This window comes from Solea solea, chromosome 19, assembly GCF_958295425.1.
Source record: "Solea solea chromosome 19, fSolSol10.1, whole genome shotgun sequence".
In the NCBI taxonomy this organism is placed as follows: Eukaryota; Metazoa; Chordata; class Actinopteri; order Pleuronectiformes; family Soleidae; genus Solea; species Solea solea.
The window spans coordinates 22,886,715-23,030,893 of NC_081152.1; the positions used below are offsets into that span (position 1 = coordinate 22,886,715).

General features: G+C 41.0%; 2 protein-coding genes and 1 long non-coding RNA gene across 3 annotated transcripts; 1 reads left to right on the forward strand and 2 right to left on the reverse strand.

Annotated features, from left to right (window-relative positions):
• Positions 1-4,408: 4,408 nt before the first annotated feature.
• Positions 4,409-73,713, forward strand: LOC131446186 (leucine-rich repeat transmembrane neuronal protein 4-like). Its single transcript, XM_058617275.1, has 3 exons — positions 4,409-4,567; positions 8,350-9,911; positions 68,783-73,713. Exons 1-3 carry the CDS (start codon positions 4,564-4,566, stop codon positions 69,092-69,094), a joined length of 1,878 nt encoding a protein of 625 aa, XP_058473258.1. The 5' UTR covers positions 4,409-4,563; the 3' UTR covers positions 69,095-73,713.
• On the reverse strand, positions 13,512-19,124 carry LOC131446187 (uncharacterized). The gene is made up of 3 exons (XR_009233900.1): positions 17,764-19,124; positions 16,992-17,060; positions 13,512-15,344 (listed from the first exon to the last, which is right to left on the reverse strand). It is a non-coding gene; the product is annotated as an uncharacterized LOC131446187 (long non-coding RNA).
• A 53,075-nt stretch (positions 73,714-126,788) lies between the features above and the next one.
• On the reverse strand, positions 126,789-127,897 carry LOC131446489 (phospholipase A2, minor isoenzyme-like). Its single transcript, XM_058617739.1, has 4 exons — positions 127,806-127,897; positions 127,560-127,707; positions 127,352-127,485; positions 126,789-127,129 (listed from the first exon to the last, which is right to left on the reverse strand). The coding sequence occupies exons 1-4, from the start codon at positions 127,852-127,854 to the stop codon at positions 126,978-126,980; spliced, it is 483 nt and encodes a 160-aa protein (XP_058473722.1). The 5' UTR covers positions 127,855-127,897; the 3' UTR covers positions 126,789-126,977.
• Between the last annotated feature and the right edge of the window lie 16,282 nt (positions 127,898-144,179).

Sequence of the window (144,179 nt, forward strand, 5' to 3'; positions counted from 1 at the left end):
TGGACACTGCCCCACTGAGAACCTGTGCCCAACACAAGAAGCACTTCCTTCAGCCCATTCTCCAACATCAGTGTCGTGATATGTGAGGGAAATGTGTTTTTACCTGAAGCAAAACATCTCAAACTCCCTCATTATACTGAGGCTCACACCACACTGTGAAGTTCTACTGGAAGGTTTCTGTTTTCTTCACAGACAAAAGCACTGGAAATGAACGGTGCTTTAGTATCTGAGCTACTAAATGCTACAGTTTAATATCTAAAAATTGTCTGCAGCTGACATCACTCTTACACTCTTGTTATCTTACAGTACAAGATAGACAGAAAGAAAGAGAACCTGCTGTTACACGCACACGTCCTCATTTCAGTACAACAAATAGAAGTTTAAAACCAGTCTCTCTGCCTGCGACAAGTCATGAAACCTTAAATTTGTGTGTGTTTGAAAATGATTCTGTGCACTGGTGTTTAACCACCGTCACCCGTATGAAGTAGCCTGAGACCAGCTGCGATTTATGATTCGCTCGCAGCCTCTGGAAAGCTCGGCTGAATAATTTACATTGTGCTGAGGCCGACGTGCCCAGAATTTCTGATGCCAAAAATAGAGGAACGAGGAGAGCCAGTGTGACGACGAGACCGAGTCCACGACGAGTGCTGGAATGTGGCACAGGGTGGGCGTGTGGAGGGGAGGCGAGCGGGTGGGCAGCATCCTGAGTAATGGGCCCAACATGCTGTGTCACATGGAAGTGCTGCCTTGCTAATCTCTGAGCCTTCAGTGTTTCACCACAGCAGAATAAACACAGTGCAGAAATCACATTTCCCATCTTCATCAGCACTGGAAGGAGTGAAAATCCTTATGTCTCCGCAGCTGTCGAATAATATGCACTCTTCTGAGAGTTGTGCAAATGTTGTGCATACGCTTTAGAAAAATAAATACAGATGAGAGTGTGTCAGTGTCTTTAGAGAGAATGTGTATGTGCAGGTTTATTTCTCCTGCTGTGACTCCTGGTTTTCACAGGTGAATGATCTTTAACCAACACTAACACACACCTCACTGCTGTTCCCAAAGGCTCTGAAAACAGTGTGACCCCATTTTGTTTTTCCATTTATATATATACATGTGTTCCTGTAGCAAACTTCAAAAATAAGAGATTTATTTACAATATAATGAGCTAAAATATGGTCATGGAGAACAGAAAGACAGGACATGTCCTTGAGAAGGATTTCCTTCTGTCTTTGAACACAAAAGCAGACAAACAGTGATGGGGTTCTGTGATAATCTTCCTGTGTCAATCACTTGGTCTAATCACGTTGCAGATTTAGTCAAAGTGTAGGACCATAGGCTGCACAGAGTTAAAGTGAGGCAGATAAGAAACTCCAGTGGCCTGTAATTGGACCTCATTGATCTGCTGGCTTTATAGATCCCTATCATCTCACATTATGCAAATTCTTCCATCTCCCAAGAGCATTAGCTCAACTTTGCTTGTGACTTTAATTTGGAACCATATGCTGGCAAAAGGATTCATGTGTTCACCACATAAATACAACACGCTGTATTTGCCTTCACGATAACCATCTATAAGAGAACACAGCTAGTTTTCTTAATTTCTGCTTTAATAACACGATGAACCTCTCTGTGTTTGACTCGTGTGAGCTCAAATCTACCGTGACCTCATGGGCAGCTGACAGATGGCAGGACAGGACCACAGACAGATGCCAACCTCTTATCTCGCTCACATCTTTGCCAAGACAAAACACATGAAGCAGGCACGCGCACACACTGTCATATCAACAAATATGTTATAAGAATATGCCATCCTTTTACTTTACTATTAAAGAAATATACCACATAAATCTTTACTGATACCCACATGAGAATAAGAGAGCTATAATCACGACAAAGTTTAATTATTGGGAAGGAAATACATTTTTACAGATAGATAAATGATGAATAAATGTCTGTGATATTGACAATGTATAAAGCACAGAATATAAATGATCATTAATGTTTAACATGTACCTCCACGTCCAAACACCTCAGCTCAACCAGAGCTGCAGTGTGAGCAACACAGTCATCCAGATTGAAACCCAGCTTGGGGTAAAGGTTAATGGAAGCAACTGCAAAACAGACATTTACGACAACCACATCTACTGCTGTGCCAACCTTGAAGTTCTAACAAAAACAAACAAAGTTACAAATGTGTAACATGAAGAGACGGAAGCTCCTCCCAGTGCATATTATTTTGACTTCATAGAGTATGTATTTATTCTAGAAGCTTTCCCGAGATATCTGCCTGATGATCACATTCAAAGGTGAAATAGAGAAACTCGGTGTCAGGTTGAAAATTGCCTTGAGGCAGGTTAAGATTATTCTGCCAGGTTTAAGATCACAGGAAATGGAAAAAGAAAAGAGGTGTCGAGAGAACAAGTCCCAGTGTGATGTGAACATGCGGAGGACAGAAGAGAACAGAACAATGTGTCACTTTGGAGATAACCTGAAAATATCTGCTGTTGTCACACTAGTGAGTGTGAAGAAGAACATGGAGTCCAAACCATCACTCGTACTGTTGGGTCATGGAACTATATACTATATATATATACATATATGTATATATATATACATATATACATATATATATATATATATACAGTATACAGTATATGTACAGTATATATATATATATATATATATATATATATATACTGTATATATGTGTGTTTGTGTGTGTGTATTTAGGATACATTTAAACTGAAGCAGCAGGGAACACAACAAGTTAGATTTTCAGAAACATACCAGAACAAAATCAGGGAAAATTCCCAGTTCCCATAATGACTTCTGGGGTTTTGGGGGCGGAGCTTCATTCCCACTGTCACAGACCACAGCTCTAAATGTTTATGACAATCTTTAAAAAAAACAAAAATATATAATATAAGTACATACACAATACACACTTAAATGTCTGTATAGTTTAATACTGAATCAACTGTGGGAGAGCTAATGCTAACACTAATGCTAGTGCTATGGCAAAGCTACTGAAATGTTTGGTGGTCATTTTGAGTGTGTGAATGTTTTCCTGTCAAAGACATTTGACCTTAAATCTGCAGTTTAATATCAAACGTGTTTCCTGTTGTTTTTTTTTTATCTTGTAAATGATGATGAAAAATGAACATGAATCTGTGGCTTCTGGACTTTCACTGTCGGTTTTTCCATGACTTCCCAGTGGCTTCTTTGTTTCAGCACCGTCAGCAGAACAGCCTCTGCTTATTGAACAGCATTCAGAAGAAAAGTCATCAGCCAGATTGAATGGGAGCAGATACTGAGGCCGAGCTACAGTGGAAGACGCTGCAGTTTAAACTCAGGCTCCATTTTGAAAAGGTGAATGTGTGGAAGAGGAAATACGAAAAAAATCGAAACAGAAGAGGATTTCTGTAATTAAACAGTGCATTTATGAAATACTTACCTATTCAATGTGAATGTGAAATTTACTCATTTTCATTTGAATAGTCCAACAAAACAACGACAGTGTGAGGCAACATCAGCTGCTGATTTATTTGACCATTTCTTCACTGACAGATTGAACTATTGACAACCAGTGCATGTGTATGAGCTTCATCTACAATATTAATAATGATGATGTTAATGTTTTTAGTTTCTTTTAGTTTATAAAGGACAGGAAGTGAACACAACAGATTTTCAGTCACTGACTAAACAGAAACATTTCAGCACCAAGGACAGCTCCACATATGTGACCAAAGCAGAAGTAGATTTAATTAAAACACAGTTTTACACAGAGGTGTTCTCGCTCTCACACACACACACACACACGCATAGATACTGTGATACATTGGTGAAGTCATAAATGTTAGTGAATATTCTTTTGTTCAAACCGAATAATAAACCTCATAAACAAATAATTCGTTTCACTGTAACAGTGAAGTCACAATGCTCTCGTGGGTCTCCGTCTCACCAGAAGAGGGCATTGAGATGGTGGTTCCAAAGTTGCTTTGACATACAGCGTGTTTTATTTCACAGAGACATACAGATGGAAACGTGAAGATGTGACTTGTGGATCTGCGTGTGCGCCACGCGTGGATCACACTGAGCATCTGCGGGTTGAGCTGTGGAGAGGAATGTGAACGCTGCTGCGCTCCTTCACACTCTCTCTGCATATATGACATGAATCGCTGTTTTACTGCAGTATTTTCTCTGGCTGGAACTTGAAAGACGTCGACGTGGGACGTGGACATGGAGAGGGAGTAAAGAAACCGGATTGTCCTCCTTATTCTGGAATTGGACGTAAATGACATTCGCTCCGGTTCAGTCGCACGGTTACGGATGCAGAACTAAATCGGATCGCGCATTCAGGTCCGGGGGAGTAACGGGCAGGTGCGCTTTGGTGTCGACGGCTGCGCGGAGAGACCGGGCTGCTGGATCAGGACCAAGATAAGGACTAGGATCAGGACGAGGATCGAGACGGTACGGTGTGTGGACAGTGCGTCATGCGGACTCGGATGTCGCGCAGCAAAAGTCATTAAAAACCTGAAGGCTGGATCTGGCAGAACCGCGGTCATGGGTAAGTTCCGTTCATGTTAAATGTTTTTGTGATCGCGTGGGTTGTTATGAAATATTCTCATCACACCCACACACGCTTCACTCACAAATAAAGGTCTTTACAGAGACACTGTTGCTACACGTCATCGGGGTTTTAGTGTCTTTGCTGAAGTGGAATTCGCTGCTTTAGTCGCAGAGCTGCAACACAGTGTTCGCTCCATTTCATCTCCTGGAGGTTTGGATCGTTAGACTCTCGAGATCGTTTGCGCTTAAACATTTGAACAGAAAGACTGAGAAGAAGAAAAAAGGCTGTTTGTGTAAATGAGGACAGTGATGGTGGAAGAACCTGAACCTGAATGCTGGACGCCAGTCAACTTTAATAAGCGCGGTCCTGCATAATCATTGACTGTCCCTATTCTGTACGCACGAGGCCCATTGTCAGTCCAGCAAACCCCCCCCCCCCCCCACACACACACACACACACACACACACACTTCAATCTCTCACTGTGGGCTGAAGGAGTTTCTCATCAGACTGATTCTCATTCAAAGACCGTCGCGTTTTTTTGCAGCTGCCAACAGGAGGGACTCCCGAAAATCCCAGAGAAAACTGTGCATCCATGTGTCACCACGCACTCTCCCCCCCCCCCCCCCTCCCCCTCTGTGTGTGTGTGTGTGTCTTCAGTATTTCTTAAGCACATCCCCACCCTGCCCAATTTAAATTTCCACTATTTTTCTCTCTTTTTTTAAATGATTTTTTCCTTATTAACACGTTGTTTTCTCAGACTTGTTTTTAATATCCTCCGTGGGATAGTGTTGTCTGCAGTTGTCTAATCTCTTGAACCATTCTTAACACTTACACAGACGGCCAAGTTCACTGGTGGTGCTGTGCCATTAATTGTAAGGCCACATGATTTATCGACCCTCATTGAGTTACTGCACCACATCAGCACACAGCGCAACAGTACAGTGTGTAGGACATATATGGATCATCAGAGACCTCTGTCTCCTGATCAGATATCAGGACATTTTAGGATAACACACACACACACGCATTTTTCTGCACATATATTAAAAAAAAACTGGCTAAAAATCACACCTCTGTGCTGCTGTCCACAATTATTTAGCGATTACATGGCGCTGTAATCTCAGTTATCCACTGGTGCAGCTGACGGCGATGCTTTTCATTAACAGCATGCACTTATGTTTCATGGGCCATATCATTAGAGATCTGCTTTTCAGAAATAGAGAAACAGTATGATGAGAAAACATAAGATTTGACATATGCCACTACTTTAAAAACACATGTACGCTGTGTACCTGAGTCACACTGGCTCATCTGAACATACTGTTGGCCTCGAAGCATCACATGCTGATGTCAGGCAAAGCAGGTGAAGAGATTAGTGAACCCTTTGAGGATGATATCAGGAAATCCTCCACTTACTTATTTGTAACAAATGGCTTGTGAAACACTTGGGATTCAGTATCAGTCATTCTCAGATTCCTATTCTCCCCATGATCACTGGGCCTGCATGAGTTCAGCTACGGGCTGAATCCACAGTGGAATGGATCAACGTTCAGTGTGTTTGTGTGTGTGTGTGGACTTCAGTCTTTTAGAATTTGATACAGAAAGATATATTTGAGTTGTTGCTGTTGTTCACTGAGGAACATAATGATTCTATTGCCTATTATAGGATCACTTTGTATTATTTACTTTTTCAACAGCAGAACTTGTTACTTATATAATGTAGTGTTAGGTTATTTTATATGATTATATGATTTGATTTGAAACAAATGACACAAACATAGCACATGTGTTGTTCTCATGGTAACAACAATGAAAAGCAAGTGTTGAGATAAAAAAACAGAGATTATATTGGTCACAGAGTCATTCCCCTGTAGTATAGTGTGTGTGTGTGTGTGTGTGTGTGTGTGTGTGTTGGCAGCCGTGCTGTCGCCTCACAGATAATGGCAGACTAATAGGACGGCCTCTGCTGCCTCTGCTGCTGATGCTGGATTGGGTCGGTCCTTTCTGTGTGTTCGGCTGCCGTCCAGCTTCGATGTGAAGTCAAGGCTGAGGCCAGTCGCACTTTTGTCAATGACAGGTAACAGATAGCAATGAGCCACTTGTGTGCTCTCAAAGTGCACCAGTTAGTGAGTCCATTTGCCAAGTTATTAAACCACATTTGGTTTTATTTTAGGTCAGCAGTAAAGTGCACTTAGTCCCTGTATGTGTTAGGGTTGAAAGGCTGGTGCTGGGGACAGCAGCACAGCCTGCATCACATACATGCCTTCAGATGAAGATCATGAGAAATGAAGCACGGTCCTTGATATCATGCAGGCAACATAGCAACATCTGCATGACATAATAGAATATAATAGAATAAATAGAATCCACATTTCAGTAACATCACAACAGCTGCAGGATTCAAGGACATGCAAACCTCCAACATTTCAATAGGATTGGTATGAAGTTGTTCATCTATGTATATACAGCAGAAGAACAGTAATTGTGCATAGTACACCAGTAAGAGGTTGCATGAGTGACACGTCACTGTGTTCCTCCACAAGTGTAGGTGCAGTAGTTTCACTTGTATTAATGCACAGATCGCTCATTAAAACATATACAGAGTCAGGAATGGGAGAGTGTGACAGTGATGCTAGGGTCACTTCTAATAAAGCAAGCATATTCTGCACATGGGAAATGAAAGCAGCACAGGATTGTCACCCCCTTCTCCTGGGATACAAGGCATATACATCTTTTTGTTTTTTTACAAAACCTGCATTAATGTCAAACATTCCACATTCTCTTCCCCAGTCAAAATTCCATTACATGCATATGGAATATTACACATGGGAATAGTTATAAATCAGTATTATTTTCCTTTTTTTTCTAAGCCTTAGAATCACAGACTTGTTGGTAAATTAATTTAGTACAGAGGAGAGGAGGAGAAGAAATCAGCATCATGTGATCTCCATGTTACTATGTTGTGCACAGCAACATTTACATTAAAGCAACAAACATGATCAGCACAAACACATGTCTCCCCACATGTGAAAGGAATAATGAAGAAAAACAGGTATACTCTCTCTCTCTCTCTCTCACACACACACACACGGAAACACATATACAGTATATACCCGCATGGGAACAGCAGATGCTTGGCAATGAGTGAATTGCCAATGTTGGCTAGCATGTATCGTTTGTTGCCTCTCATTAAAACTATTATATCCAGTCATTTGTGTCAATTTTGCCAGAAAAAATATGGAAAACATTATGAATTTAGCTCATTTATGATATACCATATCCTCTTATACTGTAACATAATACATTTGTTGACCATGACACCTGCCAAGCTTATCAAGTAAGGACCACTTCTACACTGACATGGAAATATGATCTCATTTTTATAATAACTGTAATAAATTACAATGTTGAGGATGTTTTACATTGTGGATCCCTTCACTCCACCTCCTCAAGGGGAAATCAATGTATCTAAATGACACATCATTAGTGGCTGTGTAAGAGGGAACGACTTTAATGGAATCAACTCAGTCCCACCTCAGAACAAGGAGTGATATAAGGAAGCCACTGACCATTTTATTTCACCTTTAAAACCTCATTTGTAACAGAGAATTAGGAAATGATATTCTCCACAGATAACCTTGTTTTCTGTTACTAACATGTGTTGTGTTATTTGTTTCACGGTCTCGTACATGTGGAAAGCAGAGGAGTGTTTGAACATTGTCTTCTCTTGAACAATAATTTAGGATTTATTTAACACCTGATTTCCCCCTCTCGCAGGATCTGCTCTGCGGCATCGCTGGGTGGTGGTCCAACTCCTGATGCAGGTGTGGCTGGCAGCAAATCCATCTCTGAGTGAGCGCCCGTGCCCCAAAAGCTGTCGCTGTGATGGAAAAATTGTTTACTGTGAGTCAAGCGCATTTCGTGATGTTCCCAAGAACCTCTCTGGAGGCTGTGAAGGTCTGTCTCTACGATACAACAGCCTGGCCATTCTTCGTTCTGGACAGTTTGTAGGACTCAACCACCTCATATGGCTCTACTTGGACCACAATTACATTGCCACCGTGGATGGAATGGCTTTCCAAGGAGTCCGGAGGCTTAAAGAGCTGATCCTGAGCTCTAACAAGATCACATCACTTCACAACACCACATTCCACCCAGTCCCTAATTTGCGTAATCTTGACCTGTCGTACAACAAGCTGCAAGCTTTGCAGCCTGGGCAGTTTCAGGGCTTACGGAAGCTTCTCAGCCTCCACATACGTTCAAACTCTCTAAAAGTCATCCCAATGCGTCTATTCCAAGATTGCAGAAATCTTGAGTTCCTGGATTTGGGTTACAATCGGCTGCGCAGTATCACTCGGAATGCATTCTCAGGCCTGGTTAAGCTCACTGAGTTGCATCTGGAGCATAACCAGTTCTCAAAAATCAATTTCTCTCATTTTCCTCGGCTTTACAATCTGCGGGCACTTTATCTGCAGTGGAACCGCATTCGCTCACTGAACCAGGGCTTGACTTGGACCTGGGCCTCAATCCAAAAACTGGATCTTTCTGGGAATGATCTGACAGAGGCAGATGCTGTAGTTTACCAATGCTTACCCAACCTGCAGACACTTAACCTGGACTCCAATAAGCTGACAAATATTTCCCAAGAGGTGGTTGATGCTTGGATCTCTTTGACGACCATCAGTTTAGCTGGAAACGTATGGGACTGTGGCACTTCCATCTGTCCTCTGGTTACCTGGCTGAAAAACTTCAGAGGCGCAAAGGAGACCACTATGATCTGTGCCTCCCCCAAGAAAGCCCAGGGGGAGAAAGTGATGGATGCTGTTGAAGCTTTTGATGTTTGTCACTCAAGCCCACTGACAACACTCACTGTGAGTCCTGCTCCAGCCCCATCTAATCTCCCTGTACAGACAGACTTTCACCCAGCCATTCCTGCATCACCTACTGTTTCTGGAAAGAGAAGAGAGGGAACCATTGGAGCCCCCACATCATCAGTAGTTACCCCACCTGTGGCACTTCCACCAGAGCAGGACTTGGAGCCTGTGTCCTTCCATAAGATTGTTGCTGGAAGTGTTGCTCTTTTTCTATCTGTTGCAATGATCCTGTTGGTGATCTACGTGTCTTGGAAGCGCTATCCTAGCAGTGTCAAGCAGCTGCAGGAGCATTCAGCGGCCGCTCGCAAGCACCGCAAGAAAGTCAGAGAGACCGAGCGCACGCTGAGCTCTCCGCTGCAGGAGTACTATGTGGACTACAAGCCCACCAACTCTGAGGCCATGGACGTGCTTGTGAACGGGACAGGACCCTGCACCTACACTATCTCAGGCTCCCGAGAATGCGAGGTATGACTCACACCATCACCAGAAAAGCTCTGTCCACTGCTTTGTTAGTCAGCCACTGTTGTCATTTCCCTTACGCAGTAGGTTGGTAAATAAAGTGAATGTTGGGACCATCGATTATTATTAAACAAAGCAGATTGTTGCACAAACACTTCCTGAATAACGAGCTATGACCTGTTTGCAGAGTTCTGATGCAAGTGCTGCAGAGTTCTGCACAAACACAGACATGAGGCTGATTACATTGACCTGCGTCATCTGAAGCAGTTCTCTTTGTAAGAGAGACATTTGTACATCAGTATGTACAGATTGTATCATTGAAATGCTATGCATGTGTGTGTGTGTGTGTGTGTGTGTGTTACCAGCCTTCTCACACAGACTTGTTTCTAGACCTGGCGTTTCCTTGGCATGTATGTCTGGTGAGTTAACTCTGATAGGGTGACTACAGAGGCAGCAGTGAGGAGGAGGAGGAGGAGGAGGAGGGATCCTTCCTCCACATGCCTTTTAATTTCTGTTAGTGATTGTCTGACCTGCTGACTGCAGTGTTGTGAATGTTTAATTGTGATGAAGGGGAATGTAAATAAAAGATGCTGCTGTAACTCATTTCAGTGATTCCCTGGAATGATGTGGTTGTCACATGACCTGTTTATGACACATAACAACACAATGTTCACAGTAACATGTTATCACATGTTTGATTAAATGAAAATATGAGCCGCTGCTCTCAGTGCGACTCAAGGGTCATCTTTAGCAGAAGGTCAGTGGTTTGATCCTCCGTTCGTCCTGTCCTCATGCTGAGGCGTTACTCCTGGCATCTGTGCTGACTGCATGTGTAGGATGAGCTGGATGAATGTGTGTGTGGCAGAATTATAACGTGTAACGAGCTTTATCTGGTCATCAACACTGGACACTGAACATTTACAAACCACGTGTGTCAGTGGCAAGATGACAGTCACTGAATGCAAGTTATGATGCATACTTTCAAAATATTAAATCATGCACATTGTATATCTGATGTAACTAAATTGATTACTAAATGGAGTCAAGTGGAATTTGTGGCTGTGTGTAGGACGACTGTCACTCTAGGTGATGAGAATAAAAAGAAAAGAAAAACATTGGATTTCACAGCATAAAAGGACTGGCTGTCTCTCTGAATGCTGAGTCCTGTAGCCTCATGCCACCGTGCTTGGAATATTATCAGAATCACTGTGAATGGTCCGGACACTTCCTGTAGATGTCATCAATGAAAGGTCCACCTTCTGTGAAAGGGAACACAGTGTCTCTTTAAGTAATTGTAACCTTTCTGTCTGTCTTGACTAAAGTTGGCAATTTAGCTGATTCTTTTCTACTGCGAGCCAAATACAGCAGGACTTAACCCAGACTAAGAAGAGCAAAGGCTGGATCAACATTAGAGAGACAGCACACTGTGAAAACTCCCATAGATTGGAACTGTGGGCACAGACTGAAGAAATAAAAGAGTATCTGTTATTCTACATTTATATTAAACAGACAAAAAGCAATAAAAGGTAACCAAACAATTACATTAAGAACACTGAAACATGCCGATATTTCAATATTTTATCAGTTGGTCGTACATACACTTTCTTTCTCTTCTCTGTCCTAAAACACCATCGTCTATTTTTAAAACATTACAGGGAATGAGACAGGACCTATCACTCAACAGTGCAAAGTCCTGAGTTCATCTGAGAATGTGTTGCTTGTTTGTGCATTTGGTTGCTGTTGCAGGAACATCAGTCACTCAGCAGTTAGAGAATCACCAGCTCTCTGAGCCTCGTCATCTCTCCTCAAACATGAAGCCATAGCAACACAGATGAGTTCATCTCTCCTCTGTCCTCTGTCACTCTCACCATGTCTTTCATTAAGATTCTCTGCCATCACAATAACTCAGCATCTGCCCCTCCCCTTCTCTCTACTTCATATGACGGTGAAACCCCTTCAATCAATTTCCTGGAAGTGGACAAATCTTTATTTTCCTGTGTCACTTTCCCATAAAACCTCATGCAGGTCCTGGACTATAGCTGTGAACCTCATGCAGGTCCTGGACTATAGCTGTGAACCTCATGCAGGTCCTGGACTATAGCTGTGAACCTCATGCAGGTCCTGGACTATAGCTGTGAACCTCATGCAGGTCCTGGACTTTAGCTGTGAACCTCATGCAGGTCCTGGACTATAGTTGTGAACCTCATGCAGGTCCTGGACTATAGAGGTGAACCTCATGCAGGTCCTGGACTATAGCTGTGAACCTCATGCAGGTCCTGGACTATAGCTGTGAACCTCATGCAGGTCCTGGACTATAGCTGTGAACCTCATGCAGGTCCTGGACTATAGCTGTGAACCTCATGCAGGTCCTGGACTATAGCTGTGAACCTCATGCAGGTCCTGGACTATAGCTATGAACCTCATGCAGGTCCTGGACTATAGCTGTAAACTTCATGCAGGTCCTGGACTATAGCTGTAAACTTCATGCAGGTCCTGGACTAGAGCTGTGAACCTTGTACTTGACTTGGTCTTGAGACTGAGGCCCTTGTCCATGATCATGTTTTGACCTCAGGAGAAAGACAATGAAAGAGGTTGAGATCTCATCTTCTCATCTTCTACATGTCTGTTTGATGCTTCATCATTTCGACTGATATTTTATATCATTTATAAAATATGGAGTGGCTCAGTGGTTAAGACTGGTACCCTGTGTGCGAAAGACATCATGGTCGCAAGTTCAACTCCACCCCTGGCTGATTGTACTAAATTCCATTGTAAGTTGCTTTGGATAAAAGCGTCTGCTAAATGACATGTAATGTAATTTACAATGTCACAGTGCACATGGCTGCCTTTGAATTCATCATGTTCTCATTTCTAGAATTATTACTCATCTGGTCCGAAAAAACAAAACTAAATGAAAAAGAAAATCACACCAAATTCTTTTAAACTCGTCTTAGAACTACATAACATCGTCGTCTGGTTGTTTTTCACTGCACATACATTATAATCTTTATGATATATATATATTATATATCTAAATCTAAATCTTATACTTTATTAATCCCCTTAGGGAAATTACTTCTCTGCATTTGACCCATCCTAGAATTAGGAGCAGTGGGCTGCCACACTGAGTAGTGCCCTGGGTACCTTGCTCAGGGGTACCCCAGCCCTTTTGACCTGGTGGGGACTTGAACCGGCGATATATATCACTATAATATATATATAATATAATATTATCTGTGATAATACAATACTAAACAAATAATAATTGATATATGCATTAAAAATTAAGCCATTTGAACAAAGTGATGATTCACTTGCTTATTAAATGATCATGTTCAGCTCTTCACTCAAATACTAATGTAGATTTAAAATGAGCTTCAATCTGGTACAAACATTTGACACTGATTTGCATTTATTTCTCTATAATTTGACAAATATAGACAATGGTTATCAACAATGATCATACAATAAACAAAACATGCTAAATATATCATCTTCTGCACTTGATACTTGAACTTATTGTTAAATTAGAATAATAAATATTTGATTTTCTATTCTTGCATTCTTAATTTTAATTTAAGCATTAAAAAGAGAGCATTTATTATAACTGACAAACAAACACGTTTATTTCCACATGACTTTACATTGAAATGTATTGTTATTAAAATGCCCTGCACTACACTTCCACTCCCTGTTTTTCATCTCTTTCCTCTGCAGTCCGAGGTCATGGTGTCACATTGTTAATTGCTCAGAGAAAATCAACACAAATACTGGGAAACAAGCCAAGGGCAGGTGAGCTTTCTGTAATTGTGTCGGGAGAATGAACTTCTCAATGCTACAATTCAGTCTCTGCAGCAGACTCCAAACTTGGACGATGTTTGACAGAAAAGTCCTGTCAGACATTATATGAGACATTAGGATTACCCTAACCCTAACACTATTACCCTAGCCCTAACCCTTACCTGAAAGAACAACCAAGAGTTCTTGTTTTGTTCTGTGATACTCATTTTAAAAAAACATTTATAATTTGCATCTGATATAACTGCTTTGTACATACTTTCATTCATCTTAATTTTCATTGATGATTGATGTGTTTACTTTAAGGCATTTTTAATAATCCATTCATCTGTCGATTATTTTCTCGATGAATCGTTTGGTCCATAAAAAATATCAGAAAACCTTAAAAAATGTTGATCAGTGTTTGTCAAACCTGGAAATTACGATGTTCTCAATCGCTTGTTTTGTCCACAAATCAAAAGGATTCACTGTTAATGATTTCTTTGTGATCAAGAGCAAAGAAATGAAGATAATACTCACATTTAAGAAGCTGAAACAATCAGAAATCTTGTTTTAATCATGAAAAAAGCTTCAAACCGATTATCGTTTATCAAAATAGTTGTCGATTAATAATCGATGAATCAGTTAATGGTTTCATCTCTAATATTTTGACTACCTCTTATTTGCCTCACTACCTACTGATACAAATGCTGTTACTTCACCAAACCGATGGAAAAAGCTCACTTACATATTTTGACATATTATATTATTATTTGACTGGAGAAATGTACAAACAAAACAAATTGTGACAATGAAAAAGTTCCGATTATGCTGGAACTTGGTGGAACATTAATATCACACTAGAGAACTTACAGTACAGTATATGGGTTTCTCTAACAGGCTCATACACTGGAAACAAGGCCAGAGCAAATGTCTACACCAGCGAGTTAACATTTCTAAAAGCCAAGTAGACTTCATGACTGCAAGAGAACCAGCAACAACAAACCTTCACTGCGGCTCTGTGACAATGAGTCATGAAACACAAACTCTATCTGTCATGTATCATCAGATGCTGCTTCTTGACACGTGTTGTCATAAGTGCACTAGCTTAGCATAGCTACTCCAACATGTCAAATGTCATGTTTGCATGCTTAAAATGGAAGTTCTTGCCATTTGTCAACCCATGGACAAATGGAAGGGGATTGGGTTTGTAACCAAAGGGTCACCAGTTCAGACCCTGGGATGGGTAAAGAGCTGGGGTGCCCCTGAGCAAGGCGTGGAATCACCATTGCCCACTGTTCAGGTCAAAGTTAGTGAAGTGTGTGAAAATAAAATTAATTTCATAGACAAAAGTTCCCACTTTTGCCTTTGCTGTGTGAATTGTGTATTTTATGTCAAATATTTGGTGATTCAGTGGAGTGTGAAAGATTAAAGGACCTCTATGATAATCCTCAGATTTACCATCACCTTTGCTCATTAGTCTCACAATTCAAATACTTGCAAATCAGACATGAAGGAAGCTGAAGTTGAGTCATCATGAAGGTGCATCTGTGTATCTGTAGTTGATCATCAGACTTAAAGTGATATTTCTTTTCTCTTCTTTAATTAGGAACATGTACTGTTGAAGGAATCACCTTTGCTGAAGTTGAAGACTGTTTCATCCTAAAAAGAGAATGATGTATGAGTTTAAAATGAGTATAATGACTATAACTATAATGAGCCTGTCATTGATGTTCAACACTGCTGGTAAAAAAGTGACCACACACGGCTTGTTTAAAAGGAAAATCCTCAGTTTATTCAGGGTGTGAGGGTCCAGTTATGTGCGTCCCTGCCCTGTCCCTGCCCTGTCCCCGCTGCCCTGTCCCTGCCCTGTCCCCGCTGCCCTGTCCCCGCTGCCCTGTCTCTGCCCCTGTCCTCTCTCTGGACCCAACCTACTGCAAGAGACCAGAACCAGGTTACAGACGTGCTTATATAGCTGTACCTGATGCTCCTCCAGCAGCCACCACCCTAACCACACCCCCCTGCCACAATGACTTTAAAATGAAAGTCATTTAGGGTGATTTCTTTGATGATTTAATTTCTCTTCTGTAATGAGGGATAATACACTACAAAAAAGAGGTGAATTTATATATGAATATATGTATATATATATATATATATATATATATATATATATCAAATAAATAATATGATATGTATATATGTTTATATATAAATATACAGTATATATCTATATGTATATATGTTTATATACTGTATATACAAACATATATATACATATATGTATGTATATATATATATTCATATATCAGATAAATAATATGCTACGTATATATATGTTTATATATACATATACAGTATATATGTATATATAAACATATATAAACATATATGTTTATATATAAATATATATATTCATATATCAGATAAATAATATGCTTTAAAATGACATTTTGTAGTGTTATACAAAATAAGGTGTTAGCACATTCACTGCATCTGTGTTTTTATTCTATTCTATTGAAGATGTTAAAAAAATGAAGGATCAACACTTTCTTAGTTAACCATAAAACAAAAAATGCATTGAATTGCATACATTTACAAACCATCATGTTTTAGTTTGAGGTCAGAGCTGAGAACCAGTGATCGTGTTGGTACTGACAGCATTTAAGTCACTGTGCTCAGTGGATTTAACTCAAACAGAGTGAGACAGGTGAGCAGGTGAAACTGACAGAGAAGCATGTCCAGCAGGAGACATCAGGCACTCATCCAGACTCCACAGCCATAACACAGCTGTCTGTCCTCACAACAGTAATGGCTTTAAGATAATGAGTGTGACAGAGGTCCATGGTCCTCAGTGTTCACATTGTGTTTGTCCTCAGAGTTAAATAGGAATAATGAAAGATGAAAAGAAAAGATATGTGTACGTGTTCTTTATTATGATATTCACAGATGTGATGTAGTCAGAGGTTTGTTTCTTTGGCTACAGAGATTCAAGAGATTTGCACTTCTTTTGAACACTTTGTGATGATATTTAAATCTATGCTGCGTGAATGTGCCGTTTGTATCGTGAACATCTCTCTAATGCTACAGGTCCCAACAGGGCATGGAGAATCAAACACACCCCCAGTGCTGCTGTGATCTATTCTGTATATATAAAGAACCCACATGAAGGGATGTGTGTGAGTTGAAAATCTAATGAACTGCACCGTGCTGTAGGTGTGAAAGCTGCATGTGCTGCATCACCCAGGCTTTTCTCACAGGTTTCTTTTTGTCTGCTGTGTCATGCACATGTTATTTTTAGTTCATTACCTGACAATCTCCAGCGTCCCACTCTGTGGTGTGACTGCGTCGGCCTGATGTAACCATGATTGATGCTTTCTGAAAAACAGTACCATCCTGTTTGTGTTTGTTGTTTTCGTGAAAGCTTTCTAACCACACACACACTTCGCTGGAAAAAAGAATCTGCACCACACTCCATGTAACACAGATATACATGCAGTGTGTTATTTAAGCCAAGGAATATAATGTATACATTTACTGGGAGGTTATCTTTCACAATAAAATAGAAATGTCCCTGTAATGGATTAGATGAGCATGTTAATACAAACTAATAAAGGATACAATGATTGTGTCAGGAAGCTAGTGAGGCTACTTTAATAATAGTATAATAATAGTAATATCACAATAAATTATGCTCATCATGAAGTGATAATATGAGACACAAAACCCACCAGGTTTCATTGTTGTTTCTCCAAACTGGTGTTTGTTACATAAAAACCTAAACCTTTGTCAATTATTATGTTATATTATATACAGTTTATTCTGGTTAAATGTTTTAGTCATCGTCATGGTAGCTGTCCTCTGGCTCCTTCAGTGACATCATATAATCTTGATCTGTCAGCGTGTATACATGTATGCTAACCCTTTAGCCCTCAACAATAACTGTCATAGATGTTTTTCTTATTTTATTTATGTCCTGTTCTTGTTCATCCATTCATTTCACCTGGTCTGTGAGAACTGTTTTAACTCTGATTATAACTATTAACAGGCAGAGTGTGTGTGAATGGATGAGGTCACTCACCTCAGCATTCACACATTCATCAGGGAAATGATTTAGTGGCATTAACATTTTAATCATCCCAGCTCTTCTCAAATGTTCGATTCTCTCCTGTGACAAAACCAAACGTTTCATTATTTAACTCAAAGCACAGAACTGATATAAAGTCATTGTGTACTTGACCCATGGTTAATGGAATTCTGTTACAAATGTATTAACTGTCCTCACCTTAAACAGTTAAGCAGATTTGTTTCCCTTTTTAATCAAAGGCAGTGATGACATTGTCCTCATAATACAGTGAATACAGGGCACTCATCAACGATGGGCTATCCAAAGTCAAGCTAACAACCTATGACCTCCAGAGTTAATGAAGTTAGAATAATCTGCACAGATTGAAGTGGTGGGTCTTAATCTGGTTAACCATTCAACCATGAGTGAAATCATCAAGTAAAATACAGAATACTACAGACCCAGCTCCACATGTCACACAGCAGTAAAGGAAGGTGGGATGTGGACATGCTAAAATGATGCAAAATCACAAGTTGAGCCAAAGGAGAGAGTGAAAAACGAGAGGATAGATGAGAGGCTGGAATTGGTGGGAGGAGCTGCAGTGATGCAGGATTTTAGGACAGAGAGAAATTGATAGTTGGAAGAGAAAAGCATCTCCAGTCACTGTGTGACCCGAGAGGCTCAGCCTGTTTGATTTAGTGCCAATCACAGTTTTTAATGTCTGTGCAGCACATCATCATTTATGAGGATTATCATAAACCTGCGTCTCCTCTCAGTCAGACCACAAACGGTGAAACCAGCTTTTCCATCTTTGTTTCTTTCACCAGTCCTTTCGATGTGGACCACAATAACTATGAGACTGCAAGGAAACGTACACATAGCATCTACATTTTCAAAACCAGCGCCCATGGTGGTTGTATACATGACAACAACCTGGTATTACCTTGGAAGTGTTGTCTAGTAGCTTGAGTGTTTGACTCCCTATATCAACTTTTTAATTCTCAGTAACACATGTGCATATTTGAGCTGAAAAATATGTTTTCAAAACCAGCGCCCCAAAACGACCCGTAGTTATGTTTCAGTTGGAGGACAGGTTGATAAATATCTATCCCATAATTTCCAACAAGACAGACACAGGAATATTAGATGAAGGAGAAGTAACCAACTGTAACTCAGGCACTCTTCTCTATGTGCGTGTGTGTGTGTGTGTGTTAGCATTCTCAACACCCCTGAAAATAACAACCCCGACCCGTCTCGTCGACACGTCTCTGAATACGTTTTCCCTTTGATCGAAGCGTGGTGTTTTCTTTGCAGCGGAAGTGGCTGCTGCTGCTGCTGTTAGTGCTGCTGCTGTTACTGCTGCTGCTGCTGTTACTGCTGCAGCTGTTACTGCTGCTGCTGTTACTGCTGCTGCTGTTACTGCTGCTGCTGCTGCTGCTGCTGCCGCTGTTACTGCTGCAGCTGTTACTGCTGCTGTTACTGCTGTTACTGCTGCTTATGTTACTGCTGCTGCTGCTGCTGCTGCCGCTGCTGCTGCCGCTGTTACTGCTGCAGCTGTTACTGCTGCTGTTACTGCTGTTACTGCTGCTGCTGCTGCTGTTACTGCTGCTGCTGCTGCTGCTGTTACTGCTGCTTGGCATTTTGCTGGCAGTGATGTCTGAGTCATTCTGAGTGGGATATTTGTCTCCCTCCAGTTCACGCTGAGCACATGCTCAAAGTGTCGGGGGTTATTGTTTCGATTCTCTCAGTCTCTCTGCGCGCTTCCAGCTCCTCCTCCAGCTCCTCCTCCAGCTCCTCCTCCAGCTCCTCCTCCAGCTCTGCATAAATGTCCTTAATGGATTTCAGGGTATCAGGATATTTTCCATTTCTCTGATTTCCCCACTCATCGAAAAGCAAGAGTGTATTCACCTGCAGCAAGTTTACTTTTAGCCAACTCCATCTTCTCCAGCCAGGCTATCGTCAGGCCGGCCCCTCTCCACATTTACTCTTCACCACACAGACAACATATCATTTACAACCTGCAAGAAATGTGTTTGATGAGTGGAAAAAAGGACAACTCTAGTGTGTGTGTGTGTGTGTGTGTGTGTGTGTGTGAAACTTGCCTGTCTAGTTGTTTTTGTAGCGCTGCAGTTTTAAAAAGAAGAGTCACCAAACAGATCGTAAATGAGTGAAAACCTTCATCATTTACCTTTGTCTTCATTTACTCAGAGGACATTGAGCCTCTAACCTTGATGAGAAAATGTCAAATTAGCACCCAATATGAATAAATTAATACAACCCTATGAATAGTTTGTAAAATCCAATTCAATTCAATTCAATTTTATTTGTATAGCGCCAAATCATAACATACATTATCTCAAGGCACTGTACATGGACAACATCAAGGAGAGCAGAGAACCCCAACAGTTCACACAATGAGCAAACACTAGGCATCAGTGGAGAGAAAAAACTACTTCTTAACAGAAGAAGAAATCTCTGACAGAACCAGACTCAGAGATGTGCAGTCATCTGCCTCGACCAGTTGGGGTGAAAGGAAAATGGGGGACAGCGGAGAGATGGGGGACAGAAAGGGGGGAGAGAAAGGACAAGAGGGAGATGAGGTAGAGACAGAAGAGAGAGAGAGAGACCAGGAGCAGATACACAACAACTGTATCAAGTTACAAGTTTATACAGTCAATGATATCGACTTTTAATTATAGCACAATAATAATGGTGATGATATGTATGATATGGAAAGCCTCGAAAACTGGATCTGGATCCTGCAACCTGCAAGATGAGGATACAGAGAGAGAGAGAGAAGGAAGGAAAGACACAAACTAGGGAGAGAAAGAGACAAGGTTTATGACATATAAAAAGTCATATTCATACCCTGAGTGTGAGAGAGTGAATGTGCATGCACCACAGGAAAATCCCCCAGCAGTCTAGGTCTATAGCAGCATAACTAAGAGATGGTCCAGGTTTCCCTGAACCAGCTCTAACTATAAGCTTTATCAAAAAGGAAAGTTTTAGGTCTAACTTTAAACACAGAGAGAGGCTCCGCCTCCCGAACTGTCATTGGAAGCTGGTTCCACAGGAAAGGAGGAGCCTGGTAACTGAAGGCTCTGCCTCCCATTCTGCTCTTACAGACTCTGGGAACCACAAGTAAACCTGTATTTTGTGACCTAAGTGGTCTGTTAGGGTGATAAGGTAAGACTAGGTCTTTCAGGTATGAAGGGGCCTGACCATTAAGTGCTTTGTACGTGAGGAGGAGGATTTTAAATTGAATTCTAAACTGTACAGGGAGCCAGTGTAGAGAAGCTAACACTGGAGTTATATGGTCTCTCTTTCTAGTTCCTGTCAGAACTTGTGCTGCAGCATTTTGAATGAACTGAAGGGTTCTAACAGACTTGTTGGAACATCCTGATAATAAGGAGTTACAGTAATCTAATCTAGATGTAACAAAAGCATGAACTAGTTTTTCAGCATCCTGTAAAGACAGAATGATTCTAATTTCCATAATGTTCCGCAGGTGGAAGAAGGCTGTTCTGGAAATTAGTTTTATGTGTGAATCAAATGACCTTTCCTGGTCAAAAGTAACTCCAATGTTCCTCACAGTGGAACTGGAAGCCATGGTGATGTCATCTAAAGTGACAATATGATCAGAAAGTTTTTCTCTGAGGTGTTTAGGGCCGAGTATAAAAGTTTAAAAGTAGAAAGTTACAGGTCATCCAGGACTTAATGTCTCTGAGACATTCCTGGAGTGAACAACCTGATTTATTTCATCCGGCCTCATTGATAAATATAGCTGTGTGTCATCTGCATAACAATGAAAGTGTATGTTGTGTTTCCTAATAATGTTCCCTAGAGGAAGCATATATAAGGTCAAAAGTATAGGTCCAAGCACTGAGCCTTGTGGAACCCCACAATTAACTTTTGTTTGTAGTGAGGCTTTATCATTAACATGAACAAACTGGATTCTATCAGATAAGTATGATTTAAACCAGCAGAGGGCAGCACCTGTGATACCAAGAGTCTGCTCCAATCTCTGCAGTAGAATATTGTCATCAATGGTGTCAAATGCAGCACTAAGATCTAACAGGACAAGTAAAGAAACTAGACCATTATCTGAAGCCAAGAGAAGATCATTACTAACTTTAACTAGTGCTGTTTCTGTGAATGATTAGATATCACTGTTGATTCTGACACATCACAGACACACAGACCACGTTTCATTAACCACACATGTCTGACACACAGCTTCAGAGGTGTGACACCATGTCTGTCTTTCTCAGGTGTTTGCTGTCATTTACTGAATAGTGGCTTTAATCCCCACTGTGGCACACACTGATTGTGTGAAAACACACATTCCAATGAATGAATGGAAAATCTGTGGAACAGTTCATGGGCCTTTGGGAGTTGGTCTGCCATAAAGCAGAGGCAGACCGGAAGTCTAATGAATCCTGCATTCGTTCATGAGTCTATCTTCCAGATTTACTCATGAGCTCTTTCCTTTTACTTATATTTCTGTCATTCCTCTGCTGCTGCGTCTGTGTTTCCAGGATTCACTGAACGGTAACAATATGTTCTGAGGTGATAAACAAGCACATGCTTTCTGCACTGAGCTGAGCTGAGCTGATGCTGTGCTTGTAACCAGAGGACCAAACAAAGGCCCAGCTACAGGAGCGTCTGCACCACATTATCTGAGATATGTGTGTGTGTGTCTCACAGTGCAGGTGGTCAATGATGGTACGATCTGCAGACAAACACACACCAGGGTGAAGAGAAAACAGACTGTGACAGTGACTGTAACCACAGCCAAGCCTGTTCTGCTTTAATGATGCTGACTTTAATGACACAATATGACCCAGAGGCTCCGCCCACTCTCAGTCTGTGCTCACAGTAATGAGGCAGTTATTTCACCAGTGACCATGACGACTCTAAATGACTGTGGACACTGATCAAGTCCAACTGTTGACTTTCTTATGCATCCCACGAATGAGCTGCATGATTAATTCAGTAAGAGAAGTAAGTAAGAGTAAGTCTCCAGGAAATGAATGTAAGTCAATGCAATGTCCCCTCGTCATGAATGTCCAACTGTGTGTGCGTGTGCGTGTGTGTGTGTGTGTGTGTGTATGTGCGTGAGTGACAATTTATTCCCAGTGGAAAAAACATTGAGGTTGTCTTTTACACTCGTGTGTGGCACTGCAGCTTTTCTCAGCTCTTACTGTATTTATTGGGTTCTAGGTGGAAACTTTAAAGTTTACGATAGAGATGAGAAAACTCCCACTCACTGTCACACACTCTGTGGAAGCTCGAGCACATCATCCCTTCAGCCGTGGATAGATTGTTACCTCGAGGAAATTACAAAGCCAAAACACAATGGAGTGTTGTTCAGTTAGTGTGTAACATCTTTCTGAGTGTGTCTCACTTCTTATCCTCCACTGCTGTAGAACTCCCATCAGGGAGCTTTCAAAGTTTGAACTCACCACTACATTACAGTTTCTGTGAGGACAGAAATCTATTTAGCGCCACTCTACTCTTTCTTTCTTTCTTTCTTTCTTTCTTTCTTTCTTTCTTTCTTTCTTTCTATGTGATTCATTGGCTTTGAATCTTTTTGAAAACATCTTTTTTGGTGCAGGTCTTTTTTATCTGCTCTCTTTTCATTATGACCCATTTCTTCTGCAGTTTCTTGTGGGATGTTCAGTTCTATAGCTCCATCGTTCGCTCAGTCCCTCTCTAGCATCATGGCCTACTTTCTCTATGAGCAGATACAGTAAACACTTCCCTTGTCATGATCCTGGATGATCTGAACCTCTTTATGCTTCTAACATTCTCCTTCAGTATCATGACCAAACAATCACAGCTCTTTATGGTTATAAAATAAATGTCTTATCACAGTGTGATCATTATATTAACTCCACTCTTGTATAGAAATCCTGCTGTTAGGAACAGGGTTAAGTGTTTTAAGTGTAAATGTTCGTTGACTGACAGCAAATACTTAAAAATAAAGAAAATACCCCCAATGCATCTGCTGCTAATCAAAGTTATTGATCCAATTTTTAATTTCACAACGATAAAGTGTGCTGCAGTTGTTTCCACCTTGAACAGCATGTGCATCTGTGTCTCAGCGCACAGTTCCACACATTTGTTTTAGGGTCAAATTTCCTCAATAACAATAATATCCTTTAATAAATCTGGGTGTGTGACAAGTTGCCACTGAATATTATATTGCATAGTATTTTTTTAATAACAATAAAAACATGCCTGTGATAGTCTTCACCTGTCAACCTGAGATATTTTCTCCATCTATAATTGAGGCATTCCAGTGTTTCCTCTCACAGTTTTCTCTGCAGAGATTAAGAAAAAAACATTTACATGATCAGTCTTCCTCTTTCTACAGAACAGAACTTTCTTTGTTTGTTTGTTTTAAAGGAGTCAGATGTGGAGGTTTCTCTTCTCAGGATGAAAGCAGCAAATAAAGGGAAATAAATGAGAGATGGACCAACATGGTTGATATATAATCAATGACTAATGAAGAATAACATGTCAGACAATGTCTCCATAACAACTGGGACTTTTCCCTTGTCTGTTTGATTTGTGTCACAGAACAAGAATGAGATGAATTCTCTTCATTGTCTCTCCAGTTCTGTTGTTTCTTAATTCCTTTAGATCATCAAACAGTTTCACAGAGAGTCAATGTATAGTCTGTTGTGCTCTTGTGAGACTAATGTCTAACATTTGTGTTTATCATTACCACGTTATCGGACAATCAGAGTTTTGCTAAACGTGTTACAACAGGAGGCAGAAAAGAGCCGGAGCTTTCACCCCGTCCTTCAGCAGTGCTCACATCCTAAAGCTACGATGCTAATAACATCCTAAATCTCTGTTCCTAGGTATCGCTAAATCACACATATCACAAGAAACAATAATGAATACATGCTCAGTAGTTAACATATATATGTTGGCCATTTTTCTTTATCTTTCATTTGTTGTATTTTTCTACCGCTACTTTTAATACTGAGTTTTATTGTCACACAGTTGGAAAATGTCCCATGCAGAGAGAGAGAGAGAGAGAGTGAGAGAGTTACCTGTAGGTTTTATATTATTACATTTATGTTACGTTCTATGGCTCACACAGATATTTGAATCACTCTCTCATGTGCTGTTTTTAAGATACATTCATGTTGGGCATTAGTTATAATAAGGAATATTAATGATTACAACCGAACCCTAACCCTAACCCTTTCCTCAGGTAAGTCACTTCATGTGTGTCATCACAGGGAGTTTGTCTGCATTTTAACTAAACACCAGCAGCTTTTTCAAAACTTTTTTCCAGTTGTTTGAAATCAAGGCATTAACACACTGGTTTATGAAAACATGCTGCAAACAAAGAGAAGCTGTCATTTCACTGAAAGGCAGAAATCTCTCATAATATTTGCAGAGAAACTTTAAAGCGTTGCATTTTCTGACGGAAATCAAGTCCAGACTGAAAATCGGTCAAAACACATCTGTCTGTCTCTGTCTCATTTCTGAAACCCTGTTTTCTTTTCTATTAAAATATGTACACATGTATGTATGTACACATGTATGTTTACATGTATGTACACATGTATGTATGTACACATGTATGTATGTACACATGTATGCATGCATGTGTACATACATACATGTGTACATACATGTATGTATACATGTATGTATGTACACATGTATGCATACATGTGTACATACATACATGTGTACATACATGTGTGTACACATGTATGTATACATGTATGTTCACATGTATGTATGCATACATGTATTTACACATGTATGCATACATGTATTTACACATGTATGTATACATGCATGTACACATGTATGTATACATGCATGTACACATGTATGTACACATGTATGTACGCATGTATGTATGTACACATGTATGTACGCATGTATGTATACATGTATGTACACATGTATGTATGCATACATGTATTTACACATGTATGTACACATGTATGTATACATGCATGTACACATGTATGTATACATGCATGTACACATGTATGTACACATGTATGTACGCATGTATGTATGTACAGATGTATGTACAGATGTATATATGTACACACGTATGTATGTATACATGTGTGCAGAGCCGGATTAAATAAATGGACTATACTAGCCCCCCTCCATTGATGTTATTTATGAATTGAAATCTGAAATTTACCAAAGTTACTAATAAAAGTTAATTCACATTTTACATAGCGTAGTCTTTGGTTACGAGTTGGTTCTTTGTATGCCAAAATAAGTCATGTGTCGTATATTAAACAGTCTATCAGACTATTTTTTGATTTTTATTAACGTATTTATACGTTACAAGGCTATATTAAATTATCCTTATCTTATCCATTGCAGTGTCATTGTTAAGGCAGTAGTACCAGTAAATCACCAATAGGTGTCAGCATTGCTATGTAAACAGAGCAAATAAGATAAATGTTGTAAGCTATTGCATTTTGCAGAAAAACTGATTAAATTGAATAGTTTAATAAGTATAGTCAAATATACAAAGACCAATAAAGTTTGAAGTAAGAGAAACTGTGCTGTCGTGGTAAAGAGGTTTATTTTCATGGACAAGCATATTCAACACTCAGCAGCTCAGCTCCTGGTCTGGATGTTTCTCTGGATGGTGTACTGTGCAGTGTTGTTTTTGGAAGCCATTCTAGATTTAGTCTAAGTTTTAGTCTTTGGACTAAAACGCTTATTAGTTTTAGTCACGTTTCAGTCATTTCTATATGTGACAGTTTTAGTCCAATTTTAGTCGATGAAAACTCAAAAAAGTTTTAGTCAGTCAAAGAAAAGAAAAAAAAGTATAGTCTTTTAACACATCCATTTAGGTCAATAAGTATTGGAGATTACTGTTGGGCAGAAACCTTTAATCTCCATATTTCAACTTTTCAACAGTTTTTTCCATGAATTGATGCCGACTTCATCATACAACAGTGTCACACATAAGTGTGACATGAAATTTCCTCCGCCAGTGGTGCGCCGCGACCGACTCTAGATCGGCTTGGAAGGGCTCCGGACGAAGGTGGTTTACAGCAAACCCTGCCCGGACCTCGCCGGGCGGGTTTGCCTTTGCGTTAATCCAGCTCTGCACATGTATGTACACATGTATGTATGTACACATGTATGTACACATTTACACACATCAGGAGAAATACACACATCCGGTCATGTGTGAGGTCACTGGTCAGAGTTAAAACAAATCTCTTAATGACTCCCAGCAGAGACAACATTAAGCTGCAGTCCTGCAGTTCAACATGATGCAAATACACTGGAAGTAAGCATTGATTTTCCCGTCATGTAAGGACCATTCAGCAGCACCAAATCCTTTTCCAGTCTTTTCCAATTAGCTTTCGTCCTGGGGAACACTGTCAATCCCCATCTGCTCATCTGCCTGTCAGTGGCTTCATTCCACTGGAGAGAGAGACAGAGAGAGACAGAGAGAGAGAGAGAGAGAGGAGAAAAGAGAAGGAAATAAGGGAGAGAGCAAGCAAGTGATGGATAATTCTGTGTTTGGCAGCTATGGGCAAGAAGGCTTGGCAGATCTGTTCATAGTCAAAGCCAGAGGGAAGCGGAAGGACTCCCTGAGAGAGATACTGTTGTTTGGATGATAGAGTACGGCACGATGCCCACTCATTCTCCCCACTGCCATTTATCACTGATAAAACAGGACTTTCTCTCCTCAATGCCTTTTGCCAAGGAAGTATGCAGATTTCTCATTTATTTGTATATGTTATCTTTGTTTTTATTTGGGTTAGACTAACTGTAAGGGTCAGGGACTCAGCTGCAGATCCAGACTTGTCTAAAAGGATGTTCCGCTGAGTCTTTCACTCCAGAAGACATTAGATCTTGAAGTTGGCAGAGCCAGGTGGACATTGTGTACATTTGCGGTCTCATCATTCTCTTATAACGTCTGACACACTTTAAAGCTCATCTATGGACACAACAGTCACAGTCACACAACAACTGCCCACATGCCACAGTAAACCACATTGTTACAAACATATACAGTAAACTAAGTCCAGCTTTCTTGTCCTCTCTCTCTTTGCTCATTGATGTTCCTCTTCATGCTGTATTTTAGAAGTTGTAGGACACCTGCTGTGAAGTGTGAGGAGGAAAATAAAAAAAACATACATTGTTATTGTATTGAGACAACTGAACACTATCATTCATACACATAGTCACACACAGATCAGTCATGCACACAAGTCACCATTGGCCAGTGAATGTGCCTCTGCATCTCTTTATGAGTGGTACTTTTTCTTTTGCTGCTGGTTTTTATCTGACAGCAGCAGTCGCTGAATCCACTTGTCCTGAGTCCGGCACAGTTGGGACTTTGCCTCCAGTGCATCGGCTCTCACATGAGGAATGAGTTTTTGATGAAATGGCTCACCATCTCAGGCCTGATGGAACAAAACTATGGGTTTACCCACTGTGATCTAATCCACAGCTGGGCCCAGACAGCGGCTGATGCAGTGGAGAGAGACAGAGACTGAAGGAACTGAGTAGAAATGATGTGGGAAAAAAAACAGGGAATTGAAGCAGAATGAAAAGGATGTAATCTGGAAGGAGAAACAGCATGAGAGGATCGTCTATTACAGAGGTCATATTTTACATATGTGTGTGTGTATGTGTATCTCAACCACCTTCAGCACACACATGAACAATGCCTTGCAGGCACAGTGGTGGGTCAGTCTGGTGAGTTTGAGGGCAAAAGAGAATAAACATCAGTATAATAGCAGCGTCACATATGTGAAGAGCACAGTCTGCGATGACTCACTGGTGAGCTATAATGACCACAGATCACCATTAGTGAGGTGTGAGGTGAGCAGCATTGGCCCCGGGCCCCCACTTCCACAGAGGAGGTCCTTGCTCTCAGATCTGATGTGCATCTTCTCTGGGCTCCTACATGAAGATTGTATCATCAATTACAATAAATACAATGGAAGCACAAACAACTCTATTTTTATCACCCTTCTTCATATCAAATGATCTTCTTTATATCATGAGCAGTGTAAGGAGAGGCTCGTTGAGTTGTGGCCTCAGATGTACTCTGAAGGGTGGGAGGGGCTTAGCCTCTCATGAGACAAGTAGGTGCTCAGATGCATCGAGGAGTTTGTGTTGACTTTGCCTCTTCCTCTGTTCTCACCACCTTATCTTTCTTTGTTCCTCTAACACTTAAAGCTGAGCTAATCTGCATATTTTCCCCAAATTTCCTCACAGACAAAGTGGGAATGTCTGCTCATTCTGTCTTTAAGAAATGAGTTTGAGTTTCTTTACATCGTTCATTCCTGAGCAAGAAACACACTGAAGAGCTTTGCTGCTTATTATAGTCAGCAGAGGAACACTGATTTCATTCATTTTCATAATGTTTTCTTATATTTTTATTATTTAAAGTTAAAAGAAAGAAAAATAACTTTCAGAACTTAAATTATATGAATGTTAGCGATGTTAGCGAGCGAGCTAACTTTGGGACTTTCTGCTCAAAGTTCTTCAAACTGAAGCATCTCAAAACCAGACCGCTATGAACCTCAAAACCTGTCTAATCTTAGAGAGAGAGAGTTTTAGTCCTCTATGGTCTTCTGTTGTCCTCTGTGGTCCTCTGTGGTCCTCTATGGTCTTCTGTTGTCCTCTGTGGTCCTCTATGGTCTTCTGTTGTGCTCTATGGTCCTCTGTGGTCCTCTATGATGCATCAGGGTGGTGATTGAGCAGGATCAGAAAAAACACAGTCTGACTGTAAATGTTTATGTGAGCAGAGTGAGTGTGTGTGTGTGTGTGTGTGTGCGTGTGTGATGCAACAAGCCTCAGACCAGATGAGCTGATTTAAGATCCCAGTGGGATCATTATGGGATGGTGTGATGTGTTTTCTTCATTGACTCTGTGTGACTGACACTGGTTTTCTTCATTGACTCTGTGTGACTGACACTGGTTAACCGGTTAACTGGTTAATTGGTTAACTGGTTAGCTGGATTCAGAATAAACATGTTACACGTTTACCAGAGATGCCTGTTGTTTTTTATCTGCTTGATTCTTATTTAGTCTTTTAAACATGTGAATGTGGTTGAGATGAGTCAGTGTACTTGCTTACCTGTGTGATGGGAGTTCTCTGTGCTGTTAATAGTACCGTTTCCATGCTCCAAAGGCAGTAGTTAGAATTACATGGAGTCGAGGGGCTCTACTAAATAAAGCATTTCACTGGCTGAATTATTGAACAAACAGAGATGTATACCTGCAGCAAAACAGCAGGAACTGATGCTCTATTTTTCAACAAGGGTGCAGAATCAGTCATGTATTAAATGATCTGTTCAAGCATAGAATACTGGACTATAAGTGTACATATACATATGTGGTGTAGAGTAAAATGACAGTCATGTACAGTAAACATGAGATATTAAGAGATGACGGATTACTGTCCAATACTATACATACCTGTTCTCCCTACCAAATGTTTGAATGATTGAATTCACAGTGGTTCTTCCAACATTTGGTTGCACCCTCCAAGCAGCCTCAGCCATTGTGAGGCCGTGATTGACAACATGGTCCACAACTGTAGCCCTAATTTCATTAGGACTCTGCATATGAATGATGCTGACCTTCCATTTCTGTGTCATAGAATTGTAGAAATGGTACACACTATGTTCTGCTTGGTTCATACATGGGTGCCAAGTGAGGGTTGAAGGGATTCATCCCTGAGTGACTGTGAACAAGTGGCTTGTCATTGGTTACAACTCCTCGTGAGTGAAAGCTGAATTTGATAACTAGTTCAACAATTCTGTATGTAATGACTCAAGCAATGAAATAAAGACTATTAGTTTTATTGGGAACGACTATTCAGCATCCATAAGTATAGTTCATTTTGACTGACATGACATAAGCAAATGATAATGTTATAAACAGCAGATAATTGTATGAAAGCAGCTGATACATGAGGAAGGAGAAACTGCTACTAAGTTGCTCATTTAATAAAAGGTAAAAAAAGGTTTGCAAAAACAGAAAAATACATTCTTTATGATTCTTTACTTAAGTTTAGTAGAAAGTAGAACCTTTGTCACATAGTCTTAATCTTCCAGCACCAACTAATGTCAAATAATGACCAACTCATGAACTTGTGAATTAATTATTTGATCAAGTCTCAACAATAAAACTGTGTTTCCTCTTCAAAGGCAACAGTTTTTTTCATATGCACTGTAGTACTTCATCATTTGATAAAACACCACTTTTGTGAAGATGACTTGCCCTGCAGATATTATAGTGACTAAGTTACAACTACTCAACCGTAACCACTAAGACTTAGTCCTTGATCAGGTTTCCTGGTTAGGGGTTTGTTTATATACACAACTGACAACTGGACGCTCAAAAGCTCAAAAGGCTCAAACTAAACTTTAAATTTCTACCTTTAAATCAAAATGTAGATTCCTGTGATCAGCCTGAGAATTCAAACAAAGCTATACTATTCAAAGAAAGGTATGAAGTCAGGTGCCAGATCTTTACTGCTGACATTTCCATCTAACTGTGAGAAACACTGGCCACTGTAGATGCTAATTTAATGGTTTAGCACATAATTTGCCTTTCCAGTAAAACTTGACCGCTGCTATGAAGCCGTCGCGCTGCTTCACAGGTGCAGAGGAACAAAAGTTCTTTTGAATCACGTCATATACGCTTCAATAAAGAAGAAAATAAATAAATGCATGAACAGTTGGAGTCGTTCTGTAATAGCTCAGAGTTCTTGATGAGCTGCTTTTTCCTCAGCAGAAAATCCGCACTTCACATTTAAGTGAGAAGAGCATGCTGACAGGACGGGGATTTAATCTGCATATGACAATTTCAGACCTGTCTTCAAATGTTGTTTATTTCAACAGAAATGTAAAAGTAATGTTGTCATAATTACCATGAAACTGTGAATGATGGTTATTACAATCACATAGAAGCATTAAAGTGGACATATTATACCCTATTTCCCCCATTACATTACATGTCATTTAGCAGACGCTTTTATCCAAAGCGACTTACAATGGAATCAAGTACAATTTAGCCAGGGGTGGAATCGAACTTGCGACCATGATGTCTTAGGTACACAAGGTAGGGTCTTAACCACTGAGCCACTCCACCCCCATTAAAATAGTTCCCTGGTGTCCTAATGAACATGTCAGTGACATGCCTTGGTCAAAATACCATAAGGATGAAGCATCATAGCAGTTCAATAACCCTGCTAAACCCGCCCCTTTCAGAACGCTCGGTTTTCGTGCATGGTCCTTTTATATGCAAATGAGACACAGGCAAACACACACCCACTTCTTCCAGGGGGTTTCTGATTTGTCCTCGTTACAGCGCTTTACAGCTCTATTCGTCTCCCCCTTCCTCAACTAGTTCACTGACAATATCAACATGGCAGCGTGCGCAGAAAACAGCGAGAGTGCCGTCACAGGAAGAGACGTCCTACATAAGGATCGAGCCGAACACTGACGAACTGTAAATCAGTTAAAAACACATAGGAACAGCACCGCTGATCGCCACCGCTGATCGCCAGCGGCGCGCGGCGAGCTGAATAAACTGCCGCTGTATGTGTCTGTATCAGACTCCTCGCCACCGCTGATCGCCACATACAGCGGCAGTTTAGGCAGATCGCCGCTCGCCGCTGGCGATCAGCGGTGGCGAGGTCTCCGGAGCACAGTCAGTGCTGTCCCTAAGTCTTTTTAACGGATTTTCACAGAGAGTGCAGCACCGACGAACAGAGAGTGCAGCACCGCTGATCGCCAGCTGCTGTATGTGACTGTGCTCCGGTCATGGAGGACGTACTGAACAAATATCTTTAATTAGGACGTGTCAGAATGGTCAGTTATGACCTCTCTTTGACCTTTTGTTAACAATGTGTGTGTTTGTACGTTGGTGAAATACGGTCGCTGACTAAATACAGCGACCGCTGGCCGCAGTCTGATGTGAAGTGGTGCGAACACACGAACACACGTTTGCTGACTTTATCCGGCACATTAGCTTCATATATAAAATCCTCTGAGGCTGGAAGTTTGTGTAAAACACTGTGCTCCACTGTGCAGCCACCAACAGCACACTTGTCCCTCCGCGTTGACATAATACCGCTCTTCCTCCCTCGCCTGCACTCTCGCAGGGACAAGGTGGAGCTAAGGTGGAGCTCTCGAAGTAAACTTACTGGTGGGCGGTAACATTCGCGGTGAAATGCGCATGCTGCCGTCATAAGCGCAGGGAATTCAACATCGAGTGTTTTATCGCCTGTACTTACACTAAGTGTAGAACTTTCTAGCAGGCAAAGCTATTTGTCTTTCATTCTATTTATCTGTTCATTGTTGTAACTGGTATCAAAGCACCGTTGCCTTTAAAGTGCCTTTAAGGTGCATCGTCAAAGCCATGTTTTGTTATGTATTGCTTTCGTATGTGCCTTTGTAAATCCATCTATCATCAGAACCTGTACGACTTGTCGGTTTTATAACCTGACTGACTCTCTAACTGACTGTGGTTAGTAGCTAACAAACTGTCTAACTGCTAACTGACTGCTGCTTAACCGTGTATGTGGAATAAACCTTCAGAAAGACAGTCGAGTTGTGCCCGCCGTACTTGTTCTGGTTACCCTTTCCAGAGGGGAGTATTGAGCTGGAAAGACCAACCAGCAGAAATCTGGACAGTTATAAAACCGTTGTTGGCAACGTATCAGTGCAGTACGGACAGCCGAGCGGAGGACGACAATCGTGGAGCACCAGGACGCTGGTGAAGCGAATCAGTCGTGAATTACTAAAGAGCTGGAACAGAAGAGCCAACGCAGCCGTGAATAAGGTTGTGCACTTGGAATCCAGAGCTCTTCTGGGCGAAGAGCCTCACAGAGGAGAAGCTGGAACAGAAGAGCCAACGCAGCCGTGAATAAGGTTGCGCACTTGGAATTCAGAGCTCTTCTGGGCGAAGAGCCTCACGGAGGAGAAGCTGGAACAGAAGAGCCAACGCAGCCGTGAATAAGGTTGTGCACTTGGAATTCAGAGCTCTTCTGGGCGAAGAGCCTCACAGACTGTGACATTGAGACGTCGACAGTTGGGGGCGTTGACATTCGTGTGTCAAAAAGACGTGTCGTTTGCAAAGAACTGAATCCTTTGAACAAGTCACTGGCAACGAACCAGAGAGTCAAATCATTTGAACAATTCCAATTCCGGAGTTCAAAGAACAAAAATGGCAGACAACAAGCCAGACCTGGAAGACCTAAAACGGAAGCGATCAAATGCACAGCGGAGCCTAACGACGCGTATAAACTGCCTTAATTTCAGAGCTGGTCGTCTAGGCACAGGAAAATTGTCGCAAGAGTTGGAAGGGTTGAAAAACGACTATGATACTTTCGTCTGCGCCTGCAGTGAATATATCGAAGAACTGGAACAGATAGACTCAACGGACGACAACTGTGAGTTAAGAGACACTCTGACAAAGAGGGACGCCATTGGGCAAAGGTACCATGAGACAATGGAAATGTTGTGGTTTAAGGATGCTGAGCCAGAAATAAGCACCCTTGTGGCACGGTTCAATTTAGCTTTCGACCAGGCCGAGGTACTCGGCAGGAAAAGCGCACTACAGCGGTGTCAGCAAGAGGCCAGAAGGAAGGGACTGGATCAGGAACTCCACGAACTCAGAGACACTGTGCATGTTTGGAGAGACTATCAGCCATATGGGAAAGAAAAGTGGAGACTCCTTTTAACATTGGAAATTAAAAAGGAGGAACTGATGGATGAGTGGTCATGCTGCCGGGATAACAAACGGGGAGATGGGCATACCCGACCAGTAGCTCGTGCTAGTACCACCCCACCTGTTCGCACCCACTCGGCTATTAGGCAGGGCACCGTAGCTGGCACCAGTCCCCCTCATCAACCTCCTCAACAGCCTCAACAACCTACCAATGGACCCACTGTCAGCTTTACTCAGCCTCCAACCCTCACCAGTACACCACCGAGGTTTCACACTGCTCCCACCAACACCAGCATGGGACAAAGGGGAACTGTGCCCACCAGCAACTTTGGTACAGTCACAGGGGGAGAAGACAGCTCTCAGTGGGCCCGACCCAAAGCAAAGATCACTCCGATTAGCTTGCCTAAGATTTCTGGGAGCAGGACGGCTGACTGGGAGAGTATCCAGGCGCAAGCGGGTCCCACAGAGTCCTTTGAAGAAGAGCAGAAGAGACTGAAGGGTCAAGTGACAGAGTTACAGAAAGTAACGGAAGTCAATGTCAAGAAGGTAGAGGAGCAGAGTAAACTGAGGGCCGAGATGCCTGAGCTGCTGAGCTCTGAAAGGACCCAAACTGCAGAGCTGCAGGGGACCTTGGTGCAAAGTCAGGAGAATCTCACTGAGCTTCAGTCTGACTTCTACCAGAAAGAGTCAGAAGAAGAAGAGTCTACCCTGCATCAAGACCTCAAGGCACCAGAAGAGACCAGAACTGCAGAGCTGCAGGAGACCTTGGTGCAAAATCAGGAGAATCTCACTGAGCTTCAGTCTGACTTCTACCAGAAAGAGTCAGAAGAGTCTACTCTGCATCAAGACCTCAAGGCACCAGAAGAAAGACTGAGCTTAGCACAGGAGGACTTGGCTACCAACACCAGCCAACTCCTGCTAACCACACCACTGCTAACTCCAAACCAGACAGGTTTGGAGGCTCAGACAAAGGAACTGAAGAGAAGCCACAGCTCATTGGAGCCAGAGCTCACTGAACAAGAGCAGAAGCACCTGGTGATACTGCCTTTAGAGAGCAGACTTTCTGAGAAAATGCTAACACAGTGGCTTGCGCATGGGAGCAGCCCCAAGAACTATGCCTTCCAGGGAAACCATTTCGAGAAGCTCTTATTGTTCCTGGCGCCTTTCCTGAAAGGCCAAAAGTCATTACCCACAAGAGTAGAGCTTTTGAAGTTCAGTGAGCCAATCCCCATTTACATTTCTGAGAGACCCAGCTACCATGAGAAGCCGGTCGACTGGAGGAGGATCCTAGAGGGAGTGGAGAAGATCCTGAAAGCAAGGGGCTTCTACCTCAAGCCCTGGGTCCGGTCTGGTCAAAGTGGGAGGAAGGACGAGGCAAAGCCTGACCAAATGACTCTACTTACTGAAGGAGAAGTGGATGTAAAAGCACCAAACCCATTAACTCGTCGCGTCCTACTGAGCCAGATCACTGGATTGTACGACCCAAACGATCTAACAACACCTGTGGAGCAAAAAGGTGTGATTCCAGTGAGGAAGGCCTCCCAGGAGGCTGGCAAGTTCACTAAGGACACTTGGGATGAGTCCCTCTCTGACGAACTCCGAGGGAAACCGATCGAGCTGTTCAAGGAGTACACTCGCTTGGGGAGCATCAAGTTCCACAGAAACCTCACACCCTCCAGCTGGAGGGGCAAGCCCTGGGGAATCACATTCTCTGACGGAAGCTGTGAATCTTACGGCGCCATACTGTACCTGCGATGGGAAACGTCAGATGGTGTAGTTACCCGGTTGGTGGACTCAAAGGCCAAGTTAACCCCCTTAAACCAAAAAGGCGATGCAGTCGAAGTCAAAATCTGTGGGGCTGTCTTCGCCGCACGCCTGAAGGAATACATGCTGAAGCATGGGAGATTGACTGTGGGAAAGTGGTATCACTTCATAGACATTCAGACAGTGCTGGGAGCCATCCAGCGAGACAGTTACAGATTTCAAACATTCTTTGCAGATAGAGTCGGAGAGATCCAGAAGGCTGGGCCCGTAACTGATTGGTGGTGGATCCCAGGTGAAGTCAACGTCGCTGATCTTATCACGAGAGGGTGTTCACCCGAGCGACTAGACGAAAACTCCGCGTGGCAGAAGGGTCCCGAGTTCCTGTCTAGTCCAGTTGAAGATTGGCCTATGAAATCTGCCACAAAAGTGGCAGCTGATGCTACAGAGACAGTGAGTAAACTCCAGAAGAAAGACTTTGCAGCAGCCCTCACCAGAACCCAAGCGCAGAAGTTGTTAAATTCCGGTGGTGAAGGCCGGAATTTCACAGATGGAGTTAGCAAGTCTCTAGCAGGGCTCCAGTCGGAGCCAAAATCGATCCCTGTTGAGACCAAGAAAGATGAGACACTGTGGGGAGCCGCACTCATGGGTCTGAAAAGGTACAACCCTCTAGCTAAGCTCTGTGGAGGGGTCAGTTATGCCCAAAAGGCTGTAAAGAAGTGGGTTGCTCGTATAGGGAGAGCCCCTATTCCAGCAAAGTGGGAGGTAGTACTGACAGTGACCGAACTTGAAACTGCATTCCAAGATCCCCCTACGTCATCCCGCTACGTCATCAGAGACACTGTGAGGCGGGGAATAAAGATGAAAGTCCGGGGTGTGGTACTCAGGTGCATGGCTTCGAGAGCAAAGCATGCTGACATTGTGGAAGATCTGTCGACGGATGGATTCCTAAAGGCGTACCAGCACTTCACGGCTCTCAGGGGCCACCCAAGAAAACTTTGGTCGGATCAAGGGACCAACTTCGTGGGCGCCAAGCCAGTTTTAAAGGAACTCTACGAATTCCTTAGCAACATCGACAGGGATCAAGTCCAGGAGAAAGCAACCGCCACTTGGACCGACTGGTCATGGGTGTTTCACCCAGCAGTCCATACACTCAGGAGAGCGTCGAGCAACATCGGGGTGGAAAGTCACCTGACAGCACTGCAGTTCCAGACTCTCCCCTACCTGGCAGCTAATCTGTCAAACGAAAGACCAATTGGCGCAAGAATCCAGGTACAAGACGAGACTGTAGGAGTCATCACTCCCAACTCACTTCTGCTTGGCCGTGCTGGGCCTAGCGGGGACTCTCGAAGGTTTGAATACCTGACTTACCCCGTTGTGCGCCTGAGAGCGGTCCAGATCGAGGTTGACAAGTTCTGGAAGCGGTGGAGCCAGCTGGCGGGCCCGGGCCTCTTCGTTCGACAGAAGTGGCACGCACCCGCAAGGAACGTCACGGTGGGAGACTTAGTGTGGTTGGCTGACCAGAATGCACTGAGAGGCCAGTTTAGGCTCGGTCGAGTTGTGGAGGCCCATCCTGATGTGAAAGGCGTAGTACGAGATGTGAAAGTGAGGACGTGCCAAAGTTGTCCGGTTTCCAGTGGACAAAGTGGGAAAGGCAAAGAAAAGGAGAACTGTCCCTCCACCATCCTTCACAGAGATGTCAGAAGGCTGGTGGTTCTGTTGCCAGTGGAGGAACAGAAATAGATTCCCCACCACATGATGGTGTGTTTCGGAAAAAGGGATCAAGACCCCCCCTCCACCATCCTCCACGAGAGGTGGTGGTGTGTTTCGGAAAGAAAAAGGATCAAGACCCCCCCTCCACCATCCTCCACGAGAGGTGGTGGTGTGTTTCGGTAAAGGGCGTCACTGCGTCATCAAGGACAATGTGAAACCTTTATTTGTCATTCACATCGTGTGTAATACGTTCGTACCCAGCGATGTAGCTTTATGTACCCATTTGAAAGTTAAAAAATTGTGTGTGTAATACGTTCATACCCCGCGATGTAGCTTTATGTACCCATTTGAAAGGTAAAATTGTGTGTAACGCGTTCGTACCCAGCAATGTAGCCATTTCGAAAGGCAAAATTTGTGGTTGTTGTGGCCTACTTGGATTTAGGAATCAGTAGGCCAAGTGGGAGGTGTAGAACTTTCTAGCAGGCAAAGCTATTTGTCTTTCATTCTATTTATCTGTTCATTGTTGTAACTGGTATCAAAGCACCGTTGCCTTTAAAGTGCCTTTAAGGTGCATCGTCAAAGCCATGTTTTGTTATGTATTGCTTTCGTATGTGCCTTTGTAAATCCATCTATCATCAGAACCTGTACGACTTGTCGGTTTTATAACCTGACTGACTCTCTAACTGACTGTGGTTAGTAGCTAACAAACTGTCTAACTGCTAACTGACTGCTGCTTAACCGTGTATGTGGAATAAACCTTCAGAAAGACAGTCGAGTTGTGCCCGCCGTACTTGTTCTGGTTACCCTTTCCAGAGGGGAGTATTGAGCTGGAAAGACCAACCAGCAGAAATCTGGACACTAAGGGTGACCACGAAAACATGACTGAGTATTCTTTTTCCACACTTTGGCGACTGGTAGGGCCTCCAGAGTCCCAAATATAAGTATTGAAATTATTAAAAAGTTGATTTTGCATAAAATGTCCCCTTTAAACTGTTATTTCTTTAAAAAAGACTGTTTTTCAAACCATATTTAAAAGTAAAACTTAAATTAAATTAAATACCAGCAGTAAGTTGTATTTAAAACTAAAACTTAAATTAAATACCAGCAGTAAGTTGTATTTAAAACTAAAACTTAAATGATTTACCAGGAGTAAGTTGTATTTAAAACTAAAACTAAAACTTAAATGAATTACCAGCAGTAAGTTGAAATGGTCCACCCATTTCTCAGTATCTAGGCAACAAGAACAGCACATTACATCTCCCCTCCTCTCTTTCCTTCTCCTGTCTCTGACTCCTTCACTCCAGGGAAAATCTCATCTTACTCCTAAAATTAAAGGCTTGCATGGACTATATTTGTGCTCAGAGTTGCACTCATCCATTTGCTTTAAGTGTGTGTGAATGTGCTGAGCTGTGACTGTGTTTTATGGCTCTCCTTGATAAGTGATGAAATGTTTACCACTGTGATGAGGAGCAAACGGGCGAGAGGGAAACGGTGGGTGTTGGTGTTTGGGGGCAGGGGGTTATGTGTGCAAGTGATTGGTTAGTTCTGCTGCAGAAGGAAAGAGGAAGAGGAGGAGGAGGAGGATGGATATAGGTGTAGTTTGACGTCACACTCTATTCTTAGTAATAGATTTATTTTCTTATGTAACTTTCATTAATCAGAAATATTACATATTCATCACCATTTTTTTAATTCAAGTCTGAGAAACAATGCAAGATTTTAAAATATGATCAAATCCAATCATGTGATGTATTATCATGTGTATGATTATCTAAATAATCAGTGATGAGAAAAGACATTCCTCTTTCTTTATTTTTCCTCCCCCAATATTAAAATGATCATGATTTCTGATCCAACATTGTGTTGTTTTCCGTCTGTCTTGGATTTTAAAATATACAGTATTTAACATATTTTTACACGTCACGGTCAAACACAGGTTTTACTGCCACAAAACCAGTCTATGGGTGAACTATGGACAAGAAGCTTATTATGACCTACATATATGTAATTGTTGAGAGAATGTGAGCTGTATTGATGATGTGGTGGAATCAAATGTGTATGCATCTACATCTTATCTGCTGAAGTTTTTCCTCTGATGTACAATCACAACTGTAGTAAAATAATAATCATTCAAATGTATTTGTTTTTAACACTATGGTCAGAAAAACTTCATCACCATATCCATTCATGGTCAAACAGATGCATATTCACATGTCCACCTACATGAGTGTTGTATGTAGTTTATTTCATTGTTTGTCAATTTGGTGAAGACACGTCTCATAGTTCCAGCATTTTCTCTGACATTGTACATCATGACTTTTTTATGAGGGATTCTTTACCTTCAGAAAATGAAAGGAAGTTGACGACTGAGGGAGATTAGACAGTGGCTGTTTTTTCAATATGCATACTACACTGTACTCGTGTACTACACTGTACTTGTGTACTACTCTGTACTTGTGAAACATCCTCAGCCTCAGTCCAAATACTGTTCCAGTTTGTGTACAGTCTGTGAGCAGTGTCCTGGCTCCAAGTACATCCTTGCATACTTGGGTATTTATAAACGGCCAGTGACTCCAACTGATCATTCCACATCATGGATGTGAGTGACAGGTCATGTGACTCAGAATCCACAGATGATGCTTGATCGGCTCTGCAGTGTAAAGGTCATATGTGTCACATGATCACACTCTTCACCGTCACAGTACCTGAAGAGTGTGTCTGAGTGAGTCAGGAATGAATTATAACTTGTTCTGGTACATGAAGACACTTGTGTTTGTGTATTTGTGCAAAAACAGCAGCAGTGGTGTGTGTTTTTCATTTGGGCAAATATTACAAATGACTTTTTAGGTTTTCCACATGTATGAAAATGTCTATTTTAGATTCCTTATATTGACTTATTTTTTCTACTGGAAACATTCTTTTAAGAAGAGAAAGCTCTTTGATTTGCATGTATCGTTTTCTCTGGGATTTATTAGATGCTATGAAGAAACGTCAGTTAGGGAGATAAAACTAACTGAAGTACAATTGTACGTGTTAAGATGAAGGAGAAGTCACTTTGCCTTCACCTGCTTTTATCCCTTGTTCTAATATAACAACAAATTAAAATCTAATGAATTTCAGAAGATCTAGTCTCTCCGTGTTTAAGTGAATGACTAACAGAGATAAAGAGACAGAAGTGTGAAAGGGTTGGTGGACTTCACATTCATCTTTATTTATTTATTTAACATAGATTTATTTCTATGGGGACTATTGTAGCACTTAACAGTCATTTATTTTATCATTTCATTGCATGATAAATAACGATCACTTAGTTATTTACGATACACCACTTGCATTGACAGTGTGGAGATGTACTCATTTATGCTGACAAAGAATTGAGCTTCATCGGTCGATGATTAAAATTGCAGCTGCTGATGAGGAAAGATAAGACACAGAAGACACAAGGAAGTTGTTTCATAAAGACATTCAAATGGTCAATGTCAGACTATTTACAGCTTCCTTTACAAAAGTACAACAGCTTAATAATAAATGCTGTTTCCATGACTAAGGAACATAACATTTCAAGATTATCATTTGTATTCAGGGCAGTCCATTGTCCAGTGAGAAGAGGGTTTGAATCCCAGTAGGTCAAGGGCTGGAAAACCTCTGAAACGTTAAATCTTTGTTATTGTAGTATATTGATTAACACAGCCTTTTGATAGAACAGTGAAAAACTGTAACAACAACCTATTTATATACAGTATCATGTCAATGATTGTGTTGTGTGTGTGTGTGTGTGTGTGTGTGACAGCTGCCTGTGTCTCTCCTATCTCTGTCAGGACAGACTGGCATTCTAATAAGGTTTGGTGAATACCACTGCTTCATCTCTCTGGGGGAACCTGAACACACACACACACACAGTATATATATGTATGTATATACATATATATATATATATATATATATATATACATATATATATTGTTATATCTGTTATATATATATATATCTGTTCTCCATGTTCCTTACATGATCAGCGAGAGAGAAGGGGGGGGGGGGGGAGAGAGAGAGAGAGACTTTTAACAATTAATGTTGTTTCAACTGAAATACTATGTCTGACTCCCCGTACTATGATGTCAAACTCATGCTTTTTTGAGCTTAATCACAACCAGAAATCCTTAATCTTGATCTAGTGTGTGGACTGTGCTGTAAGAACGTTAGTGTGATTATGCATGAGACATTTAGAATGCCAAGTGTATCACTTAAATCACTGCTATTGTTCACCTATAAGACAGAAGGCAATGCCAGTCAATTTCCCGTCGATGTCTTCATTTATTCAATGTCACTTTACCACCAAGAACCATGGAGGGCAACTGTGTCTATAACTGTTTTTCCTCTGTCTCATACATGCAATTAGGCCCTTATACCTACACCTATGCATAAGTGTGACATGTATAGGCTCTGACTTGTCCCTTTACATTATTGGAATTACCCAGTGGGCATTGCCAGTAGGGGCTTAATGAATTAAAGGCTACATAGCTGACTCAGTTCAATCGATAACTGTTCCCGAGTGAAAGCCTCAGCTCTGTGCACCAGGAGCAGGAGAGAAGGGAGATGAGAAGACAAAAGGAATGAGACAGAAAAATGAAAGTGAGAGCATAAAAGAGGAAAGAGAGAGAGAGAGAGATGTGAAGGGAGAGAGGCAGGGATGGAGCTGAATATAAAAACGATGAATGAGGCCCGGCTGATAAAAGGGTTAAGTGTTTTGCAGTTCCTCACCCTAATGGCTCCTGGGGCTTCTCCTCATGACGGCTAGTTTCCCCACAAGATCCTAAGAGAAACCACTTGATTTCTAACAACAGCTTGTTTGTTCTTTACAGCTCAAACAAACTAAGTTTTCAGTATGTGGCCTCATTCAGTCCACAGCATGTGCAAACTACATTTGTCTTCCTCATCTTCTTGCTGGGGAAATCAGAATTATGGCTTTTGGAGCAACAAACATTGTGCTTTGTTGTTTTTGTATGCAACTAGGCAGTAAGAAAAGAAACCGTTTTTTTGATTTTTGCTTTGCATGAGAAAGAGATTTAAGAAAAGCACCAGCGTTAAAAAGAAGGCTCATGTTAACTATCATATCATATTGATATTAAATATTTGTTGTTTAGAAACAGTAATTTAGGTCATCGTTCATCAGATTTTTTTTCGCTCTGCTTGAGCATCCACCACATCCTTCATGTGCTACATGCTAACTCTTCCTTTCCTACATGCTAACTCTTCATTTGCTACATGCTAACTCTTAATTTGCTACATGCTAACTCTTCATTTGCTACATACTAACTCTTCATTTGCTACATGCTAACTCTTCAATCCCTAAATGCTAACTCTAGCATCTGCTACATGATAACTCTTATTTGCTATATACTAACTCCTGATTTGCTACATACTAACTCTTCATTTGCTACATGCTAACTCTTCATTTGCTACATACTAACTCTTCATTTGCTACATACTGACTCTTCATTTGTTTCATACTGACTCTTCATTTGCTACATGCTAACTCTTCATTTGCTACATACTAACTCTTCATTTGCTACATACTGACTCTTCATTTGCTTACATGCTAACTCCTCATTTGCTACATACTGACTCTTCATTTGCTACATGCTAACTCTTCATTTGCTACATACTGACTCTTCATTCTACATACTGACTCTTCATTTGCTACATACTAACTCTTCATTTGCTACATGCTAACTTTTCATTTGCTACATACTAACTCTTCATTTGCTACATACTGACTCTTCATTTGCTACATACTGACTCTTCATTTGCTACATACTAACTCTTCATTTGCTACATACTGACTCTTCATTTGCTACATACTAACTCTTCATTTGCTACATACTGACCCTTCATTTGCTACATACTAACTCTTCATTTGCTCTATCATTAACTTGATACAATTGTTATATATCTGCTCCCGGTTTCTCTCTTCTGTCTCTACCTCACATCCCTCTTTCTCTTTCACTTTCTTTCCCTCATTTCACCACAACCGGTCGAGGCAGATGCTGCACATCTATGAGTCTGGTTCTGTCTGAGATTTCTTCTTCTGTTAAAGGGGACTTTTTTTCTCCTCTTTACTGACCCCTAGTATTTGCTCATTGTGTTAACTATTGTTGTTTCTCTTCACTCTATAATGTTTTAAAGATTTCTGTGTTACTATGTACAGAGACTTGCAGTAATGTACGTTGTGATTTAGAGCTATACAAATAAATTGAGTAATATTGAGTTTGAAATATAAAGTGAATGAAACACAGAACTGAATATGGATACAAAGTTTAGAAGCAAGCTGTTGATAATCATTTGAGGGGACATTTGAATGATGAATGAAAAAATACTGATTTGTGGCCCTTTTTTTCTTTCTTTCAAATGCAGTTCCAAAAATGACCTTACAATATGAGGACTTTGATGTTATGCTTCTAAGTTCAAAGACTGGATGACATTTATGGCCAGTGAACTTGTCAAGTCATGTTTCACACTAAGACTTTTTCCAACTATTTGTATTTATACAAGCATAAACCATCATGTCTTAAATGACAACTGTTTTTTCTCCTTCAGTCTTTTCAATCACATGTTCTCTTGTCTCACGTCCTATTATCTTTGTTCACATTTCCCACAGCTCTTTCTTCATGCTTTTCTACCTTGACAGGGAAAGCCTTTTCTGTCATGTCACACTTGTGACTGACTGGCTGATGGATAGTGTTGTGGTTAGAGCTCTGCTCTGCTGAAGACACAGTGGGACAGAGTGGGACCTGCCACACTCCACACTCTGCTTGTGTCAAACTGTATTACCAAGATTTTCTCCTTTTTTAGAGTATCTCGTTCTGCTCTTCATCCAGCCGTTGGCTTCTCACTCTCCCCTGACACTATTGATCTCTCCTTTGTTTATCTGTGTGTTGCAGACGCTCCATCATTGCCTCATACTCTCATATTTTGCATTGAGATTCTTACCACATTAGTAACATTTATGCATAAAGTAATATCCTGTAATGACACTGCTGTCTTCAGTACGTCTGTTAGCTGTCTGCTGTTTAGTCACCAGACTAAAACTTCTGACTACTTCCTCACGATTTACCCTCAACAAAAATAACTCAATCTAATGGTTCCAGTTTTACAGATTTTTCTCCATTAGAATTTTTGTTCTGTCATCTTTTGCTCCCAATTATTTGCTCACAGTAGCTTATCCCACTAATCATATAAATTCACAGATGGACAAATGTTGTGATGGTAACAAGCAGCAGGGCATGTGCAGCCTTTCCAGGCTTCGCTCCATTAATGGCTCCTTGATTGATTGACAGGCTGATTCTTTGCTCCTCCTGAGTGACAAGTCTGCAGTCGCCGTCTCCATGTAGGAAATGAGAGTGGAATTACAATAGCAACCATGTCACCTCCTCAGGGGATGAAAGAAAAGAAAATACAATCAGAGCCCTCATCACACACACACACCCACACACACATGCACACACACACACACACGCGCACACACACACACACCTACACACACGCACGCACACACACACACACACACGCACACACACACACACATACATAATAGTTCATGCAATGTTTTGCGAGCTTGAACTTGAAGTTAAAATGACATCAGGAGTTTTTATTCATAATTAATTCAAGGTAAATATTAAATATCTTTATGTGTGTATGTATATATATATATATATGTGTGTGTATATATATATATATATATATATATATATATATATATATATATATATATATATATGGTCTGTAATTTTATAGCTCTGTCTGTTCTAGTCTTGATGACACTCAAAGATGCTTTAGCACACTTTCATACAGAGCATATATGTGTTGTGTTGTGTCTTATGTCATGCTGTGAAATATAAGTATTATTGTATGTTTATATTATATCATCCTAAGTGGTGGATCTTTTGTCTTTTTTAAATCAGGAGTGAACAGAGCATAGGACATGAAGCTCTGCCACCTTAGTCTCCTTCATGCTGTCATTACAAAATGAAACATTAGCAGGTCAGGTTAAATGAATGCTTTCAGATTAAAGTCTTAGTGTTGAATTACATTTCTATCTTCTTTTAAGCTGAAACAGCCTCCACTCTCTTTGTGATGCTTTGTTTTCTGACCATGCTGTTTATGGGTTTTTAAAGGGTCATGATGCATCATTATGCTTTTCTAAATTCAGACCCACACTACTTTCTCTTTCACTCCCCTCTTTCAAACCCCTCCCCTTTTTTCCTAACCATCCCAGCTCACTCATTTAACCTTGTTAAACTCACAAAACCAAGCCACTCAAGGGCCATTACATGCCACAGTAATCTGTAACAGGGGATTCATTTCTGTCAGTGTTAAAAGGGAAAAACAGTTCACATCAGCTGTGTAACGTTTATACAGAAGCTCCACATCTTTAGAGGAGGACATATGGCCATTTCAGTGATGTGGCCTCCAGGGCAGAGACAGAGACAAGAGGAAGAAGGTTAGTGCAGGAAAACAGCACCAAGGTCTCTTGTGGAGTGACAGGCCGATACAAGGTGGAGGGTTTAAACATGTGAGAGCAGAGAAAACACACGCACACACACACACACACACACACACACAACTCCTACAGTGTGTGTGTGTGTGTGTGCGTGCGTGTGCTGCACATGTTCCTGTAAAAGTGAGATGACGATCAGTCAGAGAATACTGAGAATTGCTTCCAGTGGAGCTGGAGTGTAGATGGAGTCGTATTATAGGCTCAGCAGACGTCTATTGGAAAATCCCCTCAGAATTCATTGTGGTTAGAATAAAGTCTCTGTGTCAAGTATGAGGCAGTTCAATAATTCTCCACTGTAAATTGATAGTTTTGATGGTATTGCTCCTCATGGTGTCATGGGCCTCTGGAATTGTTTTTTTTTGTTGAACAATAGGTTCAAATCCTGCAGTTGAAGATATTTGTGTTTTATTCTTTCTAAGTGCAAATATCTCTACTCTCAAGTTTCAAAGCTGGCTCATGAGGACACCTGTTTGAATGAATAATGGGATGGGATATCCTGCAGTTCAGGTGTGTCCTGTGGGGAAAGAAATGGTGATTGTTTCCTTCTTAAAATGTTCTCCACGTCCAGATCATCAATAAACTGCCAGATGTTGTGAATGATTTTCACTGCAGCTCAGCGTCTGAAGGACAGAACACATTTATGATGAAATCATCATTCTTTTCTCTCATGGAACTCAATTTTATTTTAAACTGCACTATTTTCTGTTGCAAATGAATTTAGTGTCAATGTCTAATTAAAAGTGCAAGCTCACTTTGGTGAAACATCTGTTCCACTCTTAAAGCCATGTTGTCTTGAAGCGATTGTGTTTAGTGCCATTAAGTGCCTCGTCTGTGGTGGTGAGCTGTGCATGCCTTGAATTAAAATACTCTTCTTACCAACAATCAGTTATTTTTTGTAGTTTCTTTAAATGATCAACATCAAGTTTACCAATTCATTATTCTTATTTATTTTGTTGTATACATTCAACAATTCAACTCTGACATTTTGGCATCAAACATGGTTCTATACATGTTTTCCAAAATAAATCTTAAAATATGAAGTATGTGCTAACTTGAGCTATATCAGTAAATGGGGCACGAATGTTTCTATATCTGGGTCATCCATTTACATCGAGACAGAAATGAGATAGAGAGACAGAGGCTGAAATGTTTCATTTGAAGTCTGACAGCAGGAAGAATAGAACTCGGAAGGAAAGTGAATTTTAAGTTTGGTGCAGGATTCAGCGAGATTGATAATGTGCAATGTGTTTCTCATTCACACCAAGACTGAAACATTAACTTAACGTTGAATAAAGTGACATGATTCACATGAGTGAATTTCATTTTAATCTCAGATCCCAATTTCATAATTAACATGAGCAAATTTAGCCATGCTAATAAAATGTTCAGGCCAATATTTCACAGAGGGGACATTTATGCTATGGTCGCTCCACTCCAAATAACTATAGTCTCTCCTGTGCATCACTCTGTACTCTGTCATTTGTCCCCACATAGTGTAAAAGGCAGCAGTCTAAGTGCTATTGTGTACAGCATTGATGTGCTTTGCTGAACAAATGGCCTTTAAGATGTCAAAAGGTGAATGTGCCACACAGAAACAGAAAATGTGTTTTCAGCTAAACTTGGTTCCTTGGCACTCAGACAACTGCATGTGTGATGCTGTGATTGTGTGAGGAGTAGAGTGTTTGCCATGACAGCAGGATGAAACCTGTTCAGCCTGCTCATAAGGTGAGCAGATCCACTGAACCTCCAACGTTCCTTTGCTCAATGAGTTTTATCAGATCAGTGATTCTCTCTCCGAAGGCTTCCTCTCAGGAAATGGAGGAGGAAGTGAGGAGCTGTGTATTGTCAGATATCAGATTTACAGTAGTTGTGGTGGGATATTACTCACTGATAGATTGTAAATAACACTTTTTTACATAGGTGCTTCAGATTAGAGCAGATTCCAAGCTTGGAAATGCTAGAGGTTGCAATTATTCTGCTTATCAATCCTACGGTAAAATTGCTCACAGCTGCACTCATCCCCCCAATTTACCAAACCATATGGGTTAAGAGGATGTGAAACCAACAGAAGGGGACAAGACTCACAGGGCAAGTCTCACTGACGAGTGCTAAAATGAGACATACAGACCTGGAGAAGGACAGACGTGGAGAGTTCAGGAGCTAAGAAGCTGCAGATTCTTAGACAAAAGACACAATCTGCAGCTGAGGCCACAGCAGCATCACTATGTTCATTTGTCTTCATGGATGTGACAGTCCTTAGTTATTTCCAGGGGAGGCAAAATGATTTGTATTCCAGTCAATTAGCTTTTTATTTTTTTTCACATAGAGCTAGCAATTTAATTATCTGTGTATTTTGTGTAATTATCATTATCATAAGCTTATACAGTCATTGCATTTCTACAAATGATATTGCCATAGGTTGTTTCATTAAGTTGGACAATTTAGGGTGACCAGGAGCGGATATATCACAGTTGACTGAATCAGTTTTGACATGTCTATAAAACTACAATTTCATTTATACACACAACAGCAGAGATTGTTGAGAAAAAACTATGCTGATATCAACTTTGATTATAGCATAATATTAATGACAACACTACTACTGCTAATAACAATAATAACAGCCTCAAAACTGCATCTGGATCCTGCAGCCTGCCATATGAGGACACAGAGAGAGAGAGAGAGAGAGAGAGAGAGAGAGAGAGGGAGGAATGAAAGACAACGGCTCTGAAAGTGTTTTGCATCTCGTGCATCTGCAATATCATAGCGCATGATTTCCGAAAATATACTATATACTATACTATACTACGTTGATATCAGCATGATATCAACTGTTGAGGAATATTTAGATGATTTGTCTCCGTGCATGTCCTCGCACAGAGACACTGAACATAGGAGCTCAGCTTCGCGGCTCAGACACAAACAGGCTGCTGCCGTTGTTGCGTGTGAGTGCGTCTGCAGTTATAAAACGAATCAATGATTATTAGAATAAAACATGAAATATGCTAATTCTGATATGATCATGTACTCAAAACAGATGGAGCAACGTAACAAAGACAAGTTAGTTTTTATATGATATGTTTTAGGGCTGGGCGATATCTCGATATTTTAATATATATCAATATATTTCTAAACGAGATATAACACCGGACAATATCGCTTGTATCGACATAATTAAGTTTGCATTAGCACTTGGTACATTCCTCCAGATGAAATCAAATTAACCATGGACTGTATGAAATGAACAAGGCAACAAGTCAACTTATCAGAATTTGAGTTGACTCATAAATGGACCAGTCGACCAAGACGCTACAGCCCGAATGAGGACTTTAAATTGTTCTTGTCAGAACTTGTGCTGCAGCATTTTGAATTAACCGGAAGGTTTTGATATCCTGATAGTAACAAGTTGAAGTAACAAGTTCACCTTCTTTGTTTTCTGTGTATATTTTCTTCTTCCACCGGTTGCTGTAAACAGAATTGTCCTTTCTTCACTTGAGACCAAACAGCTCTCAATGTCACCATTATGCAATGACGCTTGCTGTATTGTTTTATCTGTTTCTGGTAAATCATGTTTCTCTTCTATCTCCTAATAAAGCAACAGAACAAACAACACGCTATATGTTCAGATACAAAACTCTGGTATGCAAGGAACTAATGTTTAATATTTAATCACAAAGCTGACGGTGTCAACTTTCTATTCATAATCTATTCTAATCTTTCTACCAATTCACAGCAAACAATGTGGCATCAAAAATCCCCAGTAATCCATTTTCTAAGTAATTACCACAAGAACCAGCTGTTAACTGCTCCTGACAGCCAACATGACACACAAAGACAGATGTCATAAGTTATTGTCTTGGCAGACAAGAGGCTCTATACAACTTTAATGACGACTTACACCAGCTTCAGTGACTCCAAAAGAGGATTGTGAGTCCCTCCTGGTGAAGTCTCTTCAGCGCAAATACAAAATCCAGATCTGTTGAGCTGCAACTGGAAGAGCTACGTTTAGTGGAGCATGGTGAATACAACTTAAGTTAAATCACTGAAATAACTGAGATTAAGTGAGTGTAAAAACAGTAGATCAATGAGGCCCAAGTGTTTTTCATTCATGCACAACATGCTGTTGCTCCATCACTCGCTCTCTCCTTGGTTTTGCTCTTAAAGAACACTTTTCAGTGATGACGTGGTGGCAGATGTGTGTCCCTGTCACCCACCAACACCCCCTGAATTCTGCCGAATGCTATTGTTTCAAACAGCTGATTTCTTTTCAGCAGCACATGTCAGTCATGAACTCATTTACAGCTGTCTCGTGTTGATCGTCTGGTTACTGGTCTTATCTGTATCAGGCTGTTTGAAAACCCCCAAAGAAATGTGGGAGGAAAAAATGGCCATTGACAGGGTTGGATCTGGAAATGAGGAAAAAATATGATCCATATATGATTCTCTTTGAGAGTTATCTGTGAGGAAAACCACCAATGTGTAATATGCAGCTCTAATGAATGGGAATAACAAATGGAGGAAGTGGCATATACAAACACAGGCTGTCTGAATAATTCCATTAGAAAACAGTCAATGTTCATTTGGCCCATAATTAGACTCTCTCTCTCAGAGACATGCTGACCTGATTGATAGTTAAATTGCAGAGGATTTTGTTTACTTTCTCATGCCTTCTATTTAGGGATGTCTGATGTCTTGTGTTCTCGCTTTCATCCCTCCTCCCTCCCCCTGATCATCTTATGAATAAACCAACACCATAGCCGTAGGTTGATTCTTGGAAACTGGAAACAGTGTCGTTGTAAACTCCAGGTGCAGAGGGAGGTAAAGGTTGCAGGAAATAACACAAGCATTCCATCCCACGCAGAAATGCCATGTCTGTCATTGCTTATATAACTGTCTTACTTTAGGTGTGACTCTTTTAAAAATGTTTGCTTTTTCGAGGCATGATATGAAGAGGTGTTATAAACCTATGTGTTTTTGGAGCGGAGAATACACTTTCCTTTTTTTGAATTAAGGTAAATATGCATGTCATAATATGACATGCATATTTACCATAGCAGGTTTAACCAATAGTGATTATCCTTCCTAACCCTAAAATCATATTAGATCCTGCTTTGTATCTCAATGTAATGATGAAATCAAATGATTGTCATAAGCTGCTGCCTTTAAAATGTTGTTTAAGAGCATTTTTGAACATCCATTCATTTTATGTTATAATGGTTTAACAATGTTCACCTGTGTCCCTACATATGACCCATAAGCCCAAAGACTACACTTCTGTTTTCTTGACTGTTCACTCATGAGCAGCAGCGTCTTTGCATTAAGGTCCGTGCCCCACCAGAGGGCGCTGCTGTGCAGGGGAGGATTATAAGTATTCATGTGTTCCTGTGTCAAAAATGTCGTGGAGCACAAGTTAATAATAAATTCAACGTCGTCCCCAATGAAACGTCCTCAGTTTTCATTTGATGAATGCAGTTTCCACTGTAGACACATGGTGTAGTTGCATGTGAATAGTTGGTTGTGCCAGATGCTGCGTCCTCTGTTTCTGGTCGGTGTGGCCTGGCCGACATGTCATCCCGGCGCCTGCAGTGTTGTGTATCGCTGAACTGCTGCGCGTGCATGTGCGTGTACAGCGCACGCTTCAGTTTCAGCAGTAGGGTCAGAAGTTCAGGGACCCAGAGCACTTCTCATTGATTTGAAGCAAGGGCTGCACAGGTTAGTGCACATGAAGGACCGCAGAGCGTCATTCCTCTTCAAGAAGTGAGCGGTCAGTCTAATTTATCTTTATTCTAAGTTGTAATTGATAATGTAGTTTACATGTTGTTTGAATTATAGTGGAATTTCTGTAATGCGTAACTGGCGATATGTATGTGTGTGTGTGTGTGTGGTGACTTTGTATACAGGGTGTGCGCTGTTCATGCCATGAGTCGTGCATTGTTGTTATTGTTGTCACGCAGTTGTTTCGATCTTGAGTATTTGATATTGTGAGATTAATATCTGCCATTTGGTGGTGCTATTGATATGATAATATATGTCATTGTTTGTGTGATGGATTATTCAGCTGCAATGTTGTGTCACAGGTGCTGTGGTCCCCTCTCATACTGGCTACTGTGTGTTTGTTGTGAGGGTATGAGTGTAACATGTGCTATTTAAATGAATTTAATTACATTTAATATCTTTTCAGTTGGGTGAAGTGTTCTGAAACCAAATATTAACAAAATTAAACTTTAATTGTTAGTCATGACTTAAATGGTGCTGATTTCGTTGGCATCGATTTGGAAAGTTGATTGTCAGTTTCACTGACCAGTTTTGATAATTACACTCTAATATCTGTGTATTTGTTTCAAGTGTAAAACATTATTTGATGTTATATTATCTTAAAATTTGCACAGTGGTCTTCACGAGGAAATTATACAATAATCTTAACAGCACATTGGAGGACCTCTGTGTAGAATTAGAAATAAATAGTGATAGTGAGCACGAGCTGTTCATTGTCAGAACCTTCACAAATGCATGATTTGTAGCTTTCATAGTAGAGCGAGAAGAGAACTGTGTGTGTAGAATTAGAGATATAGATTTATGGAATCCAGAGTTTGCTATTCCTTATATGTGTAAAAGTGCAAAGTGAGACTGAAGTGAAGGCTTCAATGGAATGCATTCGCCTTCGCACAGGGAGATTAATACATACATACAACGCAGTTGTACAGCTTTAATCTGATCTGTATATATACACACAATATATACAGTTTAACCTTTCCTACAGATGAGGGGGGGTGGGGTGTGACAAAGAGTGAGAGAAAATCTTTAAATCTAACGTAGTGTCATACTTGCAATCTGTCATAATTTACATTTTTACCACTATGATTTGGATGGGCTGTCTCTTGGGATTGTGAATGTGATAAAGTGAAAAGATACTGAAATGGATAAGGTGAAATAGGGGGATGTGAGCCTTGGCCTTTGCCTTTTAAGTGGCTGTCATCACTTTCTGACAGGCTTCATAAGGAGAAAGAAAGAGTGAGAAAAAGACGACTGCTTCCCCTAACAATAGTCCTGTCATCTCCCTCCCTAGAGCAGATGCCCAGGCTCCCAGTGGCATCTCCAGAGAGAATGCCAGGGGAGAAATTAATCTCTCAGCCAATTTATGTAAGGAAGGTGAACTCTTTACTCATCCTCGATGGTAAAAGCAAGACGGGAAAATCACTGACAGCTCCGAGTGAACAATTTCTTTCATCTCACTGAGTTGACGTGCCATTTTTACTCATCGGACCCCCACAATTCATACGTGTGCAACAATGGGGGTGAAACAGAGTCAGAAACATGGGGATGTCTGATGGAGATCTTGCTCTATATGAGGCGAAATCCTATGCTGTAAACACTTAAGCATGTGGCAAAGAGAACAAATGTATGGTGAACAAAATAGATAAAAAGTATTTTTATGTATTGACTGATTTCCCTTTACACATCTGTGCAGTACATGTAACATTTTCCTCAAAGCAAAACACTGGTTGTAATATTAGCTGTATTTTTGTATGTAGTGGCCTCATCAACTCTGTGTGATACTGAAAAACAACAGTATCTGGACAGACTCTGTGTGATCAGCACTTTCCATCACTGGGTTAGGATTAGGGTGGTTGAGGTGTGTTTGTGTGCGTGTGTGTGCGTGTGTGTGCGGGTATTACTAATGTTGTTTATACAGTAACATTATGGGGACTTGTCTTCCTTGTGGGGACAAAAATCAAGTCCCCACAATGTAAATGACTACATTTTAAGGTGAAGATATGTTTTAAGGTTAGGTTGAGGTTAGGGTAAGGGTTAGGCCAGTAGTAATTGTGGTTAAGGTTAGAGTAAGTATCCAGGTGTGTATGCTTGTGTGTCTCATGTGTATCCAGGTGTGTATGCTTGTGTGTCTCATGTGTATCCAGGTGTGTATGCTTGAGTGTCTCATGTGTATCCAGGTGTGTATGCTTGTGTGTCTCATGTGTATCCAGGTGTGTATGCTTGAGTGTCTCATGTGTATCCAGGTGTGTATGCTTGTGTGTCTCATGTGTATCCAGGTGTGTATGCTTGTGTGTCTCATGTGTATCCAGGTGTGTATGCTCGTGTGTCTCATGTGGATCCAGGTGTGTATGCTCGTGTGTCTCATGTGTATCCAGGTGTGTATGCTTGTGTGTCTCATGTGGATCCAGGTGTGTATGCTTGTGTGTCTCATGTGGATCCAGGTGTGTATGCTTGTGTGTCTCATGTGTATCCAGGTGTGTATGCTTGTGTGTCTCATGTGGATCCAGGTGTGTATGCTTGTGTGTCTCATGTGGATCCAGGTGTGTATGCTTGTGTGTCTCATGTGTATCCAGGTGTGTATGCTTGTGTGTCTCATGTGTATCTAGTGGTGTATGCTTGTGTGTCTCATGTGTATCCAGGTGTGTATGCTTGTGTGTCTCATGTGTATCCAGGTGTGTATGCTCGTGTGTCTCATGTGTATCCAGGTGTGAATGCTTGTGTGTCTCATGTGTATCCAGGTGTGTATGCTCGTGTGTCTCATGTGTATCTAGTGGTGTATGCTTGTGTGTCTCATGTGTATCCAGGTGTGTATGCTTGTGTGTCTCATGTGTATCTAGTGGTATATGCTTGTGTGTCTCATGTGTATCCAGGTGTGTATGCTTGTGTGTCTCATGTGTATCCAGGTGTGTATGCTTGTGTGTCTCATGTGTATCCAGGTGTGTATGCTTGTGTGTCTCATGTGTATCCAGGTGTGTATGCTTGTGTGTCTCATGTGTATCTAGTGGTGTATGCTTGTGTGTCTCATGTGTATCCAGGTGTGTATGCTTGTGTGTCTCATGTGTATCTAGTGGTGTATGCTTGTGTGTCTCATGTGTATCCAGGTGTGTATGCTTGTGTGTCTCATGTGTATCCAGGTGTGTATGCTTGTGTGTCTCATGTGTATCCAGGTGTGTATGCTTGAGTGTCTCATGTGTATCCAGGTGTGTATGCTTGTGTGTCTCATGTGTATCCAGGTGTGTATGCTTGTGTGTCTCATGTGTATCCAGGTGTGTATGCTCGTGTGTCTCATGTGGATCCAGGTGTGTATGCTCGTGTGTCTCATGTGTATCCAGGTGTGTATGCTTGTGTGTCTCATGTGGATCCAGGTGTGTATGCTTGTGTGTCTCATGTGGATCCAGGTGTGTATGCTTGTGTGTCTCATGTGTATCCAGGTGTGTATGCTTGTGTGTCTCATGTGGATCCAGGTGTGTATGCTTGTGTGTCTCATGTGGATCCAGGTGTGTATGCTTGTGTGTCTCATGTGTATCCAGGTGTGTATGCTTGTGTGTCTCATGTGTATCTAGTGGTGTATGCTTGTGTGTCTCATGTGTATCCAGGTGTGTATGCTTGTGTGTCTCATGTGTATCCAGGTGTGTATGCTCGTGTGTCTCATGTGTATCCAGGTGTGAATGCTTGTGTGTCTCATGTGTATCCAGGTGTGTATGCTCGTGTGTCTCATGTGTATCTAGTGGTGTATGCTTGTGTGTCTCATGTGTATCCAGGTGTGTATGCTTGTGTGTCTCATGTGTATCTAGTGGTATATGCTTGTGTGTCTCATGTGTATCCAGGTGTGTATGCTTGTGTGTCTCATGTGTATCCAGGTGTGTATGCTTGTGTGTCTCATGTGTATCCAGGTGTGTATGCTTGTGTGTCTCATGTGTATCCAGGTGTGTATGCTTGTGTGTCTCATGTGTATCTAGTGGTGTATGCTTGTGTGTCTCATGTGTATCCAGGTGTGTATGCTTGTGTGTCTCATGTGTATCTAGTGGTGTATGCTTGTGTGTCTCATGTGTATCCAGGTGTGTATGCTTGTGTGTCTCATGTGTATCCAGGTGTGTATGCTCGTGTGTCTCATGTGTATCTAGGTGTGTATGCTTGTGTGTCTCATGTGTATCCAGGTGTGTATGCTTGTGTGTCTCATGTGTATCCAGGTGTGTATGCTTGTGTGTCTCATGTGTATCTAGTGGTGTATGCTTGTGTGTCTCATGTGTATCCAGGTGTGTATGCTTGTGTGTCTCATGTGGATCCAGGTGTGTATGCTTGTGTGTCTCATGTGTATCTAGTGGTATATGCTTGTGTGTCTCATGTGTATCCAGGTGTGTACGCTTGTGTGTCTCATGTGTATCTAGTGGTGTATGCTTGTGTGTCTCATGTGTATCCAGTGGTACAAACACACTGGACCGCCATCAGTCTTAAAATTATAGACATCAGCAGGTGCATCCTATTTGGTGATAAGTCATCATCGAAGCTATACATCAAAGGACTGGAGAGTGCCCTTTGTTTCTTCTTTTTGGTCCTAATTGAGGTTTAACTAGAACAGTGAACCTTCTCAACCTCTAGAGACAGATAAGAATTGTGCAGGTAAATGATGGGTCTTGATGCCACATGTAGAGTTGAAGTTGAGAGCTGGTGTGGAGCAGGATTTGCCCTGAGAGTGGAATCTGCTGCAACCTGTCCTCCAACTGAAACGTACATATAGGTCGTTTTCTGAAAACGTGACTGTGGGTCGTTTTTTTCAAACCCCTGAAAAGGTAAAGGTAGTATTTTCCAACTCGAATATGCACAGATGTTACTGAGGGTAGGGTTAGGGCAAAAAGACAGGGTTAGGTAGTAAAAAAAAAAAAAATATTAAGAAGGTGGTATAGTTAGGGACCGAACCATTGTCGACCGTGTTCCGGCGCAGCGCTCTCGCTACTGAGCCGACTGCCGGTGCAGACATCGGCGAAGCCACTAGATACGGCGTCTAAGGCGGAAGTGGTTGCTGTTATGTATACAACCGCTAGGGGCGCATGTTTTGAAAAAGTAAACATAGGTCGTAATTCCTGCATACGACCTATATGCACGTTTTATTGGAGGACAGTCTCCTCTGCTGCCACACACTCCATGAAGGATTTGTCGTGCTGATTGGTTCACACGCAGAGTTCCAATTGATTTGTGTTTGTGTTGATTTGTTTTATTGCAGAGCGGAGTGGGGAGGTTCCTTATCAGCAGGGTGTTGGCTAAACCAATACAGTAACAAACGCTGTCATGGTGCTACCAAACAAAAGTTTCATGAGCCGATAAACAGTAACGTCACCTGCAGTTTCAGAGGAAGCTCATCAGTGTGTAGCAGTGAGATGTACCAATGCTGTCGTTATCATGGTAGATTATTCAAATCTGTGCAACCATTTTTTCGGGTGATCAATCACTTGTCAACATTGTTACCATCTGCTTATTATATTCATCTCATTTATTGATTGTACTTTTTTGCATTGTCTGTTGGTATGTTAGGGTAAGAGTTATATCATCAAATGATCAACCAAGAACTTTACACAGATTATGTGGATGATGCCATTGCATGGTAGAATTTTTAATAATGGGATGTGACTGGTGTTTGGTGACAGGACCAAACACAGAAGAAATCATTCTTGCATTCTGTTCCATTCATTCTAACTGTAGCAGCAACCTAATGCTGTATCAGTGGTATTTATTTGTCACATACTACTTCATGTATTGTATTGCAGTGTAGTAGCAGTGTATTTTGAAACACTGTGGGATTTCCCAGTGCTTTTTATTGTAGTGTCAGCGTCGGTCTACACAGTTTCAGTTCATCGTTGTACATTCAGTCATGAGCTTAAAGGCGACATAGACCGGAAGCTCCAATTAACGCTGCATTTGTGTTTGTATCTGCGTCATTACCTCGTTTATGAAACCCTAGTTTCAGAACAAACAGTTCAGCCACTGCTGAGAAAATAGGGTTTTATTGTTTTCCTGGGCTCTGCAAAGTGGATCGGCACTTCCGTATGTTGATGTTGTCATCAGTAAACCTCACCACTCCTCTCACCACCTTTAAAAAACAGCAAAACTTACCTCTTTGTGTGTGTGTACAACAGCAGTGCTGTAACAAAACAAAATATACACACACACAGCACATGCCGCTACATGCTGTGTGTGTATTCAAAACTCATAAACCTTAATATCTTCTGCATCATTTTCTGCATTCCCTCTGTATTCCACGTCTTTCCATTTTAAAACATATATTATTATGATTACCGTTTGTCTTGCTTAGTCTGTTTATTACGACCATGTTGTTGTAATCTCTGCAATAGTGAATGAAATACTGCAGTGCAAAAAGCAATGGTTGTGGCTCTACAGTAAATACAGTAAAGATAATAGTTTGATGCAGTTTTTCATCTTTGTTTTTATTGTCTTGTTAGCTGAGCTGTTAGGATGCAAAACCTGCTGGAACCAATGATATAACTATTTATAATAAGGCAACTGCTGCCAAAATATGTGATATGTGAAAAATGAAACATGTGCAAGCCTTGTTATGAACAGTCATAAACAGAGTAATAAGGACAATGATTTCAGCCCGTAAGATGACATCTGAGGTCATATTTCTAAGAAAGTTCATATTCAGCATCACTGCCAAAACACTCTGGGCAGGAATCAAAAATACAGTGAATGAATAAGTGAGTTGACTAAAAAAAGCCTTTACTGTGTTTCTGGAGGAATTACCATGGAAACAGTGATTTGAATGCCCAGGACTTGACCACACAATCAGACCACTTAGCATCAGTAGAGGATGGTAATTCTTGGCACCTTCTCCTCTCGCTAATTCAGTTATAGACTCTCTGTCTCAGACTGACAGGACTTTAAATGTAAGGAAGGAGCTACAATGACCCCACGAGGAGCGCAGTAAAAATGAGTGAGGCGTCAGGTTGCTTTCACATCTACACTCACACACACGTGAAGGAGCAGCTCTTTAAACATCGCTGAGGCCTCACTCTTCTCTTTTCTGTTGTGTGTGTGTCTGTCTGTATTTTGATGTTGCATTTTAGGCTTTTACATGTGATGACTTCATGTGATGTGAGGAGTATTCAATGTGACTTACCCTAACACTTGACCCTGGGTTACAAAAGCAATTATCTAGTCACGTGAGGAAATACAGTATTTATCAAGGATTTGGGCATCTTTCATTTCTATTTTGCTTGTCTCTGATTACAGCAGGACATACAACAATATACTATAAGAGAGGCAGTGTAGTGGCCTTTTGTTGTCACTGGTGAAAATACTCTGAATATTGGGACGTATATGCTCAAGAAAATGCACGTCTTCCTGACATAATAGTCCAGTTAGATCATGCTGGAGGACACAGAGTGAGACACCAGTAATCAGCAGTACAAAAGAAAACTAACAAGAGCGATTGGTATTCACCTGAACATGAGTGGAAAGGAAAGGCACAACCTTAGAACATCAACCATAAATAAACAATGTACGTATTGTATGGTTTGTAGGTTCACTGGTATCTGGTCATCACAGGCAACCACACTGCAAGTGAACAATGACTGAAACTACCACCAACTAAACACCACAGAATCAACTTTATTGGCCAAGATGTGCACACAAACAAGCACTTTTGTCTCTAATACAACAAACAGTAAATATATAAACAGAAGACGCTTAGTGAGGTAGAAACTTGGCTCCGCACCATAGAAGCTAAATCAGTTAGCCAGTCCCCTGTAGTCTGTGCGGACCACATAGCATTAGCATTAGCTCCCTCAGCAGCTCCCGTGCAGCCAGGAGACAAACAGGTCAGCTGGGTGACTGTAGTGTTAAGCCGAAGAGTCCTGTCCACCACCAACCTGTTCACACCTTAAACAAGTTTTCCCCTCTCAGCACCACACAGACTGAGAAACCAACTCTGGTGATTGGTGACTGCATCCTGAGGAATGTGAAAATAGCGACGGTTATAAACTTGGTTACATGAAGAAGATGAAGTTAGTCTAAATGAGTCAACTCCACCCACTCATGGTAATACCCATATTTCTAGAAGCTCAGGCCGAGGAGGAGGTGTAGCAGCCATTTTTAATACTAGATTATTAATCAATCCCAAGCCCAAACCAGGATATTCATCGTTTGAAAGCCTTATTCTTAATCTAGCTCATCCTAGTTGAAAATCAGAAACCAATTATGATAGTCACAGTTTATCGTCCACCTGCACCTTATTCAGAGTTCCTATCAGAGTTCTTTGAGTTCTTATCTGAGTTTGTGCTTAAGACAGATCAAATCATAATTGTAGGGGATTTCAACATCCATGTAGATGTTGACCGTGATCGTTTTAGCTGCGCATTTAACTCGCTGTTGGAATCAATTGGTTTTATTCAACACGTTAATAAACCAACTCATTGCCTTAGTCACACCCTCAATCTTGTTTTAACTTATGATAACGTACTACATTAGATTGCGTTGCCCCTCTGAAAAAGAAAGTGGTGAATCAGATGAGATGAGCACCATGGTTTAACTCCAATACTCGTGCTCTTGAACAGACGTTACGTAGATTAGAAAGAAAATGGCGTTCCAATAACCTAGAGGAATTTTATATAGCCTGGAAAGATGGTTTTGTAGCTTACAAAAAATCCCTACACAAAGCTAGAGTTGCCTATACACATAAAACTAATTTACAGAACAGCCTTCTTCCACCTGCGGAACATTATGAAAATTAGAAACATTCTGTCTTTACAGGACGCTGAAAAACTAGTTCATGCTTTTGTTACATCTAGATTAGATTACTGTAACTCCTTATTATCAGGATGTTCCAACAAGTCTGTTAGAACCCTTCAGTTAATTCAAAATGCTGCAGCATGAGTTCTGACAGGAACTAGAAAGAGAGACCATATAACTCCAGGGTTAGCTTCTCTACACTGGCTCCACCCACAGTTTAGAATTCAATTTAAAATCCTCCTCCTCACGTACAAAGCACTTAATGGTCAGGCCCCTTCATACCTGAAAGACCTAGTCTTACCTTATCACCCTAACAGACCATTTAGGTCACAAAATACAGGTTTACTTGTGGTTCCCAGAGTCTGTAAGAGCAGAATGGGAGGCAGAGCCTTCAGTTACCAGGCTCCTCCTCTCCTGTGGAACCAGCTTCCAATCACAGTTTGGGAATGCGGAGCCTCTCTCTGTATTTAAAGTTAGACTTAAAACTTTCCATTTTGATAAAGCTTATAGTTAGAGCTGGTTCAGGGAAACCTGGACCATCTCTTAGTTATGCTGCTATAGACCTAGACTGCTGGGGGATTTTCCTGTGGTGCACGCACATTCACTCTCTCACACTCAGGGTATGAATATGACTTTCTATATGTCATTAACCTTGTCTCTTTCTCTCCCTAGTTTGTGTCTTTCCTTCCTTCCCTCTCTCTCTCTCTCTCTGTATTCTCATCTTGCAGGTTGCAGGATCCAGATCCAGTTTTCGAGGCTATCCATATCATACATATCATCACCATTATTATTGTGCTATAATTAAAAGTCGATATCATAAACTGTATGAACTTGTAACTTGATACAGTTGTTGTGTATCTGCTCCTGGTCTCTCTATCTCTCTTCTGTCTCTACCTCATCTCCCTCTTGTCCTTTCTCTCCCCCCTTTCTGTCCCCCACCTCTCCTGTGTCCCCCATTTTCCTTTGACTCCAACTGGTCGAGGCAGATGACTGCACACCTCTGAGCCTGGTTCTGTCAGAGATTTCTTCTTCTGTTAAGAGGGAGTTTTTTCTCTCCACTGATGCCTAGTGTTTGCTCATTGTGTGAACTGTTGGGGTTCTCTGCTCTCCTTGATGTTGTCTATGTACAGTGCCTTGAGATCATGTATGTTATGATTTGGCGCTATACAAATAAAATTGAATTGAATTGAAATATCAGTAGCACACATACACTGTTGTTGTGATCATGTGATCTACATGCATCCAACACGCAGAGCCCACATGATCACAACAGGCGCTGCTGGATAGAAGTGCTGGAGCGGAATGGACTGTTGTGTCGGAGATTTCAGAGGCAGTCCGATATAATCCGATACTCGTTTTTTGGCTGATATTGGACCAATATTAATATCAGATCGGGACATCCCTAACAATTTGTGACAGATACAAATATTAATAAATCATACGTGGTTATCTTTATCAAATCAAAGTGAGGGCTAAAGACACCAGCTTCTTCTCATTGAGGACTGAAGACATGAAGAGAATTTGAAAAAAAAAAAAGGATTTCTTCAGTAGCTTCACATGTAGCAGCAGTATGGTAGAGAATCATTTAACAGTAACATGCAACAACTTCAGATGATTCTGTTCCAACCCTATTTTAGTGGCTGTGCAATGCAGGAGATTAAATGAACAGCATAGTGTTGACAAGAAATGACGTCTTCTTTTCTTCCTTCTTCGTCTTCTGCTGAAGCAGATGAACGAGTGAAAACAGGCACAATTTCTGCACTTCTTGTCAAATAAAGGCAAGGTGATCATTAAGGTTATTTCTTGTCTCTGTTCCATTTGCGCTACTTCTTATTGAAATTCAGACTGGAGACATTCTCGCCTCGCAGGTACAGTCAGGTCAGGGTTTATCGGTGAAAACATTCTCACTTGAGGGATTTGTTCTGCTGCAAGGTTTTGACAAAACTGCCCCCAGGGACTTTCTGAAATGACCTGCTTTTTCCTACAATTACTTAAGCCCAGCGGCTAATTACCTTTTCAAATGAAAACATACGCCTCCTTATTAATTCTGCACGCTACAATCCATCATAATTACTGGCAAATAAGACGTTGTTATTGCTTTCATTCAAATTGTATGTGATGCTGCCTCAAATGATTGTCTATGCATGTGTTTGCACCTAAACGAAAACACTCGCAGTGCATAAAAAATAACAATTATTTTTTGTAATTTTTGATCAGATATAAAATATTAGATAATTGTGATACAGTTCAACAAAAAACTATCACGGTTCCATGTTCCTCCGTATTCAAATTCTACATCTAACCTTCAGTTGAAATGTCACATCACTGGTTCAATCAACAAGTTTCATCTACCTCTGGGTTTGATGGTATGATCGGAAGCACATCAGTCATCTTCGTTAAAAGTGTTATTGACTAAAATCAAGGGTATAACATGTGAAGGAAGCCAAAAGATAAGAGACAATGACTAACCACGGAGGGCAGATGTGGTTTGACATGTAATGTGTGGTTTGTTCAGTGAATTTCCAGCTCTGTAAAAAAGCATGTTGAGGTAATGCATGACAAAGGAGATCAGGAGGTCTGCACATGAGTTCTGGCTTCTGTCCAGCTCCGGTCTTAAGAAGCCTCAACCTGCTTTCCCAAGCTCACTCCTCCCAATATCCTGATTAAAGTGCGACTGACGCTATCAGTGAAGAGCCAAGTTGGCTACACAGCATTTATGTTAGGTCGTGCTCATTACTTAGACACACTACTCGTGCTGTTACAATGGGACGGAGAACAGAAGCACCTGGAGAAGCTTCCTGTGAGGACATGTCTCTGTGTTTATCTTCACATGTGTTCGCTGCTCTCCTGAAAACATCATGTTTGTGCTGACTGTGACATTTATTACTAAACAATTCCAACAGCATAGACACTGTAGCTTAACATCACATATGCACCACTGTCTCCTTTAACTATGCATGCACTAAAATACATTATGGGATAAATATCTTTAGACAAAGACATGCATAATTCATGAATTGTTCTTGGTAACCTGTGCTTTGTTATTTAATACCAGAATATTCAAACACATGTATGCTAAAGAATACAAAAACAATTACACATGGGAATAGTTGGTGATGTCCAGATGAAGAGACAATCTTTCCAACAATAATCCATGGTTTTACAGTCAAAAAGAGCCTAAATAACATCTTAGAAGGAGTCCACTGCACCTTTTCTTTATGTTGTTATTCTTCTGTTTGTTACAATCCAGTGACTTGAAGTGTTTAACTGGAAAACAACAGACATTTGAACTGAAGTGGTTTTAGGATTGTGTTTTGTCTCATAAAAGCATGAATGTAAAAGGAAACACAAACTGTAACATAAAAAGTCAAAGTATTGGTTATTTAAAATAATTTCTCTGAACTTGAGAGTTGTTTGTGTTTGTTCACTCTACAGAGATGAAGTCTTTAGATACAGGAGGCACATGCTGATCCTCAAACTGCAGCATAAGGAGCTGGGACTGCTTTATTTTGTTCTTAATGCAGTTTTGAGAGTCACTTTGTTGCCTTTTGCTGCACATTCTGAAAGTTATTGCTCAGTGTTAACTTTAAACTTGTAATTAATGTGGAGATGTGAATGTTTGAGGTGATGGAGCTTGTACCTGTGTTTTCTAAGATCTGCTATCTTAAACTGAAATGCATCATTCAGAACTGTTGTTACCTGGCACATGAAGACACAACATGAACCAGTATTACATTGAGCCTCTTTGCTGTTTCCTGTGCTCCACCTTGCGGTTGGTGCAACTTATATCACTGATGAAATGTAAATAAGGCACAACCTGTACCAGCACCAGCTCTGTCTCAGCAATGTGACAAATGTCATGATAAAGACAATACATCATGAGTGGTCATTCTGAAATACTACTAATAGTTACATTTACTCTTTTTGCCTCATAAAGTTAGTGTGGATATGTAAATGATGTGTACAGTTCTCATGAAGAACGGAAAGCTACAGTGAGACAGCCTGTACCTTTGTATCCTTCTATCTGACAAGAGGCAGCGCCTCTGGACTGAAGCCTGCCGGGAGGTTCCTGCTGCAGAATCTCTGCTTGTACTTAGTTTATCAGTACAAAAATATGCATTTTGTAAAAATGCTGGAAAGGTAGCTTTTCTATTTCTGTTTGTATGTCCAGATGTTATCTATTTACATATTTGGCTGACTTCACAGTCAACTGACTATTCAGTGTGCATTTATAACATCGTGATGCTGAGAAACATGCTGCACCTTTCAACTTGATGAATTATCAGAAAATATACGTTTTGTTTTGGTGGCATTTGGGCTTTATGACTTTATTACAGGAGTATACAAAAGTGCAATTCCAAGTAAAAGCAGACCAATAACCTGCATTGTATCGATCATGTTCATGAATGCATGAGGAGAGCGTCTGCATCTGCTCTGCTGAACGTTGTCTAGTTTTACCATGAGCAAAAATCCCAACACGTCGTGTTCTTTGTTCAAAGTAAAAGCCTGCTGTCATCGTACTGTGACCTACAGATGTGCAGCTTCACACTGAGGAGTTCTGCCATTAAGTACACATCAGTATTTAAAGACATATTAAAACACTCACATGGTGACTTGGGTTCACTCTAACTTACAAGTTATAACTTACACAGTTTCAACCAAAACAAGAATACCTTTTCATTTATTCCTTTAAATTATTTTAGATGTGTATTTGCTTTTGAATTCAGTGTTAAAATGGACAGAACATAAATAATAAAGGATTATAGGATAATAATAATAATAATATATAATAATATACATATATACATATGTATATATGTATATATATATATATATTCATATATATATATATATATATATATATATATACATACATATATATGTATATATATATAAAATATAATAAAAAGGAAAGCAATTTGCTCTGTCTATATATGTATCCCTATGTCCTAATATATTCATGGGCAGACATAAACAAGAAAGGTGTGTGTGAGTGTGTGTGTGTGTGTGTGTATGCGTGTGCGTATGAACACAATGTGCACATGGCCAGATTTATGAAATGGTCAAGAGTTAATGTGGTAAATGAAACTGTTTGATGTGGACAGGAAGCAGCGGTGGAGGTCTGTGACGGTGATGGTCAGAGTGCAGCGGCAGGACCAGTGAAGGGTTTAGTATCTAAATGACAGGAGTAATCCTCTGAGTGCCAGTAATGTAATGAGCCAGTCGCACTTAATGGAGTTTTGTTTTTTTGGAGACAGAAGGAAGCCAGTGCTTCTGAAAATGCACGGGTGTACGTCAGACACCAAGAGTTTGGAGCTTTTTTAAATGTCCTGTCACAGTGTCATAGGTTGAGTAAGGGCCTTTCCCTTATGAAAACTTCTGGTTTTCAGGTAATCTTGTAGAATTCTGTGGTCGGGGAAGTTAATGAATATATTGCTCATTGCCTTCTTTGGCAAATACACAGTTTGGAGAGTGCAGCAAAGTGTGACTTTATTCAGAGTTTCCACTGTACACTCCTTTATTTTTCATTTATTTATTTATTTAGGGTACCTTTATTTTGTTATATGAAATTCTGAAAGCCCCTAACTTCAGTTTTACTGATATGGTTTTTTTGGGTAAGAGTTAGGGTGGAGCGTATATGAGTTTGCTCAAAAGCTCTCTGTAAGTATTTACATTGGGTTACTTCATTCAGAGAGCTTTTTGTCTCATTGTATTTATACAATAAATCATCTTTACGTAGCAAATTCACCTCTCCATTCCATTATGATCTGTTGCTCCTTTGTATGTTGTTCATATATTTATTTTCCATTTCTGTTTTAGTAAACCTGTGACTTCAAAAAGCTGTAAACGTGCACGTCAAGTTACACCTGGCCTGACACCCTGGACAGTTCACCAGTCCATCACAGGGCCACACACATAGAGACAAACAACCATTCACTCGCACAGTCAATTTAGAGTGTCCAATTTACCTAATCCCCATATTGCATGTTTTTGGACTGTGGGAGGAAGCCGAAGAACCCGGAGAAAACCTACACACACACAGGGAGAACATGCTAACTTCATGCAGAGAGGCCCTTGTTCCAACCGGGGATCGAACCCGGGTCTTCTTGCTTCAAAGGCAAGAGAGCTAACCACTGCACCAACCGTGTGGCCCTGTCCAACCAAGTCATGCCTTCTTATCCTGGTTTATCGTTAGGATGAACTCAGTAACACTTTCTCAGATATACTTGATTTCTGGACCTTGTTTTCCCTCGTAGAGTCAGTATGTTCATGTTTGAGGTGTGGAACCCTGCAGCAGTTTTGAGTTTTCTTCACAAATAAACAGTGTCTTAAAGATTGAATATCTCAAAATCTGAACATTGCAATATGTTTACATATATGTGTGTGTGTGTTGTGTATGGTCCTCTCTTTAAAGTAACAGTTTCTGTAAAACCTGGAAACAGTTGAACATCATATGTTGACAGTGGACTTGAACGACAGCTGTGACACTTGCTCTCTTTCAGATTCAGGTGTTTGTATTATTCATATCTTCATGCTGTAGCTCCTGCTGTTTGTTGTGTGTGTGAACAGATCAGATGAGCTGTCACACGGTTTAATCCAGGTCAGCTCCCATCTCCCTCTGCTGTTTCCATGGCCTATTTTTCAGAGTTGAAAAGAGATGTTTTCAGTTTGGTAAGATTAGATGGAGTCTCATCTGTTTGGCCTTGTGTTAAGGTTTGTGGGCGAAAGGTCAAACACATGGCCAGATGTGACACAAGTAACATACTGAGCTACACAGAGCAACTATTGTATGATAAGATGAATACATTTGGTTTTGTGTCATTGAAATCCTCTTCATTTATTCCACAGTCACAGTAAACATTACAGCACGACTCCTGGGTAGGAAGAGGACTTTTACTTTGAAATGCTTCTCACATGCATTTGTCACATTTGTTTGGTGGCACATGTTTGGTTTCGGTGCAGCTGGAGGCTCAGGTGGTCACCATGTGATGAGCTGTGGAGTCACAGGCACAATTAAACATGTGACAAATAAAGTGCACTGTAAAAAGGTGTATAATATGTATTTGAAAGGAAAAATATGGTGGCACTTGATGTGGCTAATATTCTTATAATCCTGTATGTGTTCATTTGAGGTGAAACACAATTAAAAAGCCAGACCTACACTCACACCACACAGCTGTGTTTATAAATGAATACAAATGAAATCATTTCAGTGTAAAAACTGTGAAATAAACGTGGCTTGAATTTTCTTCAGTGTTTAAAAGTGTCACGTTAGGGAGAACCCAAGAGCACGACAAGGAGGCGGGCAAGTTTACTGAGTCAAAACCCGGAGATCAGTCACAATCAGGCAAACTAATCCAACAAGAGGCAGGCAGGAACCTGAAGTCCAAGAAAGGCAAAACAAGACAAGACAGGGTCAGAACAAGAACTCTTAGTAGAAACACAAGACAATCTGACAGGGAGCAAATGAAAATGGGCTAGTATATATACACTGAGGGACTAACGAGCAGATGGACTGCAGGTGAGGAGATGGGCGGGGACAACCCGGTGAGTGAAATGAGATGATTGCATGGCATGGAAGAAAGGCGGGATCTGAAATGACAGGAGAATTGGTGACAAGACATGGAAACAAATGAAAAAGAAAAACAAACTAAGAGTTAGTGTAACTATGTTATGATATGATTTGACAGTTTGAAACCTAATGATGTCTTTCTTTGTCTTACCTGCACAATCCCCTCACCTATCACACTCTCTCTGTCTGAACAGGTCCCTCACCAGATGGGTGCACTGACCTTCTACCGCTATGAACAACCTATCGTAGACTACTGCCAGGCCCATCAGCCCCTGCGGCTTAACATGGGCTTTGAGGGACCCCCACAGGGCCTGGAGGACCTGGGACCATGTGAAAGGGGACAGATACAGACAGTGGCACTGCCAGCTGTTCCCTCTGCTGCCAGCATAGGTGCATCAATGCCACGGCCTTGCTCTCCTCCACCCTCCCTTAGACCAAGCGAGGGTCCCAGCAGTGGTCCTTTCCCTATTGCCGAGCGCACTGGCACGCTCAAATTTGGACGCTAGCAAGTCAAGCCCGGTCATGAAAGTCGGAGCCTTTGATTCACCGTGACGTTAAAGTGACGGGGCAGGTGAGCTGGTTCTCAAGGGGGGCCTTGTTTTCTGAACATGACTTTGTGAAATAGAGATGTAAAACATGTGTCATCTGTCTGTTCTCACTGATATACAACAGAGGTTGTGACATCTTTACTGATTGATTTGTGTTTGTTTTCCTTTTTTTCCAAAGCACCTTATTGAAAACATATCATTACTGACATATTGAAATCATCCACCCCAATAACTTAAACATATTACCTTCTTTCCAATGTTGGTCTTTGCTAAATTTCATGTCAGCATTGTCACTACGGCAATCCATGTTCACTGACACATGAGAGGAAGGGAAATTGCAATAATCATGTGTTCATAATTACAAAAAGTTCAAATAGTAACACAACAGAGATGGAGTGGAGAATCATGTGAAGAGCAGGAGGATTCTTACTGTGTCATATTCAGTTGCTCACAAAGGCAAATCAATATCTTTATAAAGACGAGTCATTTCCTCAAGAAAAGCAAAGACAGATTTTGCATTTCCTTTGTGTTACAGTTGTATGACTTTGTTGGTGATGTGTCATGTGGAATTCCACTGACTGGTATGTCAAACCAAAGAGTTTACTTGAATTTTCTTTTAATGCACATGTGCTAATTTAGCCAAGAGCATTCTCAAAATGCCACTTGTTTCACTAATCTCACATCTGCCAACTCAAATTCACAATTACAACCAAATCTCTCGATGTGGTCGTTACAGCTGGGCTGAGCTTGTCTTTACAGATTTACCAGCATTACTTAGAAGTGAGGGAGTGAAACTCAAATGTATCCATATGATGTATCTTACCTTCAATTCACCAGTTCAGGTGTTACAACCACAGAAACATTTGTGACTTGATCAATAATTTGTCCATGATCCATAGTACATAGCCATTTTCCACACCAGTATGTCAAGTCTACGGTTTTCTCTTCAAAAGTGTGGAGTTAGGCAAGTGGACTTAATGGAGTTTTGTTGTTGTTCATCATATCTACACTCTTGAAGACACAGAACCTGATTCACTTTGCTTTATAGAGTTAATCATGGGGATTTTTCTTTCCAAGAAATTGTACATATATTTAAAAAAAGGTCCACTTTACTGAAGGCCAAACCACTCTCGCCGCCTCAAACAGTCATTCCAAGCATTGGTGAGTCAACGTTTGACTTCAATCATTCTGGACAGTTTGCAGAACAACGTCTCTCTCCTGCGATCCCACATGTCCTTCATCACAGAGAACAACAGTGCCTCGTGGGAGCATATCAGCACACTGACTCCTCTCTGACCTGCAACTGGACTGACTGGAGGTCAGTACTGGGAATATTGGCTGACATCTCCTGGTTTTCAGAGGTTTTCAAGGCTGGTCTGTGGTGCTGGACTTTGTTGCACACGGTAACACTTTGTCCATCTTGTAGAGCACTGCTGCATAATGACTAAGCAGTTGATGAAGACTTGGGATACGGCTGTGATGGCCTGTCAAGTGTCATCTCCGGCTTGATCCAAGCAGTGCACAGAGGTTGTTTTGTGCATGTCAGTGGACACACTCGCAGACGTGGAACTGACTGATCTGCAGATGAATCTTTGCGATAAGAGAAAACAACAGACATTCTTTGGTTTGTTTGGTTTGTTATTTTGTCTTTTTGGCTTCAAAGAAATGTGACAGTTTTTCATGTGTTCACAGATGATGTCAAGAAATTGTATAAGACTAATCACAGGACAGAATTGAATAGAACTTATTTATCTTGTAAATAGTGAAACTTTAATAAGGAAGAAAAGTATGAACTTCACTTCTTCTGAAACACAATCTCCTTGTGACTAGAAGAGGAGCCTTATTCAATTTCCAGTGGGAATGATGATTCCCATGACTGGGGTTCCTATAACACTCCTGTTGTTTTGATGATTATTATTTGATGAATATTTTTCTATCTGCTCCCATCATGATTCCACCCCTCCACCATAAAACATGAATGATGTTAGTGTGGTTCTCAAATCCAGTCATTTTATTGAATCCTATAAAAAGGCTGAAACCTTGTCCTTCTCAATATTTTCTGTTCAGACTTCAGAAATGTGTAAGAGCTTATCATGCAGGAGTTGACTGTATGACTTCTTGTTAAATAACTAATCTACAATGTTATGGTCGACTCAAGGATAAAATGTGCTAGTTTAGAGTTTAATGTGTGAAAGATTATCTTTCTGTCTGTCTGTCTGACTTTCTTTAGTAAATGTGCCATTATTGTGTTAAATGTTTGACCAAAACCTGCCCAAAAAGACAAGCAACCCAAAAGTGTCCATGAGTAAGATGGGGTTCAGTCCCCTCTGTGTATAGGATACTGCATACAGAGCAGTTGATTCACTCAGCACAGGTGCTTAATAGTGCTGGTGGAGTTTACTTTGTAACAGCAGCTGTGCCAACGTCTTTATAATTGGGAGCTCTCTCAATTCTCTCCATGTATTGTCTTGCCTTGCTCTGTATCACCCTGCTAACTCCTTGGCCTGAATTTCATGTCTGCGTCTTGGTGACTCGCGTGAACCGGTTTAATGATTTTCTATTTATGTCTGCATGTTGATATTTTTGGAAACTACACCCAGTTAGGAAAGAGCACTGAACCAGAGACAAACATCTGCTGTTTTGTAAAACCACAAGCATGTGTCATGGACAACTTCACTGTTTTCAAAGCAAAGTTATTTGCTGTTTCCATCATGTCTCTGTCCTAAAATGTAATTCCCCAGCTTACATAGGGAAGCTTGTGTGGAAAGTCATTTCAGAGACAGACTTTCCATTTAATAATCGTCTGCTGAAAGTAATAATAATTACTTTCTTCTAATAATAATCATTTGTGACAGGCTGTACTCAGAGGTGTACTGCCGCCCTCCACTGTTTTCACAGCAGTGATACTGATTTCAATTCATTTCTAAACAGAGTGATCACGGGTGATTTTCCCTTCATGTGTAATCACAGAATGTGTGTATATTTTAAAATATACTGCAAATAAGTCATGGATGAGTCACGCCTCCCTCCCTGATAACATTGGATATTTTCACTGGAAATGTTTCAATCCTGCTGCCAGCAATTATTTAGTCTTTTTTCCATTTGTGCTGTATGTTAATGATGCATGTTTGAGCTGAACCCCAGCACTGTCTGCACAACAAACACCACAATGCCAACAGGCTTCATTTTCCCCTTCTCTGCTTTGGTTATTTATGGTTTTGCACACACACACACATACAGTAGCTCTGCAGAGTTAAGACTCAAGTCCACGCTGGACACGTCTTTTATTTTGTTGGGGTGAATATGGGTGTGAAGAATTGGAGTGAAAACTTCTATATTTCATTGTTTATGCTCAAATGAAAAGCTTAATGTAAATACTGTAGGTCAGAGGAGACAAGGAACCACAGATGCTCGAGTTGAGATGGATGAATTAGGAAGTTCAAGGGGATTTCATTTAGTCACAAACCATACCAGGCAGTTTTTTCCCCACATTAGAAAATGACTCAGGTTTAGCAAGAAGGTCAATGATGTGTGATTGTCTTTTGGCTGCTGTATGCCTGTAGGTGATGCTACCTTCACCCAACATACACTCCTTTTCATACTTTATCAGTTCCTGTTAATGAGTGATTTAGATTTTTTACCGGAGTTTCAAATCAATTCATAATATTTACAGATCAACTAATCCACCTTAAATGTATTAGGGAGAGACATAATCTTTCAAACTGATGGTCCTTTAACTTCATCCCTGCAGAGGAAGTGATGTCCTGTTAATCCAGGTCCATGCAGAAAACATGGTGGTAACATTCTCATTAAAGGCTATCTACCATTGAACATATTCTAATTCATTAACTGATGAATAGATTTGCAAAATATGATCAGGTTTGATTTGGATTTCCTGTTCATTCATCTTCATACATATGTGTGTGTGTGTGTGTGTGTGTGTGTGTGTGTGTGTGTGTGTGTGTGTGTGTGTGTAAAGCAGCACCTAATCCTCTACCTCCTCCGATTGATTGTTATTGTTTCATGCTGTTTCACGTTAGCAGGAGATCTTGAACCTGTGACCCACATTGTTCGGACTCTTGCTCATGTTACAGGGATTGTGTAATCATTAACCTCTGTCGCTGAAAAACACACTTTTTCATATTTCTGATAAGCCTGGCTTATTTGCCCATAACTGGTTTAATGTAGTATCATTAAAACGGGCTGTGCTGCAGTCCAAACAGAAAACAGAGAGAAACTGACAGAAAACAATATCTGATTTGATATTTGCATCACTGCAGGCTCAAAGCACTTTTCATTCAAACCACAGGATCCCCCGTCTCCTTACTCATTTCTTGCAGAGAGTGTTGCTTTCTGTCGGGTGTAAATATGCGCTGCATTGTTTTCTTTGGTAGTTGGTTGTTGACTTTTTTTTCCCTATTTGTTTTTCATTCTTTTTACTGTATTCAGACCTTATGCCTTTTTGTGAAGAACTGGTCCAAGCGCAAAAATATGGCTCTTCTTTGACTATATTATTGTCAGAAAATGTTTTGTAAAGATTTTGATGACGATATCAAAATAAACATCTAAAGATGGTAGTGGTGATGTTTTGTTCACCTTGATTACTTGAGATAGTTTGACATCCTCTTTCTGGTTCTCTCTTCTTTTAGAGGAGCAGTTGTTTACCAGCATAAATATGAATATGGATGAAATCTATACAAATGTAATATGTGAAGTTATTGTTATAAAATTAAAGACACCAAGATTGGAACTATGCAAACATTTTTCACCTTATTCAAACTGTGGGAAAAACACACAAGTTTAAGGCAACATAACAGAGTGAAATAGCAGCAATAATTTCTGAATTGGGTTCATAATATAACTTAATTTAAGTGAAATATTCAAATGTAAGAGTGAAGTCACCAATCCCTCATATCTGTCTGCGTGCTCTTCAAGCCTCATTTCTGCCTCACTGGACTGGTAAGTTTGAGTCCAGCACAGCATCTTCCTCTGGTGACCATGTTCTGTGCTGGCTGAGCATTAGCAATGAGTCACTTCATGTTATCATCAACACCACTCACAATAACTCATTTCTACTCTCCTCTTATAATAGCCCCATTCAGTAAATGTAACATTTTTAAAGATTTACAATTACCATTTTTAAAAATAAAATCCTGTAAACCTGTCACAATGATGGTGCATGCAATGAATGCAATTTTCCAACAACTGAGTCATTTTAGGTTAATAGTGCATCATTTTATTGACCCTTCCTGAAAAAGAAGATTCTGTTGACTCTAAACCCTCTAACAATCAACAACTCCAAAGTTCTTCCTCCCTCAAGTCAAAAGTCTGGCTGTTGTTCTAAACAGAACACTATCATTCACAGCACTGATCAATAACATCGGTCCCTCTGCATATTTCCACTCACGCAGGATTAGCACTGCTCTCCTGGTCCATGTGCTGGTCACTGCAGCGCTCTCCTCTGTGGTCGACCACACAAGCTTCTCCATCCAAAAGCCGCTCTGGAACTCTCTCCCACAAACCCTCATTAATGCTAACTCTCTTTCCACTTTCAAAACTCACCTTTTTAGATCTGCTGATATTAATTCTTTCCATATTTTGTTTTGTCTCACTTGATATTCTGTTTTTATTTGCTTTGTTTTATTGTTGTAAATGTGATATTTTGTGTCTCTGGAAGGTGTCCTTGAGTGCCTTGAAAGGTGCCCTGAAATAAAATGCATAATCACTGTTATTATTATCATCATTATTATTATTATTATTACTACAATGTTTGTGATCATCAAGGATGAGACAATGAGAAAATCATCAAAAACAAATGGGTTTGAAGCAAAAACATTCAAAACATGCTGACCATCTTTAATATACATATTAAGATATATTCTGAAATGTGAAAAAACAAAAATTTTCACTTACTTTTTTTGTTTGTATATCCTGTTCAGGATTTTACCAACTGATATTTAAAAAAAATAAATATCCTGCTCCAGCTTTTTGGGATGTCCCCAAGGCTTCACTGTAAATACTGCCTCAGTAAATTGTGCTACATACTGTATGTTCTGTATATGGTGATGTTCAATTCAATCAAAGTCAAATGTCCACAAAATCAGCTGAACATTTACTGGAACTAACAGAACATTTAACATAATGGTTGTAATTTGTCTTTGGCAGTCTGTGTTGATCTAAACCACAAACCATGTAATACATACATGTGCTGATCTACACAAAGGGTTGTTTATATTCAGGCATTTGAAATACACTGAAATACTGTGAGCAGCGTCCCATCAACAAAACACACAAATACTGATAATCTTTAGAAGAGAACCAGCTGTTTTCTCCTCTCATCTGAAAGTGACCGAGGTCAACCTCATCATGACAAGATCATAACTCACCTCATCTTTATCTTTGTGTTGTTTGATTGCTCGGGTCTGGTGTTTTGGTGAGGTTAGTATGTATGTGTGTGATATTCTTCATCTTTAATCTTCCTATTAGAAGGAAGTGGAAAATGAACAGGTTTGAGATGAAAACCTTTTATTTTTTCATTATTAGCCGACATCCACTTTAAGTAGTGAAGCAGAGAGAGAGAGAGAGAGAGAGAGAGCAGCACTGGTCCCACTTACATACAGCACATTTTCTATCACTCATCTTTACCCAAACTCATAGCCGTCAGGAGCAACGTGGGGTTAAGTGTCTTGCCCAAAGACACATCGTCATGTAGACTATCAGAGCCGGGAATCAAACCCACAACCTTCAAGTTAAGCGATGACTCCCTCTACCACTGAGCTACCATCGCCATTATTTTGTAAACATGTATTAAAACACTTATACTTAAAAAATTTGGGGAAAATAATAATATGTTTGCAGCTGTTTTTTGTTATATCAGTTATATATAATCTAATCCTAGAGAAAGGAAATTATTAGAGATGCAAGTGTTCTCTCGGTTGCTTTGACTTAGTGCTGTCTTCAACTAATATTATTTTTTAAGTTGAATAATTAATATATGTATATATATATATATATATATATATACATATATTAATATATACATATATTTATATTTATATTTATATTTATATATATATATATATATATAGTATATATATATACATATATATGTATATATACATATATATATATATATATAGCAGACCACATCATGTTATATGCTCAAACAACGCTGAGACATGATGTAAGATCTTCTCGTGTGAGAATTACAGAACTGCCTGAGAAGAAGAGCCTCTGTGAGTAGACCTTGAATCCATGCCAGATTGTTTTGGACTCTGCAGAGAAGAGAAAATGTCAAAAAGAAGAAGAAAAAGAGGGATAAAGAAGCCAGACAATTCATGGGAGAATGAGGCCGACAAGACTGAGACAAACAGCTCAACAGATTGACAGGGTGGAGGTAAGTATGAATGATAACTGACTGAAAATATAACTTAGCCAAAAATCCTAATGTTGCCACTGCACAGGCAAAAGACTGTTGTTTTCAAAGTTGATGACTTTTGGCCAGTACCTCATTATTTTGTACAATTAACCCCCTCATAAAAAAAGAAGAACTCAAAAATGTACGTATTCCAAACACAAGATGCCTGATGCTTCTCAGTTACAGGATAAGTGTTTTGATTACAAATTGACTCTTTCACTCATTACCTGAGGTGTCAATGTTCCTATAGACTTCTCACAGTCACATATATGTATACTCATCTATATACATTAGAGATGTTCCGATACCATTTTTTCCCTCCCGATACCGTCCGATACTTGTGCTGTTGGTATCGGCCGATACAGAGTACTGATACCGATACCAGTGTGTTATAAAAATAAATATATCATACTACGCCTGCATGACTGTGATATGATTATCATTGGTGGTAAGGTTTGGCTCAGGTTAAACCCTCTGTAAAACATGAACAAATACACCAAATGGACACTATTTATTTTAACCAGTGATATGTTATTTTGTTTGCTTTGACTCTGGTCCAAACACCGCAGTACTGGCAGAGCTTCATGTTTCTATGACGACTGACTGGGAAAGGACGTGCGTGACATCATTTTTACATGACTCCAGATTGTTAAAATGAGTCTCTGAAGTAACGCTAAACTTTAAAAACAGAGGCATACATACGCAGGACTCTTTTCGCTTAATAAACGGGCTGCTCCAGTTTGACTGTAGGCGTGCTAACGGAGCTAGCGCAGCTAACAACGCTAACGGGGCTAACTGGTAAATACTGCCAAACATCCGACATGATGAGCTAAAGTTAGCTCCTTGTCTACAGGTGTCGGGTGATCAGTTCTTCTTCACACCTCTAAAACAGCACAGTGCAACTATTTCAAGAGCGGCGAAGAAGAACCGTGTCAGAGCTAACGGAGCTCTAATAAATTACGTGGTATCAGATCGGTGCATGGACTCCATGGACTCGATTCCGATGGCCACATTTTCGGCAGTATCGGAGGCATTTCCGATACTGGTATCGGAATCGGAACAACTCTAATATACATGGAAGCTACACTTGGATAAACATTGGCTCTAAATTTCAAACACTACTCAGGAGGAAAAAGGGAATACTGAGAGGAAGTGGCTAGCAGTAGTGTGAAACCTTTAAATGTGCTACTCACGACTCAGCATCATGGTATATCATGTTGTCTTACACTCGCTCTCTCTGTAGGCACAATTGCCTTTAGGCATGCAGAAGTGGCTCATTTAGGATATTAAAACAATATCAGGAGTCGGGAATGAACACACCTGCCATATTTGAAGTTTGTATGTCTGGGCTGCTGTAGAAAATCACCTCATAAATACTGGGATAGTATACAAGTATACACTTCAATGGGACAGTATAGGAGCTACAACCTATGGAATGTACTAACTGACAGGATCATTGTGCGGTAACCTGGGAATAAGAATGTCAGAGATTTGGATCCTGGGTTTTCATGCAAACTTAACCCAAACTTGTTCCTGGCTTCTGTAAGATACATAGATAGATAGATAGATAGATAGATACTTTATTCATCTCACAGAGAAATTCACAGTTCAGCAGCTCCAGAATATGTTACACGATAGAAACATAAGAGGCATGCAAGTCTATGTACAGTCTAAATATAAACTGAAACATATGTATAAAAAGGAAAAAAGAAAAAATATATAAAAAATATAAGGCGTTAAAAAGAATGAGATGTACATGTGTGCTTGCGTGTATGTGTCATGTATGATGCAGGTTGAAGAGTCTGATGGCATGGGGGAGGAATGATCTCCTCAGTCTTTCTGTGGAGCAGGACATTGACAGCAGTCTGTCACTGAAGCTGCTTCTCTGTCTTTGTATGGTGCTGTGTAGTGGATGGTGTGGATTGTCTATGATGGACAGGAGCCTGTTGAGTGTACGTCGCTCAGCTATGGATGTTAGACTGTCCAGTTCTGTGCCTACAACAGAGCTTGCCTTCCTTATTAGTTTGTCCAGGCGTGAAGCGTCCTTCTTCTTTAGGCTGCCCCCCCAGCACACCACTGTGTACAGGAGGGCACTCGCTACCACAGACTGGTAGAAGGTCTGTAGCAGCTTCCTGCAGACGTTGAAGGATGCCAGCCTTCTAAGGAAGTACAGGCGACTCTGTCCTTTCCTGCACAGAGCATCTGTGTTGGTGGTCCAGTCCAGCCTGTCATCCAGCTGTACTCCCAGGTATTTGTAGGTGTGCACCACCTCCACACAGTCCCCCTTGATGAGAACTGGTTCTGGGTGCACCCTGGATCTCCGGAAATCCACAACCATCTCCCTGGTCTCGGTGGTGTTTAGGAGCAGATGATTGTTGTCACACCATTTGACGAAGTCCTGGATGAGCTCGCTGTACTCATCCTCCTTTCCGCTCCTGATACAGCCAACAATGGCTGTGTCGTCCGCAAATTTCTGCACATGGCAGAGCTCTGAGTTGTGCTGAAAGTCAGACGTGTACAGGGTAAACAAGACAGGAGAGAGCACAGTCCCCTGCGGCGCCCCCGTGTTGCTGACCACCGTGTCAGACCTGCATTCCCCCAGTCTCACATACTGGGGTCGGCCGGTCAGGTAGTCACTTATCCAGGCAACTAGGTGTGAACCCACTCCCATCCCAGACAGCTTGTCCCTCAGGAGCAGAGGCTGGATGGTGTTGAAGGCGCTGGAGAAATCCAAGAATGTAATTCTCACAGCACCGCTGCCTCTGTCCAGGTGAGAGAGAGAGATCGGTGTTGCAGGAAGATGATGGCATCTTCCACTCCCACCTTTTCCCGGTAAGCAAACTGTAGGGGGTCAAGGGCATGGCAGGTCTGTGGCCTGAGGTGATGAAGCACCAGTCGTTCCATGGTCTTCATCACGTGCGACGTCAGGGCCACAGGTCTGAAGTCATTCATCTCTCCAGGATGGGGTTTCTTTGGGACTGGGATGATGCACGATGTCTTCCACTGCTGGGGAACCTTCCCTAGTCCCAGGCTCAGGTTGAAGATGTGCTGAAGGGGGTGACCCAGTTCCCGCGCGCAGGCCTTCAGTAGTCGAGGTGACACTCCATCTGGACCTGCAGCTTTGTTAGGGCGCAGCCTCCTCAGCTCTCCATAAACCTGAGCTGCTGTGATCGTGGGTGGTGTGGTGGGGGGTTGGGAGTTGTCCTCATCTGTGTTTGTGGAGGCTTGTGTGAGTTGGGGGGTGAGGTGAGGGGTGAGGGCATCAGCATTCAGATGTGTGAATGGGATGGGGTGATCAAACCTGTTAAAAAACTGGTTTAACTGGTTTGCCCTTCCCACATCGCTCTCCATGGGGGGTTTTCTCTTGGAGCTGCAGCCAGTGATTGTCTTCATGCCCTCCCACACCTCCCTCAGGTTGTTTTCCTGCATCTTTTGTTCTATCTTCCCCCTGTACTGCTCCTTCGCCTCTCTGAGCTGGACTCTGAGTTCCTTCTGTATCCGCTTGAGCTCCTGGGTGTCACCATCCTTGAAGGCCATCTTTTTCTGGTTCAGAAGACCCTTGATGTTGCTTGTAATCCAGGGCTTGTTGTTGGCAAAGCAGCGTACAGTTCTTACTGGAACAACAACGTACGAGCTTTGCCAACAACAAGCCCTGGATTACAAGCAACATTTAGACAAAACGGTTGCTGAAAACAAAAACACAGAAAGATGGAGTCAGGACATGTGTACTAAGCAATTCATGCAAACATATAATGAAAATGATAATGTAAAATATGGACAATTTAAAAAATACCTGCAACATAACATAGTAGAGTAAGGCTAGATGCTCTTTATAGTGAAGAACTTTATTCTTATAGTTCAGTACTTATTGGGAGAATCATGATTCCTAAGATATTGCAATTGATCATCACCACACAGATGTACCATCAAATTTAGTTAGGTTTAAGTGCCTTGGCAAAAAGAAAACTATAAAAACTATAACAATAAATGTGTAGCTTATTTCTTATACTGTACATTTTAAAGCTTTTTGTATTATCAGAACTAACTCAGCATGTAGATTAATATCAAATTAATCATCATACCAGGAAATTACATTTCCTGGTATCCATTATGAAAGTCTTTTTTACACATTTAGTGTTCAACATAGCAATTAAGAACATATTTTGATGAAGTTCCAACCACAGCAATTTATACTTGACTAGAAATGTCGTGAACTTTATTAAATACACGTATTATGCAGAATTAGCCACATAAAGTGTTTTGTCTGATTTTACACTGTGTGCTACAACAGAGAGGAAATACATGCTTGTGCAGCTGATTCTACAGACAGATAAGGGATCTAGGGATAACACAGGTGTGGCAGTGGGGTATGGTTAGAGCGCCGGCTGCTGGAGGAGAGGGAGGAGTGGCTCAGCCGGTGATCAGACAGCTGGACAGAATCAGGTAATCAGTCAGCTATATAAGCACACTTGTAACCTGGTTCTGGTCTCTTGCAGTAGGCTGGGTCCAGAGAGAGAGAAGCAGAGCGGAGATGGTGGGAGAAACACAGTGGATGCAGCCCAGTGGATGCAGCCCAGCCGTCAGAGTGACGGCGGCGCTTTTTGTTGAGACTTTTTGCGACTTTTCAGTCGAACTTTATCTGTTTATGCCACCGTTGACAATAAACTGGACTATTTTCACAAGAAACACAGGCTCTTACATCCTTCCTGAACTCGCCGTGAGCAGCGAAGCTCACAACAGGCAATCCAACAAAGTGGGTTTTTTTGTTGTTGTTTTCTATTTTTGCACTTTCTTCAATGCTGCTGTATTACGTAATTAGTAGGAGCCAGGTGGTAATTAGCTGAGGTGAGAGGGGATCCGTTTGTTTTGGATCTATAAAGCTGCATCTCACGGAACTCCAATTCTTTGATCTTCCTCGAAAGGATAAACACATCACTGTGCTTGTCGTTTTCAATTAGGGTGTTAAACAGAGATTCCAGCTATCCTCCTTGTTATCCTGTGTCTTCTGCTCCCAACACAGATGAGTGGAACAAGAAGGATGACATAGAGGCTGCAATTTCATCACGTTTTTTCTGTCTCTTCTGGTCTTTTTTTAAACTCTGAACACAAAGTCACACATCCTGAGGTCGGTATTACGTTGCTTGGGGTATAAACAACACCAGTTTTCTGTCACTTTGGATTAAACCCAAATTAAAGTATTGAGTGATTAGAGATAAGCCAGTTCAGTTGCAACAGTCATCCATAAGTATTTGAACTGGTTATATTTCTGTTACAATAACTACATACAAGTCTTATACAATACTTATCTGGGTCATTTTCAGGAGTTAGCTATAAGACATTTCACCTCTGATCCAAGAGTTCTTCAGTTCTGCACACGTGACCATTAAACACACATTTTATTTTCTATTGATTGCAATATAGACAATTTCTGATAATCAGTCACCACAAGCTAAGAGTCTGCAAATTGGCATAGTGAGGCTTACATATGTGCACAAATACCAGAGATGAACATCCAACTTCCAACTGTGTATGTGACTCAGAAAAGTCAAACACCAGAAAAAATGTTTTCCCTCTTTGTCCATGTTCTGCAAGAAATGTTTTTGCAAGAATTCATGCAACTGCTTGTATTGTAATACAGTTTACTATAGATTTAAATTTACAAAATACTATAAAAATCCTAAAATCTTTTTGGGCATGAAAAAAGTTGCTTCTTTCTGTCAGACAAAAGCGACCAGATTTTAATTGAGAATGCATGAATCACAAGGAGGAGGACGTGTCTGTAGCTCCATCAACCATGGCAAAATACTCCCAGGAAGCAGACATTTTCTATAATTCCTCTTTCTTATCTTCTTCCTTCCCCACTAGTCACTTGTGTGATAGGCTGACCCAGGGATATATAAATGACGTGAATTCCTATCCATCACCCCTCCTCTGTTCCCTTACCCATTCTTCCCCAAATGTGTGGAAATCAAAGACTGCTGAGCCAAGGGAAAAAGATCCCAATCAATCTTAGCTTGTCCCTTACAGTCACATTTACCTCACAGATTTGCACAGCACTCTGGGAAATGTGGCACTGCCCTGCCAAATCCTGAGCTTATACCCCTGAAATACAGTGTTTTTTCCTCATATAACATTTTATTTGGAGGTCCACCATGGTGTTTCAGCAGGTGAACGTTCAAGATCATGAACTCACATGTCTTCTCTTAGGCTAATTTATTTATGCAGAGAGAGCTTAACATTCATACAGTGACACTGCACTGCGCTGTACTAGCTTTAGTGTCATTTACTGCTTTTTTGGCCTGAATGCAGGACTTAGTGATGGTGCTTGCTAATAACCAACCTATATCTGTGCAGTAGCAACCTTTTTAAAGATTTTCATTTACCAGGGTTAGGGTGGGAAAATGGCTTCGGCAGGACTGCCGTGCACTGATTGGTCAGAGTGCTGTCACAGGAAGAGACACAAGAATCAAATAGCAAAGGAAATGTCTAAAATCTCATCATTTAACAGTAACAGCAATGCTGAAAGTCTGCGGGACGAATGCAAACCTTCCGGCACATGCTCGGGTTTGGGTGGTTGTGTAAGTAACGTCACCATCACCATCCACTTTATATTTATTTCTCCTTGGCACACACTGTCTCCTATGTTCTGTGCTGCACTCACTCGGCACCGTTGCTTGTAAACGTTCAACTGCAGACGGGCTTCCGCCTCCACTTAATCAAATGATGTAAAGGTGCTTCATACATTGAGAGACGAAGGCAGCAACAAGGCTGCGTTTGTGGTGAGAAACCCATCTGTGGTGATTATTTATTTGCGATACGGTGCATGAATTAAAATGCAGAAGAATTGTTGTCATTTAGAAATGAGATCACAATTTTTTAACAATGTGTTGTGTAGCCCTAGTAGTGCTGCCACAATGATGCTATGATTGAAATTGATGTTAGTATACATATACATTAATTTTTTTTGCAATAATCCATGCTACTGCTTGTATTGTAAAACAATGTGTTATACTATAAAAATATGATTTAGAACTTTCCTGACTGAACTGGTATATATCTGCCTTTGCAGCAAGAAGACCGGGGTTCAAGCTCCAGTTGGAACAAGGGCCTTCCTGCATGGAGTTGCATGTTCTCCCCGTGTGGCGTGGGTGTTCTCCGGGTTATCCGGCTTCCTCCCACAGTCCAAAAACATACAATATGAGGATTAGGTAAATTGGACACCCTAAATTGACCATAGGTGTGAGTGTGAGAGTGAATGGTTGTTTGTCTCTATGTGTGTGGCCCTGCGATGGACTGGCGAACTGTCCAGGGTGTACCCCGCCTATCACCCTGTGTCAGCTGAGATTGGCACAGCACCCCCCTCGACCCTCTGGTGGAGGATAAAGCGGTAGATGATGGATGGATGGAAATATGATCTGCCTACCTGTTAACATAATGAAAGCTAAAAGTTGTTATTGTCATGTATTTGTCCTATAAAGAATCTACAGGGAGTGAATGTTTTCTGAATCGATTGCTTTAAACAATGGCCTCCCCTTATAACAAATACACAATACTGTGCATAAGTTCTCAGTGTATAAGTTTCTCAGGTCCATAATAGATCAACCACATTGATTTTGAGATGAGGGGGTTAAGTATTACTGACCATTTATGCTAAATTCTGCAAATACAGTTACACATTTAAATCTCTAAAATCTAAGTTCAAGGAGGACAAAAGATAAGCTCCTGACGAATTGCAATTGCATAATTTAATTTAATTTAATTTAATTTAATTTAATTTAATTTAATTTAATTTAAAACCTATAAATATATAATTCAATAATTGATCCAAGAAAATTATCTGTGGTATGAATTCCACCATGTTTCATTTTAAGCTGTGATTTCTTTGACATTGTTGAACTGTTGTGCACTGTAGTCGAGGTTAGACACTGTTTGCTTTGTGTTGCACTAATTCATAGATAAACATAAATCAAACCAGCTCCTGGTCATCTCAGCAAGTGAAGTAGTTAACCAGCGGAAGACCCTAAAGGACTACTGATGCAGAGTTATGTGGTTGCACAATACTGTATAACATCCTACATCTGCATGGTGAGTTTCAGAGGTGAGATATGTCTTGTCATGTTAACAACACAATAAATGGAATGCTAAAAGGCCAGTATCTTCCTGAACCATTGATCCTCAGGAATTCTGCTGTAGCTGAGGAGTCATCTTGTGTTAACTCACCCTAACTGCAGCTACAGGGCTAACATGCTGGATAAATTATTTTGCTGACAATTGACATTGACAATAATATTGTTGTGACATTGTCGGTAGGCCCTGTGGCCATGTCAACACTTACAAATGTGTTGTTTTGTAATACACAAATGCCTGCATTTCTACACAGGGCAGAAATGGAGGCATTTCTGCTATAGGCCACTGGGACTGCAGGCTTCTATTTGCTTCAATTCCACTTCCCATTTGTCTGTCCTCTCATTAGGAAGCCTCTTTCTGGGCAGCTCCTCTCTGGCCCACAATAATAATGTTGATACTCGAGGCTTTCAGCCAAACTAAGACTAGTTTCTATATTAGAAAGCACATCATCTGGAAATATATTATCATTCCATCAACGACAAATAAGGCTGGACAAAGATTTATGTTTTTTTTCAGGCTTAGTGGAGTAGTTAGTATCTCCTGTGTGATCTGTTTTAGGGCAATTTCATATCAGAATAATGAGGACACGTATACTATTTGAAGATTCTACATAATGTGGTGGTGGAATATCTTGACCTTACCACCAGATGAATTCAGGAACCAGCTGAGGACTCAATTCCTCTCAGAATATTTATCGGGGAGGAATTACTCATTTTTATATTGTCATATTTGATTATGTAATAACTTGCTACTTGAATTAAAAATAATCCTCTGAAATGATTATGTGCAGCTGAAAGCCTTAAAGTTAAGTTTTTAGACTTTTACATTTTTTGTGTAAAAATGAAAATTATTGTGGAAACTTTACTTATCCCAGATGCTGACAGTGAATTTCAAACACTGCTGTCAAATGTGTGTAGCTTGAATAATAATATATACCCAAGGTATAAGGTTAAAATTGTATACTTTAAAATTTGAATGCTGGATATTTTAGCATTGAAAAATTAACAAACAAAATAAATCTGTGCTAGACATTCATTTAACCCTCATCTAAAAAATCATAAAATCATCAGCAGGACAATTGGAAACATCTAACCGTGTTAACCCCAAAGTTAGTGTTTTTTTGTGTTAGGGTTGGAGGGGTACCTATAGGAAATTAAGTTTTCAGATACAATGTAACCATTTATCACCAGTAGGGTGCGCCACATCACCAATGTATTTTTGCAAGGAAAACTGCCTACTGCTATTTTCACATCTTTTCCCCTACTTTTCCACTCAATGTCCTATTTAATCCTTTAAGAAGAGAGTTCACCCACAGTGGAAAACTGAAGAGTAACATAACTCAAAGTTATATGTGTCAGTATAAATATAACACAGTGAAGACAACACCGTTTTCACTTAAATATAATAATCCTGACTTGAGTGTAAACTTGGGTTCAGTTCAAGGAGCAAGTAATCAGAGCTAGTTAAACACAGAAAGGATTTATTATGCACAAAAAAATAAAATGGTTTCACACTTCACACTTCTAGGTTGAATTCCCAAATATGAAAACAATAAAAGAAAATGAATGCTATTGAGTTATCCCTCCACAGCAGCAACTCATCCAAGTCTAATCAGTCAAAATGTACTCAGTTTGTAGTGTATGTGTGCACTACCTGGGTGGAGTATATGTGTTGTGTTCTGATCCTGGAATGAAACCTTCACGATGGAGACAGCGTCCTGGAAGCTTCCTATCCTGCCCCTGTCCTGGACAGGAATCATGGCCGCAGTCAACATGGTCTCACAAGAGTGTAGAATAACACAAAGAAAAAAAACAATCTGCAGGAAATAAACATCAGTATTAAGCACTGTGCAGTATATTTTATATCTTTTCTCAATTCAAAGTGTAACTTATAAAACTGACCACAGAAATGTAGAGTTGAATAATGAATTCTTATGACATTAAGCATCATACTTGCATCACAATCAGCATTAATGTGTTTTAACAGTATTATATCAATATGTTACACATATGTTTTACCTCTATCTTTCATGTCTCTTTGTATTAACATAACTTTAATTTCAAACATTTCTATCCAGTTTTAATGATTGCAAATATGAACTGTAACATGAACCGTAACATGAACCGTAACATTAACTGTAACATGAACTGTAACATGAACCGTAACATGAACTGTAATATGTGAACTGTAATATGAACTGTAACATGAACTGTAATATATGAACTGTAATATGAACTGTAACATGAACTGTAACATGAACCGTAACATGAACCGTAATATATGAACTGTAATATGAACTGTAACATGAACTGTAACATGAACCGTAACATTAACTGTAACATGAACTGTAACATGAACCGTAACATGAACCGTAACATGAACTGTAATATGTGAACTGTAATATGAACTGTAACATGAACTGTAACATGAACTGTAATATATGAACTGTAATATGAACTGTAACATGAACTGTAACATGAACCGTAACATGAACCGTAATATATGAACTGTAACATGAACTGTAACATGAACTGTAACATGAACCGTAACATGAACTGTAATATATGAACTGTAATATGAACTGTAACATGAACTGTAACATGAACTGTAACATGAACTGTAATATGTGAACTGTAACATGAACTGTAACATGAACCGTAACATGAACTGTAATATGTGAACTGTAATATGAACTGTAACATGAACCGTAACATGAACTGTAATATGTGAACTGTAATATGAACTGTAACATGAACTGTAACATGAACCGTAACATGAACTGTAATATATGAACTGTAATATGAACTGTAACATGAACTGTAACATGAACCGTAACATGAACTGTAATATATGAACTGTAACATGAACTGTAACATGAACTGTAACATGAACCGTAACATGAACTGTAATATATGAACTGTAACATGAACTGTAACATGAACCGTAACATGAACTGTAACATGAACCATAATATGAACTGTAACATCTTTTCCTGCCCTTTGTCGTCTACTTTTTTGGTCCAGCTTTTGGGTGTGGACGGATGGACACGGGTGAAAACGTTGTGTCCATAGTAGAAAATTTTCCTATTAAAAGGCCAAATTCCAGTGCATGCAAACCCTTTCTGTATGGAAAAAGACTATTTTATTTAAATGCTTTAATTCTGTAATGTCCTTATTTTGTAAGGCTGTGAGCCTCTGGAAGGTGTTTCTGAGGGAGATATAGATCATTTCCACCATACCTGTTTCATCCATGTTCCAGATGTCCTGTGCAGCAAATCTGTGTTTGTCCAGGACAGATAACAAGTTGTCAAAAAACTTTTTTGACGTATCTTTCATTGAAGCTTGAGGGCTTCTTATGGAGAGAGTAGGATGCCTCTTGAAAAACGTTGTGAACCAGTCGTCTCCAGCCATCCCGTTCTCTGCCCAGGTTTCGGGGTACCTGCAGCTGTAGGTCAAATCATAGGCAAATTTCCGGACCTAAATTTTATAAGTTGTTAATTAGTTTAATACTCACGATTTTAGGATTTAAACACTCCTGCTATACCTGGCCGAAGGAGATAATACGGGACGCGGCCCCAAACAATGGACCCTCACCTCTGCGGAAACGCAGGAAAACACATTGGGGGAAAAGGGCCAGAATCCGTAACAGACTGCGAGCGAGTGCACACCATCCACTGCTGCCCAGTATCCTTCTGGCTAATGTCCAATCCCTGGACAACAAGCTGGACGAGATCAGGGCCCATGTACGCTACCAACGGGACATAAGGGACTGCAATGTTCTTTGTTTCACGGAGTCATGGCTGACCCCCGCTGTGCCAGACCACGCCATTGTTCCTGCAGATACTTTCTCCGTGTTTCGCATGGACAGGACCAAGGAATCCGGTAAACGCAAGGGGGGAGGCGTGTGCTGACGGCATCCCCTGCCGGGTGCTGAAATCATGTGCTGGGCAGCTAGCCCCTGTCTTCACCTCTATTTTCAACCTGTCCCTGGCTCACTCTGTTGTCCCTGCCTGTTCCAAAGAAGCCCAGCCCTGCCTGCAACAATGATTACCGCCCAGTCGCAATTACCTCCGTGGTGATGAAGTGCTTTGAAAGACTGATCAAGGACTTCATCTGCGCTTCACTGCCCAGCTCACTTGACCCTCTTCAGTTCGCCTATCGCCCTAATAGGAGCACTGATGATGCCATCACCCACGTCCTCCACTCCACCCTCACCCACCTGGACAGCGGAAAGGGGAACTATGTGCTACTGCTGTTCATTGACTACAGCTCCGCATTCAACACCATAGTTCCCCACAGACTGGTGTCAAAGCTCAAGGACCTGGGGCTGAACTCCTCACTCTGCTCCTGGGTTAAGAGCTTCCTGACGGACAGCCCACAGGTGGTGAGGATAGGGAACCACACATCCAGCCCACGCACTCTCAGCATCGGAGCCCCCCAAGGCTGCGTCCTGAGCCCTCTGCTCTACTCGCTCTACACCCATGACTGCAGAGCCACTCACCCCTCCAACATCATCGTGAAATTTGCAGAAGACACGGTGGTGGTTGGCCTGATCTCGAACAACAGGGAGACGGCCTATCTGGAGGAGGTGGATGCATTGTCGACATCGTGCCAGAAAAACAACCTGGACCTGAACGTCTCTAAGACCAAAGGAGATAGTTGGGGATTTCAGGAGGGAGAAGCAGAGGAGACATCACTACCCCCTCAGGATCTACGGGACCCCGGTGGAGCGAGTTAGCAGCTACAGGTACCTCGGTGTCCGAATCTCCGAGGATCTAACCTGGACCCCACACATCTCCACCCTGGTAAAGAGAGCAAGGCAGTGCCTGTACCACCTTAGACGGCTGAGGAAATTCAAGATCTCCTCAGTGCTGCAGAGAACCTTTTACACTGCAGCAATGGAGTCTGTGCTCACCGGCAGCATCACTGCGTGGTACGGCAGCTGCTCTGCCAGGGACAGGACAGCTCTCCACAGAGTGATCTGCTGTGCTGAACGCTCCACCAGGACAGCACTGCCCACTCTGCAGGAGATCTACACCAGGCGCTGCACCAGCAGAGCCAGGAGGATCATAAAATTTGGACCCCATTTAACAGACTGTTCCAGTGGCTGCCGTCTGGAAAACGTCTCCGCTCCTGCATGGTCAAAACTGAGGACGAGCTTCTTACCTCAGGCAATCAGGATGCTGAACTTTCAACCACCCACATGAATAATCAGCCCTCCACACACATCACACAAACACACTCAACCCATTCATACCCCCACCCCCCACACCACACACACACTCTTGTGTAAAAATTTATTTTATCTGGAATTTATTTTTATTTTAATTTTATTTTATTGCTGCACAGTTGCACAGTGGGGCTTGTTGCAAAGTCATTTCACTGGGGGTGTACAAATAAAAATCTTGAATCTTGAATCTTGAATAAATAAAATACAGTGAACTTAACCCATGTTTCACTTTATGGGGGTTACATCAGCATTAGTGATGTAGACGATGTGTGTACATACACAATACACAATCATTTACAATTATTTAGGTGTGGCCAAACAACTTGGACCTGGAGAATAATCAAGTATTTCTGATTCAGATTTCTTCATTTACTATTATAAATGACAGTGTTCTCAAAACCTTTTTTATATCAGGACACACTTTTTGACTAAATTAACTAACCATGGAAACATTAATATAATATATAAAAATAGCAATACTGTGTGTAATAAAACATTTCTTACTATTTTACGGCAATTTCTGTAAGTTATAAAAAGAGACTGTCACACATAGCATCTGCTGTTAGACACATAATATTGATGATTGTTATTAATGTTATTGATTTTTGACATGCACTTGATACACAACCATTCCTAGTCTCTATTTCTCCTCTATCTTCTTCTCTTATTCTTTCCATTCTTCTTTTTACCCACCTCTCCTGAGACACACCAAAACTTCTTTCAATTATTACTATTATTTTCAGCAACAGAGAATCAGCTCTTTTATGAGTTTTTAAATGAGTCAGGGAAGGACCCAAATGCATTACACGGAGGCAGGCAGACAATTGTAATGACGTTTATTCAACACAATGTTCAGCGATAGTTCAATGAAAACCCTGCAAGGGGAAGCTGGGCTCACTGGAGAACTCTGGTTGTCTGAGGAGGATGGAGAGTGTCTGCCATAGATGGACGGGGAAGCAGACTGGTGTGTGATGCACATGTTACAAGCCTCAAGACGAGTCACCTGTTCACAGAAGATATATCCTGTTTACACTGGAAAAGGAGGGACAGGAGTCATCAGTCGCGTTTCTCATAGCAGGCTGTTAGCTGTCTTTATTAAACAGATTTCACTCGTCCTCTACATGCGCTCAGTTCTCTATTCATGGTGTCATTTACTCATCGTGCTCCATAAGTCACCACAAAATGAATAACTTCACATACCATGTTACCAACATATGATGAAATTACAAAACATGTTTGTGTCCTAAAAATCACATTTCCACTGTTTTAATCAGCTAAATAATCTTTTGCTTTTAACACCTTTAACTTGTAAACATGTAAACATGTGTACATGTAAACCACGTTTCAACATACTCTTTTAACCTGAACAAGTAATTGTAGCATGGGTATTCAAACACACATTCATGCACTCTCAAACAACTGCTTATGTACTACCTATAAAAATTAAGCCACTCATATAAAATGAAATGAAAATAAATGGCCAGGAGCCATACAAAACCGAATGAAAATATCGACAAACTGCCATTTTCTATTGCTGTTCCCCACGGGAGAGAGTGAAATTCCTTCCACTTCATCTCTCACAGTTTACAGCATAATTCCTCTGTTTGCAAAGTTGGTCTTGCCAAGAGACATCGTTGAATACAAATCCTACTGGATCAAGTGCTTTATATCATTTTAAATGATATTGCAACATAAACACAGCTCAATTAAATGCAGTCTTAAATAGTCTGATAATCTGATTTAATATTGAGGAGAGAGCCTTTGCAAATATTTACTGATTTCATGTATATAGCATTTTCTAGTCTATTGATGGATGGCACAGGTCTTTGTTTTCAGGTGTGACTTTGAACTGATTGAATCAGCCTTGGTTTTGTAGTGATTAAAGGTACAAGCCTTAACTCCTCCACAGTGCTAAGCTCTCAGTTCTTGGAATTAGACGTGAGAGCATTAAGTTCAAACACAAAGACACTGCAAAAACATTGTGTTGGCATGTTCCAATTAAATCTGTGAGAACTGAAAGAGAGGCATTGATGTATAGTACAAACACTCCCATGGATATGTTGTATTGTGAAATTGCCATTAGTTTTGTCTTGGTTTGTGCATATTACGGATAACTTAAGCTCGGGGAAATAAAGCACATTCTGATTAGCAGGTGGCTGTCAGTGTCACAGAAGTGTTTATAGCAAAGTCAAAAAAGGAGGAAGCATAATCATGTTTGTCTTTGCTGTTGTAAAAGCACTAATCGTCTGCATAGTTTGACTCACTTCACCTCTGCATATTCAAACATCTTTTAGTTCACTTGACAAAACCACAATTGCCTTTGATCTTGCGAAACACCAGGTTTTTATCAAGTATATGATTGAAGAAATGAACCCTTTATTAAGACTAACACATACAATTTTGAACTATGACAATTGCACAGTAATTTGTTGTGGAAATGAGTGGAAATTATACAAATAGAGCATATGATAGCATGCACAATCTTTATGAAACTTAATTTTAGTAAGAAGTCACAAAAAAGAGCATGGAATATTTTCACCCCTAATCTGCCAAGGCCTGTGAAAGTAAGATGTAGGTACAGACGAGCAGAGAAGGCTAAAGAATATATCTGTGGATGACCAGTTAGCTGGATAAATGTTAACAGCAGGATCAGTTAGGAAAGGTGTCAGTACCAAGAGGAACAGAAATGAGGGTAAGTGTCTCCTTGCTCTCTCCCATACAAGAAAGTTGTCGGCCATCATCTCAAGATATCTCTCTTTATCTTGCCTATTTGACAAACTCCCATTTACTGTTTTCATATGCAGTGTCTATCAACTCCTGTCTCTTCCCCACATTTCTCCTCTCTTGCTCTGTCATCCACTGTTGAGTCAGATAGATTGCATGTTCGTTTCCTCTGATGGAGGATTCACTGCCGCTCTGTGCCTGAAACTCATCAGCATGACACCGCACCTCCTCTCATAATTTACTGCACCATCATTTCCCACAGAACCTTTACATACTTAAACTGCATTTATGGATGCAGGCCTTACGCTTATCCTATTTATCATAGACCCAAATGTCTGAATTAATTATTTGGTATAATAAACTACAAATGCTGCCGCCAGCTAGCATAATTATAAAGTCTTCCACTGCTCATATAGAAATGAATATATGACTCAAGGAGCCAGTCTTTGACTACTTTCCATTTCTTTATGTTGGGCATTTTAGCATAAGAGTAGAAGCATCCACACTGGATATTATGTTCTCTCTTGCCTGCTGTGTTTTGTGGCATATTTTCTTCCCTGTATCCTGAAACTGGCACTTGCTATCAGTACATAGCACCAACCTTTAAAGCCATGGAGTCTGCTTTGAATTGGCCTGAACCCACTCTCCCAGGACGCTAGTTAAAATACAATGTTGACCTATGCTCAGCCTCAGGACAGTATATCTTAGCCAGAATAACTCACAGAGATGGTTCGAGGATGGTGAGTCTGTTTTTTCTCAGATTCTATATAAACCACTGACTTTGTCCTCACAAGCTTTGTAAGGTCAGCCGAGACAACAGCTAAAATTATATTTCACTGAAAAAGGCAGCACATTTTTTTGCCACATCAAAAAACTGTTTCTGCATAAACCCTGCATAAAGAAAAGAAAAACCACAGAACAAAACTGGAACCAATCAAACAATACAAACAGGCACCTAAGAGGAGAAAGTAGAAAAAGTTAAAACATTAGTCAAAAGGTCAAACTCTGATCTTCTGTTGTTACTGTTTTATATGCTGAAATAATTTATAAGAAACAACTGTTCAGTCTATTTGATACTGGAACATCTCCGTTATAGATCTCCATCTTAGGGAGGTTAAGATTATGACCCATGTCAGTCTGAAACACTTTCCTTTTTCCCATCAGAAAGTAGACTCAATCCACTTTTGTAAATTGCTGCAATTTAATGTTACACCTTGACCTGACCTTCCTCCCTGCCAAAAATGTTGTTAGTAAAAGAAAGACCTTGTAACTTGGGTGATGCCAGTTGAACACAAACTCATTTTTACTGAATTCTTTGACATCATTGTTCCCGTCCTCAGTGGCCTAACTTACAGCAATAATGTTTTCTCTTTCTTTCCAACAATAATAACAACAACAACAACAAAAATGATAATAAGAGAGAGGTCTTGTCTTGTGCACAGCATGTGGAAGAAAGAAATTGAAATCAGTTAACAGACTAAGAAAATCATTCATAATGATGCCTCACACCTTCAGTCCATTTGGCAGTTTGAAACAAAGGCGAATTGCAACAACATAATACAATCCAGATGTTTCCTGTTTGAAAAATCATATTCTATGAATGTCTATCCATCAGTGTCTGCGTCTGTTTATCTCAATCTGATCCAAACTAAGCACATGCTTGTAAACAACAACCTCTGCATCTTGGTTGTGAATCCCATTTTATTCATTTTCATTACCACATTTACCATGTATTGCCTTTTTTTTTTGGAGGACGATTTGCTGTTCAGTTGGATGCTCCAAGAAATGGATCACTTGCTTTGATTAAAGTGCCCTGCTTGGCTGACTGCACATTGTAATCTATGAATGGATTACACTATAGTAATGTGGGTCACAACATTTAGCAACTGGAAAGAGTCACCACAGTGCATGGAAACAAGGCTCATAAAAGGTGCATTTCCACGGGCTCTACTCGCCTTGCCACGCCACGCCACGGTTTAAGTAGCATAGTAACCTGGTACCAGGTACTATTTTTAGTACTTGCTCAGGCAAGGTTCCAAGTGTGCTGAGTAGGTACTATGTGATGATTGCCGGCCACTGACTGGCCTGAGTGCCGTCATAGGAAGAGACCTCCCACTCACAAATCAAGCCAAACAGTGCCGAACTGTAGATCACTTAAAACTACTTAACAATCCTAACAACGTGGGTTAATCTCGAACGACTACCAGGGAAACCTCTATTTTAACAGGAGTCTCTTAAAGTGAAGTGGTGTATTTAGGGACAGCGCCGGCGATCGCAAGCGGCATCACAGATCGCTGCCGCTGTAGTCTGTGGAGTAGGAGGCTGTACTCCAGAGACGTGTGGACAGAAATCAAGCCGAACAGTAGATCAGTTAAAACTACTTAACAATCCTAAAAACGTGGGTTAATCTCCAACAAATACAGAAGTTTGGTGTAAAGTCACTAGTCACTTGTGTGTGTGTGTGTGTGTCGCGTATAAAACAAAGTCACTGCAGTTTCACTCAGCTGTGCAAAAATGACTCGGCCCACGTTAAGTAGGTACTTTTTTTCTAATCGTGCCGTGTCGTGCCGAGGCGAGCCGGTGGAAATACGCCATAAGAGGTTGATTTTCCTATTCCAACCCTTAATGTTGCTCATTTGGGATTTACCTGTGACTATGAAAGTGATCGTGTGCAGGGAGTAAATAGTCATGTGTGTGCACACACATGCCTGTACATGTGATCGAGTGTGCAGAGTTGTTGTCCTCTAGCGAGAGAGGAGCATTAATGCCTAGTGTGCCGTGAAACCTGCCTACACCCCGTGTCCGAGGTGACGGCACTGCCCCGTCCCCTGGCACATTTCTGCTGTTGATGGATTGACTGGTACTTGGAGAAGGACCTCTTGTAGTCCACTGTGTATTTTTTGGATGTGTGTATATGAGTGCAAAAACAAACTTAATCCTAAAACATTCCAAAAGTTTAAGTTGTGTTTAGGTTATCTTTCCATGTTTTTGTAATAATTGCTCAGAATCATTTATCAAGGCTCGGACTCTCTCATGCCTCATACTTATGACTCCCAGTACTCTTTCCCTTTTTAATGAACCAAAAGGAAATGCTCCCCTCTCACATCTCACACTTTAATGTGTCAGGTACCTTCATTTGTCCACCACACTCTTTGATTTGAGTAATAAAATAGGGAATATTTGAGAAGAATTTCTCCTCATCTCTCCTACTCTGTCGTCTATACTTCCTCTACTTGTAATTGAATGGAGGAGCCAAACACCCTGGGGTTAGTAGTGCTAACCCTGTACACAAGACTGTTTTGTACATGCCAGTTCAATTTATGTGACAAGTTATTGATTTGACTTTATAGTGTAACCTTACACAGGGGCTTCAATGAAGAGGCCACAACAGCCAGTGTGGGTCAAACACATGCCATTTATTTGATTATAACTAATACTTTAAGAACACAGGCAAGAAAAGACAAGAGGACAGATAGTCGGCTGGGACACCAACCACTCACTGCTAGGACACTGGGAGTAAACTAAGTATTCAGAAGAAATATAAACCCAACACACTTCAAATAAAACACCACATTAATAACATATCACCCTCTAAAGTGAAATCCCAGCATCAACCACACCGGTGAATGGAGGATCTCACCAGCCGCAGCACTAGAGACAGAATGTAAAAACTCTTAAACTAACAATTCAAATCCTATACCAGGGGTACTCAAATACAATCTTTAAGGGCCACAAAGATTTTTTTCAATGACCCAAAGGTCCGTTTATTGAGGTCAGTCAGGCCACATGCGATGTACTGTAATATTCAAAAGAAAATGTCCTTTTTATTCAAAACAACAAAAATATGAACTTTTTGACATAAATTCAAATCAATAGTTGAATAAAACAAGAAACGACCCCTGTCGCAAGAAGAAGATCAACTGCTGGAGATCGCAAATGACAGCGGCATTAAAAGTATGTTTGAGACAATAACTCTGCCGGTGTTCTGGATTATAGTCATTTAAAGCCGTGCGCATGCCGCTATTGAGTACCGCTGTCCTATACTAAACAATAAAATCAATAAAACCAATAAAGCTAATATATTACTAAACTAAAAACAGACAAACAGTGCTATAAGTACTATATTAGGACACAAGAGGTTTAAATGCCATATGTTTTACCTCTGTGCAGTATAACAGTCAAGTCAGTCCTAGAAGCAAGTTTGGCAGACCCACAATTAAAATCATTAAAATACAAATACCTCAGGCTGCGAGCACCCCTACCATACCCTAACAATTAAAAATGTTAAAAGTCCATCCTACCAGAGCCACAGGGAATTAAACAGTCATGTTCTAAAAAAAAAAATAGAATAATGTGCTAAAAGAGGTACATTTTAGAACTTTAAATATACATCAACAAATGATGCATGTTGAAATCCCCACCCTGTACAGAGATGAAGTTATTATAACACTACATACTTATGAATAATTATAACCATGGGCTTTAAATAACATTATACAGAACAGATAGGTGCAATGAATATACACACACACAAGGTATACTGTGTGTATATATATATATATATATATACACACACACAAGGTATACTGTGTGTATAATAGATATATTACTAATATAATAAAATCATTTTAATTATTACATGTTTAGTTTCAACACAAGTAATACAATTCTGTATGCTGACTCCGCTATAAGACATTAGACGATCTGGCCGTTATTATGTATATCTGTGTGCCTAAGCCCTAGAGTCGACTTGTAAAACAGTGCCACCTGCTGATGAAGGAAGGCATTATTGAGACAAATATAACGTCTCAAAAATCCCTAACTGTGGAAAGCAAAGAATACGTGTGCTGGCGTTCCACAAATGCAGAATCACAATTCACAAATGCAATTTTCAGTTTCACAAATCTCATATTATTTACAAATACAAATCTATATTTGTAAAAATCAAAATACAAGATACAAGTGGGATTTTTTTTTATTTGCGGATCTCACAAATCAAGAAATACGTGTGGATCACCCTCTGCACTTAGCAAGGTACCCAACCCCCACTGCTCCTAATTCTAGGATGGGTCAAATGCAGAGGAATACTTTCCCTAAGGGGATTAATAAAATTAAATTCTTAACATAATATGCATGAAGTGATCTGATCGGAAGAGCAGAACAGATCAGCATTGCTTCCAGGCTCAGAGGGCAGTTCAGAAATGGAGAACAGGCTTTTGTCTCCTGAATGGACAGTTGACTACTCCAGTACCACTAATCACTTAAAAAATGGATTTATAAGAGAGTTTGGCATGGAATGCAAAAAAACTTGTTCCAACATGTTCGTATTTTAAAGGCGACATAGACCGGAAGCTCCAATTAACGCTGTGTTTGTGTGTGTATCTGCGTCATTATCTCGTTTATGAAACCCTAAAGTTTCAGAACAAACAGTTCAGCCACTGCTGAGAAAATAGGGTTTTATTGTTTTCCTGGGCTCTGCGAAGCGGATCGGCACTTCGTATGTTGATGTTGTCATCAGTATACCTCACCACTCCTCTCACCACCGTAGCGCCTCCTGGTGTGGGCACTAGTCCGGGCACGTCCGGTTGCGTACATTCAATGTAATATGTAATGTAATGTAATGTAACATGTAATTCAACCGCAGAAGCACTACTCTCGTTGTAGCTGCTGAGATGCAGAGCATCCACCGTGCCAGAGGGGGAGCTGTGTATCTGAGAGCTGGCCTATCTATTATGTCACTTCGAGGTACCTGGCCAATCACAGGACAGCGGGAAAGCTCTCGTTGGCTGGCCAATCACAACACAGTCCACGTTCTGGGGGTGTGATTTTGGTCTGAAACAGTGCGGCTGACGAGAGCGTCAGTGAGGAGATATTTTGATCGGCTCGTTTGCAGCGACTAGGAGGATTTTAACCATGAAAACAAGTTCATATATGTAAGTAGACCTCCATAACTAACATACATTTTTTTTTGGTGTGTGTTTGAATGTGAATTTTGAAACATATTTTGTTACATGCAATGGATGATGCTCAAAACTAAATGAGCAGAAAAGTTTTCCTTAAATCAAAACAGTTAAAACGTATCAGTATTTTAACCGGGATCAGGTAAAAGAGCAGCTGCAGAGACACAGACTATGACCCCTTTGAGCTGTTAGAAGTCCTGACAGGTTGGAGAGTTTGCTGTTCACATGGCTGATCCCAGTCAAGTCTGCACACACATTAGGCAACAACGCAACTTCAGATTTAGATTGTATGTATATGTATCAATATATTTAGCAACTGTGTGCATACAGTTATGAACATGTGTACAAATGTATGAATGTAAATTTCAGGCTGTCTTTTTCTAACTCTTACTGTGTGGACTGATAAGCTGCCTTGACCCTGTGTGTCTACATATCCCTGCAGTTAATGGCAATGCTGATCGATGTTTCAAGTGACATTTTGCAGCTAATAACCTCTGCTCTTTTTCAAAACATTGATTTTGTCCCCTGCTGTCCTCCTGGATAATCTTGTCTTATTGTTTGTATTTCATAAAACGGACATTCAGGATCTGTTTCTCCCTTTTTGATACTACATACAGCAGATCCAAAGGGCTACATTCGACCAGAAATAAAATAATTAAAACCAGGTGAAAGCATTTTAAAGAGTGGTGTGCTTCAAACATCACTCTGTAGTTTACCCACATAAGTGAATGTCACTGCAGTTATAATTCTGAAGAAAACCTGGCAGTAAATACACACATAAATCACATGTGGGTTTACTCTTTGACATCCTTTCACAGTAACAGAGATAAATATATGAGCCGGATAATTACACAAAGCTCAAGTCACACTTACTTCATTAAATTCATGCCATGTGTATTTACTTCTTAACTTGACTCCCAAAAAGGTGCAGTGTGAAACACTTAATATGCATAACTAGTGCAGTAGCCATTTACTATGTCTTTTATGCAAATGTTGTGTATGTGTATTTGGTGTTTGAATGGTCACTGCTACTAGTACACAACAAAAGGTCAGTTTATTTAAAAAAAAAAAAATTTCCAAAAAAAGAGAGAGAGAGAGTGTATATGTGTGTGTGAGAGAGAGAGACTGCGTGTGTGTGTGAGAGAGAGAGAGTGTATATGTGTGTGAGAGAGAGAGAGAGAGTGTATATGTGTGTGTGAGAAAGGGAGACTGTGTGTGTGTGTGTGTTCCAATTCAATTCAATTAAATTTTATTTGTATAGTGCCAAATCATAACATACATTATCTCAAGGCACTGTACATAGACAACATCAAGGAGAGGTTACAAGTTTATACAGTTAATGATATCGACTTTTTAATTATGGCACAATAATAATGGTGATGATATGGGTAGCCTCGAAAACTGGATCTTGGTCCCGCAACCTGCATGATGAGAATACAGAGAGAGAGAGAGGGAAGGAAGGAAATACGCAAACTAGGGAGAGAAAGAGACAAGGTTAATGACATATAAAAAGTCATAAGCATATCCTGAGTGTGAGAGAGTGAATGTGCTCTAACTATAAGCTTTATCAAAAAGGAAAGTTTTAAGTCTAACTTTAAATACAGAGAGAGTGTCCGCCTCCCGAACTATCATTTGGAGCTGGTTCCGCAGGAGAGGAGGAGCCTGGTAACTAAAGGCTCTGCCTCCCATTCTACTCTTACAGACTCTGGGAACCACAAGTAAACCTGTATTTTGTGACCTAAGTGGTCTATTAGGGTGATAGGGTAAGACTAGGTCTTTCAGGTATGAAGGGGCCTGACCATTACGTGAGGAGGAGGATTTTAAATTGAATTCTAAACTGTACAGGGAGCCAGTGTAGAGAAGCTAACACTGGAGTTATATGGTCTCTCTTTCTAGTTCCTGTCAGAACTTGTGCTGCAGCATTTTGAATGAACTGAAGGGTTCTAACAGACTTGTTGGTACATCGTGATAATAAGGAGTTACAGTAATCTAATCTAGATGTAACAAAAGCATGAACTAGTTTTTCAGCATCCTGTAAAGACAGAATGTTTCTAATTTTCATAATGTTCCGCAGGTGGAAGAAGGCTGTTCTGGAAAGTAGTTTTATTTGTGAATCAAATGACATTTCCTGGTCAAATGTAACTCCAAGGTTCCTCACAGTGGAACTGGAAGCCAGGGTGATTTCATCTAAAGTGACAATGTGATCAGAAAGTTTTTCTCTGAGGTGTTTAGGGCCGAGTATAATGACCTCAGTTTTTTCTGAGTTTAAAAGTAGAAAGTTACAGGTCATCCAGGACTTAATGTCTCTGAGACATTTCTGGAGTTGAACAACCTGATTTATTTCATCCGGCCTCATTGATAAATATAGCTGTGTGTCATCTGCATAACAATGAAAGTGTATGTTGTGCTTTCTAATAATGTTCCCTAGAGGAAGCATATATAAGGTAAAAGGTATAGGCCCAAGCACTGAGCCTTGTGGAACTCCACAATTAAAATTAATTGTAGTTAGGCTTTATCATTAACATGAACAAACTGTAATCTATCAGATAAGTATGATTTTAACCAGCAGAGGGCAGCACCTGTGATGCCAAGGGTCTGCTCCAATCTCTGCAGTAGAATATTATGATCAATGGTGTCAAATGCAGCACTAAGATCTAACAGGACAAGTAAAGAAACTAGACCATTATCTGAAGCCAAGAGAAGATCATTACTAACTTTAACTAGTGCTGTTTCTGTGCTATGGTTTAATCTAAAACCTGACTGAAAATCTTCAAACAGGCCATTAATGCGCAAATATTCACATCATTGATTAGCAACTGCCTTTTCTAAGATTTAAGAAACAAAGGGAAGATTAGATATAGGTCGGTAGTTAGCTAAAATATCTGGGTCAAGGGTCGCTTTTTTGAGAAGGGGTTTAATTACTGCTATTTTAAACGTTTGGGGCACATATCCAGTTAATAAGGATAGATTAATTTGAGTTAATATAGAGCTGTTAATTAAAGGAAACACATCTTTAAACAGTTTGGTGGGGATAGGATCTAACTGACAGGTTGATGGCTTAGATGATGAAACAAATTATGTTAACTCTGGGAGATCTATAGGGGAGAAACTGTCTAACTGTGCACCTGGTGCTTCTAAAGCTCTTGTGCTAAAAGATGAGTCAGTCCCAATATGAGGGAGGAGATGATCAATCTTTTCTCTAATTGATGTTATTTTATTCACAAAAAAGTTCATAAAGTCATCACTGCTTAGTGTTAAAGGAAAAGATGGTTCAGTGGAGCTGTGGCTCTGTGTCAGCCTGGCTACAGTGCTGAAAAGAAATCTATGATTATTGTTGGGGTTCAACGATGTAATTGGTGAGAAAATGTAAATATGAATAATTAATTAATTTTAATAATTAATTATTTTATTAATTTTCTTAAAAATGATCAATAAAAACGGGGCACCACTCCTCTCACAGAGGAGAATGACAGGTCCAGTGGCTCTCGACTATGGCTCTCGACTATCAGTTATCATTAATTGATAATAAACAAATTATTATTAATTAAGGTAAAATTTAGGAAGGGAAGGTGTGAGGTCGTACACTGGCTTCTTTCAATTACCCTTGTTACACACACACAAACACAAAAGACAGAAAGCAGTACTTTAAAAAAGGTTATAATTTATTAAAGTATTTCAATTGATAAACAAGAAAAATAACAAAATAAACATTAATCTTCTAATCTAAACTACCATTGATAACATACTTGAATGTGCGCAGCAGGACATGTGTATAAACGTGAGAGTGTGTGTGTATGTATAAAGAAAAAGGGGGGGGGAGGGCGTGTCCCTCCCTGGTAGCCGGTGGCAACGTGGGAACCAGGAAGTAAACAAACGAAACTAAAAGGTAAACAAGAAGGAGGGGAGGGAGGAAGTAGTGGCGGGTCTATGATGCGACGGTTGTCCCGGTAACGCTCCTCCCACTTCCGGGTTACCCAACGTGACCGCTACGTCACGTACAATTGCGTCACTCGCTATTACCGCGATGCAACGTAATATGACGCCTGTGCTCAGACTCCGACTGTCAGCTCTCGCTTCCCACCGGCTGGAGCCGAGTGAAAGAGGAGGGGTGAGGGAGGAAACGGAGTCAGCAGTGACGGGGGAAATTTGAAGGGGAGTGAAGTAACGGGACGTGGCTGATCGTAAATCTCCGGTTGATCGCGCGGTTTATCCGATCGGACTCGACTTAAACTGCGATTGTAACAGATCAACGGAGATTTCCCGTCTCACTACGTGATCACGATCCGTGTTGAAGACACAGGGTGATCAAAATAATAACAGGGGAATAAGGATCACACAGATCATCAGCAAGAGAGACGAGGGAGAAGATATGAAGGAGGAGACACACGGGAAATAGAGATTTCCCTCGATCACACAGTCTAACTGGAGTTTGTCCAGTTCCTCTGTAGTTTTACAGATCGAGTAAAATCTCTATCCTTCCGTGTGATCGCACTCCGCACGAAGCAGCGGCGCGATGGACATATAATATTCACAAGCAGTTATGCGTTCGGCACCGCCGTTAAACACAGAAGCAAACTTGCAGTCAATATATTCAGCTCGCAAGTCGCGATCTATACTGAACTAACTACAATCACAACTATATTTCACAGCGTGTGCGTGACACACGTTAACATTAATCAGACAGACACCTGAGTTATATAAACAGTTCGCTAGTCGCGATCTCACTGATTTTAACACAGGTGATTTACAGCCGTGCGTGGAACATGCGCAGGGTAATATGAAAAGAAAAACACAAAGAAAATAATAATAAATAAAACACAGTGAAATTATTGGGTGTGCCCTGCCCGTTCCTATAATAATCACTGGGATAAACTTGTCTGCCCAGACATAAATCCTCTTACTATGAGTTGTCTTCTGGGGCAAACGTGGGGCTCCCGCTCCGTGGTGAACGTCCGATTCGGCGATCAGTGGAGATGAGGGAGAGACAGAGCAGACGTCTCAGGGCGCGTCTGGATATGGCTGTTTGGAGCGTAGCGTGCAGTGTACGGCAGTGACAGCTGGTCGACAGTTTTTTAGGAGTATGCAATCGCCACTTCCTCTTCTGCAGGTAAAGTTGGAATAACTCTCAAGGGGAGTTATTCACAGGATCCTCAAACTCAACAAAAACAAAACTGGACAGGAAAAATCTTCAGCTTGGCCAGCAAGAATGAACGATCTTCAGGGTGCTCGTGACCTCCTTTAACGCCGACGAGGTCAGGTTGGAAGGGAAGAAGTTAAGGACTGCCTGTGGTTTTAAAGGGATGCTCTGGGGGGTTGACCCCCCAGTGATTCTCACCAATGGGCAACGAGCCGTATGCTGCTGATGTCACACATCGCAGTGGTTTCTGGGAGTTTGAGTCCGGCCTACTCAGGGCCCCCACCCGTTGAAAGTGGGGGTCAGAGGAATGTCTTTGTCTCTCTCGGCCCATGAGGCCAGGCTTTTATGACCCCTAACTTTTGACCAGGCCGCAGTCAGGCTTCAGGAATGCAGTAAGGCCTCACAGTTGACTTAAACTGGGCCCAACATTATTCTTATTTTCTTCAATTAGAGAAGAATAATAGGCAACTCTAGCTTTGTGTAGGGCTTTTTTGTAAGCTACAAAACCATCTTTCCAGGCTATATGAAATTCCTCTAGGTTATTGGAACGCCATTTTCTTTCTAATCTACGTAACGTCTGTTTAAGAGCACGAGTATCAGAGTTAAACCATGGTGCTCGTCTCATCTGATTCACCACAATCTAATGTAGTACGCAGTGAGGCTGCTGTACTATCAACAAGGTTATCCATGAGGGCGGGAGTAAAATCACAAAAGGTACCTTCAGATGTACTGACATATGGCACCGAGTTAAATAAAGGTTGCAATGTCTCTTTGAATGTATTAATATTATTATCAGACAGGCACCGGCTGTAGCTAAATTTCTTATTTATGTTATTGTAGTTCATTATTGTACAATTAAATGTGAGTAAATAATGATCAGTAAGGAGAGGGTTTTGAGGAACTATGTTTAAGTTATCAATATCAATACCATAAGTTAAAACAAGGTCGAGGGTGTGATTAAGGCAATGAGTTGGTTTATTAACGTGTTGAATAAAACCTATTGATTCTAACAGCGAGTTAAATGCACAGCTAAGACGATCACGGTCAACATCTACATGGATGTTGAAATCCCCTACAATTATGATTTTATCTGTCTTAAGCACTAACTCAGATAAGAACTCAGAGAACTCTGATAGGAACTCTGAATAAGGTGCAGGTGGACGATAAACTGTGACTATCATAATTGGTTTCTGTGATTTCCAACTAGGATGAGATAGATTAAAGCCCACATAGACCGGAAGCTCCAATTAACGCTGCGTTTGTGTGTGTATCTGCGTCATTACCTCGTTTATGAAACCCTAAAGCTTCAGAACAAACAGTTCAGCCATTGCTGAGAAAATAGTGTTGTATTGTTTTCCTGGGCTCTGCGAAGTGGATCGGCACTTCCGTAGTTTGATGTCGTCAACAAAAATCCTCACCACTCCTCTCACCACCGTAGCGCCTCCCGGTGCGGGCACTAGTCCGGGCACATCCGGTTGCGTACATTCAACCGCAGAAGAAGAAGAACTACTCTTGTTGTAGCTGCTGAGATGCAGAGCATCCACCGTGCCAGAGGGGGAGCTGTGTATCTGAGAGCTGGCCTACCAATTACTACACTTCCAGGTACCTGGCCAATCACAGGACAGCGGGAAAGCTCTCGTTGGCTGGCCAATCACAACACAGTCCTGGTTCTGGGGGTGTGGTTTTGGTCTGAAACAGCGCGGCTGACGAGAGCGTCAATGAGGAGATATTTTGATCGTCTCGTTTGCAGCGATTAGGAGGTTTTTAACCATGAAAACAAGTTAATATATGTAAGTAGACCTCCATAACTAACATATATGTGTGATACAAGCATTCTATGTCGCCTTTAAGAATAAGGCTTTCAAACGATGAATATCGTAGTTTGGGTTTGGGATTGATTAATAATCTAGTATTAAAAATGGCTGCTACACCTCCTCCTCGGCCTGAGCTTCTAGGAATATGGGTATTAGCATGAGTGGGTGGAGTTGACTCATTTAGACTAACGTAATCTTCTTCATGTAACCAAGTTTCAGTTACACAGAATAAATCAATACAATTTTCAGAAATTAGATCATTTATTAAAACAGATTTTGAGGAGAGAGACCTAATATTTAATAGTCCACATTTAAAAGTGGTATTATTTGACTCTATTTTATTGTTGGTATTAATCTTTATTAAGTTAGAATGTCTAACTCCTCTTCTGTTTGTTATTGATTTATTTACTTTAGTTTTAACTTTAGTAGGTCGAGGGGCAGACACAGTCTCTATGGGGTTTTTAATTGGTGATTGCTCAAAAAGAAGCAGAGAGAAGCATGAAAGACTGCAACTCTGTGTCCTGGTCTCAACTCTGGATTGTCAAGGGTTTCTAATAAAATGTCCTAAGCTGCTCCATCCAAAGTGGGATGGACGCCGTCTCTCCTCATGAGACCAGGTTTCCCCCAGAAGTTTTGCCAGTTATCTAAAAACCCAATGTTGTTTTCTGGACACCACCTCGACAGCCAGCGATTGAATGACGACATGCGGCTATACATGTCATCACTGGTCACATTGGGCAAAGGACCAGAGAAGATTACGTTGTCAGACATAGATTGTGCGTACCTACACACAGACTTAACATTAACTTCAGTGACCTCCGATTGGCGTAATCGGGTGTCATTACTGCCGACGTGACTAATAACTTTACTGAATTTACGATTATCTGTAGCCAGCAGTTTCAGATAAGACTCTATGTCGCCCGCTCTGGCCCCGGGAAAACACCTGACTGTGGTCGCTGGCGTCGCTATTTTCACGTTCCTCAGGATGGAGTCACCAATTACCAGAGTTGGTTTCTCAGTCTGTGTGGTGCTGAGAGGGGAAAACTTGTTTGAGGTGTGAACAGGTTGGTGGTGGACAGGACTCTTAGGCTTAACACTACGCCTCTTATTGCGGACAGTCACCCAGCTGCCCCGCTTGTCTCCCCGCTGCACGGGAGCTGCTGAGGGAGATAATGCTAAGTGGTCCGCACCGACTACTGGGGACTGGCTAACTGATTTAGCTTCTATGGTGCGGAGCCAAGTTTCTACTTCACTAAGCCTCGCCTCCACCCTAGCCAGTAAGCTACATTTTTTACAAGTACCTTTATCGCTAAAGGAGGCAGAGGAGTAGCTGAAATGTGGCACACAACACAGGAGAGAGCAGGCGAAGGAGAGGGAGAGAGAGAAGCCATCGCTGCTAAGCTAACTTTACGCTAGCAAAGAAAGAAACACCGTACGTGATCTACGTAAACGATAGAGTTTAAGCAAAAGTAGCCGGTGAAAGTATTAGTCTAAGTACTAGTATTAGTATTAAAACGAGCATTTATTCAGTTAATCGATCGTTCCAGTAGATAGAAAACCGCAGAGAGCACAGGAGACACACAGTGAAACACAGTCTCTCTTTGGTCGCAGTAGGGGCACTTGTCCTCTACTGCCGGGTTTATAATGGACACAAAGGAGTTTACTGCAACGACTCCATGGAGGACTCTCCAGTGAAGGTCTGCATGTCTGCATGAGAGTGGAGGTTTGTAGAAGGACCTCCACTCCGGTCTGGCTGCAGGAGCCAGTTTCAGATATCTCCTCCATGGGGTGTCAGGTCTTTTGTCCAGTTTTGTCCGGTTAATTGCTTTCACCATCATTGTGTAAAAAAAATTTCCTGTGGTACCCTCCAGTGGTGCGAGGTGTGTCTGTTCCATTAAAATCCCAGCGCAGTCTTTAAAATCCGATGCCAGGAAAACGGCAGGAGAAGGATCGTCATCCGTCACTGTTTGATTAAAAGAGGAGTTTAAAAGCAGGCGGTCTAGTCCTGTGAGTCTCTGTTTTCAGTGTTCCAGGAGTTTCTGTGTGACCCTCACTGACGTTAGTCCCAGCTGGGTAGCGAGTCCAGAGGGGTCATCCATCCACCACCTGTCCCAGAGTAACGATCCCCGCAGTCTGCAGTCTTGTGGTCAGACTCTGACCTGCCCAGCTGGGAAGGTCCAGACGGGTCCCCCCACAGGACCGGCTCCTGGAGGATCCAGTACAGGGAGTCCTTCTGCTCTGCACTCTCTCCTCTCTTTCTTCAGCAGGTTTCACACTCTAAAAACACTTTTATAAAAAGCAGGTAAAGGAGATATGCTCATGTTTGGTATGTTCATTAAAAACAAATTCAAATCTTGACCAAGGCCTTTAAAACCCTGCAGACATCATCTGCGTACATAGAAAGTTTAAAAGACACGGGACACTGGGGGAAACTCAGAGCCTTACCCCTCTCTGGATCTCAAAAGGTGTGCTCAGCCCGCCGTTAATTTTCAGAACGCTCGCAATGTCACTATAGAGAACCCAGACCATGGCTATGAAGCCAGGGCTGAACCCAAAAACAGCCAGAGTCTGCCACAGGTACTGGTGTTCAACCCGGTCGAAAGCCTTTTCTTGGTCTATTGAAATCAGACCAGTCTCTATACCCAATGAACTGGAGAGCTCCAAGACATCTCAAATTAAAGTGACGTTGTCACTGATGAGCCTGCCGGGCACACAGTAGGTCTGGTAAGGGTGGATGATGGACGCCTTCACCTCTCTCAGTCTAAGGGCCAGAGCTTTGGACAGGATCTTATAATCTGTGCACAGCAATGAGACCAGCCTCCAGTTTTTTGAGTATTGAGAAACGGCCAGAGTGTGTGTTTGTGTGAGAGAGAGAGAGAGAGAGTGTGTGAGCTTTGAACTGATGTACCTGTAAATGACTGTAAATAACTGTAAAAGGTTTTTTTCATTTCTCTGATTTTATTATTAGATGTAGTTTCTGCACTAATTTGATATTTTTTGATATTTATAACTGAAAAGGGATTTAATTTGCCTTTATGAGGAAATGACAAATAAAAATGTTGAATCTGTGAAATGTGCATCAGAACTCTTTTCTGATGTCACTGCAGCTGAGAAACATCTGCTGCACACAAGCAAGTGTTTCAGAGATACTGAAAAAGTATCTCACATTTAGCACAGTAGTAGGAGTAAGACAAAAATGACAGTTCTGTTTGGAAAGATTGATCATTTCATACAAAATAGTATTGAATGACAGTAAATCAGTCTACTCAAACATATGTCAACTCATGGCTGTAAGTAGAGTTTTCCTCAGCATGTTACAGTGATATGACCATGACTGTGCAGACGTTGGGAACATTACACAAGAACAATCTTAATCACATCTAATGAAACATCATTTTGTTTGTTATTAACCTGGTGAGGTTGATCCTAAAGTAAGAAAAATAACTTTATTATGGACCATGTAAACTTAATTTCAAAGACCTGAAAAGTTATGATAAATGTATCCCAGTAAAACACATGAAGCAGATGATCATTTTTCCTTGATTTATATAAATAAATAATAGTTTACTGTGTCTTCAATAACTCCATTGTCTTGTTTATGACAATGTTTACATGAAAAAAGCATCAAGGCACAGATAATGACTTCAGAAACTAAATATACTAGACTCACTTTTCATCAATTCTCTGAAATCTGCTCCAGTGTTACTGTCAGATAATGAACATTCTTCACAAACAATGAGCTGTTAGCCTGTAACTGTGTGCTGACAGGGAGACACGCACACAAGCACACACACTCCTCCAACTGAAGCGTTAGCCTGCTAACATTGTGCTAACTGGGAACAGACACACACCACACACACACACGCGCTTCCCTTTTAGCCCCGTAGCAGTTAGTTGTTCACCGACATTAGCTCATGCTACACAGGAGAACAAACATACACACACATGTCTAATTAATTAATGTTTGAAATACTGTCATCAAGAATCCATCATGGAGAGTTGACACTGCTCCTTCCTTCAGACTGAGTTTGGCGCTGAGTCTTTAAGAAGACGTTTAGCAGCTTATCAAGTGTCTAGTGCTGGTTTCTACAGAAGCTGACACAGCTCCTCCACGTCAGCTGCTGTTCAGAGGAGTGGTGAGATTTGGTAGTTTTGTCACTAGCGAACACTGTTTTAGATCCGCTTCGGAGAGCTCAGAAAAACAATCAACCCTGCATTCTCAGCAGTGGCTGAACTCTTTGTTCTGAAACTTTAGGGCTTCATAAACGAGGTAATGACGCAGATACACACACACAAGCAGCGTTAATTGGTGCTTCTGGTCTATGTCCTCTTTACAGTAGGGTACTGTGGGATTTCACAGGTTTACATGTTCCTGAAAGACCCCACCTGTGATCTGAACCTGTCTTTTTCATTTAAAGTCGATAATTATTCATACATGGTTTTTGCAATGTCGGAAACCATGAAATGTTTTGGCTGTAGAGGGGAGGGTCATCTGATCAGATCCTTTCCTGGGAGAGGTGAGGTGAAGCAGCGGGCGCCTGCTGCTGCCGCTGCCGCCCAGGGCGGGGACCCGCCGCGGGCCGCTCGATCCAGGACTGCTGGCGGGGATCCGCCGCAGGCGACCGGATCCGGGGACGATGTTGGCGGGGATCTGCCGCAACCAACCGGGTCTGGGGATGCTGCTGGTGGGGAGCCGCTGGTGGCGCTCCGGTCCGAAGAGCTGCTCTTTTTAGACTCATGGAGATTAAGAGAGTGGACATCATGTTTGTGCAGGAGACCCACAGCACTGCAAATAATGAGTGTGAATGGAGGCAGGCGAGGTGATTTTAAGCCATAAGTCCAGCCATAGTGGGGGGGTAGGAATTTTATTTTGAAGGAATTTTTTACCCGTCTCTCTGGTTTCTGAAGAAATTATTCCAGGTGTGTTATTGAAAGTCAAAGCAACTTTTGAAAATACTCAGCTTGTGTTTTTAAATGTCTATGCCCCAACCAATGCGTTGGAGAGGATGGCATTTTTAAACATTTTAGAAGATACTGTTAAAACCATAGAGGGGTAAGGCAGGGCTGCTCTCTCTCTGGGATGTTATATTCGATAGCCATCGAGCCTCTGCTCCACAAAATCAGAGCTAAACTTACAGGTGTGTGTTTCCCCCAGTGTCCCGTGTCTTTTAAACTGTCGGTGTACGTGGATGATCTCATGGTTTTAGTTAAGTCACAACAAGATATCGACATTTTAACTAACACTGTGAAATACTTTGGTTTTATTTCATCTGCTAGACTGAACTGGGGGAAAAGCGAGGCTCTGATGGCTGGAGGGGAAGTGGGGGGTCGGCTAGTGCTGCCTGGTGGCCTACAGTGGAAAAAAGGAGGTTTCAGATACCTTGGAGTCTTCCTGGGGAATGAGACCAGCAAAAAAAAAAAACTGGGACAATGTCCTAGAACATGTTAAAGGTCGGCTGGAGAAGTGGAGGTGGCTACTCCCAAAAATGTCATATAGAGGCCAAACCTTAATAGCAAATAACCTGGTTTCATCCTCCTTGTGGCACCGGCTGGCCTGCGTCGATCCTCCGGTTTCTCTCCTGTCAAAAATTCAGTCTGTTTTAATTGTTATTTTATTGTCATTATTTTATTTGGGACAAGTTGCACTGGGTCCCACAGAGTGTCCTGTTTTTACCTAAAGAAGAGGGGGGGCAAGGCCTGGTCCATCTGGCCAGCAGGGGCGCAGCTTTCCGCCTCCAGTTTATTCAAAGACTGCTGACCGGGCCAAAAGACACTCTGTGGAGACCCCTGTCCCGCTGCATTCTGCAGGGTTTTAAAGGCCTTGGTCAGGATTTTAGTTTGTTTTTGATGAACATACCAAACATGAGCACATCTCCTTTGCCTGCTTTTTATAAAAGTGTTTTTAGAGTGTGGAACCTGCTAAAGAAAGAGAGGAGAGAGCAATTGGACTCCCTGTACTGGATCCTTCAAGAGCTGGTCCTGTGGGGGACCCGTCTGGACCTTCCCAGCTGGGCAGGTCAGAGTCTGACCACAAGACTGCAGACTGCGGGAATAGTTACTTTGGGACACTCTGGATGGTGGCACTGACTGGGCCCAGGATGGATGACCCCTCTGGACTCGCTGCCCAACTGGGACTAACGTCAGTAAGGGTCACACAAAAACTCCTAGAACACTGGAAACAGAGACTCTCCGCCTGCTTTTAAACTCCTCTTTTAATCAAACAGTGACGGATCCTTTTCATGCCATTTTCCTGGCATCGGGAAATATATTTATTTATTTACTCTAGAGTAAGAGTGGAAATGTTTGTATTTATTACATTCAGATGATTTTTTGAAAAGAGAACGAAAAAGTAAACTTGGTAATATGCCTGTTATCACCATCTATGAAAAAGAACAACAACCTGCTGGGTGTGAGACACATCACTTTAACAGGAACAGCTGAAGACAATGATGCAACTTAAAGTAGCACCTCAATGTGAAATATCAGTTACAAAAAACAAACAATAATAATAACCAAAAAAATCATTTAAATGTGAGAATCTGTGACTGGCATCTCAAATAAATCAAGATCTGCCCTTGTTTAGCCTTGTGTGGCTTTGGTTTTATTCTTCATAAAAACTCTGGGTTTAATTAATCATCCCCAGTCCATATACACTTTCTCCAAGTTATGGCACTGCTCTGTTGATTGTGACAGTCCAGCAGAATAACGGGTTATTCAAACATATATTATTAGTGCATGCAGCCTAAATATTACTTTACTAAATATATTTTTTAAATGTTTCCAGTGGCCACATTCCTCACCCATTCTTTGTGTTTTTCTACTCGTTAATTGATTTTTCAGTGGAGATATGGAGTGGCATCAGGTGTGATGAAGTTCATGTATTATACTTTATTATACCTTTTAGCCATAACCAAGTCATGTTCCCACTCACTCATGTGACATCATAATTAATGTTTTACTGTGAGTAATAAAATAAAACTGGCAGTTCTGTCAAGGCCATTTCAAAAGTGGGGACTGTAGGTTTAAGGTTCTCCCTGCATGTGGCAGTTCACAGATGTTTGTTTTTTATAATTTGGCAAACATTTGAAGATTTGAATTCTTCTTGAATCAGTGTTGTTGGAGTTTTGGACACACACACACACACACACACACACACACTCACGGCTCTCAGTGAGTTAAGGATGTGATGAGTGTGATGGGATTTGTATATCCACATGGATTAAGACTCAAAACTCTTACATGAAGATCAGTTTATGTCACAACAATACAGGAAAAAGTCCAAATGCACATGCTCCTGCCTTCAAAACCAGACACACAAGGTTTGAACACAGAAGGAGTGGACCCATGAATATCAAAGTATGTTCCACTTAAACCCTGGAATATGAAAGAAAAATGAATGTTGTATAGACATGAAGTCTAAGAAATGCCCTTATTGTTCACTCAGTGTCACAGCCCACAGACTCAGGACAGGGAGGTAGAGTTCAAACAAGGTAGCTTTATTCCAAAGGAAAATCAGGAAACGGGTTGTCAAACCCTGGCCAGTGACACACAGACGTTCAACAGGAAACTAAGGCGCGTCCAAAACACAGAAGATAGCACCTTGGTGTCATCTCTGACAAAGGAAGACAAAGACTGAGGGGAGATTGGGGTTTAAGTAGGGAGTGAGGCTGATTGGGAACAGGTGCAGGTCATTAGTAGACTGGGGAGTGTGAACGAGTGAGGGAAGCTTCAGGAGAGTGAGCAGTGGATGTGGCTGGAGTTGAACCTGGTGTGACTGTGACACTCAGATCCCAAATCAGTAATTCCAAGTGTGTTTGCATTCAGATAAGAGTCTCCAAGTCTTCCATGGTGATGAAGAGTTAGACAGACTCTTCTACCCAGCATTTGTTAAAAATTCAGGATGATTTGTAGTCAGAGTATGACATTTACTACATGTCATGATCCATGTCATTGGGATGATTTAAGGCTAAAACTCAAATTAAGAATCCTTATGTTGCAGTGATAGTTGTGTGCAGCATTTACAATCAAAGCCAACCTGCAACCAACATAATGATATTTCTGCAAATATAAAAATACTCACAAGCACAAACCAATGAATTATGTCTGAACCTACAGTCCATCACTCTGTAATCACTCACCTCAAACACCAAAGAGATGTCTTTTAAAAAAAAGTTTTTTTCTGTCATGTAAATGTGTTTATATGAGAAGCTACATGATAGAAAAACATCCCATCAGTGAATCAAGAATGTCGTTGAATCATGAATTTTGTTGACAGACATTTCACATGCTCTTACATATCATCCGTCATGTCTCCGTCTGGCTTCATGGTAGATACAGTCTCCCAACAATGCTATCATTTCAAAATAAATAAACACAAATGCCTATTGCAGTTTACTGAAATGCAAATGTTTGTGTTCAGTCATGTTTTTAGTTTGATGTGACAAGATCCTCAATACATCAGTGAGAAATAACAATGGGCCTGATAATATGCCTGTTATCACCATTTATGAAAAAGAATCTCAACAAACCCTAACCCTTTAATAAAAGATAAGAAAATATCCAAGTTGCTCAAAAAAATAAAAAAAACATGGAGATGCAAGGTTTAGCTACAATAGTCGAACTAAACAAAAGGTGTAGTACATATTTAAAAAAAAATAACAATAAGAATAGAATATATACTTTCCTTATCACCTTAGGGAAATTATTTCTCTGCATTTGACCTATCCTAGAATTAGGAGCAGTGGGCTGCCGCAGTGGGCTGCCACACTGAGTAGCGCCGGGGGAGCAATGGGGCTTGGGTACCTTGCTCAGGGGTACCCCAGCCCTTTCGACCTGGTGGGGACTTGAACCAACGACCTTCCGGTTAAAAGCCAAGTTCCCTTTCCACTTGGGTACGGGTTGGCCTCTTTGTTTTTTTTTGTCTCATATTTACAGTTGTTCAAGCATAGAAAGGCAAATGAAACAATTAATGCACACACACCCTCCATCACTGGGAAATACCTCTTGTCTCTAGGCACCAGTGGAAATCACTGGCCTTTCATTACTTCACCTGTCCTAGGTGCACAACTCCACTCATTACAGCCTGTGTTTACCAGCCAGATGTAACTGTAAGACAGAATAAATGTAACCAAATATAATGTAAAACTAGTATCGCAAGCGGTTCTGAACGGGTTCGAGCTTGAGGGCTCACGAGTCTCCGTGTGCCCACATTGCTGCGCAAGTCCTCTAGCTCGTCTCCTGTTCATTCACTGCTTGCAGTACTAGTTATTTTCAGTCCGAGTTGTTTTCAGTGGCGTCCCTGTGCTAAGTTAGAGGGCACTTCATGTTTAAAATGGCTTACTTCCTGTTGGGTGAAAGGCATGTCCGTAAACCTGTTCAGGGAAGGTCCCTTTACTCACATATCAAGTTTTGTGAAGATTGGACAGTGTTAGACTTTACTTCCTGTTTCGGGAGTTCTACTTCCTGTAGGGAGGTCATCCTTTACAGACATGTTCAGGAAGGGTCTGAGGTCTCACATATCAAGTTTCAAGTGGATACAACGATCCCTGTTAGAGCAGCATGAAAAACTGTAAATGTAATTTTGTTTGCCGTCACCAGGGGGCACTGCTTTTGACATGGAATATTTTCATATAGATTTGTTCAGGGCCGGACTATCATCAATCCTAGCAAGTTTAGTTCAGATCGGACCAGGATTGGCAAAGTTGTAACAGGTTGATTTTTTAGTATTTTCTACCACCACCAGGAGGCGCTATTTTCATAATGTACTGTTTTAAGCAACATAGTCGTCTTCAGCAACTACCCATCATCAATCATAAGAAGTTTGGTTGGGACTAGACCTTCCATTGCAAAGTTATAAGAGTTTCGCTGTCTTGTTTGAAGGTGATTGCACAAAAGCTCTAGGACAAGTTCATTCAAATACCAGACGTCATATTGTCTGCCGTCACCAGGGGGCGCTGTTTTTTAAAGTGAATATTTTCATATAGGCGTCTTCTGGGCCGGACTATCATCAATCCTAGCAGGTTTGGTTCAGATTGGACCAGGATTCGCAAAGTTGTAGCAGTTGTTTTTTTTGTCGCAAAAATCCGACTTTGCATCATTACCATGGCAACGTCATATAACGATACGCCATCATGTTGAGCAAAATGGCTGTTCAAGCCAAGATGGCGGCCTTCCTGTAGGACTTACAGCAACAGCAGCACAGACTTTTTTGACCGTCCTGACATGATTAACATGTGTACCAACTTTCGTGCATGTACGTGAAACACGAAAAAAAGCGGTCTGATGAAAGCTGTTTTGCATTTTCGTAAGCCCCACCCACCTCCAATTTTGTACACAGTGTCCCCGAACTACTTTCAGACGTAAATTTACACCAGGTCTGTGAGTTTTGGGGCATGGGAAAGGCCTCAAAAAGGCGATTTACTTTGAGGAAAAATAATAAGAATAACTCTTACAACCTTGTTGCTCGAACCCTAATAACTCTTACGATTTCAATAGGGTTCTTGCTCGAACCCTAACAATTTTCGCAGTTTCAATAGGGTTCTTGCAACCTTGTTGCTCGAACCCTAATAAGAAGAAAAATTTGTACAGTTTCAATAGGGTTCTTGCAACCTTGCTCGAACCCTAATAAGAATAAACATTTGTACAGTTTCAATAGGGTTCTTGCAACCTTGTTGCTCGAACCCTAATAATTCCTTGAATTACAATAGGTCCTCGCACACTGTGTGAGTGCTCGGTCCATAATAATTCCTTGAATTACAGTAGGTTCTCGCACACTGTTCGAGTGCTCGGTCCCTAATAATAACAATAATAATAATAATAACAATAATAATAACAATAATTCCTTGAATTACAATAGGTCCTCGCACACTGTGTGAGTGCTCGGTCCCTAATAATAACAATAATAATAATAATAACAATAATTCCTTGAATTACAATAGGTCCTCGCACACTGTGTGAGTGCTCGGTCCCTAATAATAACAATAATAATAATAATAATTATAATTCCTTGAATTACAATAGGTCCTCGCACACTGTGTGAGTGCTTGGTCCCTAATAATAATAATTCCTACAATAACAATAGGTCCTCACACCACTGTGTGAGTGCTTGGTCCCTAATAATAATAATTCCTACAATTACAATAGGTCCTTGGACACTGTGTGAGTGCTCGGTCCCTAATAATAATCCTTACAGTTTCAAGAGGGTTCTTGCAACCTTGTTGCTCGAACCCTAATAATTACTTGCATTTCAATAGGGTTCTATGCACCTTGTGCTCGAACCCTAATAATCTTTTGCATTTCAATAGGGTTCTTGCAACCTTGTGTTCGAACCCTAATAATCTTTTGCATTTCAATAGGGTTCTTGCAACCTTGTTGCTCGAACCCTAATTAAGTAAGAAACACATCAGAAGGCAATATATTAATTCATTGAAAGAGCTGTAGATGTTTTTTTTATGAGCCAAGTTTCTCTTTGTTTGACAAAAAAAAAAACATACCTGATCACAATGCTTGTTGAATAAAGAAGGATTCTTAGATTTCCCTAGTTTCCAGTTCCATCCAGTCGGCTAATGTTTACAAAAAAAATAGTCAAAAAATATGTCGGTATAGGTTATTTTATTTTTTATGCTCTATTTGCTATATATCTAGCGGATAATTAGCCCTAAGATAAGATAAGATGGGTTGGGATGTTTTCTTCACTTCATCAGACAACAAAATAATGTAGTGTGTCTTTTGTGCAACTAGATCAAATATATAGGATTAGACCTCCTGCTGAGTTCTGGTTCTTGATTAGGATTTTGGTCTCCAGTGTTTTCCCTTTGATCCATATTAATCTAAGGTTCTCAGAACACCCCTTAAGTCAAGCAAGTCCCTCCACCTACAGCTAGCTACCAAATAAGATTATTACAATACAATATTCCAATATTATAGAGAGAAGAGAAACCCAACAGTTCACACAATGAGCAAACACTAGGCATAAAAAGAAGATACATACAATTTAAAAAAAAATCCCTTTTAACAGGAATTAATCTCTGACAAAATAATAATAATAATAAATAAAAATGTGTATAGCGCCAAATCATAACATTCATTATCTCAAGGCACTGTACATAGACAACATTAAGAATCAGAATCAGAATCAGAAGAGCTTTATTGCCAAGTACGATTTGCACATACAAGGAATTTGTTCCTTGTATGGAGGGGTAGAGAAGAGTAGAGAACCCCAACAGTTCACACAATGAGCAAGCGCGAGGCATCAGTGGAGAGAAAAAACTCCCTCTTAACAGGAAGAAATCTCTGACAGAACCAGGCTTAGAGATGTGCAGTCATCTGCCTCGACCGATTGGGGTGAAAGGAAAATGGGGGACAGAAATGGGGGAGAGAAAGGACAAGAGGGAGATGAGGTAGAGACAGAAGAGAGAGGGAGACCAGGAGCAGATACACAACAACTGTATCAAGTTACAAGTGTATACAGTCAATGATATCGACTTTTAATTATAGCACAATAATAATGGTGATGATATGTATGATATGGATTGCCACGAAAACTGGATCTTGATCCTGCAACCTGCAAGATGAGGATACAGTGTCACAACGGGAGTCAAGATCTTGGACTCAATTGCAGGAGAACAGAAGCAGGTTTCAAAAAAGGTTTATTTGCCTGGATAAGCAAAAATGAAAAGTTGACCAGAGGTCAAAACAAAACTAAGGGAGGGAGGCTCAAAAAACTCCTCAAAAACACAGAAAAGAAATCTACAGCCACACGCGAAAACTAGAAAATAAAACTACAGACTTGAACTCAGGGATGGAGCAAACAGACTCAAAAAACTCCTCAAAAAACACAGAAAATAAATCTACAGCCAAGCTGCGAAAACTAGAAAATAAAACTCCAACAACCGGATTTATTTCATTCGGCCTCTGTAGCTGTGTGTCATGAAACAATGAAAGTGCATGTTGTGTTTATTATTTGTTTATTTAAAATAATCCCCATTAGCTGTCACCAAAGTTAGACAAGCTAGTTTTCCTGGGGTCCACACACACACAAAAAGAAAAATCTAAAATCAAATCTAAAAGCAGTAAAACATTGTAGCCATCATTATAAACATCATCAGAAAATATTAAGAATAAGTTCTTACAGCATTGCATTCATTATTACATTCATACAGTAAATACTGTATGTCCATACCCAATCACAAACTTAAATAGTACATTCTCAGATGGTACTTGAAAGATACTTTGCTATTCAGTTTACATATATTCAGTGGACAATATTCCAATGATTGATGCCACGATAAATAACAGAGCATTTGATTTTGAAGTGACCCGTAACATTGCCATACGTTGACCAATCTGCACTAAACTTCACATGCGAGATAAGTGACCCGGCCAGAGCCCAGGTTATACATGGTATGCCGGTGGAGGGCGGCGGCTGCGAGATCCCGTACAACGCTGCTTGCTGCTTTAATTAGGGACCGAGCACTCACACAGTGTGCAAGGACCTATTGTAATTCAAGGAATTATTCGGGATAATTCTAGAAAATTCCTAAATTCTCGCTACACACAACAAAACTCTTATAACTTTGTGATGGAAGGTCCGATCTCAACCAACCATTGCTAGAGATGCCTATGCAAAAATTGTCAAGTTTGAAAACAGTGCCTCTGGTGGTGGCAGACAAGTTACTTTACAATTTCAGGAATAACTTTTACAGAGATTATCGTATCAAACCCAAAATTAGTGAAAACACTTTAAACACATGGTAGATGATACGTGCTGAATATGATGGCGTATCGTTTAATACTGTTGCCATGGCAATGATGCAAAGTTGGATTTTTGCGACAAAAAAACAAACTGTCACAACTTTGCGAATCCTGGTCCAATCAAGACCAAAGGTGCTAGTATTGATGATAGTCCAGCCTAGAAGACGTCTATATGAAAATATTCAATTTCGGGAACTCCGCCCCCTGGTGACGGCAGACAATATGACCTCTGGTATTTGAATGAACTTGTCCTAGAGTTCTTGTGTGATCACAAGAACATCTAGATTAGATTACTGTAACTCCTTATTATCAGGATGTTCCAACAAGTCTGTTAGAACCCTTCAGTTAATTCAAAATGCTGCAGCACGAGTTCTGACAGGAACTAGAAAGAGAGACCATATAACTCCAGTGTTAGCTTCTTTACAATGGCTCCCTGTACAGTTTAGAATTCAATTTAAAATCCTCCTCCTCACGTACAAAGCACTTAATGGTCAGGCCCCTTCATACCTGAAAGACTTAGTCTTACCTTATAGACCACTTAGGTCACAAAATACAGGTTTACTTGTGGTTCCCAGAGTCTGCAAGAGCGGAATGGGAGGCAGAGCCTTTAGTTACCAGGCTCCTCTCCTGTGTAACCAGCTCCCAATGATAGTTCGGGAGGCGGACACTCTCTCTGTATTTAAAGTTAAACTTAAAACTTTCCTTTTTGATAAAGCTTATAGTTAGAGCTGGTTCAGGGAAACCTGGACCAGCTCTTAGTTATGCTGCTATAGAACTAGACTGCTGGGGGATTTTTCCTGTGGTGCACGCACATTCACTCTCTCACACTCAGGATATGACTATGACTTTTTATATGTCATTAACCTTGTCTCTTTCTCTCCCTAGTTTGTGTCTTTCCTTCCTTCCCTCTCTCTCTCTCTGTATTCTCATCATGCAGGTTGCGGGACCAAGATCCAGTTTTCGAGGCTACCCACATCATCACCATTATTATTGTGCTAAAATTAAAAAGTCGATATCATTAACTGTATAAACTTGTAACTTGATACAGTTGTTGTGTATCTGCTCCTGGTCTCTCTCTCTCTTCTGTCTCTACCTCATCTCCCTCTTGTCCTTTCTCCCCCCTCCCCTTTCTGTCCTCCACCTCTCCGCTGTCCCCAATTTTCCTTTCACCCCAACCGGTCGAGGCAGATGACTGCACATTGCTGAGCCTGGTTCTGTCAGAGATTTCTTCCTGTTAAGAGGGAGTTTTTTCTCTCCACTGATGCCTAGTGCTTGCTCATTGTGTGAACTGTTGGGGTTCTCTGCTCTCTTTGATGTTGTCTATGTACAGTGCCTTGAGATAATGTATGTTATGATTTGGCGCTATACAAATAAAATTGAATTGAATTGAATGAATTGAATCAAATCACCTTCAAACTTGGTGAGGTCACTGAGAACAAGTTGACACGCGTAGGTTCTTGAAGTCTTTGTAAAATGTCGCATGGCGTATGAGATAGGGGGCGCCAAAGATGGCACACATTCTGATTTTTCACGACAGATAACAAAACTCTTATAACTTCATGATGGAAGGTCCTATCTCAACCAAACTTGCTATGATTGATGATGGGTAGTTGCTGAAGACGACTATGTTGCTGAAAACAATACATTTTGAAAACAGCGCCTCCTGGTGGTGGTAGAAAATACTAAAAAGACAAACTGTTACAACTTTGCCAATCCTGGTCCGATCTGAACCAAACTTGCTCAGATTGATGATAGTCCGGCCCAGAACAAATCTATATGAAAATTTTTTTTTCATGCTGCTCTAACAGGGATTGTTGTATCCACTTGAAACTTGATATGTGAGACCTCAGACCCGCCCTGAACATGTCTGTAAAGGATGACCTCCCTACAGGAAGTAGAACTCCCAAAACAGGAAGTAAAGTCTAACATTGTCTGATCTTCACGAAACTTGATATGTGATTCAAGGGACCGTCCCTGAACGCGTTTACGGAAACGCCATTTTAAACAGGAAGTGCCCTCTAACTTAGCACAGGGACGCTGAAAATAGTTAGAGCTGAAAATAACTAGGAATGAAAATGATGAGCTAGAGGACTCGCGCGGCGACGTGGGCGCACAGAGACTCGCGAGCCCTCGAGCTCGAACCCGTTCATTACCACATGGGGTACTAGTTAGGAACCGAGCACTCACACAGTGTCCGAGGCCCTATTGTAATTGAAGGAATTATTATTTTTCTCCGCGGGGAATCTCGAATTTGACCCCCTGAACCAGCGTGAAAACGGACGAAAATTGGCACGCACATCAGAACTGCCGAAAAATAGTGGAATTGCGAAAAACCAATGCAAAATGGCTCAGTAGCGCCCCCACAGGTCACGTGCCTATGAAGCAGGCCAAAATTTAGTTTCACCGAATTTCCCCGAAACTTGGTGGGGAAAAAAACTTGGTGGGGTGATTTTTTCCTTTTGACACCATGACCTCGACTCAACAATAAGTCGGCCATATTGGATTTGGCGTCCATCTTGGCGTTTCACTAGTTTCGTAACTGAACAAACTTGTCTGAGGGCTTTCATAGTAGCAACACGCAAAACGCGTCAAATTGTTCTAGACCTATCCAAGATCAAAAGTTATTGCAAACTTTTGCAGATTCAAAAGGGCGTGGCCACGGCGGCCATCGGAATTTGGGCGAATTTTGACGGCTTGCCACGAAACAAAATTCACCAAAGTATGGCTATAACTTTGCCATACTTTGGCCTATGCACACAAAACTTCATACTTGACACAAGACCCTGCCCCTGAATACGTCTACGAATTCGAACTTGACCCCAACGCCATGTCGGCCATTTTGATTTACGCGTTTTGCCGCTAAACAGGAAGTTCCCTGTAACTCGCCCACATATTGACCAATTGGCTCCAAACTTGATATGTGAGACCATGGGCTCGCCCTGAAAACATCTGCAAGACATCACCTGCACACAGGAAGTAGATCGTCTGAAACAGGAAGTGCACTTTAACTCCGCCGAATATTTACCAATCGGGCTGAAACTTCATATGTGAGACCAAGGGCCCGCCCTGAACATGTTTGCAAGCCATGACCTGCACACAGGAAGTAGGTCTTCCCAGACAGGAAGTGACCCGTAACATTGCCATACTGTGACCAATCTGCACTAAACTTCACATGCGAGATAAGTGACCCGGCCAGAGCCCACGTTATACATGGCATGCCGGTAGAGGGCGGCGGCTGCGAGGTCCCGTACAAAGCTGCTTGCAGCTTTAATTCCTATTATTTTTCATAAAAATGAATCGCCTTTTTGAGGCCTTTCCCATTCACAAAAACTCACAAATTTTTGCGAGTGCATCAAACCTGGTGTAAATTTACGTCTGAAAGTAGTTCGGGGACACTGCGTACAAAATTGGAAGTGGGCGGGGCTTACAAAAATGAAAAACAGCTTTCATCAGGTTGATTTTTCTCGTGTTTCACGTACATGCACGGAAGTTGGTACACATGTTAAGCATGTCAGGATGATCCAAAAAGTCAGCGCTGGTGCCGCTGTAAGTCCTACAGGAAGGCCGCCATCTTGGGTTGAATGGCCATTTTTTGCCTATTTTGGCCATTTCGCAGCAATGGTATGTGAACAAACTTGTCCTAGAGCTTTCATGGGATCACCTTTAAACTTGGTGAGGTCACTGTGGACAAGTTGAGGATCTAAAGTTATAGAAAACTTTTCTATAAGTATCATGGCGTAAGAGAAAGGGGCCGGCAAAGTTGGTGAAAATTAAAAATTTTCGCCACAGGCAACAAAACTCTTATAACTTTGCGATAGAAGGTCCCATCCCAACCAAATTTGCTAGGGTTGATGATGGACCATTGCTGAAGAAGTCTATGAAAAAACTGTACATTTTCAAAACAGCGCCTCCTGGTGGTAACAGAAAATACAATAAATACACAATTTCGGTAATAACTTTTACAGAGTTCATCGTATCAAACTCAAAATTAGTGAAAACATTCAAAACACATGGTAGTGTATGATGACAAATCGTTCAACGGCATTTGACGAGTCCAATCTGAACCAAACTTGCTAGGATTGATGATAGTCCGGCCCTGAAGACAGCACCCCCTGGTGACAGCAGACACTATGACGCCTGGTATTTGAATGAACTAGTCCTAGAGCTTTTGTGCGATCACCTTTAAACTTGGTGAGGTCACTGTGAACAAGTTGAGGAGCTTAAGTTATTAAAAGTTTGTCAAAATGTCGCATGGTGTACGAGATAGGTGGCGTTCATTCATATTTTTCACAACAAAAGGAAAAACTCTTATAACCCCTAAAACTTGTCCTCCTGAGGAGCATGTTTAATGTACATGCACGAAACTTGATACACGCGTTCCTTAGATTAGGGCGGTCAAAAAAGTCAGTGCAGCCTATGCTCTAAAACGAACAGGAAAGCTGCCATCTTGGATTGAAAGTAAATTTTTTGCTGATTTTGGCCATTTCGCACCAATGGTATTTGAACAAACTTGTCCGACAACTTTCATGGGATCACCTTCAAACTTGGTGAGGTCACTGTTGACAGGTTGAGGATCCAAAGGTATGAAAATCTTTTCAATAAGTATCATGGCGTACAAGAAAAAGGGCGGCAAAGTTGGCGAAAATCACGCTTCTTCGCAACACACAACAATCTCTTATAACTTTGCGATGGAAGGTCAGATCTTAACCAAACTTGTGACAATCGATGATGGGCCCTATGCAAAAACTGTAAATTTTGAAAACAGCGCCTCCTGGTGGTGTACTGAATATGATAACAAATGGTTCAACGGTGTTGCCATGGCAACACTGCAAAGGATTCACTCAAAACTCTAATTACTTTGCGATAGAAGGTCCCATCCCAACCAAATTTGCTAGGGTTCAAGATGGACCATGGCTTAAGAAGTCTATGCAAAAACTGTACATTTTGAAAACAGCGCCTCCTGGTGGTAACAGAAAATACAACACATTCACAATTTCGCTTATAACTTTTACAGACTTCATCGTATCATACTCAAAATCAATGAAACATTCAAAACACATGGTAGATGATGCGTGCTGAATATGATAACAAATCGTTCAACGGTGTTGCCATGGCAACACTGCAAAGGGTTCACTCAACTGAGTGGTTCATTCATGCAATACCCTTTTTTCGCCACATGATGGAGGCAGCTGCCTACAAATCTATCAAATCTAACATTTACAGTTTTTAATGCTGCTCTAACAGGGATTGTTGTATCCACTTGAAACTTGATATGTGAGACCTCAGATTTCTTCAGGCAAAATAAGTGACAAAAGTTATGAGCAAAGGATGAAGGCCCCACACAGCATTACTGGGAATTAGGAAGTGGTGAGGAATTGTTAATACAGATTTAACATCCTGCATGGATAATTGACTGAAGTAAAAATATAAATAAAATATAAAATATGACATACTCACATATTATATACATCTCCAGCTTCCTCCCACAGTCCAAAAACATGCAATATGGGGATTAGGTAAATTGGACACCCTAAAATGACCATAGGTGTGAGTGTGAGAGTGAATGGTTGTTTGTCTCTATGTGTGTGTGGCCCTGCGATGGACAGGCGAACTGTCTAGGGTGTACCCCGCCTATCGCCCTATGTTAGCTGAGATTGGCACAGCACCCCCCGCGACCCTCAGGTGGAGGATTAAGCGGTAGATGATGGATTGATACTCACACTGGTATGGATAGCAGAGAAATCAGATAAATGATTTCAACAGATTTCTGCTCAGAACATTCTTGTGTGCAGCTACTAACAACTCTCTTTAGCAGGATTCACATGATGTGACAATAGCACAGCTGTGACCTGTATAATCTAAACCAGCCTTTCTCAAAGTGTGGTCTGTGAGCGACACCTAGTGGTCCGCCAGGTGACAAGCAAGTAACACGTCTTGTCTTGACAAATTAAAATGTCAGTGTTTTTATTTCAGTGTTTCTCAAACTGCCTGTGACATACGTGTTGTTTTCAATATCAAATCAACATTAGCCTCTGTAAAATCAAAAAAAGGTTTGTTTTGTGGCAGTGTCTGACTTGAGCAGAACACAAATACATGAGGTTCAACTTAATGAAGATCTCAACAAAAGCCACAGTGGATGCATGTGCACTAATGCTATAATCGTGTTTACAAGACTATAGAGTAAGATACTTGATGTTCTGCTTATCCAGCTCATACTTATCACTTGAAAGGTGCAGACATGAAAATGTCACTTTTCTTAGATTCTCAGAGAGGCTTTTCTTGATTATTCATAGATAATGCTTTTTTTTATAAAAGTATTGTTCTTTATTATATTAAATTTAATGCTTTTTAAATATGTATGGAGACACTGCATTTGTGTCCTTAGACAGTCAAAGCTTATCAATTTGTTTTAATTAATAAAACTCAGGTTCTGTCAAATGAATGACTCATTAATGCATAAATCTACTGGATCGCCCCAAGACATGCAATCAGAGAGCGTAACGAGTATCACAGGAAGTTAGCTTTCCAAGCTTGGGCCCTCCTCTGTGAAAATGCTGTATCATTCAATAGCAAAGTGTGTCACAGTGAGTAAGAACATTGAGATAGCAAGGTTCTCCTGGAGCTCCATGACATGAGGGTCCACAAAGTACCTTTCTCTCACACAATTAGTATATTACAGCTTACTTATGCACTGTGTCGAATATGTGAAGCGTGATTAAAAATACATTTGACATTTTCTATACAAATGCAACACTACCCCAGTAGCATAGTATCTCAAATCATACTGTGGGGTATATAATTATCCTTATATAGTGTATTGTCTCAGTTGATGTGGGTCATTGTTAGGGAGGTAGAACCAGCACAGCGACAACTATGGGTAAAATAATGTTTTTGCAATCCTTTTTTGAGAATAACAGTGTTTTGAACAATGGCACACATGCCAGAGTAAGTGCCTGGCACATGATTTACACCACTTGCTTAAGTTCTCAGCAGCATACATCATTTACTGATAGGTTACAGAAATGCGTGCGCTAGTGGAAATTATTTCATCGGGCTCCATCAAGCGGGTTTAGCAGAAGCCACAAGCACATGTGCCTCAGGCCAGCAACAGCAAAGAAGGCAGAGCTCTTTTTCTTGTTTTTGTTTTTTGAGTAGCAGTTCAGCGACATTGAATGAGAAGGTGGCTTATGTAAACTCAATAATATACTACATGTGTATAATAAAACATGGGGTTTGGTTGAAAACTTGGCATATTAAGTCATTGATCATGTCAAAGTTTGTGCATGGGAAAACACATTGCAGTGTGTGAACCAATCAATTAATTTGTCCTTTTTCAAAAATTCTATATATACTTAATCAATTTAAAAATTGGCATTATATATCAGATAAAAGATAAAAATAGTACAGTGTGCTTTTATTGTTACAATGCATTAGTATATTAAACATTGAATAACTTTCCTGCAGTAGAGAGAACAGGAGTTAAGTGAAGAGATGCAAATATGATTGTCTTTATTCTCAGAAAAGAAAGTTTACAATTTTTCAGCTGTAATGTTATACATCTGTATATTTACAAGCCAATACATATCTCAATTATCCCATTTAGAAATAATTACAATTACATATAAATGTGACTGTCCAGTGTGTGGACTTCATGTATATACTTCATTTACATAATAAAACATTATGAAATGTGTATGTTTGGTAGTGAATTCCTTTTCTGACATTTGTCACTGGGCAGATGTTCATTTTCAGGGTTCCAAGGTGATCTGGCAAAACACTCTGCAGCCTTCCTGTCACACTCACAGATGAACATCTCACATTCATTGTTCTTATCTATGGAAAGCAAAATGAAGGGCATACAGTGGTTAGAAATAAGACTTTGAGGAAGAAAATATGAGAGTCTGGATTTAGTTGTGTTGAATAAGTTGGCTGCACAGCTGCTTTGGTTTAATGTCGGAACCCTGGGTCAATTTCTGTTTGTCACAATCTCCCTTTGTCTCAACTCAAGTTCATGAGATGAAGTAAGCAAACAACTGAAGATGTTTGTGTACTTACTGCCACAGGTGATCACCTTGCGTTGTTTGTCACAGTCATAGTCATAGAACTCAGTGTAAGGGTTGTCGAACACAGGCCAGCATTCAGGGTGCTGCATAGCATCTGTGTAACACTGGTCATGCACTTCACAGCACCTACAGGTATAATAAGGTCAATTATAAGTACACAGTGTTACAAGTTTACAGTATGAAGCAGAGTGAATACGCACCTATCCAGCTCATCCACAGGTTGGCCAGAGCCTCCCTTTCCACAGTAGCAGCCATAGTCAGCGTAGTCCAAAACAGGCCAGCTATCCGGCATTACACAGAGGATCATATCTCTGAACTGGTTGAGGGACCTTCCATTTAAAGACCAGGCTGAAGCATTACAAATTGAAACAATTCGAACTATGTTAATACAGGTATTCACAACCAGCACACAGGAAACAAAAAAGCTTTAATCACGATATACTCACCAAGAGAGAGCCCTGAAGCCATGAGAAACATAATCTGAAATGTGTTCATCCTGAGCCACAGTGGATTTTTCTAGGTGTAAAATTCACCCCCACTTTCCACTCAACCACATCCAAGTGTACATTCAGGTCCTATTTATATACAAGCCTTGGGCCCTCTTTTGTCATCTGTTCATACTACATGTTGTTCACACGCAGCATGATTCATCAACTGAGGGGAAATGCAAACAAGCATGTGTTGAACCACAGACAACTCCCACACTTTGAACCCTTCAGTCAGCTCATGATTAATTGAGTTCACTTAAGGCCAGATGGACTACAGTGGTGGAAGAAAAATAAGGCCCCAGCTCTGTCCCCTGTTGTCTTCCCTCCTATCTGACACATTTAAAGACAATAGGTTTGTGTTTTTTCTGGTTGCTGATGTCACCTAAATTTGGTAAAATATAGGGAAGTAACTTTGTGGCTCATGAATTTTGTTTTTCAATTGTTGATGAATACCAAGCTTTTTGTGAAATAGCTGTGTTTTTTTATAACCTCTCCTGCCCAGTACCTAGGACATGTAATATGGTTGATTTCTTGGCTAAATTGTACAACATGATCTGCAGCTCCACAGTCTGATCAAAACAACATAACATTTTCCTAATCCAAAATAATGTACCTTGTCCTATCTGTCTAGGTTAAACTCAATTCTGATGTCATCTAGCAATGCCAGAAAACGAGATAAATATATATATATATATATATACATATATATATATATATATATACATATATATATATATATATACATATCTATCTCTCTCTCTATATATATATATATATATATATATATACATATCTATCTCTCTCTCTCTATATATATATATATATATATATATACATATATATATACATACATACATACATATTAGGGTGCATCATTTGCACAACTTTTTGAAAAAAATTTGAAAATCAATTTGTACCTAGTATAATTTTTTTACACTTGCCAAAGTAAACTTCCATGAGAAATTTCATGAAATTCTATTGATTTCTACTGGGTCCACCGAGCCTCTGAATTTAAGTGTCTGCGGCAGCCTTAAAGGTCCCATATTATACCCTATTTCTCCAAGTTAAACTAGTTCCCTGTTGTCCTAATGAACATGTCTGTGACATGCATTGGTCAAAATACCATAAGGATGAAGCACCATAGCAGTTCAATAACCCTGCCAAAACAGCCCTTTTCAGAACGCTGGTGGAGGAAACTTTGTGGTTCAACCATATATGTTTGAACCAAAAGTCCGATCCTGAACAAGAGGAAGCGAAAGAAGAAGTTGTAAGGTAACCCTTCCTTTTACGGTCCAGTAATTACCAGGTAATTAAGATGTATTTACTAAGTAATAACAGTGTAATTAAATGTAATTACATTGTAATTACCAAGTACTTACCAGGTAATTACCCAGTATTTACAAGATATTTTTCTGACTACGACCAGGCATTTACCCAATAATTACCTGGTAGATATATATGTATATAGATGTATATCGTAGATTTTAAACCCGTAGTTAAAAATATTTACCTGATATTTATCAAGTCAAGTCAAGTAGTTTTATTTGTCAAATGTACTATATGTACGACATACAGCACAGATGAAATTGCAGTCCTCTCAGACCCACGGTGCAAAACAGGCAGTTACATAAATAAACATAAATAAACAATCAACAATAAACAATCAACAGACATGAAGTAAACAATCAACAAGAAGAGAATCTTCTAAGAGAAGATAAGTGAGGTAGTGCAGTTTAGTGTTTAGTTTAGTTTAGTCCCTGAGTTCAGAGTGTGGGAATGGTGTTGGTGGAGGAGGAGGAGGAGGGGGGGAGTGGGGAGAGTACAGTCCTGGTCTGTGGCAGGGGGCAGAGGGGGGGAGGATGAGTAGAGGTGGGAGTGATGGTAGAGCAGGGAGGGAGTTGAGTCTTCTACAACTCCCTACGACTCTACTCCTTTATCTGGTAAATACCAATAATTACCTGGTAGATATGCAGTAATTGTATATTGTAGATTTTAAATAATAAAATAAAATAATTTACCTGATATTTATCTGGTAAATACCAACAAGTTACTTGGTATTTACTAGATATTTTCCCGACAACTACCACGTATTTACCCAATAACTACCTGGTAGATATCCTGCAATTGCATATTGTAGACTATAAACCCACTGAATCTGTCTATATGTGACTTTGTTAGGGTTATAATAACTTACCAGGTATTTACCTGGTAATTACTAGGTATTTACTCAAAAATTATCACATATTTACCTGTTAGTTTTCTGATATTTACCTGGTAAATACCAACTAGTTAGCTAGTATTTACTAGATATATACTGCAAACTACCATGTATTTCTCCAGGAATTATGATATTATTATAGATTATGTATTACCAATCAACCTGTGTAGTGACAGTGAGGGTAGTAATGACTCTGGTATTTACCTGGTAATTACCCAGAATTTACCTGATAACTTGCAACTATTTACTAAGTAATGACCTTCTAATTACCCAGTAGTTACAATTTACCCAATAACCCCCATGTATTTATGCAGATATTAACTGGTATTTACCCAGTAATTAGAAATGTGTACCATGTACATTCCAAAACATTAACAGGTTAAACCTTGTGAATTACCCTGTAAGGAAGGTGGAACTGTACTGTAAAAGGACGCGTGGTTTGTTTCAATGATATTACCATGTACTTTCCTGGTAACTGTAGATTATAATCCTCTACCACCCATCAGGGTGTGTAGTTTTGAACATGGTACCTGGCAAAAACTCCCATATTTCCCTGATATTTATCAGGGAAATATCGGGGTGATATCGGAGTTTTACAGAGTAGTTACCCTGTAAGAAAGGTGGAACTGTACTGTAAAAGAAAGCGTTGTTCGTTTCAATGATATTACCATGTGCTTTCCTGGCAATTAGTAGTGGTGTTACAGGTACGGTAGTCTTTACTGTGTCAGTGTTACCTGGCAATAATTCATACTTCCCCAGTAATTACCAGGTATTTACCCAGTATTTAGTAGATTTTTGGTATTTACCCAGTAATTAGGAACTTGTACCACATACATTCCAAAACATTATCAAGTGAAACCTTGCAAGTTACCCAGTAAGTAAGGTGTAACTGTACTGTAAAAGAAAGCCTTGTTTGTTCCTGTACGATTACCATGTTCTTACAATATCCTTTGGAATAAATCTGCTTTTTGAAAATGTTCTGCAATCTTACCAGGTAAGACCAGGAAAGTCTACAATTTATAAAGTAAGTGGAAGCTGTACAATAAAAGAAAGCCTTTGAGCCTTTGCACCATAAACAATATACAAATTTCCCCGCAGGATCAATAAAGTAAACTTAACTAGTGTTTTATTAAAACGGAAAACGATGACAACAGAGGTGAACACAACGCAGTACAGTACTTCATCACTGGTTACACTTTGTAAAATGCTCTTATGACTTTAAATAAGCGTCCAAGAATGCCCTTCCTATGCTCTTTCCCGAGCCAGTGGTTCCACTCAATGAACCTTAAGTTCATCTTCAAGGCCTTCTCTGTCAGGTTCCCCCTGTACCTGTAGATGTCCTCCTTATAAGTCCGCCAAGCCCGTTCAATGTGCTGCGTATGGGCACCAGTCCCAGGGTGGACAAAATACCTCTGGTGATTTACCTGGTAGTGTATGTAGCCGTCATGGGACAACCGGTTGTAGGAACGCCAGCAATCACTAATGATTTCACTTCCAGGTCTAACATATTTTCTAATGATTGGGAGCAATCCCCTCCTGGATCGAGTTTCAACTAGTTTTAAAACAGGGCGTCTACGGGACCGTCTGACTTCCATCATCCCAAAGACCCACGAGCGACGTCGCCAGGTCTTTCCAAATCGTCCAAGTCCATACTGAAAATAAACAAAATGTCATGCTGAAAGGCAGTCCAACTTAAATGCATCATTTGAGAATGTTAAAGTCGCAATCACTTTGGTGCTTGTTGATCAACCTCCATGATCATGTTAATACTGCCTGGCATATGACCAATTCATAGGGCTAGCTCATGAACCAACACTTTTACTTTTTAATAAAAACATATATCTAGTCAGATTTTTCCATGTAGGCGCCATTTGGCATAGGCATTTGGATCAGGGTTCCCACACCTACATCAATTTCAAGGACCTTTCAAGGACTTTCAAGGGCCTTTTCTCCAAATTCACTACCCCCGCATGGCATAGATATGAGACATAGATAAGGTACAGGTAAGGTGTCTTTATTGTCATTGTACAGTAGAATGTACAATGAAATTGCAAGGATCAAGGCAGTATAGACATTTTGCCAGTGGTCAAAAAAACCTTCCAAGAAATCCCAGAATGCCCATAAAGTAAAGATCATCATCCAGGGACAAAAATTTTTATTTTCATTAAAATAATTAATTTCCATCTCTAACACACACTCAGCACCTGCAAGTTGTTTTCCAGAAGAAAACACTAAAGACCAGGCTTGCACAAAAAACATTGTTGTTCGTTTCAGCAACTTTATGCAGTAATTAATGTTTTTTGACATGCTACCCAGGTTTTAAACAGTGGGTCCAAAAGTTATCCCCTAAATGTATATATTTTATATTTCCTCACAACGTATAAATTTCGAGAGATCTCGCGAAAGTTTAACCTTTTATAGATTGTAGATGTTTTTGAGTGGACTATCCCTTTCATTTATTTAAAACCTATTGTCCTTGTTTAAACAGCTACTGCACCGTACAACACAAAACAGCAATTGACATTTTATGAACAAAATACAAGCTTACCTTTCTTTTGTGTCTGAACTTGCTCTCATCTATCCCTACGAAAGCTCTTCTCCCTCCAATTCGCATTTCCCTTCTGCTCTCCAGTCGTCTGACTGCTGCACAGCAAATTTCACGTAGAAGTGTAGTCACCCTAGTCAGTGATTTGCTGCTCCCACATACTCCATCCTCTAGCATATCCACATGTCTTCTCCTCAAACCCTGTGACAAACTGACTGTCACGGCTTAGCAAGAAACCCAGAACGAGACTCTGACTGACGAAAGAAAAGGTTTATTTGAGATGAGGGAATGCGGGGAAGGAAGGGTGCTGGTCCGGGGGGGGGATGACGGCTGGAGGGCTTGAGGTGATGGCTGGGCTGGCAGACGGGCAGGCAGGAAAGGACTTAACAAAAGACAAACAGGTTTAAATTTTGCACCGACTGGCAACAGAGTACAGTTTCTAAAGGTTAGCTCGATTAGTAGTCTTCTTCCAACAAACCGTGTACACTGAGTGACGATCCGGCAGAGACTGAAGGTAGGGACAGGAACTAAGCAGACTGGGTGATGAGCTGATGGAAACCAGGTGGCTTGATTGCAGCAGCAGGGCAGGTGTGGAGTGGGAGGTAGGCAGATCCAGCAGAGGTGACAGAGTGCAAGGGGGGAGGGGAAAGTGACAGACAGACAAAAACAAACACCAAAACTGTCATGAGGCTGGCCTCATGACAGTACCCCCCCCCCCCCCGACGGACGCCACTGGGCGGACCACCAGGCCTGGGTTTCTCGGGGTTAGCTCGGTGGAAGTCCTGAACGAGAGCAGGGTCCAGGATGAGCCGGCGGGACACCCAGCATCGTTCCTCGGGCCCATAGCCCTCCCAGTCGACCAAGTATTGAACGCCACGGCCGCGGCGGCGACAGTCCAGGAGACGCCGAACAGTGAAGGCGGGATGGTCGTCAATGACCCTGGGGGGAGGAGGAGGGGGAGGAGGGGGAACCAGCGGACTGGAGACAACAGGCTTGACAGCAGACACGTTGAATACAGGGTGAACCCGAAGGGTCTGAGGTAGCTTCAGCCGAACAGCATTGGGGTTAACAATCCTCAGAATCACAAAAGGGCCAATAAATCTTGGGGACAGTTTCTTAGAGTCTGTCTTTAAAGGGAGATCCTTGGTGGAAAGCCATACCTTGTCTCCAGGAGCATAGCAGGGCGCAGGGGTGCGATGGCGGTTCGCTTGGCGCTTGTAGCGGTCAGAGGCTTGGAGTAAGGCAGAGCGTGCACGGTGCCAGGTCTTGTGGCACCGGCGGGCATGGGCTTGGACTGAGGGTACTGAAAGCTCCTTCTCCTGTGAGGGGAATAGGGGTGGCTGATACCCAAAAACACATTGGAATGGTGACATACCTGTGGCAGATGAAGGCAACGTGTTATGGGCATACTCCACCCACGGAATTAGCGTCGACCAGGTTGAGGGGTTGCAGGACAACATGCAGCGGAGTGAGGTCTCTAGATCCTGGTTTTCCCTTTCTGCTTGACCATTAGATTGTGGATGGTATCCTGAGGATAAACTGATGGTGGCTCCAACAGAGGAACAGAACGCCTTCCAGACAGCGGAGGTGAATTGAGACCCACGATCTGAAACTATGTCTGAAGGAAGTCCATACACACAGAACACTTCTCTGACCAAGAGATCAGCTGTCTCCTTGGCCGAGGGCAGTTTAGGTAGAGGCAAGAAACGGGTAAACTTACTGAAACGGTCAACAACAGTAAGGACTACCGTGTTGCCAGCAGAGGCGGGCAGACCAGTCACAAAATCCAGGGCCAGGTGTGACCAGGGACGTCGGGGCACCGGCAGAGGATGCAATAATCCAGCACTGGGTCGAGTTGAAGACTTGTTTTGTGCACAAACAGGACAAGCAGACACAAAAGATTTGACATCTGCAACCATTGATGGCCACCAAAAACGACGTCTAAGGAAGGCAAGTGTTCGATTTAACCCTGGATGGCAGGTAAGTTTTGATGAATGGGCCCATTGCAGTACTGCGGGCTTTACAGAGTCTGGGACATACAGCCGACCCGGAGGGCCATTACCTGGGTCTGGTTGTGTCTGTTGGGCCTCTTTTACCTCCTCTTCAATCCTTAGAGACACCGCAGCGACTAAACAGGACTCCGGGATGATGGGTTCTGGGGACTCGATGGGGCCATCCTCCCTCCCAAACATACGGGACAGGGCATCAGGTTTCGTGTTTTTAGAACCGGGCCTGTAGGTCAGAGTAAAGTTAAATCTACCAAAAAATAGGGCCCACCTGGCTTGACGAGCGTTGAGCCGCTTAGCAGACTGGATGTACGCCAAGTTCTTGTGGTCCGTCCACACCACAAAAGGCTGTTCCGATCCCTCTAACCAGTGCCGCCATTCCTCAAGAGCCAGCTTCACAGCCAAGAGCTCACGGTTGCCCACATCGTAGTTCCTCTCTGCTGGAGATAACCGGTGGGAGAAAAATGCACAAGGATGGAGCTTACCATCCTTGAGCTTGAGGAAAGCTGCTTCAGCGGCGGGCGTCCACTGGAAAGGCTTAGAGGTTGAGGTTAGTGCAGTTAGCGGGGCAGCCACACGACTATAATTTCGGATGAATCTTCTATAGAAATTAGAAAATCCAAGAAACCTCTCTAACGCCTTACGACTGCTAGGGCTGGGCCAAATCAGGACTGCCTCTACCTTGGCTGGGTCCATCCTCATCTGTCCTTCAGCGATGATGAAGCCCAGGAAGGAAGTTGACGAGGCATGGAACTCGCATTTCTCGGCTTTCACAAAGAGCCGATTCTCCAACAGTCTTTGGAGAACCTGGCGGACCTGCTGGACATGTTCTGACAAACTCCTAGAGAAAGTGAGAATATCATCCAGGTAAACGAAGACAAAACGGTGCAACATGTCCCTGAGGACATCATTTACCAGGGCCTGGAAGACGGCTGGGGCGTTGGTGAGCCCAAACGGCATAACCCGATACTCAAAATGGCCAAGAGAAGTGTTAAAGGCCGTCTTCCATTCGTCACCGTCCCGTATCCTCACCAGGTGGTATGCATTACGGAGGTCGAGTTTTGTGAACACCGTGGCCCCCTGGAGTGAGTCAAAGGCAGAATTCATTAACGGCAAAGGATACTTATTCTTTATGGTGATATTGTTTAACGGGCGAAAATCAATACATGGTCGGAGGGACCCATCCTTTTTACCAACAAAGAAAAACCCTGCTCCAAGGGGTGACGAGGAGGGACGAATGATGCCAGCAGCCAGGGAGTCCTTAATATACCTCTCCATGGCCTCCTGCTCAGGCTTGGAGAGACTGTATAGGCGGCTACTGGGAAGGGGAGCACCAGGCAGGAGATCAATGCCACAATCATAAGGACGATGAGGGGGCAGAGACAGAGCACGTTCCTTACTGAATACCGTCTGGAAGTCATGGTATTCGGGTGGAATGGAGGCTAGATTAGGGACTTCAGGCAGGGTTTCAGGACTGGGCACCGAAAAAGGAGGGGCTGATAGCAAACAACTCGCATGGCAATGAAGGCTCCAACTGGTGATCTCTCCTGTCCTCCAATCAACTTGGGGATTGTGTTGTGCTAGCCAGGGGAGACCGAGAACTAAAGGAACTGAAGGCGAGTCAATTAAGTAAAAGCTAAGGCTTTCCTAATGATTACCAGACAGAAGTAATTGCACTGGCACAGTCCTCCGAGTTATGCTGGCTAAGAGTCTACCATCTAGTGCGCTTGCTTCTAGTGGCTTATCCAGACAGATAGAAGGCAAGTTTAACTGCTTGGCAACAGTAGCATCAAGGAAACTCTCATCTGCACCAGAATCTAGAAGAGCAGAACAATCCAGGGATTGACCTTTCCACGACAAAGTCGCATGTGCTTGTGCTCGGGGTCGGGGAGAGAGAGGAAGGGAGGTGTGGCTCGACAGGATTCTCCCCCTTACTGACGAGCCTGGTTGTTTGACGAACGAAGAGGACAGGAGGCCAGGAAATGCCCAGGTTTCCCACAATACAAGCAGCTGTTACTCCTCATGCGACGCTGACGCTCCTCGGGTTCCAGATGGAAACGTCCCAGCTGCATTGGCTCAGGTGAGGGATCCCTTCCTAGTAGACCAGGGACTGAGCCTTCCTCACCTTGGTGCGCACGGGATCCTGAGGCTGATGGAGAGTGCCCTGGGGTGGCAGTGGGTGGGCGCCGCTGCCTCTCTCTTCTCCGCTCTCGCAGTCGATTGTCTATGCGGATAGCCAGGGAGACTAGACCCTCAAAATCAGAGGGCTCCGGGTAGGAAACAAGTTCATCCTTGATTGAATCATTTAATCCGTGACAAAAAACAGTTTGAAGAGATTCATTGTTCCAGCCACTCTCAAGGGACAGGGTACGAAATTCAACTGAAAATTCTGCCACACTACGCATACCTAGGCGCAAGGAGAGTAACCTCTTGGAGGCATCCTGGCCACGAACTGGATGGTCGAAAACCCTCCTCATCTCGGTGGTAAAGGCAGCATAGGAAGCGGTGACTGGAGACTGCTTCTCCCACAGAGCAGCAGCCCAGGCCAAGGCGTTTCCACGCAGGAGCCCCATCAGGTAAGCAACTCTCGACTGCTCCGTTGAGTAAGACTGGGGCTGTTGACTGAACACAAGATTGCATTGTAACAGAAATGAACGACATAATCCAAAATCACCCTCATATCGATCCGGGGGAGGAACCCAGGGCTCCTTAACGGGAACAGAAGTGGACACCGCTGGAGTTGGGACTGGTGGCCTTGTCTCGGAACTGGAGGGCTGATTCACCTGATCCCGGATCTCCATCACCCGGGTGGTGAGCTCTCTGAGGCTGTCCATTACCTCCTTCAGTGCCAGGGTGTGCTGTCCAAGCAATATGCCATGGTGGGAGACTGCCTGGCGGACTGGGTCAGTGTCTGCTGGGTTCTGCATGGCCGGATCGTTCTGTCACGGCTTAGCAAGAAACCCAGAACCAGACTCTGACTGACGAAAGAAAAGGTTTATTTGAGATGAGGGAATGCGGGGAAGGAAGGGTGCTGGTCCGGGGGGGGGATGACGGCTGGAGGGCTTGAGGTGATGGCTGGGCTGGCAGACGGGCAGGCAGGAAAGGACTGAACAAAAGACAAACAGGTTTAAATTTTGCACCGACTGGCAACAGAGTACAGTTTCTAAAGGTTAGCTCGATTAGTAGTCTTCTTCCAACAAACCGTGTACACTGAGTGACGATCCGGCAGAGACTGAAGGTAGGGACAGGAACTAAATGCAGACTGGGTGATGAGCTGATGGAAACCAGGTGGCTTGATTGCAGCAGCAGGGCAGGTGTGGAGTGGGAGGTAGGCAGATCCAGCAGAGGTGACAGAGTGCAAGGGGGGAGGGGAAAGTGACAGACAGACAAAAACAAACACCAAAACTGTCATGAGGCTGGCCTCATGACACTGACCCCCAAAAAAAGGACAACTACGTATTAGCAACAAGGATGGGAGAGTTTTGGAGTCAGGGAGGGGTAATTATAGTTTTGTTGGTGCCTCAGATAGCCATTGTGCATGTTGCACATGTTGGGATGGATGAACATGTGTGATTTCTTGGATTTTTTGATTGACTATGCAATATGTATGTATGCATTTGGCTATTTATATTAAAACACACTGTGTACATGTGGTATCTGCATGTACAGTATCAGGTCAGCCTGATTGGAATAGTCTTAAAGATAAAATGAAATTGACTAAGATGAAAAAAAAAGCCAATGTTGATTTAATCAGCTCTCACTGGGCATTATGTATTATGTAACAAAACACATTTATGCATCTTGAGAGAGAGCATAAGACATAAATGTTTAACTTGTCAAAATATGTAGTGTTACATCATGCCTACACAGCCATTTGAATTGAAGTGAGAGGGAGAGAGGGAGCAACCAACCTGTGCATAATTTTCATCCATGATGATAATGACATGTGAGACTGGGAGAATATTGAGCCATCTCTGATGGACCTTGTGATACTCCTGCCCCTGTGAAAAGATTTTCTGCAGCTCCTGTAACATAACATACATGGCCACAATTGAAACAAGCCCCAGGCTTTTTGTGCTTAATTAATTTTTGCTAAAAAAAAATTTTTTTGTAACATGTTTGACCTTTTATTTTAGCCTAATTTATTTTGCCAAAAATTTGAACTTTTTGCAACATTTTCAATTTTTTTAATTTTGTTGTACTTTTTTTCTATTCTTTTGACTTGTGATATTTTGCAACTTTTTGGGTAAATCCAGAAAGTAATCTAGAGCAGAGGCTTTCAAAGTGGGTATTTTGCAAAGATTTTGCAAAAAGGTCTAAACATTTTCCTAACCTTAACAGGACCCGTATACAGGGCCTCAAGTGCTGAAGAGGTTAAACTATATTTGCTGTACTATTCTTGCAGTCTTGTCAAAAAAAGTATTTCAATCATTCCTTCAACATAGCAAGTATGCACTGTAAAGATAGTTAGAAGAAGTAACATACATTATGATAGAACATTAGATTGTCAATATGGTAATTTTTAGGGGGTAAATACATGCAACTTGCCATTGACTTCAATGTATAACAATAATAATAATAATAATAATAATAACAATAATAATAATAATAGTAATAATAATAATAATAATAGTAATAATAATAATAATAATAATAATAATGTGTGGCAATGATGCTCATTGATAGCCTTCCTTGGTCGTGTTCGTTCTTTTGAATTTCATTTTGTTGTTGCAAACATGGCATCTTTTTTTCTTTGCCAATGGCCTCTCCTCCTGGAGCCATCCTATCAACTGTTTACGTCCTTGCGCTGTCCTCTCATGTAATCTTCTTATCAAAGTCATATTACGCTTTCCAGAGTAGTCTGTCTCAAACTGCACAGGCTAGCATCTCCGAGGAAGTTGCGCTCTTCGCGGGCATTCAACGGAGCATAAGTAATGACACTTGATACGTAGCACACGGAATAACGTGGGGAGGCAGGGGGAGAAAAACGTGGACGCAAGTTGGAGTCAGGCCACCACCCACGGATCTTCTGCAATACCTCCACCTTGGTAAGAAAGACATGTGACCCCCTTTTTCTCCATTCACTGGAACTTTTTGGATAAATTGCACTTCTTAGAGTCTTGATTAACTTTGTCAGGAAGAGAGAGAAAGACAGGGAGTGACAGAGAGTGAGAGAGTGTGAGAGAGATTACGCGCGCTGTGCACCGCGTGTAGCAAAGACAGACAGAAAGTTGAGGAGAGGGCCGATGGTTTGCTCGTTGAAGGTGAGAAAGACAGACTCCACTCTCACATAATATTCTCAGTACATGTCAGGTGTCCTGTGTTCATGTTTAACACCGGAATTTGTCTGATGCGTCACACACATGGTCGAACCATGTGAGTCCATAAATTTGTATATGCTCCATTTATATTTTCCTGAGCTGTCAGTCTGTCTTTAGCTTCCCTACGTTTATCAGCTGTCTGTATTCACACTGGTTTATTAGCTGCTACATTACAAGCCACATGATCAGTGAAGTATTGACATGAAATCAAATGTTCAGGTGACGTTACCTGAGGTAAAATCAACTGTAATGAGATTCAATTCTGTGAAATGTAAACAATATAATAGCATCAGCTAAACAGAACATGATGAAAACCTTTAAAAACATTTGAATTTCTAAATAATAAAATGAAGGCTATCTCTAATATAACTGGATATCAACAGTATGATAATATAACAGCATTGAAACATAGGCTTCATGTCCTGCTTATTAAAAGATTAGAGGATGAATGTAGTTAATTGGAGAATACATAGCAGCACTTTGACTATTTGTCCTCTCCACTTTATTCATTAATTTGATCATTTTACAGACAATAATTTAATAGAAAAAAAATCCTGAAAATAAGTACAGTATTTACAATGCATATACCTATCTGAAAAATGTTTGTGCCAGTGACCCCCATACAAGACCTGTGTTGTTAAAAAGTTTTCGAAAATATTCTGACAAGACGGAACAGCGAGGACTCAGACGCAGAGGCCTTTTATTGTCTTTATTGGCACTCTTAACAGAACACAAGGCAGATCCTCTTACTGAGGGAAAACAAAGCGTGGCTATAAAAAACTATAACCAATGGGGAGCGCAACGCTCTTCAAAAGAAACGTTGCGTAACTATAAACGCGGAAACAAAAAATCACTCCGAAGAGGAAACAAAACTCAAACTATGGTTATCATAAAAAACTTAAACAGAAAACTCGAAAACAAACAAACTCAAAGCACAATCCTACTGATTGGCGATCTATAACTAACTAAGAACGAGGTCAAACACAAAACGCAATCTAAATGATTGGATCTACTCAGTCTAACTAATAAAACGTAATTCACAATCCTAGTGATTGGAGTTTCCCAAAAAGCTGTGAAAATGAACAAACAGAAAATCTCTCCCAAGGAGGAAAACAAAAGAGGCTATAAATCTTAACTAAGGTATCAGCTAACAGGCTATGCTAAGAAAACTTACAAAATAAAGCGTCGCTCACAAAGAGGATCAAAACTTGAGGATTCTGTGGCTGTGTCAAGGAGCTCGGGTGATCAGGCATGGGCGAAAAACACACTGGCACTGGAACAGGGGAACAGAGAGTTTTTAAAGTCCACATGGCTTGATTGGCAGCAGGTGTGTGTAATCAGGGCCGGCAGGCCAGCAGAGGAGGGGGCGGGGCAAACTGCCGGAGTGACATATTCCAATTTAGCTGTGTTAGTGTTTAAACTAATTGTGACGCTATATTAACTAATTATTAACTAATTCTGCTGGGGACTCCCATGCTGGAACCCCCTCAAGGACCCCTGGGGGTCTCTGGGCCCCACTTTGAGAACTACCATGATAGAACACTATTATTTATGTATATTATTACATACTAGAGATACATTAAGCCTATGACTTCTCAGTGAGATTTTTTTTATCATAGTTGAGAATTTTCTATTCATACAGAAGAGACATTAAATACACACATGCGTTGTGAACTAGATTGGCTATTTTCACTACTACTTAAAAGTGGAGTTTTTTTGATGAAATTCTCTTGACAATGTTTACAAATGTTATTTTACTTTCTGAAAAATGTATGTTATTTATTTCCTTTACCCCTTATAGTCATGCCGAACACACACAAAACCAAAAGAAAGCAGCACACCACACCAGAGGAGAACCCTGCAATGTTGATCAAGTCTGACAATGATGGTAAGATAAACCATTTTAAGTTTTCACCATAGCCAGTCGTAACCATAAACTAACGGCTTTTTATTCAGTCTTTGTTGTACATACAGTGGTCTTGCATGGCGCCAGGCTGTCAGGAACTCTATTCTTAAAGACGAGCTAAACCCCCTAAATGATTTTTATTTTAATTTTAGTTCACATACCTGGGTATTCAGGGACTTACAAAGCTTAGAAGTGTAAATGAAATAGAACAGCTTATGACTGAACACAAATTTGGGAGTGAACACGGTGAAATAATATGATAATCTTAACATAATAAGTATTTAATACATCTTTTTGCACTTTTTGTAGTTGAAGAGAGTCAACAAAATGCTCCAACAAAAGCACCATCAAAGGCACCTACCATGGCAAAGTTAAAGGGTGACTTTCAAAAATTAAAAGGGGAGAACCAGCTACTGAAGGAAGAAATCTGTCTCTTGAAAGAGGAGAACCGATTGCTAAAAGAGCAGCGTGACTTCAACCGAGAGAAGGCTGTCCACACAGTGGTCGGCCACACAACATCAAAAGGTATCTATACTGTTCCCCCCAAAACCAACATGGTAGGCTGTAAATACAATCTAAAGGAGTCTTGATTAGTTAAAAGAACATCCAGCAATGGTTTTGTGTTAAAATAAGTTTTAAATGGCTCTATATTCTGACAGCAATCACTGAAAGAGTGTTTAGTCAGTGACTTGAAATCCCCAAACCCCCGCTGTCTGCTATCTCTCTGGATGCAGGGCTGATGTATCTCTGCAACTGCAACCATTGTACCTTTTCAACCGAATCAACCACGTCATCCACGAGTCTCTACGAGGTCCGGTTGCCGCAATACGTCTGCCCTGCATGCAGCACTACAGGAGAGAGAATCATTTTTTTGACTGTGGGAACCAAGGTTGCCCACAAAATATTTTTAGAATTACCTACGACAACTACAACAAAATCAGAAAAATATTTATATTGATTATGGTGGGGTGACGTGATGTCACATTTTTAAGTACTGTACCCCAGCCCCCCTTATCTGTTTTGCCTGCTTTTGTGATGCTGCTGTTCTTTTCATGTTATAAATGAAAATAATAATGATAATAAAGAGAACTCATACTCAAATTCATAGATTTGCTAACTTCTAACATTTTATTTTTCTAAATTTAAGGGCAACGCAATATTAAGGAATGGGGTTTCCTCTGACTCTTCTAACTCAGATGACCCCAATGAGGATCGTCTTCAGACTCCTCTGATGATGACTGGAAGAAGAGCAAATCCAAAAAACCCTCATCATTTGGAAAGAGAGGTAACCCATCACCTGGAAAAAGATGGCTCACATTTCTGTTGCTTCTGGAACAACGCACACACAAACAGCACTGTTGTTTACATTACAAGTCAGCAATATTATGCACCATTTTTTATTTATTTATTTATTTTTTTTAAATGCCCCAAAAATTTGGTAAATGCACCCCATTTTATACATGGGAGAGAAAGTTTAATTTGTTTTATTTATTTTGATTACATTACATTGAAGCTAGATGACAAGGTAGCTAATGGCTTTTTGCATAGAGCTTTCAGACTCCTGTCACAAGGTTTACGGAAGATGTTCATTATAAATATTATTATTATAATATTTATTATAAATATATTTGGAATTATTACACAGTGTTAATCTGTATTTTCTTTTGATAATCTGTTTTGTAGTTCTGAGCCCAGAGGATGTTGTCCACCGCTACAAAGTGGTCCTAAAAGTCTTCAGGCGAAACCGCAGCATGACCAACACCTGTGAAGAACTCGGAGTGGACAGGAATACCATTGCAGGGACTGCGGTCATTGCAGATGTCATGATAGCCACAGAGGGCGCAGACTTTGGGGAGATGCCCCTCTTCAAAGAAAAACAGACTTTATCGAACTACGCAAAATTATGCAAGGTATTTGTAGATGCCAACAAACCCCTGCAGGAAAAAATCGAAAAAATGAGTAAGGCCACAGAGCTGCTCCCTATCAAATATAAAATGCCAAAGTGAGGGATCAAGTGAGGGATCAAGCTCAAAAATTATATTTATTTTAATGTATTACTGCACTGTCTTTTTGATTTATCTTGTGGGGATTCAACCAAATTTCTTGTATCCAAAAACCTTTTAGTGGGTAGTTGGACCCTGGTTTCTTTTCTCCAAAGATCTTTTATCTTTGCCCCTTGAGTTTGATATTGTATAATAACCGCTGACTAGCCACTCCCTGCCATTTCCACTAGGGTGTTGTCAGCCTTACTCGTTTTATTTTGTAGTAGGCGTTGTCAGTTTGCACTTTGGATCAGCAAAGTTTTATTTTGTTACGATTATTTCTACCTCTTCTGA

What these genes read in the sequence shown, in the direction of transcription:
- LOC131446489 (XM_058617739.1), bottom strand. Translation starts at nt 127,854, where the DNA reads ATGAACACATTTCAGATTATGTTTCTCATGGCTTCAGGGCTCTCTCTT. An exon ending in GGCTTCAGGGCTCTCTCTTG is followed by an intron (nt 127,708 to 127,805) that starts GTGAGTATATCG and finishes GTAATGCTTCAG; the next exon opens with CCTGGTCTTTAAATGGAAGG. An exon ending in CAAGGTGATCACCTGTGGCA is followed by an intron (nt 127,130 to 127,351) that starts GTAAGTACACAA and finishes TGCTTTCCATAG; the next exon opens with ATAAGAACAATGAATGTGAG.
- LOC131446186 (XM_058617275.1), top strand. An exon ending in CAGGCTCCCGAGAATGCGAG is followed by an intron (nt 9,912 to 68,782) that starts GTATGACTCACA and finishes CTGTCTGAACAG; the next exon opens with GTCCCTCACCAGATGGGTGC.